The sequence below is a fragment of the Nannobrachium achirus genome (genome assembly GCF_963921795.1).
Source record: "Nannobrachium achirus genome assembly, chromosome: 12".
NCBI lineage: Eukaryota > Metazoa > Chordata > Actinopteri > Myctophiformes > Myctophidae > Nannobrachium > Nannobrachium achirus.
Window position 1 is genome coordinate 21,551,046 of NC_137832.1, and position 121,896 is coordinate 21,672,941.

The following is a 121,896-nucleotide window of genomic DNA, read 5'->3' on the forward strand; positions in this document are numbered from 1 at the left end:
AGCCAATGATCGATGTTACTTTGTAGATCTGCTATTTTCACTGGTTTTGGTTCCCATCAAATGCAGACGACATTGGTGGTCTAATCATTGTGGGCTCGCCTGAAAGGCGAGAACACTATGTTATCTTCATTATTTATAAAGTGAGTTCCGCCGCAGACGGTACAAAGGCAGGGACCTTAGTCAATCTGGGAGTGGTGGTAGCTGGAGTATTGGTTGAGCTTCACATGGCAGTTGGCACGCAGCAGAATAGAGTTTTTATTTGAGTTATTTTAAAATCATTTCTTTAGTAATGTTGTGTCTAATAGTGTACAGTTCACATGCTGACACCTGCACAGTAAAAACCCCTCAGTATCTAACACTGCGGGTAGAAATGCAGCCAAAGAGATCGTACAGGTCTATTTCTGCACGCTTAGGGTTAAATGAACGCTGGTGTTCTTTACTGTGTGCACTAGGTTGTGCAAATACCAATAAGCAAACACACTCACGATGGCAGCTCTACCACACACGCACGCACGCACACACACACGCACGCACGCACACACACACACACACACACACCACACACACACAGGCACACGCATAGAGCCCGAATACTACTAATACTGCATCCTCTCTGGCAATAATCCTGCACATGTATTCTGGCCAGCAAGCTGGAATCCACCAGGACATCTCATGTTGCATATCAACACTTCCATTTGTGCAGTGCGAGGCTTAAGTAGGTTAGAGGCAGGCATGCACACTCCCCCTCTCGTCTCCGAGCCCCGCAGGCAGTAAACGATTCTGTCAGAGAGGCTGCTGCTCGTTATCGACGTCCTCGCAGGCTGGAAGAAGTAGGCTCCACGCACGGCACCTCCACACACAGCAATAATAGAAGCCAGCAACCTGCCCCACGCCTCCGTCACACACGCACACAGCAGCACGCCATACAGCCATATGTGACGACTGAGCCTCAGTATGGACTGACAAGCCATAATAGCAGACATGGAGAATCATAGAAATGCATGCTGTCAAACCCCTCAGAAGGGGCCACTGCGGCAAAAGTGGATAGAATCAGTTATCATCAGCAGCGAAATAATTTATTGCAGTCGTGCATAGCAGCAGAAACATGGGCCATTTACACAGAGAGCATACTTTAATATTCTGAATGCGCTACTAACAGTGGCCATAATTAAAGGGGATGTAGGTGATATTTTTGTTATAATGCAATGAAATCACCCCATTCAATGGATAAGGAATTACATTCCAAATGTCCCCATTGCACGGGGTGGAACTGTACAAACTCTACAACCCCGCTCACCCGGGTTACACTCCCAAACCGGTTTAATGGCAAGGCGTCTCCATTGGCTGTTCTCTAGGCCACCCCGCCCACCCCTTTCACCCGGGGATACACAAATTGCCAGGTAATAGTAGACCGAAAAGCAGAGAACAACCGGGTGCTCAAGGGAGATGAAAATCGTAGTAAAAATATTTGTGGTGCTTCTAGGATCAGTGGGATGTGAAATATTGTAGAAAAAAGAAGTTGAGATCCGAGCACTCGAGGAGATTACAATAAAACAACGTTTATTTATCTAAAAACCAACATGTTTCGACCTTACGGTCTTCATCAGGGCAAGAACCTTTGCCAACAATAGTGTTGGATTCTCCATTGGCTAATAGCACTGCTTCCCAAATAGTGGGTCGGGACCAATTTTTATGGGCCACGACTCGAGTAAAAATCCCATTTTCTTTTCTACAAGTAAAAATCAAACTATTATTAACCGAATGTCTGTCCGTCCGGCGTCTGAACGTCTGTCTGCATGCTAACATCACTGATACTAAACAGTGTCGCCACCATGGTAACAGCCGCATGCTGAAACAATTCCCAAATGACTGTTTAGTATCAGTGATGTCAGCATGTTCATCTCCAAATCTGGGTATGGTTTCAGCAAGAGCATGCGGCTGTTACTCATGTCCAAGTTTGGGCATTGTTTCAGCATGCGGCTGGACATCAACAATGCCCAACTGACATCACTAAGGTGCCCAAATTTGGAGATGAAATCGCAGACTAGCTTGGACACGGGCATAAAAGAGAGCCAGACAGACAAGCAGATACAACGGGTATTGCACAACTGGACATCAATGGTGACTGTTCTGCCCAACGGGCACCGATCTGGGTTCTCCAACATTACTTCAGGACTAGTATATCTTCCAGAAGATGTATTCTTACATTTTCCAATCTACAAACTCCTAACGCGGTGCAAATTAAGCGGTGTGCGCTTGTAGATCTGCTATTTTCACTAGTAAAATTGGGTCAAATGTCTAATCTCTCTTTTGGGTCTCGGCCTGAAAAGTTTGGGAACCGCTGGGCTAAGGCATATGTTGTCACGTGACCTGTCTGCGGGCAAAACATTATACAATTCTGTCCCTATTTAGGCTGAAGCAGACTATAGCTACGTTCTGCCTTGGCGGTGTCTCTCGTGGCTCAAGTCTGCTTCAGACTGCCTCCATCGCAGACAGTTCCGCTTAATTTCAACCAATGAGAAGAAGGTATAGTGGTCCTCCTAGGCACAATGTGAGCCAGGTAGCAGAGATTGTACAATGCTGTGCAGGCTCTGCTTGTGCAAGCATAGTTTTTGTTGTTTTGGGGAAATTCAAACAGTAAAGAAAAACATGTCAAGGAGAGGCAAATATCTATATGGACCAGCATGTCGCCACTGTCGGGTAGAAACCTCGTATCTCCAAGTTTCAAATGTGTAATTTTTTTTCACAAAGCAAAGCCCTGCTTCACCATAAAAGGCCGTTGCACAAAAGTAGTTTAAGTCGTTTTTAAAATGATAAATACAAAACGAACGGTTTTGGACATACAAGGTTTCCACCCGACAATGACGATGCACATGAGGTTAGACAAGGTACACGGCGGTGACACTTCAGGAGGTCCATATTAGCAGCAGGTGCACATGAGATTAGAACTAGTAATCATTGCTAGAGTGTTTGTTCAGTAACAGGGTTCTCTATGGAGGTATTTCTGTAGCAATCATAGTTCTCCCTGTCTCAAGCTCTTTAGTTAACACAAAATACAATCTCAGGTTGGGATGCACACCAATTTCATCCATTCAGGTGAGATACTGTAACATAGGGTTAGGTCACTGATTTGGCCTCAATTGGCCCAGCCCGGACCCACTCTAGAGTGGAGCCATTTTAGTACCGCGTTTTGTACCACTTTCACACCACTATACCCAGTTCCTTTTAGTGGAAAACCCGACACAAGTGTGTGGTGTGGGGTGGAGTGGAGTGGGGCCATGAATATGGAAAAACGGCTTTAGGCAGGATACAGGATAAATAAGTGAAACTGGAAGTGACTACTATACAAAAGATGTAATTGGAATTGGAATGCTATAATTGAAGCTGATCGATGGGTCCCACCTGAAAATGTATTTTCTGTTTTTAAAGAGCTGGCTCCCGAGGACAAACACTATTGATTTCGATCATAATATAAAAATATAAAGGCTTAACTTTTTACGAAAAAAAAGAAAAAAAAAAAAAAAAAACATTTTGTTTTAACATTTTTTGGGTGATCACTTGTCAAGCTGGCAACAGTCGGCATCTAAAAAAGCTGTGGCAGAAGAGCTCAGCCTGAAGAATCTCAGCGGTGTACACCCCATGCTGAATACCTCCTGTCAGACATGTTCTAAAAGAGAAGTGTGGTGCGAGGTGGTTCCTGTGCCTCTAGTCGCATTCCACACTGTACTGCATAGCAGTATAGGTAGCTGTCAGTGGGTGCGATTTGCAGATGCGGTTAGACCAGAATAACAACAGTGAGATTAACGACCACCAGGGGCGTCACAAGGGGTAGGAAAGTGGGACTGAGTTACTGGGGCCCAAGGTGGAGGGGCCCTAATAACTTTATCTATTGAAAAATAGCAGATATACAAGCTCACAGCACGGCACCGAGTGCCGCGCTGTGAGCTTGTATATCTGCTATTTTTCAATAGTTAACATTCCTGGGGGGCCCGCAGTGAATCCTTGTACCCAGGGCCCAGAATTCGGTGTGAAGCCCCTGGTGAGATTAACGACCACCACCCAGCTACAGCCCCTGAGTGCTCAGCACCCTGTTTCATGGGTATTTGTGGCTGTACTGTGCAGGCACGTGCACACATAAGACATCAAAGGGGGCTTGAGCCCCTGCCCTTTTGTCCGTCTGTAAAAAAAAGTGCCCTCTCCAGACCATGAATGCAGTTTTTACTATGGCGAAGGAAATGTAAATGTCCTCTTTCCATGCCATATATCTGAAGGCAGCATTCAAGAGAATTCATGCCTCGTCCAAACTCTCCTGAACTTGAACTGTGTGTGTGTGTGTGTGTGTGTGTGTGTGTGTGTGTGTGTGTGTGTGTGTGTGTGTGTGTGTGTGTGTGTGTGTGTGTGTGTGTGTGTGTGTGTGTGTGTGTGTGTGTGTGTGTGTGTGAGAGTGTGTGTGTGTGTGTGTACGTGTGTTTATGTATGTCTGTAGCATGTTTGTCTATCTTTGGCCTGGCTTCCACACAATATACCAGTGATTCTCAAACTTTGAAATTTAAAGGTCTGCCCTTCACTTTGACAGTGTACACATGGAACGGGTCCATTTGGTTCCATTTGTACGCTGTCAACGTTTTTTGTTTTTTTTAACCTTTATTTAACCAGTAAAAAACATTGAGACATGATCTCTTTTTCAAGAACAGCAAAGATAAAACGTCCATGATACATCACAAATACCGATTCTCAAGGTGATACTATACATAATATAAAAACTAGTTTACAAACTTCGGGTAATACTGCACAAACAATATGCAACCTATCACAAAAAAAAGAGAAAAAAACACATAATGAGAATCTAATAAACATCAGGGCATGTGCAAGTTTTTATGTATCTATCCAAGGTGATTCTTTTAAAGCTTCTCAGCGGAATTTGCGTTACAGACTTGTAAGGGTCAATTTAGAGAGCCTAGAGAGTCCCTGAAATCCACTGACTATAATAGCGTACCAGTGGCCCCCCTGTTCGCAAGATCATTTACTTTAGAGAACAATGGTTCTCAACCTGTGGGTCGGGACCCTCGGGGAGGTCCCCCTCACGATTTTGGGGGGGGGATCCCCAAATGACAGTGAAGTGACAAGTGATTCAAGAACTTTTAAGAACTTGTTTTAATACCGCAGCGAGTCGCCATAGAGCTTGTAGATCGGCTATTTTAACAATATGGGCTCTGTGGAACCGAGTCGAACTAAATTGAACGCCCCGACGCCTGCATTCCAAGTGCTTGTCAGGGTGGAGGCTCCCCAGTTCAAATATCAACCACTGCCTTAGAACAGTGGTTCTCAACATGTGGGTCGGGACCCCCAGAGGGGTCCCCTAATTAATTTGGGGGGGTCCCCGGATGATTAACTTAATGTGCAACATTGTTTTCTCACTCAACAGTAAACAAACCGACATAACGTTTGAGTGTATAAAGGGTATCTGCACATCTCTAAAGTGACAATTGAAGGACTTTTTAATACCTCTAAAAGGACAAATTAAACATTGGCCAAGTGGTCAAACATTAGAGGCAGAAATTGTGAAAATAGCCGATCTACATGCTCACAACGCCTCGCAGCGCGAGGCGTTGTGAGCATGTAGATCTGCTATTTTCACAATAGAACCGTGTTATACATAATGTAATGCCTCAACTCTTAGTGCTGGTCAGGGTGGGAGGGGTCCCCAGTTAAAATACGATTATTTGGGGGGTCGCGGCCTGAAAAGGTTGAGAGAACCACTGCCTTAGAATATGACAATATGACATTAACACGGTGTACATGGTGGACGATTCACACAGGCGTCTGTGTTCAATGGACACACGTGCGCCGCCCTTCCTACTAGAGAGAGTTCCTTGGGTTCTCCTGCCCCTCCCCCTGGTCCCTCCCTCCCTCCCCTCTCAGCCTCACAAGCGATGGCGGACTCCATTATCTCGCGGCAATCTCCCCTCCGTTTCTAACACACCTGTTTCCCATCAGGGTCGGGACATTCCGGGCATCGCCCAGCATTCCAACAGGAAAAGATCTATCGTCTGCTGCTGCTGCATGAGCCCCCCCCCCCCCCCCCAAATAGTAGACCCAGCTGCTGTGGAAATAAACAACGGGGAGGAATCGTACCTGGGTCCCCCCCCCCTGGATATACCGGTCCGTGTGGCAAAAGGAGCTGAGGTCACCGAGTACACTAGTTACTGAATCTATACTGGGCAAACATTGACTGACCGATGACCATATATACACCCACCACCAGGGGCGTGCTGGCCAGTGGGAAAAGCGGGACAACTCCCGAATGGCCGGTTCATTCCCGGCCGGTCCAGGCCGGCCATTAGGAAAAAATTAAACTGTTTGCACAAAAGTAAACATTTAACTGTTTGCACAAAAGTAGTGAAAACAGCCGATCTACAAGCACACAACGCCTCGCACCGCGAGGCGTTGTGTGCTTGTAGATCTGCTGTTTTCACTATTTTAAATCATTTTTTAAATGATAAATACAAAACAAACGGTTTTGGACATATAACTAATGTAATTGGCCCACTGGCTTGTCACTTGTCATGATCTGAAATGGCAAATCTTTGAGTAACAGCAGCTACTATATCTCTCTCTATAGCGCGCAATGAGGGCCTCTCCAATTCTTTTTCCCGGGCTGAATCAGGGGCCCAGCACGTCCCTGCCCACCACCAATGCACACTCACAGACCACCCGAAAACAACCTCAGGTCACCATTAAGAGACAGTATTGCAGTTTCAGGGTTGTTTTGCAGTGGACTACACAAACAATAGTTTGTAACCAGGCAATGACTCAACCCCTGACAAACCTTAACACAGGCAGGCAGCCCCCGCACGCATTCATATAGCCAGTGGTGGAAAAGGTACTCAAGTGTTTTACTAAAGTAAAAGTATCAATACTGCGATGTAGATGTACTCTGTTACAAGTAGAAGTCCGGGATTCAAAATGTACCAAAAGTAAAAGTACTCGTTGTGCAGAATGTCCCATTTCAAGTTATCAAATGTATAAAAATCTTTTGAAAATAGCTGATCTACAAGCTCACAATGCGTCGCATCGCGACGCATTGTGAGCTTGTAGATCGGCTATTTTCAAATGGCCAAAATGCATACACAGCTGAAGTGGTTAATGTAATAATAATCAATGTAATAATAATCAAAATCTACAAAGTAACTAGTATACTGAAGTTTTGAAATAAAAGTAGTGGAGTAAAAGTACAACATTTGGATCCGAGATGCAGTGGAGTAGATGTTAAAAGTATTGGATGGAAACTGGAATTACTCAGGTAGTACAAACAACTCAAAAGTGTACTTGTTAAGTACAGTACCCAAGTAAACATACTTATGTTACTTTACACCACTGCATATAGCTATAGCATCACGCTAAAGTTGAAAGCTTTTTTTAACCGACACGTAAGAGGGGTGGAAAAAAGAAAAAAAAGTAAAGAGAAGAGGGGAGGGGAGGGGAGGGGAGGGGGAGGGGGAGAGGGGGGGGGGGGGGAAGAGCGAGGGAGAGGAGCAGAGGTCCAGAGAGCCATTTGGTGGGGGAGGATCGGGACAAGATCAATGGGAGTGACAAGGGACAGGGGTGTCGCACCAGATTCTGGGCCCTGGGTACGAGGATTCACTGCGGGGCCCCCCATGAACTAGTATTGAAAAATAGCAGATATACAAGCTCACAGCGCGGCACCGAGTGCCGCGCTGCGAGCTTGTAGATCTGCTATTTGTGAAAATGTGTGCAAGTCTTTGAATATTTCAAATCCTTCTAAGGTTTTTGGAAAAAAAAAACCTATGTTTCTATGTCAGTGGTGCTCAAACCTTTTCATTGTGAAGGACCCCCCAAAATGATATGTATTTGGCCCACGGAACCCCAATTCAAAATATTTCGTTCCAGTGACCCCCCAGAAGCAACAAGCAAGTTACAAATGTTCGCTTAAAAAAACACATATATATTCAAAGATTTGCACACATTTTTCACGACTTTTCAAAAACAGCAGATCTACTGAAGGCCCCCTCCACCTTAGTAACTCAGTCCCACTCCCCCCCCCCCCCCTCCCCCTTGTGACGCCCCTGGACAGGGAATGCAGAGAGGGAGGCAGCAGGAGATTTGAAGTAAGGCCCAATAAATAACATCCTAGCGAGACAGCCTCCCTCCCCGGGCCCCGCAGACCGGGGGCCCCCTTGATTACTGGCCTCCAAGGGGGGGGGGGGGGGGGGGGGGGGAGAGACTGAGGCCCCCGCACGCACAATACACCTCTCACACAGCCTCCTTACTCACCTCGCCCGCTTCCATTTGTTGGACATTCATCTTTCAGCATGTGTGTGAGTTTGTTTAGGGGGGAGGGGTGGGGGGGCCTGTACGGCAGGGGCTGGGAGGTGGTGAGAAGGAGATGGGTGGGCGTGTGGGTGGGTGGCTGGCTGTGTTTTTTTTCCTCCTCTACCGTGCACCCACCCACCACTCTACACTACACACTCTATAGCAGGGGTCTTCAACAGGGCGTCCGGGACCCTCTATAGGGGGTCCTCAGAGTCACTACAGGGGGTCCTGCAAATCTTTGTGTGATAGAAGCATTTTTTTTCTCCTTTTCAATATTAACCACTCACACCCATATTCTGAGAGCTTTAGCCAAAAATAGCTTTAGCCAAAAATAGCTTTTGCCAAAAAAGCTCACAACGCGCTGCGAGGCGTTGTGAGCTTGTGGATCAGCTATAAGCTATATCAGCTATATAAGTATTGACGGTTCAAGTGGTTAAATATCTGAAAACACACATTTAGATGAACCCAAAATACACTGATGATTGTGCTGTCAAACGATGAAACTAAACTATATGGTGTCTATGGGTTGAGAGATCTCTCTCTAGCGCTGCTGCTACTCAAAGATTTGCCATTTCAGATCATGACAAGTGACAAGCCAGCGGGCCAATTACATGAGTTATATTTTGTCGTTGTCGGGTGGAAACCTTGTATGTCCAAACCATTTGTTTTGTATTTATCATTTAAAAAATGATTTAAACTAGTGAAAACAGCCGATCTACAAGCACACAACGCCTCACACCGCGAGTCGTTGTGTGCTTGTAGATCTGCTGTTTTCACTACTTTTGTGCAACATTTTATGATGAAGCAGGGCTTTGCTTTGCGAAACAAATGTACAAATTTGAAACTTGGAGATACGAGGTTTCTGCCCGACAGTGACAATTTACTTTGTTGGCCGCCCAGCCCCCAAAATGGAACGAAGGCCGACATTTTATTTGTATTTCTTTCCTAATGGCTGGCCTGGACCGGCTGGGAATGAACCGGCCGTTCAGGAGTTGGCCCGCTTTTCCCAATGGCCAGCACGTCCCTGCTCCCCTCCATACTTGATGCTAGGCTGTGGTCTCTCAGTGAGTGACTGAGTGGCGTGGTTTAAACATTAGCTAACACCACTAAACCCTTCTATTCCCTAAACTCAACAGAAGATGTTGAATTCAAAGGACCAGCTACCATGCAGTGCAGCAGCCTTATCAATGCTGCCGGCATGACAACATGGTGCCTATAGAATCCAATTCACCCTTTGTTAGCCTTCTGATTGGTCCCTGACTGACCAACCAGCAGGTCCTATCTGCTTTATCCCGCACTGGTTCCGCCTTTTTTATGTTGAATTGGCCCTATTCTCGCCCGCCCACTCATCAACTTCCTGGTGCTGAAGTGACGATGTAATGCAAGTTAAGAATAGTAAAGTATAAAATACGGCTAGCATGATCAAGAACACAAGGTAGTAAAAGGCACAAAGCATTATAATTTACTTTACCATTCAAAATAATGATTTGTTGGCTTTAAGTCCAGCGATTTCTGTGTTAGTTTCCCCTTCAAAGCTGACATCGGGGGCGGGGCGTGAATATGGTCCATTTGCTAAAACATCATTTTTGGAGAAATATTTTTTTTTTTAAACATGCTGAGTCACTATACTGCCACTGAGCAGCTCCATTTTACTGAAACCAAGTTTGAAATTAGAATTGAACACAGAATAACAATAGGAAGCAACTGAATTAAAATGGTAGTGGATGGAGTGTCCCACCGATTGTCCCACCAAGATACAGCAACCAATGGGTGTGAAGAGGGGCGGGACAACGGGCGGGACTTGACAAAGGGTGAATTGTACTTCTTGTCTCGCACATGTACACACGCCCACGGCAATGCGGTATCATACATATTGTCAATCGCCGTGCATATGCATGCACACATGCACATAGGCATACAGGGGTGCATGTGTGCATGCACACGCATACATAAATAAGCACGCATTCATGCAAAGAAAACGCACGCACGCACGCACACACGCACGCACGCACACACGCATATCTATCATTGTTCCCAGGAGAAAGCACAAATAAACATCATTTTCTCAACCACATAAAAGCTCACTATTAAAGGATTTTGAGAGATGGGAGTAGGGATGGGACGATATTGCGATATTATCGTTTATCGCGATAAAAAACACTCACGATAATTGCATCGTGGAGATTTAATTTCTCGTGATATCGTCCTCTGTCATGCACTGGGATCAATTCACCTTTTATTTGCCGAGCTGCATATCCGGTACCACTTAAACCCTCTATAATTGTTAAAGGGTTCAATATACATACTTGATACAGTCTTTTTTCACTCTATCAAATGTCTTTGCCGAAAAATAGCCGATCTACAAGCTCACAACGAGCTTGTAGATCTGCTATTTTTTGGCAAATGTTCCGGCCCAGGATAATGGATTGTGATTATCGCCATAATGCTTTTGTCACAATAATCGCGATATGAAATTTCCATATCGTCCCATCTCTAGATGGGAGAGGGATGAATTGCATAGAAGGGGAGTAAGAATAATGTGTCTCTACCTGTACGTCAAGATCCCCACAAACATCAGAGACGTTTGATATATCACGTGGGCCGAGCTGCACGATCATAATTTACGCTTCAACCCTGAGACAGTGTATATATTCGGTTACGGCGGGGGGGGGGGGGGGGGGGGGGGGGGTTGAATATGGCATGCTCTGACAGGAGGAGATGCACTCTGCTGTAGCCAGAGTTCGAGTTATGTGGGAGCCAGTAGGGGCTTAGCTCCCATAGTTAAAGTCTGGGACCCCATAGTCAACAACCCCCTTTGGGGTCTCTTTTTTTCTAAGTGTGTATTTTTTTTTTTTTTTTTTCGTTTTCTTTTTTTTTATGTTCCATTGGAAGAATTTATATTATTTATGTTAACTAGATATACTAAATAAACATGTTAGACAGTAAGACTAAACAATGACATCACACCGTTTAATCCTACTATTAATTTTATTATTATAAATCAGGCGCATTTAATGTGGGGTGTGAGTCTTCCTTTACCGTCCGGGTTATAACACACTCGCTGCAATGGTTCCTACTTCCTACCTTTCCCCTAACCTCGCCTACCAGGCTTTCTTTCCCCATAAGCTAGGAACCACTGCGTCGAGTGTCTGTTCTAGCCACGGCCCGGACGGCAAAGGAAGGCGGACACTCGGACAGCAACAAACAACCAAACAACGCTGTCTTGTGAGCAAGACTGTAGCCTGTGCCCGTGACGTTGTTTTTTTTAGTAAATAAATATGAACCCGACCCGCCTTGTTTTGAGAAAGAAAAATACCCATTTTAGCCAACTTTATGCTACCAGAACGGGAACTTTTGGCTGGATGGCTCAGAGCTCAGATCATCAGATGGAGGAATTGGGAACTGGAGGCTGAGCAATAATGGTGAGTTAATATGAACAGAAAAGACTGCCTGGAGTTGTCAACATAGCCAATGTGAAGCCCGAATTAATATTGTGAAAGGAAAAATATGATTTAATATAGGAAATACCCGTTTTAGGCGACTTTATATCCGCGAAATACCCGATTTAATATGATTTAATATAGGAAAGTACCCGTTTTAGGCGACTTTATATCCGCAATTACCCGATTTTTTTTCGCCGCCGCCGGCCCTATTCTGGCGGCGCCGATCACTGGCTGTAGCTGTGTGTGCAAAACGGCGTGATCCCTTACGGAATCCATTTGTACACAGTGCAAGACAAGTGCAATCCAGGTCAGGAGACGTGGCTTTCTCTCTTTGCCTCGGTAAATAAATAAAATATGAGCTCTAAAAATAACACAAACACATACAGGTACACAAACGCACAAACACACGCGCACGCGCGCACACACACACACGCACGCACATGCACACGTGCACACACCAGTGGTGGAAAAAGTAACATTTTTAAGTATCAACACTGCAATGTAGAAGTACTCCATTACAAGTAAAAGTCCAGAATTCAAAATGTACTTCAGTAAAAGTACGGAAATATTGGCATCAAAGTGTACTTAAGTACCAAAAGTAAAAGTACAAAATCTTTGAAAATAGCTGATCTGTTGTGAGCTTGTAGATCGGCAGAAAGTACAATATTTGGATCCGAGATGTATAGTGGAGTAGAAGTAAAAGTATTGGAAATTGGAAATACTCAAATAAAGGACAAACACCTAAAAATTTTACTTAAGTACATTACTTAAGTAAATGTACTTAGTTACTTTACACCACTGGCACACACACACACGCGCACGCACGCACGCACGCACGCATGCACGCACGCACGCACGCGCGCACACACACACACACACACACACACACACACACACACACACACATCTGCACAGTTTCCAGGCAGACAGGCTTTTACAGAGGCGTCAATTGGGTATGGCAAGCTATGGCAGCTGCCATACCTTGGCTACAGGGGGAAAAAATAAAATGTACTTTTCATTGTGCCTGTTGCTAAGGTATGGCAAACATGACTGGTGTCGGGCGCGCGCGCAAGACACCAGTCATGTTGCCATACCTTAGCTTTAGCTGAATTGACGCCACTGGGCTTTTAGTGGAGCTGCTTTCTGGTTGTGTTTGTGAGCTCAGAGCTGCAGGCAGGCTGATCCGGGCTAAGGCTGATCTGGGCTGCACTTCAGTCAAGGTTATCACAAAGAACAGGAGAAGAAGGGAAGACTGAAATATCCTTTTGTAGTTCACAGCTATTCTGTTACGTAACGGTGACACCACAAGACGCTCACACATGGAAGATGTGAGCACAGAGAGCAGGGACGTGCTGGGCCCCTGATTCAGCCCGGGAAAAAGAATTGGAGAGGCCCTCATTGCGCGCTATAGAGAGAGATATAGTAGCTGCTGCTACTCAAAGATTTGCCATTTCAGATCATGACAAGTGACAAGCCAGTGGGCCAATTACATGAGTTATATTTCGTCGTTGTCGGGTGGAAACCTTGTATGTCCAAAACCGTTTGTTTTGTATTTATCATATAAAAAATGATTTAAACTAGTGAAAACAGCAGATCTACAAGCACACAACGCCTCGCGGTGCGAGGCGTTGTGTGCTTGTAGATCGGCTGTTTTCACTACTTTTGTGCAAACCGTTTAATTTTTACTTTTGTGCAAACAGTTCAATTATTTACTAATGGCCGGCCTGGACCGGCCGGGAATGAACCGGCCGTTCGGGAGTTGTCCCGCTTTTCCCAATGGCCAGCACGTCCCTGACAGAGAGAGAGAGAGACAGTACAGAGACAGACAAAGAGGCCATGGAAGAAGAATACGAAGTACAGAAACTGAAGGAGGAGAGAGAGAAAGGAAGTGGGGGCGAGAGACAAGATCACCTAGAATGGTGGATGAGAGCAGGGGCGGCGTCGCACCAAACTCTGGGCCCTGGGTGCTTTAACGGTTGAAAAATAGCAGATCTACAAGCTCGCAGCGCGGCACCGAGTGCCGCGCTGCGAGCTTGTAGATCTGCTATTTCAAATCCTTTTAAGTAAAAAAAAAAAAAAAACCCTATGTTTCTATGTCGGTGGTGCTCAAACCTTTTCATGTGAAGGACCCCCAAAATGATGTGTTTGGCCACACGGACCCCCATCTCAAAATATTTTGTCCCAGGGACCCCCCCAGAAGCAAAATTTGAGTTACAAATGTTCGCTTAAAAAATACATATACATTCAAAGATTTGCACACATTTTCACATTTTTTCTTAGAAGGATTCAAAAGACACTTATAGAATCGGGTAAAAATTCTAATTTTCACGATTTTTCAAAAATAGCAGATCTACAAGCTCGCAGCGCGGCACTCGGTGCCGCGCTGCGAGCTTGTATATCTGCTATTTTTCAATAGCTAAAGTATGAATTCATTAAGGCCCCCCTCCACCTTGTGCCCTAGTAACTCAGTCCCACTGAGTCCCCCCCCCCCCCCCCCCCCCCCCCCCCCTTGTGACGCACCTGGTGATAGAGAGAGAGAGAGAGAGAGAGAGAGAGAGAGAGAGAGAGAGAAGGGAACAGAGCAGAGAGACAGTGGAGTGTGACAGAGTTTTACTGTCAAGATCTTGGCGGTATGTTTTCAAAGTGCCGGGTGACACATCTTATCAGTGTGTCGGGGGAAGTGGAGCGTGGTGGAGCTCCGCTGATCTCTCTCTCACTGCATCTCGCATGCGGCACACAGCCAGAGGGGTGTCGGTCGGGCCCTGGGTACAAGGATTCACTGCGGGCATTATTTTGTGCTTTAACTATTGAAGAATAGCAGATCTATACAAGCTACAGCGCGGCGCCGAGTGCCATGCTGCGAGCTTGTAGATCTTGTAGATCTGTCAGTGGTGCTCACTGCTCAAACCTTTTAATGTGAAGGACACCCAAAATGAGCCTGTGTAGCCTATTTGGCCACGGACCCCCATCTCAAAATATTTCGTTACAGGGACCCCCCAGAAGCAACATTTGAGTTACAAATGTTCGCTTAAAATATATATATATATATATATATTCAAAGATTTGCACATTTTCACAACTTTTCAAAAATAGCAGTTCTACAAGCTCGCATATATCTGCTATTTTTCAATAGCTAAAATATAAAATTAATGAAGGCCCCCCTCCACCTTGGGCCCTAGTAACTCAGTCCCCCCCCCTTGTGATGCCCCTGCACACAGCTATTACCAACCACTGGAACACCCCCCCCCCCCCTACACAGTTGACTGGATTCAGCCAGCAGACCAGTGACTCATCATCATTCAGAGTACTGCAGGCCTGAATGACCACAGGACCCTTCAGCAAGCTGCCACAGGGAAAGCAAGGGTAAGGAGAAGTAAGAACAGAAGCCTCACAGGGGCGTCAATTGGGTATGGCAGGGGTATGTGGCTGCCATACCCTGGGTCCAGGGGGGGGAAATAAAAGTTATTTTTAAATATAAATCCTTGAATGCCTTTTTGTCTATCTGCGCTGGTTATTATTTGTTAAATTACAGTAAAATAACAACAAATGCAAAATTTAACAAGGTATTAGAATTATATTCTCCACTCTTGTATTCTCCCCATCTTGACAAAATTATATATTCCCAGGTTCTACAGGTCAGCTGCACAGGTGCAATGCATTATTGTTAATTGTGGCACGCTTACTAACAACCGTTCCAGGCTGCTATATCCAGCCCAAGAAACCGTAGAAACCTGTGTAAAAAACTATTGTGAAAATAGCCGATCTACATGCTCACAACGCCTCGCAGCGCCAGGCGTTGTGAGCATATAGATCTGCTATTTTCACAATAGAACAAACAGTGTTATACAAAATGTAATGCCTCTTTTCCATGGGGACTGCCATATTTGCCATACCCTAGCTTTTGCTGAACTGACGCCACTGAAGCCTCATCTAGGGTTTGTGTCAGGGGTGTAGTTGTCCCGATTTAAAATGAAGCAACACAGAACTGAAAGTTCCTATGACTGGCTGCTAGTTGCGCTGCTCTGGCACCAGAGGCAACATGTTCTCCATAGGATTCCATCCATTTCCCCCGAATTTTTACGTTTGATTTTCTTACCTTAATAAACATTGTCATAAATACTTTATGGTTCCTCTCGCTAGTTTAAAGCCTCGTTTCAATCACGATCATGATATGCGTTTTGTAAAAATATGGTCCAATTTATATTATATTTGATGTTATAGCAGGGTATGCTGTAGGAGGGGCTTGTGATCATAGGCTTGTGATGTTTCTTCTTTGTGTGCTTTATTTTCGCCAAGCTCAAGACAATGTCCCATGTATCCCTGTGGTTGCACGTGACCGTTGGCAGCCAGTAGTACCATTTCTGCCAATGATGTTGATTTCTACAATGATGGCGTCACCCATAGGCGATTCTAGCCTCTTCTATCAGGGGGTGCAAGACAGACCGAGTACTTCTATTACCTCATGCACGCGCGCACCAGCGCGCGTGCGGAAAATAAATCGTTTTTTAGCAGTTTTGTCCTGTTGTTTTAACGGGTTTCTGCAGTTTATTTTTTACCCAAATGTAACACAATATAAACAAAAAAAAAGTGCAAAACAGGTGCTTCTTTTTCTAGACACCATGAGCAAATTCATTTACTTATATTTTGCAGGCAGAGGCAGCACAGGACATATAAATCCAAACATCAAGTTAATCATCAAGCAATCAAGCAATCATCCTTATTACACAATGAACTGCAGCCTCCGGTTTTTGGCACTTGCATACTGATCAATTATTTGCTGCAGTTTAATTTCGTGTTCTTTCTCAATCTGTAAAATGCCTATATGGTGTTAATCTCAGACACCCATAGTGCCTGCCAAGTCTGCCAAGTTAACAACAGAAATACTTGCCCCTCCTCCCTTTTTGCGCACATTTTACAAACCACGATCACTGTTTTATTTAATAATTATAAAATAAAGTTACATAAAAAAAAAAAAGTAAAAAAAATGGCCGCCTGGTGGCCAGGGGGTGCAAGTGCACCCAAGGACACCCCTTAAAATCGCCTATGGCGTCACCCATACAACGGCCAAAAAAGCTTCATTCGCGCAGCATAGAAAACAATGGCTTTCCACCGTCCATATTCTTATACAGTCTATGACGGAGGACGATATCACGATAAATTAAATCTCCACGATAGGATTATCGTGGAGTGTTTTTTTATCACGATAAACGATAATATCTACTACTAGGTAGGTTTGTTAGCACCCATTCTGCAGTTGTCTTCCTTTGAATTTGCCTCTATCTGGGGGGCACCGCCCAATAGAATGTGGATGACAGGATTTGGGCCCGTTTGGTCCGCCCCCAGCCCTCCACTTCCGGTCCATGTAACTTTTTCATAGAGTGGCTGTGCGTGTGTCTATAGCCACTTTTCCTCAGCGTTTTGCCATAGCAATGTGTTTTCCTCAGCGTTTTGCCATAGCAATATGTGTGTGTGTGTGTGTGTGTGTGTAGCCATAGTACATCACCAATACATATCATTTTGGGGGTCCTTCACACGAAACAGTTTGAGCACCACTGACATAGAAAACATACGTTTTTCAAAACAACCTTAGAAGATATATTCAACAGGACTGTCCAAACATTAAGCAAGCAAGAGGCGAACATTGTGAAAATAGCCGATCTACATGCTCACAACGCCTCGCAACGTGAGCATGTAGATCTGCTATTTTCCACAATATTTATCTGTGGAACCGAGTCACATTAAATGTAATACCTACAATTCCAAGTGCTTGTCAGGGTGGGGGTCCCCAATTCAAACATGTTTATTTTGGGGGTCACAGCCTAAAAAGGTTTGAGAACCCCTGGTATAGAGCATTAACAAATTCATCCACCAGGGGCATTGACAAAAAAAAAAAAAAAAGCGAATATTCGACTTACAAATATTCGGCACACATTTTCAGGATTTTTCAAAAAAATAGCAGATCTACAAGCTCGCATATCTGCTATTTTTCAATAGCTAAAAGCACCCCAGGGCCCAGAATGTGGCGCGACACCCCTGATTCTTCTCTCCTTTTAGAGGAGGCATTAGTATGTATGGCGTATAGCGCCGAGCCATTGTTCCACCAAAGGCCCTGTGATGATGATGTGCGCACACAGAGAGAGAGTTGCAGCGCGGTTGCCATGACGACGTCGTCTCGGTATGGATGGTAAGGTCTGTTTCCCTTTTCCAATAACGGCGATGACACGCATCATTGGAGGTGCATCATTAGCGGGGGGAGCCCCCCCCCCCCGAGGTGCTGTGATCAGAGCCCAGCCAGGACATTAGCGCGCATGTTAAAGAATGACAGGCTAGAGAGAGAGGATTTGCCCTTTATTATCAGGGGGGGCGGGGGGCGGGAGCGTGGGGGGGGGGGCTCCTTCTTCATACCTGGATGATTTTTTTCCCCCCCCTTCACAAGCAGTGTGGAGCCTACATACAGGGGCGTCACAAGGGGGGGGAGGGAAAGTGGGACTGAGTTACTATAGGGCCCAAGGTGGAGGAGGGGGCCTTAATTATTTTATACTTTATTGAAAAATAGCAGATATATACAAGCTCGGCACCGAGTGCCGCGCTGCGAGCTTGTAGATTTGCTATTTTTGAAAAGTAGTGTAAATGTATGCAAATCTTTGAATGTGTATTATTTAAGCAAACATTAAACTAAAATTTTGCTTCTGAGGGGTCCCTGGAACTAAATATTTTGAGATGGGGGTCCGTGCATGGCCAAATACATGTAACTGTCACATGGAAAGGTTTGAGCACCACTGACATAGAAACATACAGTAGGTTTTGTCCAAAAACTTCTCACGATTTAAAAAAAATAGCAGATCTACAAGCTCGCAGCGTTTTAAAAAAAACCTTGGAAGGATTCAAAAGACACTTATAGAATCGGGTCAAAATTCGAATTTTCACAATTTTTCAAAAATAGCAGATCTACAAGCTTGCAGCGCGGCACTCGGTGCCGCGCTGTGAGCTTGTATATCTGCTATTTTTCAATAGTTAAAGCACTAAATAATGCGTAATAATGCGTTCCCAGTCTAAATGGGTTAAACCCCCTCCCCCTATGAAGAACGTACATTCATGGGGGGGCCCCGCAGTGAATCCTTGTACCCAGGGCCCAGAATTTGGTGCGACACTCCTACCTCCATATACCCCTGACGCATTCTGCTCCCTTTTTGCATCTCTGGCAACGCCAACAAAATACCTTCGTGTTCACCGCCTCCCTCACGGTTGCCGTGTGTCAACACACACCGATTCTGTTTCTAGCGGCTGTCATTCGTAAAGGCTTCTCTCTCTCTCTCTCTCTCTCTTGTCTCTGACAGTCTCGGGGCCCCGTTGTTCACGGCTCTGTGAAAAAAAAAAAACGAAGAAAAGCACACAACGGTGAAAGCAGCCCGGATACCTGGCTCGGCACATTTGACACACACATGATAGGAGCAGTGTTGATTTCGTCGACTAAAACTATGACGAAAAATGTTTGTCGACTGTGTTTTTTTCACTGACGAAAACTAAATAAAAACTAAACAAAAACTAAGCTGTGGTGACTAAAACTAAGACAAATATACCAGTAAGACTCCCTAATCGGGAGATAAGCGACCGTTGGTCGCTTATCTCCACAAATAGGCAAAAAGAAATGTCTTTCCAAAATCGTCCTGATGGTGGCGCTATATGGGACAGATCCATGTTGATGACATGAGTGTAGACATACTGTGTAGCGATTTGCGTGGTTTTAGGGCAAAAATTGTAGGAGCAGTGTCCAAAAATGTGTTTAAAAAAATCGGTCTGAAGGTGGCGCTATATGGGACAGATCCATGTTGATGAGATGAGTGTAGACATACTGTGTAACGATTTGTGTGATTTTAGGGCAAAAATTGTAGGAGCAGTGTCCAAAAATGTGTTTTAAAAAATCGGCCTGAAGGTGGCGCTATATGGGACAGATCCAAGTTGATGACATGAGTGTAGACATACTGTGTACCGATTTGCGTGATTTTAGGGCAAAAATTGTAGGAGCAGTGTCCAAGAATCGGCCTCATGGTGGCGCTAGAAGAGGGCCATGTGAGAAGTGAGGGGTGGGGTCTCTGCGCCGCCGAAGCGGACGAATAGGTACCGGCCCCGGCTCTCCTGGTCGCTCCTAGCCCGAGTTACGGCATTTTATGTGCGCTGCAGTGGAGGGGGTCCTCCACTGGGGGCGCCACCACTTTTGCATCCGTTCTGGAGCACCAGGTGTCGGTGGTCCCCGGGAATTCCCCGTGTGCAGCCCCGTTGGGGTGGTCATTTGGTCTTTTTTGCACATTTGGTCATTTTTTACACCTGGGGGTCCCCCAGGTCCCTGGAGCTCCGGGGGTCCTTGGAGGTTGTAGTTTGGCAGGCAAGGAGTTTGTGTGGAAATTTTGCCATGGATCGGGCCAACGGTGGCGGAGATATGAGTAGGGGGAAAGTGTGACGTGGGCCGAGTGACGTGACGGAGGGACAGACGGACTGACTGACGGACTGACGGACTGACAGCCGGTGGAGGTTTGGATAGTATAGAAGTAACTGCGACCTACGGTCGCAATTAACAATTTCGTCAACAAAATAAGAACTAGACTAAAACGTTAGGGAGGGACTAGTGGAGAAGAGAGTAATTTTATGTTTGGTTGCTCTCAGGTGTTGCGTGCTGAAAATAGCCGATCTACAAGCTCACAACGCGTCACAAGCTTGTAGATCTGCTATTTTCAGCACACAAACAAGTGTAAAATCAGTCATTACGATGCCATCAAGGCCTGCCAAAATACATTTTAGTCGACTAAATCAACTGTAGATTTAGTCGCCTAAAATCTTATGATATTTAGTTGACTAAAATTAGACTAAAACTAATACTTTTCAGGTGACTAAATTATGACTAAAACTAAATGACATTTTATTCAAAAGACTAATTTGCTGTCAAAAACAACACTTGATAGGAGGGCTGTCTTGAGCAGAAAGATGACAACTGGCTCTGACAGCCATAGCAGCCAGCCCCGACCACCTTGTTGCCTTTTTCCTGTGCCTTAGCCCTAATGCATGGGGGAGATTTGTCAATGGAAATGAAGATATCAAAAACCAAGTGAGTGTCTACACTTCAAAGCACTGCCATGGGGGCTGAACCTACTGTTGTAAACCTCTCGTTTCCCCAACGAGCACATGTTGTGGCGCAGATTTACGAGGTGTGCATGAAAAGGTGCGTCTGTCCCACCCGTCTGGGTAATCCTTCTATAAATGTATGAAATCTCTGTGTGCTTGTAATTCTGGTGTGCCGCGCTGCAAGCTTGTAGATCTGCTATTTTTGAAAAATATCTTGAAAATGTGTGCGAGTCTTTCGAATATTTCAAATCCTTCTGAGGTTTTTTGATGTTTCTATATGTGAGTGGTGCTCAAACTTTTTCATGTGAAGGACCCCCAAAATGATATTGTAACGATCCATCTCACGGACCCCCACCTCAAAATATTTTGTTCCAGGGACCCCCCAGAAGCAACATTTTAGTTACAAATGTTCCCTTAAAAAAATACATATATTCAAAGATTTGCACACATTTTCACGACTTTTCAAAAATAGCAGATCTACAAGCTAGCAGCGCGGCACTGTGAGCTTGTATATCTGCTATTTTTCAATAGCTAAAGAATAAAATAATTAAGGCCCCTCCACCTTGGGCCCTAGTAACTCAGTCCCCCGTGGCTAAATACATATAATTTTGGGGGTCCTTCATATGAAAAGGTTTGAGAACCACTGACATAGAAACATAGTTTTTTCAAAAGACCTTGAGGATTTGAAATATTCAAAGACTTTTCAAGATTTTTCAAAAATATCAGATCTACAAGCTCGCAGCGTGGCACTGAGCTTGTATATCTGCTATTTTTCAATAGTTAAAGCACAAAATAATGCGTAATAATGCTTTCCCAGTTCCCCCTATGAAGAACATTCATGGGGGGCCCGCAGTGAATTCTTGTACCCAGGGCCCAAGATTTGGTGCAACACCCCTGGTAAAAGGGACACAGACAGACAGATGATGGGTATTGCATAACAGGGTGGGGGCGTGGGGCATTCATCACCAACTTGATCTCACTTGCATTGGTCCTGTGTAGGCCGGCGGGCACCGGTCTAGTAGATGTCATTCAATCATCAAGGACGATGATACACGAAAGAAGAAGAAACTATTCTGTGCCAAGAAAATTCCCTCTTTCCGTGCCATACTTGAAAGCAGCATTCAAGAGAATAGACCGTTTGTCAGCCTTCTGATTGGTCCCTGAGACTCCCTGACTGGCCAACCAGAAAAAAACATTCACTTTTTGCTATCGGGGGTGGAGTTTGTGCAGTGGAGAATATTGAATGTGGCTTTCAACAACTGTCCGCAGTGCGCGACACGGAGATCGGCCGGTACGGTGATAGCGACGGCAAGCGTCAAGCGATCTCGCTCATCATAACGAATAAGCTTCAACAAACTAGTTCACATGTACCTTATCAATGGTCTAAGAGTCACGATTGGGTACATATAATTTAAATGGGCAGAATTACGAAAAGCCAGCCTATTATGTGAGGAGAAACATTCTCTCTGTCCTCTTCCTAGTACCCAAGATGCAATGCGCTTCTCTTTCTATCTCTGATCCAGAGGATTAAACTAATTAAAACATTTATTTTTCGGGGGAAAACTACTGTTTTGCTATGTAATTACTGTACCTTTTTCTTCCCTTTTTATTAATATCACGTAGATGTGTTTTTTGTGGTACTTTATATAGCTGTAATGAGGCTATGAAGGGAAAAAAAATCCCATCCACTACCACTATAAAAGAATCTGCAAAGAGGATTCTGTCCCACTGGGATTAAACAAATTAAAACATATATTTTCGGGTAAATCCCCTGTTTTGCAATGTAACTACTGTACCTTTGTCTTCCCTTTTTATTAATATCACCTAGGTGTTTTTCCTTTGGTACTTTATATAGCTGTAATGAGGCTATGAAGGGAAAAAAAAATCCCATCCACTTCCACTATAAAAACAATCTGCCCAGGGTTAATGTCCCATCATAGTAACAGGGCAGAATGGGGCGGGATTTGCAAAAGGGTTTATTGCCTTGTCCAAACTCTCCTGGACTTGAATGCAGCATCTTTTGTTAAAATAATTGCCCTCTCTGTGTAGAAGTGAAGCATCGAAAATAGCCGACCTTGGAGGTCCGCTGTTTTCGATATTTTCACCAAGAGGCCCCTTTAGAAATGTCAGCCCCTGCCTCTCTAACATTCTCGCATGTCCCTGAAATGTGTCGTACATTATGCCTTTTCTCTTTTCTCTTGGTTGTGTTGGGACGTGTGTATCAAAACAGCCCGCGTACACACACACACACACACACACACACACACACACACACACACACACACACACACACACACACACACACACACACACACACGGGTAACTATGTGGAGCAAGCGCCGCGCATACATCCCCATTCTTCTATTCACCTAATTCTGCTGTTAAATTATTTGTATCCATCATAAACCAGTAAGACTCCCTAATCGGGAGATAAGCGACCGTCACAAATAGGGCAAAAATTTGTTTTTCCTAAATCTTCCTGATCCATGTTGATGACATGAGTGTAGACATGCTGTGTAGTGATTTTCGTGATTTTAGGGCAAAATCTGTAGGAGTTACGGCATTTTATGTGAGCTGCAGTGGAGGGGGTCCTCCACTGGGGGCGCCACCACTTTTGCATCCGTTCTGGAGCACCAGGAGTCGGTGGTCCCCGGGAATTCCCCGTGAGCAGCCCCGTTGGCGTGGTCATTTGGTCATTTTTGCACATTTGGTCATTTTTTACATCTGGGGGTCCCCCAGGGACCTGGGGGTCCTTGGAGCTCCGGGGGTCCTTGGAGGTTGTAGTTTGGCAGGCAAGGAACGTGTGTGCAAAATTTGGCATGGATCGGGGCAACGGTTGCGGAGATATGAGCAGGGCAAGAGTGTGACGTGTGAGGTGTGACAGACAGAGGGACTGACACTACTTACACTACTTACACTACTTACACTTTGTGGAGGTTTTGATAGTAAATGCGACCTACGGTCGCAATCACTCCTCCATGGGCTGCTCCTTACATTATGATGCTCCCACATATTCTCACGCACACACCAGTAACTTTCCCCACAACCCACACTCTGCACATTTTGGAGCACATATCTTTGAACGGGTAAGGTCTAGTGTTTATAATTGTAAAGGATGTGACACAAGTCAGGGATACTTGGACACAACCTCTGTTCTACCCCCCCACGCCCCCTATGTCGAAAATGAAAAGCTTCTGGGAACCCAGATTGCCTCTGTTGCAACTAGATTTCATGACCAGAAAGGAAAACGAAACTTAAGGAAAAGAAAACTTAACTTACTATAAATAGTCATCACTCTCGTTTCCTTGTATCACAAGAATCAGAACTCACCATGGGGGTACAGGGCTTATTTTCCTTTATCGAGAAGAAGAGTCAGATATTATTAGATACTCGGATCTTCGAAAACAGCAAGCTTATTATCGACGGCTGCAACTTGTATCATTTGCTCTATTTCAACACTGGCTTGGAACAGAACCATGGTGGAGAGTATGATGCATTTGATGACCTGATTACAAAGTTTTTCAAGGCTCTGAGAGACTGTGGGATTGAACCTTATGTAATACTGGATGGGGGATCAGACTGCGGCGATACAAAACATGACACCCGGATGGAACGAGCTGAAGACAAGATCAAGAAAGCAACCAAGAAAGCTATGGGTGGTGAGGGGAACGTCCTGCCAACCCTGGCTAAGTTGGTGCTCAAACAGACACTGACCAAACTAAAGGTGCCATTCGCACAGTGCTATGGAGAGGCTGACAGCCAAATCGCCTCCTTGGCTAGAGAGTGGAAGTGCCCGGTATTGAGCAATGACAGTGACTTCTATATCTCTGACCTCCCCGGGGGGTTTCTGCCTACCAAGCACTTCAAGTGGGAAGAAGGGTCACAGAGCGGGATTCCCTGCAAATACTACCAGACATCCGACTTCTGCGACAACTTCAAGATTAAACTCCAACTCCTGCCTCTCATGGCTGCACTGGCCGGCAACGACCATGTCAACCCGTATAATATAGGTCTGAGAATATACTGGAATCAATACAGCACAGAGAGGGAGCGCTTTGACGGGATAGTGCAATGGCTGAAGGTGAAGGACTTCCAGAGTCCCAATGATGCTTTGAAGGAAGTGCTGAGGCTACTGAGTCGCTCGACTAAACAACAAAAAGATACCATCCAGGAGGCCTTGACTCTGGGAATGAAGGACTACCAGTTCCCTCCAACCAGCCTTCCCAGGTTCTTCAAGGACGGTTCAGCGCTGGATCTCGAACCAACGGCTGTGGGCATAGTCCCCGACTGGACCCGCCTTCCTTTGACCCAGGGCCGTTTGACCTCTGACATTCTGGACGTGCTGCTAATCAGAAGAAAGGGCCTGCCTTGCCAGGTGGACCTCGCCGACCTGCCAAGCGCAAATATTACTTCTCGTCCTATCCGAGAGGTGATGTACGGGCTGCTGTTAGGTAGTGAGACAGGAACCACAGTGGAGGAATGGGACAGAGAGGGAACACAGCTGTCCAAGATCATGGTCCAACCAAGTGTCTTTGGAGTTGCTAAACAAATGAAAATAAACGTGCTGCATCAGGTAAGATATCACGTTAAATCCCACCAGTACATGTGTTGTGATGAAAAACGACCTACTAACCTTGCTGTTTACTCCTGCATTAACAGGCTAAGCGGTCCCTTCGGGAACAGGTCTTTTTGGAGACCCTTGGGGTGAGCCTCAACACTTTGAAAGGAGTGCCACCCAACCTGCACCTGCCAGTGGCTGTCACTTGCTACTGGTTGGAGCACAGCAGTCCTCGCCCTGATGAGAAGGTCATTCAGGCTCTGCTGCTTGGGATGGTGGCTGGAGAAAGCAACAGACAACAAGGTAGGACTGTTCAGGACAACAAGAGAACAACATGCATAAATACAAAAACATGTACAGTAACTAACTGTAGCTTACATCAGGGGCGTCAATTGGGTATGGCAGGGGTATGCAGCTGCCATACCCTGGGTCCAAGCAGGGGGGACAATAAAAGTTACCTTTAAATATAAATCCATGAATGTCTCTTTGTCTATCTGTATTATAGGATGCTGTTAAATTACAGTAAAATAACTACTACATTTTACAAAAACTTTAACAAGGTATTGTGGCACATTTAGGCTACTAACATGCCAAGTTTAGCTGCACTTGAAAAACCGTTCCAGGCTGCCATATCCAGCCCAAGAAACCGTAGAAACAGGGAAAAAATCAGTCATGTTGCCATACCTTAGCTTTTTCTGAACTGACGCCACTGGCTTACATTTCTGTTAATCACTTACAATAACTACTCCATAATGATATACCTGTAACACAATTTCCATGATGTCAAATGTTAACGATGTCATTAATCAGTATTATGTAAATGTTCTGTTTTTGTTGAGCCCCCTATCTTGCTTTGATTATTTCATAGAACAGCTACAGTAAGTTCAACATGGAATGGATAAAAAATGGTTGAATCTTTGATCTCCAAAACCTTTTGGATCCTTTGCAAGCAGTACGCTTTAATGGCAATTAAAATGGTTGTGTGTGTGTGTGTGTGTGTGTGTGTGTGTGTGTGTGTGTGTGTGTGTTGTAGATGTGACAGGAGAGCTGCAGATGGACATACCTGTACAGCCAAAGGGATCGGGTGCACCACAGGACTTCAATGTAACTCATGCCTACAACCAATGGCAGGTCTGCTTTGAAGACAGCATTCACCTCAACCAACTGCTATGTTTTCCTCTACAAGAGCCTCACATTGCATGGTAAGAGTAAGACATCCTTACAGGACTAATTGTTACAGTTAAATGAACACTGAGGATTTTGTTGTTAATATCAACCAATGAGCCTTGTCAATGAAGTTTGAGAGGCTCCCAGATTGATTCATTCCTTTCCTTTATGGTGTAAATAGAATGAGAGCAGCAGTAACATATGATTCAGTTATTTGCTTGCTAAAGTTACAAGCAACCAATAATAAGGAGCAGTAGTAGTAGTAGTAGTAGGATATTGACAAATATAAGATATTGTGGGATTTCCTCTGAACGTTGCAATAATATTTCAATCAGGGATAGTCGGATGCTTTATTCTGTAGCATTTTGCTGATGCCTCTGATGTGTCTAAGTTTTCATTTATGGTGATGTCCATTGACCAGGTTGTACAAGGGAACACTGGTCCACTACCTGGTGCAGAGGCTGAGGAAGGGAGAGGAGGACCCTGAGCTGCTTTTGCAGAAGGAGACCAGCAGGCAACTCTACAAGGCATTGCTTACTGCTGTGCTCCAGTCTCAGGATGTTGTGTCCACCTCACCAACCAGCAGGAGAGAAGCAGATGACCTGGCTGCCCACAAAAAAAGAAAAAGAAAATGACCTGGCTGCCCACCTGGATGCTCTGCAGCTGGGGGCAGGGGCGTATTGATCGGGACTTCAGCATGCGTTGAATGTAGGCTAGGTTCTGCTTCTGAAGCAATCGATTTGGATTTTTAACTTAAATTACAGTCACAGCAGCTACTCTTCCTGGGGTCTTAAACCATATCATCAACAACAACAATGTATTTCACTCTACATGACCTGCTACCGCCAACAAGAGGAAGCTGCACCGCCAGGACTCTGAGAAATCAAAATGAGCTGGACGAACCAGGGCCCAAGGCCAAAACAAACAGGGTAAAAAACTATAACCTGTACGCTGCAGTTAGGCTGTACAATAACACTTTATAGAACAAATATGGTCACCATGAACTGATACATGTGTTTTACTTCACTGCTGCCATGGAATATTTTTTTAAACTCTATTGATTGCTTTTTTGTAGTATATTTCATGTTGTTGTATTTTGTAAAGTTCAGCTGTTTTTCAGTGGGGCCCCGGCCCCACTGCAAGCATGAATTAATAAACTCAAATCAAATCATTCACATAAGTACTATACATATCAGTCATACAACATAACAATACAACACAACACAACACAAAACATAACTCATAACCTGTCCAATACATTCGATAGCTCCATCTATACTATAATTTTGCGAATGTCTGAGTGTCTGAGTGTCCCAGCGTTTCTCCTCGGTGGCTGGAGCAATTGATCTGAAATCGCATCACCATCAGCATATGAACACACCTGACAAAACTGTGAAGCCCCTTTCACAAATGTTGTGTCACTTTCACAAATCGTATGCTGAAGATTAGCATTTTTATGGTGTATCTATATCTATATTTAGCCTACAGTACCTTTTGTGACCACACATGTTAAGGGAGGGGCGCTGTTGTTCAGGCCATTAGCACAATCACACACAAACCCCCCCACACACACACACACACGGGGGGGGGGGGGGGGGGGGGGGGGGTTCTGGCCCTGTTACAGATGTTGTCCAAAAATCATGCAGATCGGTACACAGTATCTCTGTAGCCGTTAAATGGAACGGGTCTTTCTTACATTGATGCTCCTACATATTAGCATGCAAGCACCAGTTAAAGTTACTTTCCATCCCTCATATACTGTGTGCACAGTGCACATCCCATAACCCACACTGCACATCATTTCGGAGCTCATATCTTTGAACGGGTAAGGGCTAGTAGTACAAATTCAACACAATCAATGTCAAATTAAATATTATGGAGGGATATATATATATATAGCTCACTTCTTGTGTGAACAAATGCAATTTCAACCTTTTCTTAAAACTCAATAGTATTACTTTCAGAAAAAAAAAAAATAGGAAATTAATTCCATGCCACCTTACATCACCCTGACTTTCCTAATGTAAATACCATTTATTTTTACTTTGTATAATACGGTTGATTTTTGATGATTTTCTCTGCATAGCACTGTGTTTTATCTGTCTGTCTTTTAATGCTGTATGAGTTTAGAAAAAATACCCCATTGAAACAGGCCCTAAAGCTTTCATGTGGTGTTTATCCTTTTAGTTGACCGTGTAGCCTACCAGTGAACTGTCATGTATTGTATGTGTACCTTTTTCTCTGCAAACTTCTAATAAAGTCTTCAATCAAATGTTATTTGTTTAACATTCGTATTATGACAGGAACAGGAACCGGCCCTCCAGTGACTTCCAAGTAAAATAATAATGTGAGAACAATGATAAATTATTGTATATTTCTGGGTTCTTAGTAAATGATAATTTTTTTAACAAAACACAGTAGGCCTAGTGAATAATGCAACCTACTTTTAACACTTAACCAAACTAAGATGGCCAAATCTTGAACGTTTATCACACTTGGCCTATGTTCATCCACATAGGCCAGCCTATTTCATGCAGTGTGTAGTGCAGTGCAGTGTGTGTTTTAATACACGCTGTTGGGACGGGGAGACCAATAATCCTAGTGCAGTTCTAGAGAAACCAGCTATGTACCGGTATGTCCATCTATTAGTCTCTGCCCTCAGCTCCACTTCACTTTTACCTTGTCACTCTCGTTTTGTCGATTGGGAGTGGATGGAAAATGTCCGCTGCCGAGGCCACAGCGCCCCCTTGTGGGATAAACCCACTGTTAAACATACAGCATATATTCCCAAGCAGTGTGCATATCGACTTATTTTCTTAAGATTTCAGTTTAGGTGGCTACTCTTTAATGCAGGGGTCTTCAACGTTTTCAGGCCAAGGAACCCTTAGTTGAGAGATGAAGCAGAGACCCCCACAACCTGTTCATAGATTCCATATAGTTTCAATTCATTTCATCTTTTGACGGCACAATCATCTGTGTATTTTGGAATCAAGTCAATGTGTCTTTTCAGATACTTAACCACTTGAACCGTCAATACTTAATACAGTTGACCTTTAACTCTGTACTTTTTCCCCCCTCTACACTAAACCTCTGCTGAAGATAGCCGATATACAAGCTCACGCCTCGCAGGCGATGGGAGCTTGTAGATCTGCTATTTTTTTTTATAGGGTTCAAGTGGTTAATACAAAAAAGGAGACATTGACATGACATTTGGAGGACCCCCCTGTAGTAACACTGAGGACCCGCTAGGGGTCCTGGACCCCCTGTCGAAGACCCTCGCGTAAATGGAAAAGATCAAGACGATGATGATGCTCTACCCTGCCGAGTGCCTGGAGTCCTGCAGGACTGTGCTCGGGCTCCCTTTGTCCTTGTCTGAAAGCCCTGACAGTTTTGCCGGTGTCAGCAGCATGGGCACGCAGCCAGCTGGAGTAAGCATGCACACAGAGTGCTGAGAAGGGCTCTCTACGCTTGTCCTCAGACTACCTTGAGGCAAGACGCATCGGACACAAAACCGATGGCAATGTTAAACCAAAATACTGAGCGCAAGGTCTTCACTATACGGCCATTTCATAACATTCAGTCAAGTGTCGGGATATATCTCCTTGTTTTCTGTTCATCCGAGACACTGCAGGAGTGCTGACACATTGACAGTGGGTTTGTTGGGTCATAGGCCTAGAATTATTGAACGCTTTAGCCTGTGAAAAATAGATATATAAAACCTAGGATTCAAAAGACACTTATAGAATCGGGTCAAAATTCGAATTTTCTCAATTTTTCAAAAACAGCAGATCTATATCTGCTATTTTTCAATAGTTAAAGCATAGCATAAAATAATTATACACAATGTGTACCTGTTCTGAATGGGTTAAAGGCTCATAGGAAATAGTCAAATAAACACCCTGCTCATTGCAGATGAATTGCCCAAATATAAAATGTCAGTTTAAAAGGAAAATGACTTTTTCTATCGATTACTCACCCCATGGAGACTTGAGTTCAATATTATTCTTTAGTTTTTGTCGCATTAATTTGACTAGACTCTTTGTAGGCCCATTGATTCCGGATGGAGACCCAAATGCATTTGATCCGGTATCAATGGGGGTAAATGTATTGGCTTAGGAATGTGACAAAAACAAAAAAAATATTATTGAACTCAAGTCTCCATGGGTTGAGTAACCGAAAAAAGTCATTTTGGGGGTGAACTACTCCTTTAAGTGTCCAAAATAAAATATCGGGTATTTAAGCAAATAGATCAATGAAAACAATGAAATGTATAAAAACAAAACACTTTTATTACAATTAGGCTGAAAAAATCCAATGAAAACACAACTACTTTACAAGTACAAATGTTTTCCATTGTTATTTACAAGGTTTCTTTTCTTTTTAACATCAATTAAAAAAATGACATTTATGAGAAAACACAAAATACTAAAGTACATGTTTACAGTGTATTTGTTACAATAAAAAAACAAACAAATGATGACTAAAGGAACGTGCAGTATTTTCCATTCAAATTCTATAAACAAGGGAATTACAGACATCATAAAAGGGACTATGTACTGTATGAATACACTTATTCTAATAGACACTTCATCCCCCAACGAGGCATTACCCATAGATCCAAGCAAAAGGACATCTATGGAGTAACATCATTATATTAATCAGTGTAAAGGCATGACAAGTATCTCTTTCTGATTTTTATGATGTAATGGGCAGTATCTCTGAGATATGGGGAGGGTAGGGGATACTGACAAAAGTCAAGAGACATTCCTTATTTCCTCAAACAAACACAGATATCAGAAGTGACAAAAATGCTGATTTTAAGCACAGCTTTCCAGTACAGCCACATCTGTACTAACTCCAAAGAAACCGACACTCAATTTAAGAGTTCAATTGAGAATGTTGATGGAAAGGGTGAGCCTCCTTTACGCTGCTCACATCATTTGGCTGGGCTGTCTTCGCGGCGCTCCTAGCTGCTTCCCCCGCTGGGCTTAGGGGCGGCTTTGCCCCTCATGCCGCCCTGGCGAGCTTGTCCCTTTGTGGGCTGCTGAGTCTGAGGGGGCTGCTGTGCTGGGGACTCTACGGCGGCAGCGGGCGGCACAGCACCGGTCTGCTGGGCCGGGCTGTGGGGAGCCGGGGTTTGGATCTGGGGCGAGGCCGCCGCTGCTGCCGCCGCCGCCACTTGTTGCTGTATCATCTTCTGCTGGACGACCTGAGCAGCGGCCGTGCCTGCGGAGATCATCTGGACCTGGGCTGGGGCTGACGTGGCTGCCTGGGTCAGTGCCACCGTCTGAGGCTGAGCCTGGATCTGATCAAAACACAGACACGGTGGGCGTTTCCACCAAACAGACACGGTCGCTTACCACCAATTTGAATTTGCTTTAATTTCACCGCATGTTAAACAGCTCAACGTAAAGTGACTCCCAAGGACATTGCCCGTGGGAGAAATAATGCTATGGAAGTCTTAAACTAGAATACAACAATAACATAATACATAAACCTACAAAGACAAAAGCATGTGAAAAGTAGACTGTGGACCGTGTTTTATCCCTACATTTGGGATCATCTTTTTACATGTAGAAACTGTTAGCTTGTTTTTGGACAATTAATAATAATAATAGTCAATTCTAGAGTAGATTAAAGTGTTTCAAGAGTGAGCATAAATAGCGTAACACTACCTGCTGAGGAGAAGAGACTATTTGCTGTAGGTTGGCCACAGTGGATTGTTGCTGCACTATCTGTGGGAGCTTAGCCACCTGATAAAGAGAGTAAACAACACACTCACTGATAAGCACAAAGATTGGCTATTTATTTCTAAATATTGGACAGGGTTCCCACTCATCTTTACCAATTCATTTCCAAAACTTTTCCAGAATATTTAACCCGATTTCCAGGACTATATAACAATAATTCAGCTCAATAACGAGTCGCTTACTCCTATGTGCAATGCCCAAAGACAGGTAGTGTATGCCAGTGGTTCTTAACCTTTTCAGACTGTGACCCCCCGAAATAATCATATTTGAAGAGTTGAGGAATTTTGTATAACACGGTTTTATTGTGAAAATAGACAATCTACATGCGCGCGAGGCGTTCTGAGCATGTAGATCTGCTATTTTCACAATTTCTGCCTCTAATATTTGACAATTTGGCCAATGTTTAATTTGTCATTAACAAAAAGTATTAACAAAAGTATTAACAAAAAAAAGGAAAAACAAAGACAATGCATAGCTATTTTTTCCAGGACCTTCCAAGACCCTTGATCAATTCCAAAACTTTTCCAGTACTGGAAAAACCTTTTTCTAATTTCAAAATATTTCCAGGAATTTCATGACCGTGGGAACCCTGTATTTATTTTGAGGCACCGGGGTAATGGACGAGACTGTGCCTGGATCTGCTGAGCTCCGGTGGGCTTCTGGGGCTGGGCGATGGAGGTAGTGAAGAACTGGGTCTTGATCCCAGGCTGCAGCTGGGTGGTGGTGGCATAGGTCACCTTCTGCTGCTGCTGCTGCTGGGCAGGCTGGGCTGCCTGCACTGTCACCTGTTGGGTGCCAATCTAAAGGGGGTGAAACCAATTCAGGGTTCAGGCATTCACACAGTCAGGGGCGTCACAAGGGGTAGGAAAGTGGGACTGAATTACTGGGGCCCAAGGTGGAGGGGCCCTAGTAACTTTATCTATTGAAAAATAGCAGATATACAAGCTCACAGCGCGGCACCGAGTGCCGCGCTGTGAGCTTGTAGATCTGCTATTTTTGAAAAGTTGCGAAAATGTGTGAAAATCTTTGAATACATGTATTTTTTAAGCGAACATGTCTAACTCAAATTTTGCTTCTGGGGGTCCCTGGAACTAAATATTTTGAGATCGGGGTCCTTGGCCAAATACATATCATCTTAGGGGTCCTTGACATAGGTTTCTTGCACACATTTTCACGATTTTTCAAAAATAGCAGATATACAAGCTCGCAGCGCGGCACTCGGTGCCGCGCTGTGAGCTTGTATGTCTGCTATTTTTCAATAGTTAAAGCACAGGGGCCCCACAGTGAATCCTCGTACCCGGGGCCCAGAATTTGGTGTGACGCCCCTGCACACAGTCTACTTACTCAACTGACAGTTTTCAAGCTGTTTGCAGAGAAGTTCAGCATTTGTTAGGTGTTGTAACGGGTCACAAAATTCATGGTTTAAAGGAGCTATAGTCAACTTTTTCTAGAAAAAAAAAAAAACTACGCTATTCATATACAGTATGTGTTTCTATTCAAAAATTACCACAACAAGCGTAAACGAATGATAAAATAATCATTTTGGCCAGTGTCAGGCCGACTTTGTTTATATCCCTCTTCTATTCTTTTATATGGATTGATAATGGATATAAACATCTACCATTATTTTATGCTTTTTGAGGTCATTTTTGAATAGAAACACATACAGTATATGAAGCTTAATCCTTTTTATAAAATATTTTCAAAACATTTTTATTTTAGCGTTCGTTTTACAAGAAAAAGTTGACTATAGCTCCTTTAACTAAGCAGGATATAGCTGTTAGGTATGTTGTTGATCGATTGAAAAAAGAAAGGAGATTAAAGGAATGCCAGATAATGTGCACTGATAAAAAAAATGTAACCTGTAACTCTGAGTGTATAAATGGAAACAAATCGACTATTATTTGTCCCTTTTACACACTCGAGAGTTACAGGGGTCTGTGGCCTAATGCATACTGACAGATTCATTCTGTTGCAATAGCAGAAATGTGCATGCATGTGTGTTTAGTGCTGTCCACATTGGACTATAATGTGCATTCATGTGTGTTCGGTGTCCCCTAGTGGACGGGTTAATTAGCGCATTATGTAACACGCTCCCGTATCTGTGAAGTTTTTATTTATATCTACTTTTAGATTTCGGTTAGATGGCGTGTAGTTTGCTATTTATAAAACGTCTTTGAAGTATTTGGGGGGCTTCTATATTTTTCTGTGCATTATAGTGGGGTATTTTGAGTTTTCCCGTTATGTTTTAATTATATATAATCTGCTGCGCATGCGCGATAGAGACGTGAACAACGCAGTGTGTTCACAGCAGGGCCGGATGTAAGCTCTAGTAGTAGGTGGGGCGAGAGGAAATGCCAGGGGGGCAACCTTTTTAGGGGGTCATAACGCCAGAAATGCATAAAAACCTATGCATTTTGGCACACTTATACCAATGACACACCACACCATGCTGTGTACAGTACAAGTCACAGAACTTAAGAAATAAAATACACAAAAAAGTAAAAAAAAAAAAGAAAATCACACCCGTGTGAACTGAGCGGTGGTTTACCCACCTCATAGATCATGTGTACCGATTTTTGTGACATTTGAAGAAAATATGTAGGAAAAGGAGCAAAAAGTGTGTTTTGGAGAAAATTCAAGATGGCGGATCCTGGCGCAAATGGGCGTGGCCTATATGGGGAGATGCGTCTTGACCCAAGGAATCCAGGGAAAAAATAATTTTAATTTTCCGATCTACGGTTCAAGAGTTACGGGGCAAAACGTAAAGTAGGCCGTTATAGCGCCACCATGAGGCCGAGTGATGTAATTATTTTTCGATTCATTCTTAAAATCATTATGAATCTCCTCTCCGAGGTTTGAAACTGTAGCTCCAATGGTTTACGAGAGAAAAATACTTGAAAGTGATTTCTTGCATTGTCCCATTATAAGTCAATGGGGACAATTAAGCGTCGTTTTTTGCCGATTACGTCGGCATGGTAAGGCGGATCGGAACGAAAGGTAATAGCACACCATTCCCGGCCGAGCCGCACATTTTGATGTATATATTGCGCGAGTGGCGTAAATGGTGCGGCACTAGTTACGCGCCGAAGTTTAGGCTACATACAGACACGGACGGAGACAGACAGACCCACACACACGGCCACGTATAGGAGCGTTGTGACCACCGCTCAAAAAAAACAACAAAAGGTTAAAGAAATGATAAATAATGTGATGACAAAAGACAGACATGTTACTGGTGTGATAGCTATATAAACTGATGTGATTGACAAAGATGAATGCAAATGATACTATAAACTGATAGATATAGATTGATACACTGATATGAGACTAGATGGATGATAGATATGATACTGGATAGATTGAGACACTGAGATGACACTAGATGGATGATAGATATGATACTGGATGGATAGATTGATACACTGATATGACACTAGATAGATAGACAGACAGACAGACAGACAGACAGACAGACATGACACTAGACAGACAATGACATTATATTTCCTCCAAATTTGCGACAAGGAAAACAAAAGCACGCATCTAGCTTCACTGAATATTCCAGCCATGGTCTTCCTCCACGGTACCAGCCCGGGCTGAATGCGCGTGCTGTCTTGCCAAAATGACGTTTTGGAAACACAAGATTAGCGGGCTGTGATGGTGCTGTTGTGCTTAAGCCAGTGCTGTTAGCAGCGGCCACTGCTGCGTCGTGTACGGCGAAGCTCTCAGCTTGTGTTGCCGTGCTTGTGGAACTCAATTGGGGGTTAGGGTTTGGGTCGGGTCGAGGAGCAGCAGCTCTACCTCCTGCTCCCTGTGTGCTGTTGTCGGCGGCCGCTGCTGCGTTGCGAACGGCGACGCTTTCAGCTTGTTGCCGTGCTTGTGGAACTCAATTGGGGGTTAGGGTTTGGGTCGGGTCGAGGAGCAGCTGTACCCCGAGTCGACGACGGCTCGGAGCCTGCCTCTGGACTGACTGGAGCCGTAGCAGCAGTGCTACTCGCGTCGCGAGGTTTAGAAACCAGAAATCGACGCATATTGACCGAAAGAGCCAGAGAAAGAGAACAGAAGTTAAAGTGAAACAAGCTGCAAGCACAACTAAAAAACAAACTGTTCCTTCTCTCGATTAGTTCCTTAATGCGCTGGATAAAACTGAAGTTAGTTGGCAACCAGAAGTGGTGCGTGTACTTGTCTGTCGAGACCATAGAGTTATAATATTAAGGTCGAGACGAGACTGACTGCTGTTCCCTCCTACGCATTCAACGCATATCGGGGGCGGAGCTGCTGGCCTGGCTGGAACATTATTATTTGTTTTACTTCTTTTGAGGTGCAGAGAGGGAGAGAGATGGCATTGGCGATCGGAGTTTTTAAAATGTATATATAATGAAATGGTGTTGGTTTTGGTGGTGCGACAGCTGTAGCATAATATAAAAAAAATAAAAAATAAACAAAAAAAAACCGAAATATATATATTTTTATTTTTTCATGCCATCTTGTTTGGTGGGGCAGACAGGGCATTTAGGGGGGCAATGCCCCCCCTTGCCTATGGGGAGATCCGGCCCTGGTTCACAGCTCATTCCATCTTGAGCATCGCGAGCGACTGACGGTAAGATAACGGAGGGAACTATGAGCGCACTTTGTGCGACAAACAAACCCTATTTATATATTTACATTTACCATGTTTAGTTAGTATTGCGTGGTAGTAATCGTTGTGTGTATTTCTGTTTGTTTCCTAGGTTAATAACCTGACTATCTGTTTACAGTGTTTAGTTGGTGTGAGTGTGTTGTTTGTGTGACTGGCAACAGTAAATAAACCCAGATAAAAGACACTGTTTAGACGAGTTGTTTTCGATTTCGGCCGATGCTTAAGAAATACCAGTACATGGGAGACTATTTAGTTGCATAGTGGGTGTGATTGAATAGTAAAATGTACAGTTATTAACCGACGACGCCGTACGAGGACGACGCGTCGTAGGACCGGACAACGTGACGGCCGCCATTGCCCACCCAGCGTGGAGGACCTCGAGAAGGACGTTGCCGATCGCCTCTACTGCCACATGGAGGATCTCACGCAAGTGTTGCTTTAGACCACAGTTACATAAAACTGTGTGGAAAAAGGGAAAAGTGATTGTGCCTCTCATTGCTTCGTGGGAGTGAAGCTAAAGTTGCTAACTGCTGATGCTAGACAATAAGCTAATGTTGCTATGCTAACTGCTAAATAGCCACAGGAAGGAGTTGACATTGTCTGAATGCTAATGCTAACTAGCCACTGGAAGGAGGTGTGACGTTTTCTGAAAGCTACTGCTAACTAGCCAAAGGAAGGAACTGTCATTGTCCGAATGCTAATGCTAACTAGCTGCACAAAGGAGCTACACTGCCACTGTGAAGACATTGAATGTGAATGCTAATGATAACTAGCCGAAGGAGGGAGCTACTTTGCTAAACAAAGGCTGGGTGATTTGCATATCAATACTAAATGGCTACAAGCTAAGCTAAGTTCCATTGCTAAGCTGGACAATAGACTGAGACTTTGCTAAAGGTGCTAACCAGCTAAGGGGCTAACTGACACTACTTGCTATTACTGTGAAGCCTCATTGCTTGCCATTTGCTAATCGACCAGCTGCCCTACATTCTACGAAGGAGGAAAGCTCACTAAAGGTAGGATGACGGATCTGGAAGAGTGGAAGCAGAAGCGCGCTACGGTGCAAACGGCGTTTACAAAAGCGGCAAATATAATAGACAGTAGACTCCCTTATGCAGAAGACACAGCACTTGTTAGAGAACTAAAGGATCTCAGGGGAGCGTTTAATAAAGTCCTTGATGTCACTGAAGACTATGTCGCTGCTTTAAATGACGCTGGCGATAGTTCAGCAGTAGAAGGAGTCTACAAAAAGAGGGACGAATGTAGCCGGCGGTTGATAAGCACTGAGGACCGCGTCAAGGCGGCATTATGGGATCGTTTCGTGAATAAGACAGTAACAACACTAGAAAACGAGTTTGAGTGCGCGTTGGATGAGACAAAGAAACTCACTTCAAAAAAGGCTTCTGAAAGCCGACGAAGTAGGGAAGATGACATTCTACGTGGACAGCTCTATGCGCTAGAGGGAGTTGCGCGTGAGTGGAGTGGGTTTGTGCCGAGGGACAAAGCAGACTTCATGTGTAAGCGCATCCGGGAGCTAAGAAGTAAGAAGGAGAGACTAATGGTGGATTGGGCAAGTGTAGACAGCGACAAGGAAGAGAATGGGGACGACAGCGACGGCGGAAGTCCTGACCAACCTGACGCTGCCGATAACTCTACTCAACCTAGCAATCAAGACAGTTCTCCTCCAACTACTAGCCCTACTCAACCAGGCGGCGGGCAAGCAGCAGCTGTCACGCCACCACCACCAGTGTTGTCCCCAGGTCCAAGGCAGTTGGATCGGGTACTGGTGTTCAACCCATCACCCAACTCTGCTAGCACGCCACGACAGTCGGATGCTCGCACAGCATCGCATAGAGACTCTAGTGCATCGCACGTTGGTGGTGTACACCACAGTAGTGCTGGTGTGTCTACCGGAGGGGACAGCAGCTACCTGGGGGGCAGGCCAAGAATTAAGTTGGCACCCATGAAACTGCCGGAGTTCACCGGAGACAGAAGAACCTACTGCAGTTGGCGTAAGAACTGGGAGAACCTCCAGATACTGGCTGATCCCACTGGATCAGAAGTATGCAAACTGTTCAACCTCCTGGACAGTGTGGAAGAGAGGGTGAGAAAAGAACTCAGGCTAGATCACTGCAGGTCCTCAACTGAGGTGTTCAGGCTCCTGGAGAATCGATATGGGAACAAAGAAATGACCGCTCGTCTGATTGTGAAAGAACTTGAAGACTTTCCGGCCGTCAAGGGCGGCCAGCCTAGGCAGACCATAGAGCTAGTGCGGGCAGTGGAGAGGGCTTTGTTTGATCTGCAAGATCTCGACATGGTGGATGTCATAAAGAACAAAATGACTGTTGCTGCCATAGAGCAAAAGCTGCCTATATCAATCAGAGAGAGGTGGCTCTTTTATGAGCGAGATTCCATGAGTGGGGTTACCCAAGCAAATTATTTCGACAGACTTTTGGAGTTCCTTAAGGAGCATGAGGAAGTCCTTGAAAGGCTGGCAGGGCCTGAACTTGGGACCCAGGCATATGAGAAACCAAGCCACCGAGAGAAAACAAGAGACAAAAGACCGGGAAAGCAGTCAGTCACCAGAGCGACAGCGAGTGAAGTGAAAGAGTCCCAGAAAGAACCCTGCGTCATGTGTGGGGAGGATGGACATGGGAAGAGACTTTTCCGCTGTAAGGCTTTCAGGAAGGCTGCCGTGTCAGAAAAAAGAGCCTTGGTGAAGAAAGTGAAAGCATGTACCAAGTGCCTGGGTTCTCATGGGGTCGACGGTGCTTGTAATCTGAAATTTCTCTGCCGGAAGGAGGAGTGTGCTCCAGCAGATCACCATTACTTCCTATGTTCTAGGCCCGCAGTGAAGGACGCTAACAGAGAGGAACCCAAAGCAGAGAGAAAGAGAGGAGCTCATGGCCCAACAGAGGACCAAGAGCGCATCTTTGCTGAGTTAAACCTGACCCCTGAACAATTAAAAGGTGTTAGGCAAGCATGCACTAACATGATCTCAAGAGCCTGTGCAGCAAGCAGTCTCACGGAAGAAGGAGACTTAAAAGAGTATCCTGTCCTTATGATGCTTGTGGAGGTTGTAACCAAAAGGGGGGACTACGTAGGTGCCTTAATCGATCTCGCCTCCGACACCAATTATATAACACACCAGGCCGCTGAAAGACTTGGACTGACCGGAGAACCGATCACTCTGGTTGTGAGTGGTGTTGGGGAGATGGCAGTGAGAGTTGATACAAAGAGGTACATTGTAACCATAAAGGTTTGGACCCCGCACGGGACTTTGAAGCTCCACAAAATGATCTGCTATGGCCTTGAGAACATTGCCAGAGTGGATAGATTGGTGGATTCCAAGCAGCTAGAGCAGTTCTTCCCAGATGTCATGCCAGGAACATTGGCCCGTCCCGAGAAGATTGAACTTCTTATATCTACTCGGGAAGGTCGCTTGGCACCCCAGAGACTGCAGAGGGTTGGAGACCTTGTGCTGTGGGATGGTCCTTTGGGCAAGACAGTGAGCGGCGTACACCCCGACCTCTTCGAGGATGTAGAAGTGACAGCACGACATTCGTTAACCCACTTCGCACGCTCAATGAGGGCGGTGGCCGGTAAAGTGGAAGAACACCTTACAAAGGACCTGGTGCAGAGGGGCCAGGTAGACGTCAGGACGACTGCTGCAAGCAACAAAGAGGTCTTCGAGTGGCTGAAGTGGGACAGCATCGGTGCAGCGTGTCAACCTGTCTGCGGGGGCTGTCGCTGCGGAGGGTGTTCTCCGGGGGGTAAGGAGATGTCACTAGCAGACGAACGGGAGTTGGAGATCATCAAGGCGGGCTTGACCTTCAGGGAGAAGGATGCACACAGTGAGGAGTCCCACTGGGATGCAAAGTACCCATGGAAGGAGGATCCTGCGACGCTCCCCAATAACCGCAAAGCTGTTGAAGCGACGTTCCTGAGAACGGAGAGGCGCCTGGAGAAGGAACCTGCGTGGAAGGAGGCCTACACCAAGCAGATCCACGAGATGATTGACAGAGGTGCAGCAGTGAAACTGACGAAGTCCATGATGGAAGAATGGTCTGGGGCAGTATGGTGGGTGAGTCATTTAACTGCGCCTAACCCGCACTCTGTCACTACACCTGTACGCATCGTTTGGGACAGCAGCCAGGAATACAGGGGTGTGAGCCTGAATGGCATGCTGCTCAAGGGACCCGACGTACTCAACCCCATTCGAGCTGTACTGCTTAGATTCCGAGAGGGAGAGTATGCAGCTATTGGCGACATACGCAAAATGTATAATTCTGTATGGCTTGAAGAGCAAGAAGTCCATGTACACCGTTTCCTCTGGAGAGACTCGCCACAAGACGAGTTAGAGGACTACGCAGTGGTTCGTGTGAATATGGGGGACAAGCCGGCCGGCTGCATAGCGCAAGTGGCTATGAGGGAGACTGCTAGTCTGCCGCAGTTTGCTCACCTTGTGGACGAGAGGAGAGTCATCGAAGAGAACTGCTATGTCGATGATTGCCTGGTATCACAGAATGACCCGCACAGACTTGAGGAGATCTTGGAGGGAGTAGAAACCATACTGAAGACTGGTGCCTTCCACCTCAAGCCCTGGATCCGGTCTGGGCATAGTGGGAGGGCCACTGCGACAGAAGCCAAGCCTGTGACACTTGTACTGCCAAACCAACTCAAGGAGGAAGACAACAAAGCGTTGGGAGTTGGCTACCTCGTCGGAGACGATAAGCTCTTCGTCATGGTGTCCATTAATTTCTCCAGAAGGAAGAAAAAGATGAGGACCGAAGTGGACCTGACGGAAGAGGAAATCGTGGAGAAAACCCCTGACCCATTGACACGTCGCATGCTACTTAGTCAAGTCGCAGGACTCTACGATCCACTTGGTCTAGTAACGCCGTTGAAACAGAAGGGAGTGATACTCGTGAGGAGTGCCTTCCAGGAAGCCGGCAAGTTAACCAAGGACACCTGGGACGAGCCACTGTCGGACGATCTCCGTGGAAAGGCAGTGGAACTGTTCAAGGAATATGCACGGCTAAGCCGTGCCACTTTCCACAGGAGCATCACGCCCTCCGGCTGGAGGGGCAAGCCATGGGGGATTACGTTTTCGGATGGAAGTTGTGACTCCTATGGTGCCGTGATGTACCTGCGATGGGAGACTTCTGGGGGTGTGATCTGCCGGCTGGTGGAGTCCAAAGCAAAGCTGACACCCATGGACCAGAAAGGAGACTCAGTCAAAGCTGAACTCTGCGGAGCGGTGTTTGCCACCCGCCTGAAAGGCTATCTGCTGAAGCACGGGAGGTTGGAAGTGGAAAAGTGGTTCCATTTTGTGGACAGCCAGACCGTACTAGGAGCTATCCAGAAGGAGAGCTACGGCTTTCAGACGTTCTTCGCCAATCGGGTCGGTGAAATACAGAGGGCTGGTCCTGTTACCGATTGGTGGTGGATACCTGGACCGCTAAATATTGCTGACCTGGTCACAAGGGGCTGCTGCTCCCCAGAATTGCTAAAGGAGAATTCCGTTTGGCAGGCTGGCCCTGACTTTCTGGCTGATCCTGTTGAAGAATGGCCCATGAAGTCCGCTTCTGATGTGGCTGCTGCTGCCAGAGACGCCGTGGGCAAACTTCAAAGGAAGGCCTTCACTGCTGTTACCACGAGGGCTCAGACCAAGAAGATGCCGGTTCCCGTCAATCCAGACAGAGCAGGAAAAGTCGGAAAGGACGGTGACGTGCTTCAAAGCTTCTCCGAGGTCACAGATTTGCCCTCGGGAGAAAACCAAGACCCCATGAAACTGTGGGGGGCTGCGCTCGTTGACCAAATCGACCCAAAGAGATACAGTTCACTCAACAAGCTGTGCTCTGTAATCGGCTTTGTCAGGAGGGCACTGAAGTACTGGTTACGCCGGAAGAAGAGAGCCCATACATCGGCAAAGTGGGAGGCATTATCGGTGACAGAGCGCCAGCTGGCGTTTGAAGAACTGTGCCTAACAGCCCAGAAGGGAGTGGTGTTTCCTGTCACAACTTTGAACAGGCTCGTTGTTCACAAGGACGAAAACTCTGGTCTATTGCTATGCTACGGGCGAGTCCAAGCCATGTCTGAAGAGAGGTCTGGTGTGCCATTGATTCCTTACAAGGAATGGATTAGCACCCTTCTGACTGAGGAAGCACACAGGGCCAATCATGAAGGAGTGGCCGGGACCCTCTTACGAGTGCGAAGAAAGGCGTGGATAGTACAAGGCCCCAGGGTTGCTCGCAGTGTGATCGACTCCTGTATGCACTGCAGGAAGAGCAGGGCAAAAATGTGCAATCAAGTCATGAGCGACCTCCCTCCTGAACGCACAAGGCCTGCTGCACCGTTTGAATACACTACGTTGGACCTCTTCGGCCCGTATACCATCAGGGATGCGGTGAAGAGGAGAACCTGCAGAAAAGCTTGGGGTGTAGTCTTCTGCTGCATGGTATCACGAGCGATGCATGCTGATATAGTGGAGGACCTCTCAACTGATGGCTTCTTGAGGGCGTTCCAGCGTTTCACCGCTCTGAGGGGCCATCCTCAGAAGCTCTGGTCCGATCAGGGGACGAACTTTGTTGGAGCTAAGCCAGCTTTGGAGGAACTGTACAAGTTTCTAGCTGACATCGATAAGGAGAAGGTGCAGAAGAAAGCTGCCGAGTCTGGGACAGATTGGACTTGGGTGTTCCACCCACCAGACTCTCCGCATCGGAATGGTGCGGCGGAAGCGGCAGTTCGTGTGGTGAAGAAGGCTTTGAGCAGCGTTGGGGAAGGAGGTAACCTTACAGCACTGGAGTTTCAGACCCTCCTCTACCTAGCTGCCAACCTTTCGAACGAGAGGCCTATCGGAGCTAAGGCTCAGCTGCAGGATGAGACTGTTGAAGTCATCACCCCTAACTCCCTTCTACTGGGACGTGCAGGGCCCAGGGGGGACCCCCAAGGGTTCGAGTCCACCACCTACCCCTTCGTCCGTTTGAGAGCAATCCAAATTGAGGTGGATAAATTCTGGAGGCGGTGGAGCCAGCTGGCGGGACCAGGACTTTTCATAAGACCAAAGTGGCACACTCAAGCCAGGAACGTTGCTGTGGGAGACCTGGTTTGGTTGGCTGACCAAAACGCACTCCGGGGCCGGTTCCGGTTGGGCCGGGTAGTGGAGGCGTGTCCTGATGGGAGAGGCGTCGTCCGGGACGTGAAGGTGAGGGCGTGTCATAGCCTTCCAGTCTCCGTCAATCACTCCAGGCGTGACCAGCACAGTGACAGTTGCCCCACAACCATCCTTCACAGAGATGTGAGAAGGCTGGTAGTCCTTCTACCTGCAGAGGAGCAGTAAAAGAACAAAAGACTTCCCCTGCCAGCCTCCGCAGAGGCTGGTGGTGTTTCGGTAAAGACGGGTTCTGTTGATGCGAGTGGTTCCGGTTGTGACTTTTCATGGTCGGTGTGTAAGCCTCGTTCGTTGGGGCTTGAACATCGGCTTATGATCAGTTGGCAGCCGGGGTAGGTCGCATCCGCAGGGCTTCTTAGTCTAAGGAGGATTACGACATCGCAGAGGACGTGTTTTTCTTTTTGCCAAGATGTGCCTTTTTGGAAGCTTTTTTAATGACTCTTATTTGAGACTGTACTGAGCTAATTTTGTGTGGCTTTCTTTGGTTTAACAACCAGAAACCCAAGTGGGAGGTGACAGATTCATTCTGTTGCAATAGCAGAAATGTGCATGCATGTGTGTTTAGTGCTGTCCACATTGGACTATAATGTGCATTCATGTGTGTTCGGTGTCCCCTAGTGGACGGGTTAATTAGCGCATTATGTAACACGCTCCCGTATCTGTGAAGTTTTTATTTATATCTACTTTTAGATTTCGGTTAGATGGCGTGTAGTTTGCTATTTATAAAACGTCTTTGAAGTATTTGGGGGGCTTCTATATTTTTCTGTGCATTATAGTGGGGTATTTTGAGTTTTCCCGTTATGTTTTAATTATATATAATCTGCTGCGCATGCGCGATAGAGACGTGAACAACGCAGTGTGTTCACAGCTCATTCCATCTTGAGCATCGCGAGCGACTGACGGTAAGATAACGGAGGGAACTATGAGCGCACTTTGTGCGACAAACAAACCCTATTTATATATTTACATTTACCATGTTTAGTTAGTATTGCGTGGTAGTAATCGTTGTGTGTATTTCTGTTTGTTTCCTAGGTTAATAACCTGACTATCTGTTTACAGTGTTTAGTTGGTGTGAGTGTGTTGTTTGTGTGACTGGCAACAGTAAATAAACCCAGATAAAAGACACTGTTTAGACGAGTTGTTTTCGATTTCGGCCGATGCTTAAGAAATACCAGTACATGGGAGACTATTTAGTTGCATAGTGGGTGTGATTGAATAGTAAAATGTACACATACCAAGCTGGGAGTCCTTAGTTGAAATTAACCCTTACCCATTCAGAACGGGTACACATTATTGTGTATCATTATTTTATGCTTTAACTATTGAAAAATAGCAGATATACAAGCTCACAGCACGGCACCGAGTGCCGCGCTGCGAGCTTGTAGATCTGCTATTTTTGAAAAATCGTGAAAATTCGAATTTTTACCCGATTCTATATAAGTGTCTTTTGAATCCTTCTAAGATTTTTTTGAAAAACCTATGTTTCTATGTCAGCAATGTGGCCAGCCATCGTCAAAGAAAAGGTCCTTTTCACTGGAGCTCAGTTAGTCTGTTCTTGAGAGACTACTATGTCAGTGGTTCTCAAACCTTTTCATGTCAAGGACCCCCAAACTGATATGAATTTGGCCACGGACCCCCATCTCAAAATATTTAGTTCCAGGGACCAACCAGAAGCAAGATTTGAGTTACAAACGTTCGCTTGGAAAATACATATATTCAAAGATTTGCACGACATTTTCACGACTTCTTCAAAAATAGCAGATCTACCAGCTCGCAGCGCGGCACTCGGTGCCGCGCTGTGAGCTTGTATATCAGCTATTTTTCACCGGTTAAAGCATTCAATAATTCTAGGCCTAAATGGGTTAAAAAGTTTGAGAACTAACAGGTCAGTTTACCTTCTGCTGGACAGAGGCCTGCCCTTGCTGCGCCTGTCCTGCTTTCTGCTGGGCGGCAGCTGCTGCTTGGACTGCTGCTTGCTGCTGCTGCTGCTGCTTTTTCATCTGCAGCAGTTGTTGGACCTGCTGCACCTGCATCTGGGGGAAGGGCGGGGTCAACACCGGCCCACCTGGCAGAGAGCAGGGACAGGACACAGTAATAAGCACATTGACCTATTTCAACCTGGAGTCTCTACTTCCGGGGCAAAGCAAGTCTTCTAGGCTCAAGGCTTTAAGTGGTTAAAAGCACAACTTCAACACAGAGGAAACAAAGAGGAGGCTTTGTTTCTTTGGGTAAATGTGATACTAATGATTTCACTGCTGCTAAGGCTAAAAGCCATTAGGCTAGGGGTGGGCAATTATATTTTTCCATGGGGCCAACAGTGATGTTAATAGGTTTTTAATGTAATGAGTCCCGGGACCCAAGACAGGTCTTTCGGATGAGTCCCAGGGATATTTTATGGGTCCCACAAAAATTCAACGCGTCATGTCATTTTTGACAAAGTGCAGCATTTAACTTGAATTGGTTATTATATGGTTATGTTCATGTTACGTAGAAATGTGTCTGAAAGAAATGAACCACAATTCCAAATCTTACAATTTTAATACTTCCAAATAGTCATGTGATGGTTTGATTTTTTTTATACCTAACCGGTAATATCGGATGTTGACCACTTGGGGGCGTAGATAGAAGCTTTTACCGAGTCTTCATAATCAACAGCCACCTGTTATTTTATAGGCCTATACATCGATAATATATGGATCTTCTAAGTGAGATCATGATGTCTCCTGTTTGTACTGTTACTGCTTCTATGGAATGGGGGAAATGCCGTGCTTGTGTTTGCTCTGCTGTACAGAGAAGCAGTGGACTGGGTCAAAAACAGTGGATTAGGATTGCTTGTAGATCGGCTACTTTTGTTTTGAACGGTTGATCATAGAGGGACGTGCGCGGGAGGGCAAGGCCACCAAATGGACGGCGCCGCCACGAAAACACTATAATCAATCAAAACAGTTAGGCAGTCTAGGCTACATACATACTGTCTCAGATAGCATACATGCTAGGCTAGCTTGCTTCCTCCTTGTTGTAGTTGAGCCAATAAAGGTTATTTGACCATGTTCACCACAACGTTAATCGTCGCTATTGTTGTAAAGACGCAATGAAGACCTGTGTGGCTTCTGACACGTTGTCCAATGTCCACCACATCTATAAACAATAGCGCGTGTATCCAGTAGTTGTTTTGAATGAAGAGGACAGAGGGAGAGGAGGCGGGTCGCTGTGTGTGAGCAGTGAGCTGCAGTGTCGAGAGTGACATCATGTGTCTGCGCCGTGCCATACACGTTCTGTGGGGGAACCCTTTTCGGTCACCTGATACGCTGTGCCACTATGGTCAGAGAGCGGCCCGGTGCTACGCTAAAACTCAGGCACCCATTGAATTCTGTGACCAAGCAGTGTCGCACAAAATGGCGTCGTGGATTCAAAACACAGACTGTCGTTAGTTTTATCGTCTGTTTTAAGACTTTCTACGCGGATTTCATTTGTGTTAACGTAGGGTTAAGTAGCATGCCTTCACCCATGAACAATGGTGGCGTCTGTGGACTTTTTAAAATATTTTTTTTTTCGCGACGTGGTAAATTATTTTAACGTGGATTCCAATGGAGGCAATGCGTCCGTGGGACCCCACAGGGACGACGTGAATGCGTCTCTAGGCAACGTGAATGCGTCAGAGACGCGTGATGCGCACGTATTGACGTCACTGGGCCAAATGAACAACAGAAAATATTGTGGAGGGCCGGGCCAAAAGGCAGTGCTCCCCGCAAACTAAACACACAGCTTTACCTCCGACTTCAGTAAATAAATACTTAGCAGTCCAATTTTTGTTGAAAATCCGGCATCGACTTAAGCCATTTTTATGGGTAAGGTAAGTCGTCTTGACTTGTGACCAATCTGAGCACCTGCTTGTTATTAAAACACAACTGCTGGCAAAAAAATACCCCTTTGTAGGGCTTCTCCGCCATGCCCGAGCAAGATTTAATAAGCTTTAATTTAAAAAAATCTTTTTATCGAAGACGAACTAAAATAGGCCGGAACTAATGCTCCGGGATCGGTTTCTACACGGACACATTATGGAGCGGACCGATTAACATTGAGGCCGCAAACCGGAAGCGGATGGTCCGTCCTCTATTCCGGCCCGTTAGCTTTCTGTGTAAACAGAACGGATTGATCAATTTTCAAAATTTAAAGGGATTCGAGAAGCTGATGGAATACGCGAACACACGATGCATAGCAGTGTCCGATCGCGCACGATGGGAACTGGATTAGCGCCCGCGTTAACAGGTACGAGAAGCCAGCAGTGAAAGACATAGAAAAATCTTCGGTTTCCTCGGCTGTAAACAACCAATGAGTTAAGACAACACCCAATGAGCACGCACACGTGCTGATGTACACATTGCGTCCATATATGTATGTGAATAAAAAACTAAATGCATACATTTTTTTTTTTAATGCAGCTTTAGTTCATGCATGAGGTAAAATTAGAAGATGTGTTTATTTTGTAACCATTAACCCTACAAGGGCCCCCGGGCCGCACAGTGCCCCAGGTCTGCATTAAGCCCTTTTTAACTCACCTGTTTTCTGGGCCTGGCCTATGGCTACACTAATGCCTGCCACAGTGACTGGCAGGGTGGTGACACCAGCAGATGAGACCACAGCTGGCACAGAGACCACGGGAGGCTTGGTCAGAGTCACCTGGGCCGTCTGCGCTGCCTGCGCCTGAATCTGACCCTGGGTGGGCACACGGGTCTGGAAAGGTAAAACGCAACCAGTTTTAGTGATGAACAGCAGCTATCAAATACAAACGATAAGGGCAAGAATGCTGTTCAATGCATCATTCTTGCCAGTAAGGCTGCACGATAAGATTGAAAATGTACCTTCATCGAGGCATCATCTCTCTCAGCTTTATTGGCATGACATTTCACAAATGTTGCCAAAGCACAATTACAATTACGACAAACAACATAATATAAAACAATGGAATGACATAGATAAAGGAGATAAGGTAAGTAAAACATGGTAAATACAGTATGTACAGTATTCAGGGCAATTTATTTCAATTTTAGGAAAGAACTTCTCCCTAATATTTGTGTATTTTCTGTCTCTTCAGCTCCCTCAAGTTCATTCCAATACATAAGTATATTCTTCTTTAGTTATAATTTGGTTAGGTCTAATCTTCTGAATGAAAGTGTAGCTGCACTGAGGCTGGCTGTGGTTTGTGGTGTCAGAAGGTGAGAGGTCAGCTAGTTTCATGACCAGTTGACTGAGGGGGCTCCTTTTGTATGTTCAACTCTTGGTAGGCAAGGGCTTTATAATGGTAACAGGTGGGATCAGTCTTTTTAATAGTGCCCCTGAATTTAATAGATATATTTTTTGTATATTTAGAAGTAAAGGATATATTGGCCTAGTTCAGCCCTGCACGCAGAGTTTGGGCTTTTTCTTTGTACCTGGATTGGTTTTGCAGAACACTGCATGCAGGTGCTCTACTGGACTGTTGTCCCATTTTGCCTAATTCGTTTGTATTAAAGGGCCCCATAGCTCAATGCCATACAGTGCAATGGCATTCTATAACCGATTTAAATATTTTGAGCCATGTCCTGAATGGAATTTGGATTTGAACTGAACGCTTGATGGCATAGAAAGCCCTTTTTGAGTTCCTTCACAGCTGAACAGAAGTTTCCTGTGGAACTAATTTGTAAACCTAGATAAGTATAGGTATTTGTTTGTTTTCTGTTATCAAGTAGCCTACTTTCCAGCCCTAAAAAAAAAAAAAAAAAAAAAAAATATATATATATATATATATATATATATATATATATATATATATATATATCCATCCTGAATGGTAGCAGGCCTAATATGCCATATATGCAATAATGTAACTGAAAGTTAGAGTTCAGAGGCATTACATTGCCTTTTGTTAGGCTAGATATGTTTTAATTTCTTTAATTAATGTCTTTAGTTTGCTAAACTTAAAGGAGCTATAGTCAACTTTTTCTTGAAAAACGGATGCTAAAATAAAAATAATATTTCGAAAATATTTTATAAAAAAATAAACTTCATATATGTGTTTCTATTCAAAAATGACCACAAAAAGCGTAAAATAATGATAAAATAATCATTTTGGCCATTGTCAGACCGACACTTTGTTTACATCCTAGTCAATAGATTAGGATGTAAACAAAGTGTCGGCCCTACAATGAAAAAGTTGACTATAGCTCCTTTAACCTGAAGCTAAATTACATTAAATATTAAATATATATATATTTTTTGCAGACAGCGATTGAACAGATGAATATGTGACAGAAGACATTGACAGAGACCTGGCTATAAATGACGTACGGTAACAACATCATTTATGCAGGCCTTGAAGCACTGACACGTGACAGAGACATAAAGATGGTTTACAGGTAATTTAAATGAAAGAATGAGTAAGAAATATATACATACAGTATATCCTGCCATCTGGCCTGGCTGAGACAAAAAAGGAAGAAGAAAAAGAGGTAGCTGTCAAGTGTGACAATACATTGTCCAATTTAAAGGACAGCTGCTTTGCATTTAAAAAGGTCCTTTTCACTTAACTGGAGCTCAGTTAGTCTGTTCTTGAGAGACTACTATGTCAGTGGTTCTCAAACCTTTTCATGTGAAGGACCCCCAAAATGATATTTATTTGGCCACGGACCCGCATCTCAAAATATTTAGTTCCGGGGACCACCCAGAAGCTAAATTTGAGTTAGAACAGTTCGCTTTGAAAATACATATATTCAAAGATTTGCAAACATTTTCACGACTTTTTTCAAAAATAGCAGATCTACAAGCTCGCAGCGCGGCACTCGGTGCCGCGCTGTGAGCTTGTATATCTGCTATTTTTCAAATGTTATAGCATTCAATATGCCCAGGCCTAAATGGGTTAAAGGACAGCTGCTTTGCATTTACATGAGAAATAACACTTCAATATTCTTTCAAAGCATTCATCTTCGTCTTCCTCTTTTGTGACCACGTTTTCCAACAAATCGTAGACCACATGCTGTTTGACAATGAACGACAATGTCTGAGGACGTGTTATGTCAACACCAAGCCATATCTGCCCAAGAAGGTCAGATCGCTATCGAGGTATTCGACAAAGTTATCAAATATCGCATGCTTTCCTAAACATCGTGCAGCCTTACTTGTCACTTCATTGAGGACATCCATTCTTAAATGAAAGGATGTTTGTTTGTAGCAGTCATGTAAATAATATAAAACACAAACAAATCCTTCATATAGTATAGTATATTCCAGCATATTTGCATGCCATGAACATGTCCCCTGTCCCCAGCAATAGGCCTGTCACAATTATTACATAATCGTCTAATCGCAATTATTTGACATAATCACACTTATTTTGTCATAATCGGGAAAAAAATCAGAAATAGTGGAAATCGCAGATCGACAAGCTCACAACGCGACGCAACGCGTTGTGAGCTTGTAGATCGGCTATTTCCACTAGGAGTGTTATTTTTTTTTTACGTAGAAAGTTGTCAAATATGTCAGTAATTTCTTTGTATATTTAGGTTATGTGTTATATCTGCCATGTGCAACTTCAAAGCCTAAAAGCCAAACAGAAATGTAATTGTCAACGACAAAAACACAATGAAATCGTTAATCGCAACTATTTCAGTGCCAATTAACCCATTATGACGCAATATTTTATGCTTTAACTATTGAAAAATAGCAGATATACAAGCTCACAGCGCGGCACCGAGTGCCGCGCTGCGAGCTTGTAGATCTGCTATTTTTCAAAAATCGTGAAAATTTGAATTTTGACCCGATTCTATAAGTGTCTTTTGAATCCTTCTAAGATTTTTGGAAAAAACCTATGTTTCTATGTCAGCAATCTGGCTGGCCATCTTCAAAGAAAAGGTCCTTTTCACTTAACTGGAGCTCAGTTAGTCTGTTCTTGAGAGACTACTATGTAAACCTTTTCATGTGAAGGACTCCCAAAATGATATGTATTTGGCCACGGACCCCCATCTCAAAATATCTAGTTCCAGGGACCACCCAGATTTGAGTTACAAACGTTCGCTTTGAAAATACATATATTCAAAGATTTTCACACATTTTCACGACTTTTTTTCAAAAATAGCAGATCTACAAGCTTGTATATCTGCTATTTTTCACCGGTTAAAGCAGTCAATAATCCTAGGCCTAAATGGGTTAATCGTCATGTAAAATGTCATAAATCGTGGACAGCCCCTAACCCAGCAATGCAACAACACTCACCAGTCTGGCGACCTGCAGATTAGCCACGGTGGCACCGGTCAGCACGGCTCCAGGCCTGGAGGCTGCCACGGCGGCCAGCTGAGGGTTGGCCTGGGCAGCCTGTGTGGGTTGGACCTGGGCAGCTTGTGGCGCCCCCGCGGCCTGTTGGCCCTGTGCCGCTGCTACGACCGCAGCAACCTGCTGCTGCTGCTGCTGCTGGGCAAGCTGCAGCTTCTGTTTGTGCATCTTGAGCAGCTCCTGGAAAGTACAATGATCAGGGTTAGGGATGGACATCGGTATCGGCCAATATCAAAAATCGAGTAATCCATAATCCTGTGTCAATGTCGTCTCCAAAAAGAAGGGAAAAAAAGCATGTGTCACCTGCTTTCCTCCTGCCTAGTCCAGACGATCATATTAGACTGGATATTGTCTGTGATTTTGGATATTGTACTATTGTGATTGATTTGGCATTAGTGTTCTTCTAGCAATCTAGCTTATTGGTACTCAAATTGAAGTATGTCTTGTAGGCCTACTTGGCCTGAAAAAAGGGTATTGGAGCAACCCTATTTTCTAGTTCTTAGCTAAAGAAATCGGTATCGGAAAAATCGTTTTGGCAGGTCAGACCTTCATAAAACCGGTGGATCGGTATCGGCCAAGAATTTTGCAATCGGTCCATCTCTAATCAGGGTTCCTACACATTTTTACCAATTCATTTCCAAAACTTTTCCAGAATATTTAACCCAATTTCCATGACTATATAACAATAATTCATCTCAATAACAGGTCACTTACTCCTATGCGCAATGCCCAAAGACAGGGTAGTGTATGCCAGTGGTTCTCAACCTTTTTCAGGCTGTGACCCCCGAAATAATCATATTTTAACTGGGGACCCTGGCGAGCACTAAGAGTTGAGGAATTTTGTATAACACGTTTCTATTGTGAAAATAGACGATCAACGCGAGGCGTTGTGAGCATGTAGATCGGCTATTTTCACAATTTCTGCCTCTAATATTTGACAATATGGCCAATGTTTAATTTGTCATTTCAGAAACCCTGTACAATGATTTTTATGCACATTTGGAAGGATAAACTGCTGCGGTGTCAACTGCCCCCTCTCAGAGTGTCTGAAGTTGCTGTCCTCTCAGGAAATTAAACCGTGTTGGTTCACAGAGAATGTATCCTACTGTACATATTTTAAGTAAGCAAAGAGACGGCACCACCTTGATGACAAAGTGAGGAGTTTTAGAATGAGTCGTTATGGAAATGGCTAATTACATTTGTGCTCGTTTCTTCATGTTGCTTATGGTAGATATGAAGAAGGCAGTTTTAACATGTTAAAATTACGATTTTACCCCACAATTTCATCCCGCCTTCTTGCAAAGGTACTCGTACTGTACTTTGCCTCTCAATGGAAGTAAAGGTCGTTGCAGGTTTTGTTATGCATCCTTTAACTCGTTTACTGCCAATTAAATATGCCTTCTTTGGGATCTCCCTGCCATAAATCTCCATAGACCTCCATGTAATTTATAGTGCACAGATCATGCACGCCCATGCACAGATCATGCACCATGTTTGTGCAGGCTGTTCACAGCTTTCAAACAAAAAAATCATATTGGAAATCCGTTCAGGCATTCTTGAGAAAATAGCCATTATGTTTTACATGTTATGTAAGCAAAGATGGCTGCCCTGTATGAAAGATGGGGTTGTATGGGGGGTGGAACATGCAAAATCACGATTGAAATCATGTTTACTAGATTTAATGGGGTCCAAAAAAAATTTTTTTTTTTTAAATAAAAAAAAAATATATATATTTTTTTGTTTTTGTTTCTAAGTAAAAGTCGATTAAAGTCGTTTGGCAGGGAAGTCCATAGTGAGATAGTTGATCTGAAAGTCGTTTGGCACTAAGTGAGTTGTTAATAAACCATCTAGATTTTAGAGCACGTCATGGAGACATCTTGCCACCAATGGACAACGTGTGAGTATAAAATGCTTAGACTGTAAGCTGCTTAAAAGGCAGAGATTAAAATAATTCCTCCCCCCCCCCCCTTCACATTGGATATTAAATTATTTACTGTTATAAAAGCTTCCAGTCGAATGTTAAGGCAAGCTTTTAAATACATTTCACAAGGTGACATTGTTCCATTTGATATGCTGGCGTTTACCTGGGGTTTGCCTACAGCCTTGATCTGTGGTGAGCCAGCCTGCTGCTGCTGCTGTTGTTGCTGCTGCTGGAGTTGCTGCTGCCGGAACATCTGGAGGTGGGCCTGGGTCAGAGGCTTTCCCTGGGGCAGCTGCATGCCTGTAGCTGGGTAGAGTCAAGAGACAGCTCCATAGATTCAACATGTTGTTATACAGGGTTCCCACACATTTTTACAGATGAATTTCCCAAACTCTTCCAGAATTTTGTATAACACGGTTCTATTGTGAAAATAGCCGATCTACATGCTCACAACGCCTCGCAACGCGAGGCTATTTTCACAATTTCTGCCTCTAATATGAGACAATTTGGCCAATGTTTAATATGTAATTTCAGACCAAAGACAATGCATAGCTATTTTTTTCCAGGACCTTCCAGGACCCTTGATCAATTCCAAAATTTTTCCAGTACTGGAAAAATATTTTTTCTAATTTCAAAATATTTCCAGGAATTTCATGACCGTGGGAACCCTGTGGGTAGAGTCAAGAGACAGCTCCATAGATTCAACAGCTTGTTATACTATTGTTGCTGTTTATCAAGCTGCTTGGTTTATTTGTCTCGAACACAGGAAAGGGCTTTTGGTATATACATTCATTCTTAATCCATTCCCTTTCTCTTGGACCACACAATTGTTAGTTGTTTTTACTGTTGTTAATTGTGGGGGCACGCAATGTTTACTATTTGCTTGTTGAATGTATGAATTGGTTTGAATTTTATGTTTTATTAAAACATTCACTGGGTATTCATTGTGGGCTTGTCTGAAAGACGACCAGTATGTTATACCAAAACTTTATGGGTCAAGTTTATTCTCCTCAAACAAATTACAGTACAAAGGCAGGGCCTTTAGCCCAATGAGGAACAGTGTTCTTGGTAACATCTAGGGTATTCTGCCCTTGTATCCTGTACTGTAGGCCTACTAGACAGATAGCGAACGAAGAATCCACGTTTCCAAAAAAAAGAGGCAAGGCGTAACTTTTCTTGACCTTTACTTGACAAATTGTAGATCCAAAACCGTAAAAAGACAAAAGTTTCCAAGGCCCTTAAAACAGAAAACAGCGTATTGGCAGGAGAAACAAAACTGTGTGGCTACAGCAGTGTGACTCAAGTTACTGAGAAAAACATCACACCTGCTACTTACTACTGTGATTAAAGCTTTTGACGGGTTGCATAATCCACAGTACCAAAAACAAACACAAGAGGGAGTTACAGGAGTTGCTATTACAGACACATAGTAAGTAAATAAGAATACAATAAATGCTTGCAAAATAACAGTTCTTAAACAAAACTGAAGCCAGAGGCATCACACTCCCCGCCTGACATTTTACAAAATTGTCACATTACCACAAAACAAACCATAAAAGTCTCTTCACTTCACTCTGAAAGCAAACTACCAAACGTCCTATACCTGCTCCCCGCCATGCTCCAACTCAGCTGGAGAAGACTCTTGTCTTTGTGGTGGAGGACCTGGGTGGAGAGCTGACAGGTGGTTGTCACTGTTGCACTCATGGCATTTAGTGACCACAATACAATCCTTGGCCATGTGTTGAGTTGATCCACAACATCTAAAACAAATCTGGTGATCTTTGAGATATGACTTCCGTTCTTCAAACGGCTTGGCTCTGAATACACGGCACTTTTTTAATGGGTGCGGCAGCATGTGTATTGGACACAGTCTTTCTGGCTCTTCAGCTTCATCTACAGCTTCAGATGAGATGTCAGTCTTGTGTACAGCCACAGAAGGCTTGGTTGTGAAGCTAGAGAACATGAAACTGGGATCATTCTTTACTCTTGCCTCTTGACGAATGAAACTGGAGAAAAAGGTAAATGGTGGAAACGTTACCCCATGAACATCTTTGTAGCCAGATGCCTTTGTTATCCACTTTTCTTGTAGGTAATACGGAAGTTTTTCCACTATGGGGTTTACACCTCTGGGTGTATCTAGGTATGTGAGACCTGGCAGAAATCCCTCTGCTTTTGCACACTCTATTTCTAGAAGAATATCACCCAGCGCTCTCAATTTTTGCGGATGTCTATTAGTCAACTTGGGAAAATCTTCTATTTTCTTAAGCAGAGCATTCTCAATTATCTCAGGAGACCCGTAGCACTCCTCGAGTCTTAGCCAGACCATGTCGAGAGCTGCTGAAGGGTATAAGGCATGTGCTGACTTCATCCTTTTTGCTTGCTCTGAGGACTGTGCACCAAGCCACTTTATTAACAAGTCTAGTTCCTCTCTAGGTGACAGATCTAGGTCTCTCATAACATCAGTAAAAGAGGCTTTCCATGCCCAATAATTTTCGGGACAGTCATCAAAACGTGAAAGGCCAGAACACACCATCTCACGTCGCATCATGATCTTTGTGATGTCCACAACAGCAGGAGTGTCATGGTGAGAACTAGATGGCTTGGGGGATTGCTGATTATTTGATGGCATAGTGGTGTGTAGTTCCTTCTTGACAGGCTTATTTTCGATGGGAGAGGTGTGTTTGCCTTTACACTGCTCATCTTCTGTCTTAACAGACGGTGTAGCTTGGATGAGAGGGGTGTTTTTGCCTTTGTACTGCACATCCTCTGGTGCAGATACGTGGACATCAGCATTAACACGTTGTACAAATTTGGCAATTGAGAATGGCTCACCTTGTTCCTCTTTAAAAAACACCTCTGAACATTGTGATTTGGAGTGTGCCTTAACATAGTCCAAGGTGCGCTGGGCTGTGTTAACAAGCGGTGCAAAATTACTAATCTCTCTGTCTCCTTCCTCTTCTTCTTCCTCCTCTTCTGCTTCTTCATCATCCTCCTCTTCTTCATCATAGGCCTCAGCTTCTGCTACTGCAGCTGCAGCAGCTTTCTCACTCTCAAGAACAAGTAGATCTGCTTTGATACAGGCTTCCTGCTTTTCCATTTCTGCGTGTTGCTTTTGCATTTCTGCTTGCTTCTTTTGCATATCTGCATATATTTCTGCTTGCTGCTTTATTAACTCTGCTTCCTTGGCAGCAAAAGCGATTTGAGCCACTGCTGCTTTAGCTTTGGCTTTTGCCTTCATTGCTGCAGAGCTCACGTTGGACCGTTTAGAAGCCCCAGATTTTGTAGTAGTAGTTTTTGCTTTTGATTTCTGTGAACTCACCTCTTCTCTTGCTGGTGATTTCAGTTCACTGTTGCCTTGCTTGCTGCTACTTTGGCCAGTAGACTTTGGTGCTGGAGTAGATTCCTCTATCTCAATGAAATGTTTGTTGCTGCTACTTGTGACAGTAGGCTTTGAAGATGGAGTAGATTCCTCTTCCTCCATGAGATGTTTCTCTGATGATCTCTCTGATGATCTTAGAACCATATGCGCCATTGCTGCAATCCTGTTATTAGTACCCGCTGTGAAGAATGTCTTTTTACTATTCTGCCCTTGTATCCTGTACAGTAGGCCTACTAGACAGATAGCGAACGAAGAATCCACGTTTCCAAAAAAAAGAGGCAAGGCGTAACTTTTCTTGACCTTTACTTGACAAATTGTAGATCCAAAACCGTAAAAAGACAAAAGTTTCCAAGGCCCTTAAAACAGAAAACAGCGTATTGGCAGGAGAAACAAAACTGTGTGGCTACAGCAGTGTGACTCAAGTTACTGAGAAAAACATCACACCTGCTACTTACTACTGTGATTAAAGCTTTTGACGGGTTGCATAATCCACAGTACCAAAAACAAACACAAGAGGGAGTTACAGGAGTTGCTATTACAGACACATAGTAAGTAAATAAGAATACAATAAATGCTTGCAAAATAACAGTTCTTAAACAAAACTGAAGCCAGAGGCATCACATAGGGCATTAACGAAAAAGTCGACGTCATTACAAAAGTCGAAAGTCGAAGTTGAAAAAGAATAATAATAATACTTTCTATTGTGAAAATAGCAGATCTACATGCTCACAACGCCTCGCGATGCGAGGCGTTGTGAGCATGTACTGTAGATCGGCTATTTTCACAATTTCTGACTATATATTTGACAATTTGGACAACCAATTTTGGTTTAATTTGTCATTTTAGAGGTATTAAAAAGTCCTTAAATTGTCAATTTAGAGATGTGCAGATACCCTCTATAATCTATATACTTAAACTTTGTTGGTTTGTTTACAGTTGAGTGAGAAAACAATGTTTCACATTAAGTTAATCATCTGGGGACCCCCCAAAATAATTAGGGGGTCGTGTGTGATGTGAGGACGTCATCAAACGATAAAGTCGACTTCAACTCAACTTTTTACTGAGTCGAGTCGACTTGCAAAAATTACAAGTCGTTAATGCCCTGGTAACATCATCACCAACAAGTGCGACCTGATATAAATATGGGTCAAGCGAAAGAAGAAGTTTATTCTCCTCAACAAAAATAAAATAAAAATAAAAAGACTGACAGTACAAAGGCAGGGCCTTTAGCCCAATGAGGGAGCAGCGTTCTTGATCACCATCACTACGCTGAAAGCGTGTGTTCTCCCAGGCCACTGATCTTATATAGAATCTTTATATACTCAGGTTATTCTCCTCAAAGAACTGTCCGAGGGTACAAAGGCAGGGCCTTTAGCCCACGGGGGGGCAGCGAGACCACACTGTTTCGTAGGAACAGTATTTCTAGTTCATTATTAGGCCTGGAATTATTGAACGCTTCAGCAATTGAAAAATAGCAGATCTATAAGCTCGCGGCGCGGCACCGAGTGCCGCGCCGCGAGCTTGTAGATCTGCCATTTTTGTAAAAGTCTTTGAATATATGTATTTTTTAAAGCGAACGTTTGTAACTCAAATTTTGCTTCTGGGTGGTCCCTGGGGCTAAATATTTTGAGATGCGGGTCCGTGGTAGGGCTGCACGATTTTGGGAAAAAATCTAATTGCGATTTTTCTGACTAATATTGCGATTGCGATTTTATTCGCGATATTTACAGGGGCTAAAGCAAAAAGCAAAAAAAAAAAAAAATCCTAAGACGGAAATTTATTTTGACTTGACTAGCAAGTATTATGCTGCATTTTGACGATTTCGGTCATGTTATTAACATCACGGCCATGGCTACACCCCCCCCCCCCCCCCACTCCCATTTTTTGTTTTATTTTTTTAGCAAATCTGCCTTGATCTCATAAATGGCCCCTAGGGACTCCTCAGGACGGAGAACCTTAACCCCTGTACTTATATATTTATTTCAAGGTAGGATAAGTGATAGTTTTTTTTTGTTAAAAGGATGATATAATAAATTATTTTAACCAAAGGAAAATCACTTCACTACCTTAAGTCAAGCTTCCGTTGAATATTTATTGTGTAATATATTAAAAAAATAAATTGATTATTACTAACTAGGCTAATTGGCAATCATGTAAATGGTTTGATTCAGTTCAGTTATATTTCCAAAAGATTCCCTTTTATTTTGCTTTAGCAATATAAAACGTTGTTATATTCAGAAAAATCTCAGTAATGGTATTGTCTGCCTTTCATTATTGTCAAGGAAGAAAGTACCGTATATCGCTGCCTTGCTTAAGTTTCATCAAGGCAAAAAAATGCACCATAAGACACACACCATAAGTTTAAGGAGGGGCAGCCACCGTTGCACACTGCACAGAAATTACTTTCACTTTCAGCTTACAACAAACGGGAGCATTTAATCTATGCAAAAGGATTTAAGGATGTTATATTTATAATGATTACCAGAACATTCACTACCTGTAGCCATGGAGTACTCCGTTGGAAGGGATCATACACGTTTACGTGCTGTTAGACAGACAGACAGTGTCAAGCCTTGGCTTGGCTCCTCTCCTCTGAGGAGATTGGAGCAACCCGTAATGCTAATCCTCGGTGCGGCGATGCGCGGGTATTTAAGAAGCAAAGAAAGTCACCACAGTTTGATTTGATCATTGCTTAGTCAATTATGAACGAATTTCTAAAATTAAATCGTCTGCATAATGCTTGGGAAGTCAACTTCGCTGAAAATCGCCAAAACCGCGGACATTGCGATTCGCTAATCGCGAGATTTCACCTCGCGATTTCGGTTTGAAAACGATTAACCGTGCAGCCCTAGTCCGTGGCCAAATAGATATCAGTTTGGAGGTCCTTCACATGAAAAGGTTTGAGAACCACTGACATAGTAGTCTCTCAAGAACAGACTAACTGAGCTCCAGTTAAGTGAAAAGGACCTTTTCTTTGACGATGGCTGGCCAGATTGTTGACATAGAAACATAGGTTTTTCAAAAAACCTAAGAAGGATTCAAAAGACACTTCAAATTTTCACAATCTTTCAACAATAGCAGATCTACAAGCTCGCAGCGCGGCACTCGGTGCCGCGCTGTGAGCTTGTATATCTGCTATTTTTCAATAGTTAAAGCATAAAATAATGATACACAATAATGTGTACCCGTTCTAAATGGGTTAACAACGCTACTGCTGCCAGCGTTTTTACCGACTTTACCTCATCTTTGGAGAGCCACAGATTTGTTTGCTACACGAAAAGTGCTACACAAATTACAAACGCAACATTATTACTATTCAGCTCTCTGAAGGAGGAGTCCAGGTTTTTGCTCCTTTACCTGACGTGACCTGAGTGACCAGTGAGCGAGTCTGCGACTGCACGGGGCTCAGCGTGGTGGAGACCACCGCGGAAGCGGTCACCGGGGCGACGGCTCGGACTCCCTGGCCCGTCGCTATGGCAACCACCTCGGCAGGCGCGGCGGCGGCGGGAATGGCCCTCTGCTGCACGTGGGCCACCTGTGCTCCTGCAGCACCCGCAGGCTGGAGGGACAACAGCAGGACAAGAATTAAAACGGGGCTTCGGACAGTCGTTCAGCCTACAGCAGGGTTCCCCAATTAGCTTTCCCCAAGGGCCGAATTATGTCTAGGGTACCAAGCCGAGGGCCACAACATTACAGGGGGCGACGTTGGCATTTCCGCTACTCTAGCAACAGTTCAGATATCGTCACTGTTGGGCAGAAACCTCGCATCTCAAGCAAGTTTCAAATGTGTACGTTTTTTGGTAAAGCAAAGCCCTGCTTCATCATACAAGATCGTCGCACAAAACTAGTGAAAACAGCAGATCTACAAGCACACAACGCCTCGCGATGCGAGGCGTTGTGTGCTTGTAGATCTGCTGTTTTCACTAGTTTTTAGTTTAGTACATTTTTTAGATGATAAATACAAAACGAATGGTTTTGGACATACAAGGTTTCCACCCGACAGCGACGATATACTAGTGTTGTTGCTGCTCTTATACCACCATTATTACTGAGGTTGGTGGGGGCCAGACAGTAGCCCCCCGCGGGCTGCAAATGGCCCGCGGGCCGCCTATTGGGGAACCCTGGCCTACAGCAGTGATTCCTAACCCATTCCAAACATTCATATTGCTGATTTCCCATCCTAACCCGGTATGTTAATTGGACAGGCTTGTCTAATCAGGGACTAATTAGAGCACAGTACCAGGCTAATATACTATTGAACATGTCTTCAGCAGCTGTTCCACTGATTAGAAATTGGTATTCCAAAATAGTCCCCTCATTGAAAAATAAAGCAGATTCTGCCGACATGTAACATGACAAAAAACCAGACAGCGTTAAAAAAAAACAAAAAAAAACTTGATGTCGATATTAATATTTTAATTAGGGATGAAGATCCAGACTGGATCCACAGGTCTAGACCTTCAAATTATGAATATCTACTCAACCCAGCAAACTATTGAAGCTACTCTTTGTAGTTACATCAAAAGTGTAATTCTGCTTTAATGGTCCACATACTTCACATATTCTATTAACTCATTGACTGCCAAGGCACGAGTTTCACGAGTTATTACAGTACTCCCAGGCTGCCACAGCCCGAGTTTCCCGAGTTGGAAGCCATTTTGAAAATTATTATTTTTTTTTTCAAAAATTTTTTTTATAAAAGAATTTCTAAAAATGCCTCAAATGTATTAGGCATGATTGCAATTGCGAAATTGCATGTTTAGCCCCATAACAAACACATCTTTCAAAATGTCAAAAATGGCTGTTTTGTCTGACTTTGAAGGCTTGTATCTCATGAATGCCTGAGCGGATTTCCAAGCGGATTTTTTTGTTTGAAAGCTGTTAAAAAGTACTACACATATGGTGCATGATCTAGGCATGGGCGTGCACGATCCGTGCACTAAAAATTGATCCGTGCACTAGAAATTTAGGAAGGTGGCAGTGTTTGTTTTGTCTGACTTTGAAGGCTTCTATCTCATGAATGCCTGAACGGATTTCCAAGCGGATTTTTTTGTTTGAAAGCTGTTAAAAAGTACTACACATATGGTGCATATATGGTGCATGGGCGTGCACGATACGTGCACTAAAAATTGATCCGTGCACTAGAAATTTAGGAACGTGGCATCCTGGTACTTGGCGGCCATCTTGAAAAGGGCATTCAATGAGTTAAGAATCAGTGATAGATAGCTTTAGTCTTTGTAGGGTTTTATTTATGAATACATTATTTACTTAATCTATGTTTGTGTTGTCGTAATGAGCAGTCTATAATAAGATGTGAAAACAATGGCCATTTTTAACTGTCTGGCAATGTTGGACCTCGCCAGCTTTGGAAACGGCTAAGCAGATCGCGTGCCCACAAAAGGCTGCCCATCTCTGCCCTAGAGGGTATGTTGGCTGTGTATTCTACTTTAATTCCATCTCGCCGCAACAGCACACGCATCATACATTCCTCTTTGTCACCGGGAGGCTGAGTCAAGCCAGAACAGGGGTGATTAAATGAACATGACTCACAGACAGGGTTCCTGGTATGACTGGAGATGCCAGGCGCTTGTTGGCCTGGAAGGGGCTTGGACCCACTCCAGCTACCGTGTTCACAATCACGTTCCCTCCTACAGTGGCTGGAAGGGACACAAGAGAGCAGAGAATTAAAACCAATTTAGGCCTAGAATTATTGAATGCTTTGAACCGGTGAAAAATAGCAGATATACAAGCTCACAGCGCGGCACCGAGTGCCGCGCTGCGAGCTTGTAGATCTGCTATTTTTGAAAAAAAGTTGTGAAGATGTGTGCAAATATTTGAATATGTATTTTTAAACCGAACGTTTGTAACTAGAATTTTGCTTCTGGGTGGTCCCTGGAACTAGATATTTTGAGATGCGGGTTCGTGGCCAAATAAATATCAGTTTGGGGGTCCTTCACATGAAAAGGTTTGAGCACCACTGACACAGCAGTCTCTCAAGAACAGACTAACTGAGCTCCAGTTAAGTTAAAAGGACCTTTTCTTTGATGATGGTTGGCCAGATTGCTGACATAGAAACATAGGTTTTTCAAATAACCTTAGAAGGATTCAAAAGACACCAATAGAATCGGGTCAAGATTCTAAATTTCACATATTTTTTTAAAATAGCAGATCTACAGAGTGCCGCGCTGTGAGCTTGTATATCTGCTATCTTTCAATATTTAAAGCATAAAATAATGATACACAATAATGTGTGGAAGAGCAAAAGCGTTTCATAATTTAAACCACGTGTGCCAAGTTAAAATACCTACCAGCCTGGATGGTTGTGCCCACAGCAGCATTTTTTATGGCTCCAGCCTTAAAAACGCACAGAAGTAAGCCATTATTTTTAAATAAATCAAATGAACGGCATTTGTTTAGATCTCACTATTATAGACTCATGCATGCACAACTGTCTGATTTTCTCTGGAGGACCTCAACACATCAATGCACAGAGCAAAGCAGTAAAACCTCCAGGATATGGGGCCAAACATACTAAAATGCATGCATTTGTGGTAGCCTACTCTATTCAGCCATTCTCAACTGGCCGCAGAGCTCCTCACAGTGGGTCGCGGAGGTACTGCACCAAATAGTTTAAACTAATAAATCATAACTAAATAAATCAAATGTATAATAAATTAAAAAATAACTTTGTCCTTGAAGGTTTTGCCTTATAGAGCAACAGAACTTCAATATGTTTTCTTAATTTAGACTAGTCATTTAGGCAGAATATTTAATTCAATCTTTGCAGTTAGCGACATGGCAAATGTTTGCGGGTCCTAATGCCCCTTTACTTACTTCAAATCGTCACTGTCGGGCAGAAACCTTGTATCTCCAAGTTTCAAATTTGTATGTTTTTTCCGCGAAGTAAAGCCCCGCTTCATCAGACAAGGCCGTCACAAAAAGTAGTGAAAACAGCAGATCTACAAGCACACAACGCCTCGCACCGCGAGGCGTTGTGTGCTTGTAGATCAGCTGTTTTCACAAATTTAGTTAATTTTTTAAATGATACAAAACTAACGCTTTTGGACATACACGGTTTCCACCCGACAACGACGATATACAAGTATTGCATTTAATCATGTATGTGTGGGCCTTGAGTTTACGAAAGGCTGAGAACCCCTGCTCTTAACGTGCTTCAGTCAAATTAATTCACCAAAAGGCAGATCACAAAGGCAGTTATTGGCTCTCACCAGGACAGCTGCGTTGGGCACGGCGGCGGCTCCAGCGACGGCCGCAGCCTGAGGGACTCCTGTGGCTTGAGGCTGGCCTGCGGCGGGAGCCTGGGCCTGGCCCGGTACGGCCTGGGCCTGGCCCGGTACGGCCTGGCCCGGGACGGCCTGGCCCGGTACGGCTCCAGCCTGTTGCTGGGCCAACAGCTGAGCCCTCTGCTGCTCCGCCATGGCCTGAGAACACAAGGGTGGTACACATTAGGGCATTAACGACTTGTGATTTTTGCAAGTCGTCGACTCGACTCAGTAAAAAGTTGAGTTGAAGAAGTCGACTTTATCGTTTGATGATGTCTTCACATCACACACGACCCCCCCCGTTATTTTGGGGGGGTCCCCAGATGATTAACACCAGGGGCCAAACTCGTTCAGTAACGATTTAAGGCCACTAGGGGTCACCCTGCCAAAAGGAGTTGTCTCGTTCCTGAACGAGACAACAAGGGGTTAACTGTACAGCTCTACGTGCATGCTGCGTGCTCTGTGAATGACCCTAGTCTATACGTCACCCCGTAGCTCAGAGAGAGAGAGAGAAAATGGCACGACCTGGCTACATTGATTTCCATTCTAGGCTGAAACATAAAAAGGGCTTTATCTATGAATGAGGTGAAAAGAACGCCAGGGAAGCAGAGATCTGATTGTTTTCACGGCGACACTTTACCGCGATGGTCGGCCGCGGTTTGGATTTTAGTTTCGCCAGCGTTTGTAAACAAATGGATTTTCTTCCTCAATCGTCAGTGGACACTCACGTGCACACGCACGAAGCTTCCGAGGCTCTTCAAAATAAAGCGTGAGTGAACGGCGGCAGCAGCAACAGCTAGAAATGTTAGAAACCTTGGCTTCCCATGTGTTAAAGGTTAAGTATTACATTAACTTCCCTTGCACACTCCATGCTGGAATGACAACATTAGTTTGCTGGGTTATTAACACTTTAAAGAGGCCTACTACCTTCTTCTCCTTGGCGATCCTCTCAGCACGTTGAGATGCCACCTGAATGGGTGGGAGGGGCTTATCATAGCTGATCCCGCTGTGAGATACAAACAAAAGCAGGGGAATTTCAGAGTACAGCTCTGTTTAGTGGACAGTAATAGATGGGAGAGGTTCAGGGGTCACTCGCATTGTTTTACCTTTCAGCGAGAACAGAAGCGTGTTTCGGATTCTTCTGGAAGGGGTTCATTCCCAAGCTGTGAAAGACAGAGAAGAAATGCAGTTATTATTACATTAACGTTTAACAGAGGGAAGATTTTCATCATGGCGTACAGTAGGTGTTTGATCACCCGTGTCCAAGATTAGATCAACATAAAATCCTCATCTCCAACATAACCTCTATATAAGGGTGGGCGATATGGAAAAATACAATATCACAATATTTTCCCAAGCTGTATCACGATACACAATTTTATCACAATTGGGTTTTTTTACGTTGGTTTTTATGGGTTTTTTCAAGCTACTAGTAGTAAAAACTAGACTCTATGGGTTCCTTTGGGGGTCTAAATTGAATTTTACAAGTATGTAACTCTGACTATACAAATGAAACCAAATGGACCCGTAAGGGTCATTTGTATGCTGTCAGAGTTAAGCGGAGACCATGACATTTTAAAGTTTGAGAACTACTGATTTAGACCAAAATGCAGGCTTAAATTGAATTCTGCAATGAATCTCTGTATTAACGATTGAACAGGATTTTTTACAATTGTATTTTTTCCTCAATTGTATCACGATATATACGATACCTCTGAAAACGATATTTATCACCATATTGCCCACCCCTACCTCTATATACCGTCTACAATTCAGCCATCCTCCCATCTGAGCCAATGAAGACAATACAATGGAAAGGTTGACTGCATAGACCTTTAAAATAAATCAGGACTCTTTGTTTTATCCCAACCTTTGGCGTTTTCTCTCCCAGGGTTTTCACCACAACCTGTAGTTCATTATATATTTGGCTGTTGACTGCTTTGTTTTAATTTGTAATGCCGTTTACTTTCCTAAACACATACAAAACGATTTAATTGCTTGGAAACTATAACCGTCCAAATTCATCCCTGGCTTAGGCTTTGATTAAGGCGCTCAGATTTTACACTGAGCTTTGCAAAACAAAGGCTCTGTGTCCACACAGATGACATCACTCCGTGGACAACGTTCCACTCAAAACCTCTTGAAAACCCGAACGTTTATATTTATATTTAACACCAGCTTAACCCATTTAGGCCTAGAATTATTGAATGCTTTAACTATTGAAAAATAGCAGATATACAAGCTCACAGCGCGAGTGCCACGCTGTGAGCTTGTAGATCTGCTATTTTTGAAAAAGTTGTGAAAATGTGTGCAAATCTTTGAATATATGTATTTTTTAAAGCGAACGTTTGTAACTAAAATTGTGCTTCTGGGTGGTCCCTGTAACTAAATATTTTGAGATGGGGGTCCGTGGCCAAATACATATCAGTTTGGGGGTCCTTCACATGAAAAGGTTTGAGAACCACTGACATAGCAGTCTCTCAAGAACAGACTAACTGAGATCCAGTTAAGTGAAAAGGACCCTTTCTTTGACGATGGCTGGCCAGATTGCTGACATAGAAACATAGGTTTTTCAAAAAACCTTAGAAGGATTCCAAAGACACTTATAGAATCGGGTCAAAATTCAAATTTTCACGATTTTTCAAAAATAGCAGATCTACAAGCTCGCAGCGTGCTGTGAGCTTGTAAATCTGCTATTTTTCAATAGTTAAAGCATAAAATAATGATACACAATAATGTGTACCCGTTCTAAAATGGGTTTAATTTTCTAATGAGGTGGCGCTTTCATTGCTGAAGCAGATAGAGATGGTCTGGTCGAGAGGCAAGCACAAAAAGCACTGTCTGACCAATGACAGCCACTCACAGGGGTTTGATGGGCGGACTCCTCTTGCTGGCGATGATCTTCATGAGTTCGAAGCGGCTGTTGTACAGCTGGATGTGAGTGGCGTTGTCGTCCTGCGTGTAGATCTGACAGGTCCGCAGGGGGCGGCTGTTCTTGGCCTGGTGGAGAACAAGATATATTGAGAAAGTAATCAATAGAATAGTCGCTACGAAAATAATAATCAATGGTTGCAACTAGGGATGCCCAGATCGGGATCGGGAGATCGGGATCGGGGGAGATCGGGGCCGATTTCAAAAGATCGGAATCGGGAGAAAAAGATCGAGAAACACCTTGTCTTTATATATTTAAAAAATATATAAGCTGATGAGCTTTATTTTCTTTTGATACAATGCTGCACTAAGTGAAAAAAGAAGCTTGGATAGAATGGATACTGTTATTTAAATAAAAAAAACAACCTTAAAGGACAACATAAAAGCATTTTTCTTTTCTTTTTCCATAATGCATTGCCGAAAGATCGGATCAGGAAGGATCGGGGTCGAATCGGGAGCAAAAATATTAGATCGAGAGCAAAAAAACGTGATCGGGGCATCCCTAGTTGCAGCCCCATACAGACGAGTCGAAGGATTCCACAGCAGCGAACCGTCCACTGTCAATAAAGAATGCATCGAGTGGTACCTTATATATGCTCTTTGTTTTCTTCTTGGGGTTGGCTTCATACACCAGCTGCAAATGAGAAGACAAACGAGTCAGCTGAGTACTGCAGAGAACCAGAAACAAGGTCACAGGGTCTGGTTTTAACCACTTAAAGACCCTATACTTGACCCGCTCTTTTTTCCCGAAAAAAGCTGATCTGCAAGTTCACAGCTGCAACTCGTTGCAAGCTTGTAGATGTGCTATTTCCGGCGAATGTGCTTTCCAGAATAGGGGGATGTATATATTAGGGTTCAACTGGTTTCAAGTGAGAACTACAAGCCTAGACGGTGACCGGTGAGTCTCGATTACCTTTCCCTCCTCTCTGGGTATGATGACATTCTCATAGCGGTTGCGACACTGCTTGGGGGAGCGGTAGATGCGGCTGCAGGAGTTGACGACGTCACTGACCAGGTCCCAGTTTGGGGTGTGTGCAGGAGACACGATAGTCAGGTTCAGAGGCAGTTCCAGGAGCTGCTTGACAGCCTGGCAGGGAGACGGACACAAGGATGTGTTATAACAAGCCAGGAAATCTAAGACAAACTACTCATTCCAACAGTGTTGATTTCGTCGACTAAAACTATGACGAAAAATGTTCGTCGACTGCATTTTTTTCACTGACGAAAACTAAATAAAAACTAAATAAAAACTAAGCTGTGATGACTAAAACTAAGACTAAATATATTGTCAATTTCGTCAACAAAATAAAAACTAGACTAAAACCTTAGGGAGGGACTAGTGGAGAAGAGAGTCATTTTATTTTTGGTTGGTCTCAGGTGTTGCGTGCTGAAAATAGCAGATCTACAAGCTCACAACGCGTCGCGCTGCGGCGCGTTGTGAGCTTGTAGATCGGCTATTTTCAGCACACACCAAATGTAAAATCAGCCATTACAATGTCATCAAGGCCTTTCAGTTGACTAAATCAACTGTAGATTTAGTCGCCGAAAAATCTTTTGATATTTAGTCGACTAAAATTAGACTAAAACAAAAACTTTTCAGGTGACTAAATTATGACTAAAACTAAATTACATTTTATTCAAAAGACTATGACTAAAACTAAATCAAAATTTGCTGTCAAAAACAACACTGCATTCCAATTGTGTAATTAATTGAGATAAAGTATGCTTAGCTGTGCTATGCCTTTTTTTTTATTTTGTTGCAATACTGGCAATAGTTTGCAATCCATCTCAGATTTTATTGATAAAACTTGTAAATAGGGCTGTCACGATTATGACATTTTACATGACGATTAATTGTCACTCAAATAATTCCGATTAACGATTTAATTGTGTTTTTTGTCTTTGACAATTACATTATTTGACAACTCTACAAAGAACATTGATAGTGGAAATAGCCGATCTACAAGCTTGTAGATCTGCTATTTCCACTATTTTTAAAATGTTTGAACATATATAAACATCTTTCAAAATGCAAACGATTATGACGATTATCACAAAATAATTGCGATTATGTCAACTAATTGCGATTAGACGATTATGTAATAATTGTGACAGCCCTACCAATAATGCATTCATGCTATCTTGTCCGTTTAGAAACTCGTCACGGCAAAGCCAAAAGGCCCATTTCCAGATGTGTGGCTAATCAGGCTTCTATATTATGCCAGTCCATTCCATGTTAATTAAGGCTTGGCCGCGAGGATGGACCAGAGAGCCAGTACCTGAAGCAGAGCCCAGTCCTCGCTGATGAGCCATTCTGGGTTGTCCTGGCCAACCTCCATGGCAGGCTTAACCAGAGAGGGCAGCGGCTTGGCGAAGGGCGCCTGCTGCTTGAGGGAGAAGTTCTTCTTCTGGTCCTTGCCCTCGCGTCGAACTTTGAGCATGCTGGCCTTCTCGAAGAGGGAGCGCGGCGGGATGACGGTCTCGCCGTGGCCCTTCTTCTTCTTCCTGGCCGCTGCTGGACGCAAAGCGCGTTGGTGAAGGAGAGGGAAACAATGCAAGACTGGAACATAACATATATATATCGTCGTTGTCGGTGGAAACCTTGTATGTCCAAGACTGTTCGTTTTGTATTTATCATTTTAAAATGATCCGATCTAGAAGCAGATCTGCTGTTTTCACTAGTCTTGTGCGACGGCCTTGTATGATGAAGCAGGGCTTTACTTCGCGAAAAAACACACATTTGAAACTTGGAGATACAAGGTTTCTGCCCGATAGTGACGATATGTTGGGTTCCCTTGACATTTACAACTAAACCTTTAACTGCTTCCAAATGCGTACAAATCATACCAGGGGTCTTCAACAGGGGGCCCGGGACCCCTAGGGGGTCCTCAGACCTTTTTTTCTCCTTTTTTTAATATTAACCACTTGAACCCTAGCGTCCATATTCGGAGAACTTTAGCCAAAAATAGCAGAGCTTGTAGATCAGCTATTTTTGGCACAGAGGTTTTGTAGAGGGGGAAAAGAGCAGACCAAGTACAGAGTGAAAGGTCAACTTTATTAAGTATTGACTGTTCAAGTGGTTTAATATCTGAAAACACAAATTGACATGAATCCAAAATACACTGATGATTGTGCTGTCAAACAATTAAAATATATGGAATCTACAAAACAGTTGTGGGGGGTCCCTGCTTCATGTCTATCTTGGCCTGAAAACGTTGAAGACCCCTGTCATATACTATCAGTCTGTGATGACGCATCCGCATATATTTCACAGTAATAATCATAATCAAAACAAGCCCTACAGTGTTTCAAAGGAGAAGGGAACAATTCTAGATTGGACCTTTAACAGCAACTGAGCCAGAAAGTTGAAGTGGTTAGTTGATTCTAGACAGAAGCATTCAGGAAATGACAAAACAGTTCACATTGCAGTGCAAAGCATAGCAGAAAAAGTACAGAATCAGAATCAAGAATAATATGAAAGCCCATGAACCCAGAAAGGTTGTTAACAGTAATCAAGTGTCTGCATCTCTCGAGCCCTGGAAGGAACAGCATCCAACAGGGAGGGAAGAGAGCAAAGTAGTCTGTCCCCATGTAAAGCCAGAAACACTGCACTGATTATAGGAGGTACTGGTGTTAGAAAGGGAGAAACAGAAACGCAGGGCTGTCTAGAAGAGCTTGAACACAATAATAGCTAAGACTAGGGCTGTCACGATATGACATTTTACATGACGATTAATTGTCACTCAAATAATTGGCGATTAACGATTTAATTGTGTTTTTGTCGTTGATAATTACATTTCTGTTTGGCTTTTAGGCTTTGAAGTTGTACATGGTAGATATGACACTTAACCTAAATATACAAAGAAATTACTGACATATTTGACAACTTACTACTTAAAAAATAACTTTGATAGCCGATCTACAAGCTCACTTGTGAGCTTGTAGATCTGCTATTTCCACTATTTCGGACATTTTTTCAACATTCACGATTATGACGATTATGACAAAATAATTGCGATAATGTCAAATAATCACGATTAGACGATTATGTAATAATTGTGACAGCCCTAGCCTAGACCTGATCCAGTGTATTTGTTAGTAGGTCTCCTTCCATACCTGACGGGTCCATTTTGAGCCTCTTATGTTCCTTGCGCACATAGATCGGAGGCAGTTTGGCCTCGGGCATAGGCGCGGTGTCGTACATCAGACACATCACAGAATCAATGTAGATGTCGTTGTCATCCTGCGGCGGGGTTGGAGGAGTCCACAGCTTCGAATGGAGGGGAATGGAAACAATACAATAAGTTAGATTGAAACATGAACAAAACCTTATGACCAGGGGTCATTAGTAATATCCGCAAAAGTCATCAGAAACTCACAAAAACAGGAAATCGATGAATGGAATCTAGATGCATTTGTTTCGTTATGAATGCGTCTTACCGGCATGATCTCGGTATGGCCGTCTTCTGCATCAAATACGTACTCCTGTTGACAGAAAAGGTAGAAAATACCAGCTGGTGTCAGATACCAGCTGAATGCCAAACATGCACCCTTTAAATCAGGGTTCTTCGACAGGGGGTCCGGGACCACTTGGGGGTCCTCATAGTTACTATAGGGGGTCCTCCAAATCTTTGTGTGAAAGAAACCTTTTTTCCTCCCTTTTCATATTAACCACTTTCCCAAAAATAGCCGATCTACAAGCTCACAACGCCTCGCAGCGCGAGGCGTTGTGAGCTTGTAGAGCGTCTATTTTGGGCAAAGAGGTTTGGTGTTGAGGGGAAAAAGAGCAGACTAAGTACAGGGTGAAAGGTCAAGTTTATTAAGTAGTGACAGTTCAAGAGGTTAAATATCTGAAAACACAAATTGACACGAATCCAGAATACACTGATGATTGTGCTGTCAAACAAAACTATATGGAAACTATGAAAATGTTGAAGACCCCTTGCTTTAAATGATCGAATGATCATTTCAGAGGAGCAGAGCATGTTGAACGCCACATCACCATGTTGTAGGCATCCTCTCTGGTGTAGGTGAACAGATCCTCCTCTCCCTCCAGGACCAGTCTCTCCTCTTCCTCCGTCTTCAGCTTCTTGAGTTGCTCCAGTTCCCAGCCTCTCTTGGCACACTCGAGTCTCTCCTGTGGGAACAAAACACCCCCGGTTAGTTCAGTGTAACAACAAATAAAATGATACGTAAATCACGACGACAACAGAAGTTATTACCTTTATGAAGCTTTCGTCGTCGCTGACGTGAAGGTACTCGAGGTAATGCAGGGCGTACATTTCAATTGGTGTGAGCTGGTGGAGAAGAGCAAGGGGTATTAACCGCAGCAAAAAAACTGATCTTTGTGAGTGTGCGTATTTTATAATGTTACCATGGGCAGTTTTTCCATGTCATGCCTCACATTATTATATTACAGGGGTCTTCAACAGGGGGCCCGGGACCCCTAAGGCCCTAAGGGGTCCTCAGAGTTACTACAGGGGGTCCTCCAAATCTGTGATTTAATCCGGTTGCTCCGTAGGACCGTATGTAATTGTCTCTGTCCGTAACCTTACGGACAACACTCAACCCGACGGATTAAAACCTATAAAGACGTACGTACGCTTGAACTACCCGTGGCGAACTTTTGTCAACCGTGGCAGTAGTGAGGACAATTACTTATGACAGCGGTTCTGAAACTATGTGTTCCAACAAGAAATATAATTTAGCAAGAAACGGGAAAAAAGGAACGTCATTGCAATCACTGAAGAGGACGTCTCGACTCCTCACAGTCACAGCCTCAAGCGGCTTTATTGGCATGAAAAAACATACACACAAACGCGCACACACTCACACCGCCTGTCCTCCAACAACGAGACGGGTGCAGAGCACTGTGTTTTGTTATAATTACTCAGTCCGGGTGGTTAACTCACTTGCTGCCATTTAACAATACCTTCGTACTCCAATCCTGCCATGAGTCTCCATAGACTTCCATGTAATCAGTAGTGCACGGATAATGCACACCCATGCCTAGATCATGCACCACGTGTGTCCACATTGCTCACAGCTTTCAAACAAAAAAATCAGAATGGAAATCCGTTCAGGCATTCATGAGTTAACAGCCACTATGTTTTCCTATAATGTAAACAAAAATGGCTGCCATGCTTGAAAGATGGGGTTGCTATGGGGGTTAAACATGCGATTTCGCGATCGCTATCATGCCTACTATCGTTTTTGGGGTCAAAAAATTTTTTTTTGATTTTTTTTTTTTTTTTTTTTTTTTCAAAATTCTCGTGTTCCTCGGGCATGGCAGGGAGGTACATCGCGAAATTCTCGGGTTCCTCGTTTTTGGCAGCAAATGAGTTAATCTGTACCCCGGTCCGTCGCGGAGTTGCATTTACCACGATAACATCACGTCGGTCGTCGGGTCAAGAAATTCTGTGGTTCTACATATTTTGGATAAAGAACCACCTCCATGTGGTGCGCGGCCCAAACGGGGGCAGAATTGGAACGGAGAGCAGGTCGGCACGTAAATAACGTAGAGAGGAACTATGCATGTTGATGGATCTACCGTACGTACTCTCTCACCCAAAAACATACACAAAATCACGCATACGTAACTATAAACGGTCCTTAAGGGTTCCTTGGCCTGAAAACGTTGAAGACCCCCGTTATAACAAATTAGATGTGTTCGCTCAGGGTGAAACTGAGCGCCCCCCGTCTCATTTACCTGGTCCATGACGGCATTGAGCTCCTCTATCTGAGCGGGCTCCTCCATGAGCTGCGCTCCCCCCTCCTCCTCCTCCCGTCCGTCCGCGGGCCCTTGCTTCTCCTCGTCCTGCTGCTGCTGCTGCGCCTCCTGCTGCTCCTCCGCCGCCGTGGCGTCCAGGTCGATGCTGTGCAGAGCCTGGATGTACGGCCGAGCCACGCGCGGCGAGATGGCCTCGGAGGGCGACGGCTCCTGGTGCAGCACCACAAACTCCTCCACCTTCTCTCCCGTGCCCGCCTCCACCTCGAACATGTCCTGGATGGTCCGCTGAAACCGGTGAAAAATACCAGTGAAAAATAGCAGATATACAAGCTCACAGCGCGGCACCGAGTGCCGCGCTGCGAGCTTGTAGATCTGCTATTTTTGAAAAAGTTGTGAAAATATGTGCAAATCTTTGAATATAATTATGTATTTTCAAAGCGAACGTTTGTAACTCAAATTTTGCTTCTGGGTGGTCCCTGGAACTAGATATTTTGAGATGGCGGTCCGTGGCCAAATAAATATAATTTTGGGGGTCCTTCACATGAAAAGGTTTGAGCACCACTGACATGGTAGTCTCTCAAGAACAGACTAACTGAGCTCCAGTTAAGTGAAAAGGACCTTTTCTTTGACGATGGCTGGCCAGATTGCTGACATAGTTTTTCCAAAAATCTTAGAAGGATTCAAAAGACACTTATAGAATCGGGTCAAAATTCCAATTTTCACGATTTTTCCCGCCTCCACGTCAAACATGTCCTGGATGGTCCGCTGTGTCAAGCGCCGCAATGTTCAGAGTGTTACGTTACAACAAAGACAACGTGGTACAGGGACAGCTGCATCATGTTATGCAGGGGTATCTGCACATTTCTAACGTGCAGATACTAATTTATGGACTTTTTAATACCTCTAAAACAGGGGTGCCCACACTTCTTTGACATGCGATCTACTTTTAAAATGACTAGCTCAACATGATCTACCCATCCAAAATGTTTTAGCCGAGGGCCTAAGGGGGGGGCTTTGGAATAGTTGTGAGCATGTAGATCTGCTATTTTCACAATAGAACCGTGTTATACAAAATGTAATGTCTCAACTCTTAGTGCTAGTCAGTGTGTGTGGGGGGGGGGGGGGGGGAGGGTCCCAGTTAAAATATGACTATTTTGGGGGTCGCGGCCTTAAAAGGTTGAGAACCACTGTGCTGACACAGTGCAAAGCAAGGTATACTATGTGCATTAAATTATACATTTGGATCAATATGTACACGTTACATTTTCACAGTCAAATATTAATAATCGTGGATTTTGTACATTGAAGGGATCAATGCTCTTTGGTGACCATGCGGGGACAGTGCTACTGTGAGCTTATGCTACCTGTGTGAGGAAAGCCAGGGTGTAGTCTGTTCCCTGGGCAGCCACCTCCCTGATCAGGTCCTTTGTGCCATTTTTCAACAGCTTCTCTTCAATGGAATGACCACTTTCCAGCCTGGATGGGACACACAGTATTCATTGTTACCTTACAAATGCACCATTGGGTTCCTCCAACGTTTGTGATAATGTAATTGATATATGTATAGGTATATATAAAGGCATATTTGTTCCATAATAAAAGGATGTGAATACAAAAAAGCAGAATGCTGGATCATGTCATTAACCCATTTAGGCCTAGAATTATTGAATGCTTTAACCAGTGAAAAATAGCAGATTGCAAGCTTGTAGATCTGCTATTTTTGGAAAAAAGTAGTGAAAATCTGTGCAAATCTTTGAATATATGCATTTTCAAAGCGAATTGTATTTGAGTTAGCGTTTGTAACTCAAATTTTGCTTCTGGGTGGTCCCTGGAACTAAATATTTTGAGATGCGGGTCCGTGGCCAAATACATATCATTTTGGGGGTCCTTCACATGAAAAAGTTTGAGAACCACTGACATGGTAGTCTCTGAAGAACAGACTAACTGAGCTCCAGTTAAGTGAAAAGGACCTTTTCTTTGACGATGGCTGGCCAGATTGCTGACATAAAAACATAGGTTTTTTTTCAAAAAACCTTAGAAGGATTCAAAAGACACTTATAGAATCCGGTCAAAATTCAAATTTTCACGATTTTTTCAAAAATAGCAGATCTACAAGCTCGCAGCGCGGCACTCGGTGCCGCGCTGTGAGCTTGTATATTTGCTATTTTTCAGTAGTTAAGGCATAAAATAATGATACACAATAATGTGTACCCGTTATGAATGGGTTGTATTGATCCCTGGGGGGAAATTCAAGACTGAATCAGTCACCTATATATGTGTATATCCTTTGAGCGCCCAATCTTGTCGCACCACTCCTGCGTGCGGGCGTCCATGCTGGGGTTGAGGTCGGTGTCGTAGAAGATGATGGTGTCGGCATCAAACACTGTTCCCACGGTAGAGCAGCATCGGTTGGTCAGGATGCTACAGAACACCTGCCTGTTCCTGTTAAACCTCTTCATGTTCTCCTGAATGGAGGCAAGAGGAGAAAAAGCCATGTTTATATTGAGACAAACATGTAGTCACAGTCCAAGGGCGATGTGTTTAAAGGGTCAACAATAAGCAAGTTGGTATTAGATATGTCTGTTATGCACACTGCTACGGTGTGCCTTCGTGTTGTCTTCAGCACTGTTTCCAAAAATGTGGGTCGGGACACATTTTTGGGTCACACATTTTTATCGGTTCCTTAATTTTTTTTGTTTCTTACATTTTATTTTTAATTATTATTTCAAAGAATATTTTCCACAAACATTCCCCAAAAAGAAAAACATTTCATGAATTAAGAAACAAATTCAATGATTTTTCCTAGTAATTTCATGAAGAAATCAAAGAAAACCAAAGAAATTCCATAAAATGTTTGAGAAATAGTGAAAATAGCCGATCTACAAGCTCTCAACGCGGTGCGAAGCGACGAGTTGTGAGCTTGTAGATCTGCTGTTTTCACTAGTTTGGGTCCCAGGGCAAACTTTGAATTTCTCTTTTGGGTCACAAGCTAAAATGTTTGGGAACCACTGATCTACAGTATGTGTTTGCGACGGTCGCATTACACCCTGAGAATTCTCGTAGCTTGTAATAATTCATCTGAAACGGTTTTGAATAACACCAAGTGTTTTTAAGAGATTATAGCATCTCATTTCCCCTTGACAATACCCAGCCTTAAAAACAGCTCAAACGTAACTTCTTAATTTGATGGTACTAATATAAGTGTGTGGCAGTCCAGTGAATTGAAGCTAGAATAAAAAAGACCTAAAGGACTAGTGTGTGTCGACTAATTTGACGCCTTCATTCACTGCAATCATTATTCTTACAAACCAGCAACACCGGGTCAAGTTCACTCTGCTTACTGAGCCAGAAAGTTGAAAGTGGTTAGTTGATTCAAGACAGAAGCGTTCAGGAATTGACAGGACAGTTCATGTTGCGGTGCAAAGCATAGCAGAAAAAGTACAGAATCAGAATCAAGAATAATATAAAAGCCCATGAACCCAGAAAGGTTGTTGATAATAATCAAGTGTCTGCATCTCTCGAGCCCTGGAAGGAACAGCATCCAACAGGGAGGCAAGAGAGCAAAGTAGTCTGTCCCCATGTAACGCCAGAAACACTGCACCGATTATAGGAGGCACTGGTGTTAGAAAGGGAGAAATAGAAACGCAGGGCTGTCTATGAGAGCGTGGACACCCTTATTGTTGTGCAAATATTAGACATTATGCAATTTATACACATTGGTGTCTTTGTACAGGATTTGTCTCAATATGTCTCAGTATGGCATCAAGACAAACCTTTGTCCTGTGCATCGATGAAATGTCAGGAATGGTGTGTAATTGGTGTCATTTGATTTAAATTAATTTGGCCAATCAATGTGATTCTCATTAAAACTTAAGTAAACATTCTTGTCTAGAGCTCATCTGATCGGTTACTGGTTCTACCTGTCGTTCTTCGGGGTCGAGGCTTTCATCCACGCGCATGTAGGTGAGCTGCCTGTGGTCTAGGAAAGCCTCTAGGATGTCCAGCATCTTCACCATCTGGGTGAAGATGAGGACACGGCGGCTCTCTGACCTCAGCTTCTGGAGCAGGATGGCCAGAGCCTCCAGTTTACCTTTAAGGGAGAGAAAGCTGTCAGAATGCGCTCAATGCAGTCATTGGCTGCCATCTATCAATGGAATATAGAAATCAGTACAGATCAGAGTAGGGCTGCACGATTTTGGGAAAATATCTAATTGCGATTTTTCTGAATAATATTGCGATTGCGATTTTCTTCACGATATTTTTGTTAAAAGTTTGATACTGTATAATAAATTATTTTAACCAAATAAAATCACTTCACTACCTTAAGTCAAGCTTCCGTTGAAAATGTATTGTGTAACTGATTATTAATAACTAGGCAAATTGGCAATCATGCAAATGGTTTGATTCAGTTCAGTTATATTTTCAAAAGATTCCCTTTTATTTTGCTTATTAGCAATATAAAACGTTTTTATATTCAGAAAGATCTCAGTAATGGTATTGTCTGCCTCTCATTACTGTCAAGGAAGAAAGTACTGTATGCACCCTAAGACACACTATAAGTTTGAGATGTGTGCAGGGGACGGAGGAGGGGAGCCACCATCACACATAAATCACTTTTGCGATTATTTGCACCGTTGCGATTTTGCTAATTGCGTGGTTCCAAATCGCGATTTCGGTTTAAAAACGATTAATTGTGCAGCCCTAGATCAGAGCGCAGGACTCATCTTACGACAGGGTTCATGTGTGATTTATCAAACATTCGTATCCCATACGATTTCGGCGCTGAACCGATTCAGATAACCAGGGTTCCCACACATCTTTACCAATTAATTTCCTAAACTTTTCCAAAACTTTTCCAGAATATTTAACCCGATTTCCAGGACTATATAACAATAATCCAGCTCAATAACAAGTCGGCTTACTCCTATGCGCAATGCACAAAGACAGGTAGTGTATGCCCGTGGTTCTCAACCTTTTCAGGCCGTGACCCCCGAAATAATCATATTTGAAGAGAGTTGAGGAATTTTGTATAACACGGTTTTATTGTGAAAATAGACGATCTACATGCTCACAACGAGCATGTAGATCTGCTATTTTCACAATTTCTGCCTCTAATATTTGACAATTTGGCCAATGTTTAATTTGTCATTTCAGTATTAGCAAAATCAATAACGAAAGACAATGCATAGTTATTTTTTCCAGGACCTTCCAGGACCCTTGATCAATTCCAAAACTTTTCCAGTACTGGAAAAATATTTTTCTAATTTCAAAATATTTCCAGGAATTTTATGACCGTGGGAACCCTGGATAACACAACCCTCTGTCAGAGGCGCGTCCCCGCCAATAACAAAAGAGCTAATTCTCCATTAGAAAGTTACCCCTCCAATCATGACATGATTTGGGCATAACACACGCCCAATGTTGGTGAGAGAATAATAAATGCTGACTATTAAGGTGAGATCAGAGCAAACCCGTTCTTCGGTCTGCTGTAAGCTTGATAAATGAGGGCCAATATGACCACATTCAAACACAGATGGTATGGTGGGGCATTTCAGGGCAGAATTGTCACGTGAACTTGTCACCCTATAATGTGGTATGGAGCAGTGCTTCTGAGGGTCGGGACCCCCAGGGGGATCCCCAAATTATTTTGGCGAGTCCTCCAGATGATTAACTTAATGTGCAACATTGTTTTCTCTCTCAACTGCAAACAAACCAACACAAAGTTGAAGTGTATAGCGGGTATCTGCACATATCGAAAGTGACAATTTAAGGACTTTTTAAAGGACTTTTTAATTGGCCAAAATGTAAAATATTAGAGGCAGAAATTGTGAAAATAGCCAATCTACATCGTTGCGAGGCGTTGTGAGCATGTAGATTGTCTATTTTCACAATAGAACCGCGTTATACAAAATGGAATGCCTCAACTCTTAGTGCTCGTCAGGGTGGGGGGGTCCCCAGTTAAAATATGATATAACATAATTACTAAGCTAACCTGAGTCCATCTGCATCAACTGCAGATCAGGGCAGTGGAAGAGACGGCGGGATGCGAGACGGCGGATATCAGTGTTGTGCGGAGCGGTGGCCTCGTGGAGCCTGCGGCTGAGAGACTTCTGCTCCAGGCTGTAGGGGACTGGGGGATTGGCTGCGTACAGCTGAGGTGGAGGGGCCACTGCTGCAGGGATCACACAGGACAACCTGGAAGATGGACAAGGAAAGAATAACGTTTTGACTTGGGTAAACTACTAGGGGTGTAAAGATACAATTGAACCCATTTAGGCCAAGAATTATTGTATGCTTTAACCGGTGAAAAATAGCAGATATACAAGCTCGCAGCGCGGCACTCGGAAAAAGTCGTGAAAATGTGTGCATGTTTCAAAGCGAACGTTTGTAACTCAAATTGCTGTTTGAGCCAGATTGCTGACATAGAAACATAGGTTTTTCAAAAAAAAAACCTTAGAAGGATTCAAAAGACACTCAAAAATAGCAGATCTACAAGCTCGCAGCGCGGCACTCGCGCTGTGAGCTTGTATATCTGTAATTTTTTAATAGTTAAAGCATAAAATAATGATACACAAAATGTGTGCCCGTTCTAAATGGGTTAACAACGATACGATACGCATCACGATACATGCATGACGATACGATACATTGATGATATTGGTTCATTCATGGCGATTCGATTCGATTCAATGATTTAAAATCAATATAGTAACTATTTAGCAAATGAATTAAATCTGTGTGAAACGTGTCAATAGTGCATGTTTGTAAGGGAAACATCTATTATTATGGATATAAATAAGTAAACACTGTGATTATCTAGTAAATATACATTGACATTATATTTCAACACATATGGACAAACCCGCACCTTGACATGAACACAGAGATTACACACATTTATCGATAGACCAAGAGTAGCGATATGGAATGGAAAAGTAATTAAACTCCTCTTTTTCATTTGAAAACAATTTGATACCGATTATCTGTATTGTAAAACGATACCGATACGATACAAAGCCAAACCATTTTTTGTGTTTTTTTTTTACACCGTTTACGGTAAACGTGTATAACATATCTCTGTTTCTTGAATTGTTATCATCATGAAATGAGTATTCTTATCAAGTCCTTTATTTACATATACATTCTTTGTTTTTAAATTCTTTTCACTTTTTTCTTCTTTTTTCTTTCTTCTTCCATCTTTTTTTTCTCTTTTTTTATTTGTTTTCTTTTATGAAAAAAAACAAACAAAAAACAATAATAATCTGAACACTCTTATAACTAATAAATGTCTTAATTCATGAATACGTAGGATAGGCATTCACAAGCTTTCAGCTTCAGCCTATTCCTTTTGATCACCTGTAACACTGATTATATGAATGTATGACCTGTAAAATGTGATGATCAAATAAACAAAAAAAAAAAAAAACTAAAACCGGTACAATATATGCTTTTGCATATCGATATAGTAGATAATTGCAAATTAAAATCGATTTTTTGATTCAGTTACTATATCGTTACACCTCTAGTAACTACGTTATTGCTAAATACAGCATAATTTTATTTGGGCAATTTTGTGCAAAGGTTAAGTAACAAGCTGCTCTCCGCCACATAAGTATGCGATAACGTCTTGCTGCGCAGTCATTATGGCTTATATGGACACGACGGGCTGATAATTCCCCGAGGTGGAGCCGAGGGGAATTATCAAGTATTTCCTTTTTTACAGACGGCTGAAAGTGCGTCCCCCCCCCCCAGCGCAACACGTCGCCTTGGAAAACAAGGAAGTGCTGATCAAATAAAATCCATTTTCGGTTACTACGTTGTCTATTTCTCGCCTCAAATGTTTTTTAAAAACATTCTTGAGAGCAACGTTTAGTTGTAAATGTCGCTGTGTGTTTGTTTACATGGCTGCCATGTTGGATACGGCACTAAATCCACGCATTGCAGCCTGAATACAGCAGCTGTTCTGAGCCGTTGATGAATTATAGAGCGGATAATAATATATAATTCACCGCTGATTTAAATTAACCCATTTAAGCCTGGGCATATTGAATGCTTTAACATTTGAAAAATAGCAGATATACAAGCTCACAGCGCGGCTGCGAGCTTGTAGATCTGCTATTTTTGAAAAGAGTGTGCAAATCTTTGAATATATGTGTTTTCAAAGCGAACGTTTGTAACTCAAATTTTGCTTCTGGGTGGTCCCTGGAACTAAATATTTTGAGATAAGGGTAGGGATGGGTATCGTTTGGATTTTTACGATTCCGGTTCCTAACGGTTCCTATTTCGGTTCCAAAATGGTTAAAAATATATATTTTTAGCCGAAAAGTTTTTTATTATTATTATTATTATATATACACACATTCTTTATTTATTTATTTATTTATTGGGTAATAAAAGGTAATATGTCTCCAGATACCTCTTGACGATGTTGCTGCCCGACTCCAGACGCGCGTCGGAAGAGAGCAGAGCCGAGTGGAGGTGAGAGGTGGTTCCCACAAAGGTCCTCTGGGCCCTCTGACAGCTCTCCCTGCCCACCCACCTCCAGCCCCCAGCGCTGTGGGCAGTGTGGCCAGGCTCTGTGCTCACGGCGCAGGCCTGGAGGAGGTCTGACCCGTACAGCACGCTGCGGCTGCAGCGGCGCTCGTTGGCCGCAAACAGGAGGCTTAGACGCTCCTTGATCTGCCGGGTTTTCTCCTCCGACGTCTCCTGAGATGTGAAAGACACGAAACGAAATGAAGTGGCACGTTGATCTTTGATGGAGCGGTGGTGCATGTTTTTCCTAAACACACGTATGGTTCTTCAAATGATGATGAGCTTTAGATAACAATGTACGGACCTGGGGGGCGGTAGGAGTTGCAACAGTAGGCTTGGTAGAGGCTGCTGTGGCATTGGAAGTCACACCTAGAGCAACAGCGAGAGAATGTAGATATTCAATAAATGTGATTGCCGACTGACGGGTACTCGATTATAAATAATACATTATTATTACAACAATATATTTACACAATATATACAATTATATTTGTTACTACACCTACTTATTACGATTATTCTCCTTTTGCATAAAGTAGTGCATTGCAAGATAGAGGGCGCCAGATCCCTTTTAGTCACACCCTACCACTACTTCCTGTTCATCTACAGAGCATTGATTCTAGTCATTTTCTCCATTAGATTTATTTTCATTTTTTATTACTTGGGATGGTAAAAAGATGAGGCAGACAAATAAAATGTATTTTGACAAGTAATAAAAGTTGAAAAAAGGTGGATGAACAAGAAGTAGTGGTAGGGTGTGACTCAAAGGGATCTGGCGCCCTCTATCTGGCAAGGCACTACTTTGTGCAAATGGAGAATACTGTATGATTCAACTGTTGGCCACCATTATAGTGTTGCATTCTTGCGAAAAAGATTTAGAATCTCTGTAGGCCACTCGTCCACACCGTAGCGATGGCTGCGGTGCGTGAATCAGTAAACCTGTGGTTAGCTCACCTTGCTGGGCGGAGGAGGTGGCAGGTGGGGGGGGGGTCAGTGCAGCCGAGGCGTTGGACACGGGGACAGCTGGCGGCACCGTCTGCATGACCATGGGGCCCTGAGGCCTGAGGATCTGCTGACCGGGGGCCGACACGATCTGCAGGATGTTTCCTACAACCACACAACGCAAGTATTATAGATCATAGCAGTGTTTCTGCACAATTCTAAAATACTAATGTCCATCCATCCATCCATCTTCAACCGCTTATCCGGAATCGTGTTGCGGGGGTAACAGTTCCAACTGAGACCTCCAGATTTCCTTATCCTGAGCAACTTCCTCCACTCCCTCCGGGAGTATACTGAGGCGTTCCCAAGCCAGTTTGGAGATATAATCCTTCCATCTGGTCTTTGGTCTGCCACGGGGTCTCCTCCCAGTGGGACGTGCATCGAGGACCTTCCTAGGAAGGCGCTCGAGGGGCATCCGTACTAGATGCCCGAACCACCTAAGCTGACTCCTTTCCAAGTGTAGGAGCAGCGGTTCTACTCCAAGTCTCTCTCGGGTGACTGAACTTCTCACCCTATCTCTAAGGGAGATACCAGCCACCCGTCTGAGGAAACCCATTTCGGCCGCTTGCACTCGCGACCTTATACTTTCGGTCATGACCCACACTTCATGACCATAGGTGAGAGTAGGAACGAAGATTGCTCGGTAGACAGAGAGCTTTGCCTTACGGCTCAACTCTTTTTTCTTCACCAATACCTTTTAATGCCTCTAAAAAGAACAAATAATACCATTACTGTGGCAAAATAACAGTTAGGGCTGAAGATATGGGCTACAGAACAAACATGGGTAAATTGTCCTTCTACAGCACTGCCACCCAAGTGTGGAAAGGTCCTGACCCCATCCCTGTGACGCACGCGGAAGACTGCCCTCCCTAAAATTGGCGCCCGCGACACAGACATCGCAGAGCCGGGGGAGGCGCCTACCTTTTTATGTCTGTGTCGCAGTGCCACTGGTGCTGACTTGACAAATATGCTCAGAACTTCTCAGAAGTAATGTCACAGCAAATCACTGATAACCAACGTAAACAAACGTTGTATATGGATCACAGCAAATCACAGATAATTCAATAAATGAATGATCATTGATTTATCTGTGGTCTATGCTCTATCAGCTGAAATTAATATCAACAGATATGACTCAAGCTCCCCGAAAAGGTCTTAGGTTCTATTGAAATCCAGTACAGCACAGTCATTATTCATTAAAAAACTCCCATTGGCCTTGATATAATGGACTTTAATTAAGAAAAGATATAATAAAGAGAGAGATTCTTTCCTCTTCTCATACCCTGCCAAAAAAGATGTTTCTATAATAAAAACGTCTTTTTAACTATGGACCTCCCTGCCAGACGTCTTCTGAACGTCTTTAAAAAAAAAAAAAAAAAAATTGAAAACTTTTTTTGAAAAAAAAAAAATTTGGACCTCCAACAGTGTACTAGGCATGATTGCGATCGCGAAATTGCATGTTTAACCCCCATACCAACCCCATCTTTCAAACATGGCAGCCATGTTTGTTTACATTTGAAGAAAACATAAGGGCTGCCTTCTCCTGAATGCCTGAACGGATTTCCAAGCGGATTTTTTAGTTTGAAAGCTGTGAAAAGCATGCACATGCATAGTGCATGATCTGTGCACGAATGTGTACACCAGCGTGCACACTATTTTTTTAACCCTTTGTTGGTGAACCTGCAATATAAGAGGTCCCACTTTAAATATGGCACCGACTGAGTTAATTTGGTCATCTTGGTGAAAGTACATGGAAATGAGAACAAACGCAATGTCAAAGAGACAGGAATTATGTATGTTACAAAATAAAAAAAGAAAACATGCTCTTATTTAAATGATAATTACTGAGACTTGATTTACATGGTAGTTATGTGATACTGGTGCACATAAAAAAAATTATGATTAACACATCTGGTGCCAACCCCGAGTTTCCCGAGTTTGTATTGGTACCACCCCTGTGCCAACCCCGAGTTTCCCGAGTTTGGGCCGTTTTTGAAGAATTTTTTTTTTTTTTTTTTTTCCAAAAAATGTTTTTTTTTCAAAAATGTTTTTTGGACCTCCAGAAATGTATTAGGCATGATCGCGAAATTGCATGTTTAACCCCCATACCAACCCATTCTTTCAAACATGGCAGCCATGTTTGTTTACATCTGAAGAAAACATAATGGCTGATAAATCATGAATGCCTGAACGGATTTCCAAGCGGATTTTTTTGTATGAAAGCTGTGAACAGCATCTACACACGTGGTGCATGATTAGGCATGGGCGTGCACGATCCGTGCACTATAAATTACATGGAAGTCTATGGAGACCATGGCATCGCGGACCATTGAAGAGAAAAAATCATTGCAACATAAGTGTTAACATGCTCACAACGCGTCCCGGGTTCGTAGATCGGCCATTGTCAGTGCACGTGACAGTGGCATGCGACCAAGTATGCGTCCGTCAGATGGAAATGAGAAGACAGCTGAGAAGAGTATGACTGCGGGGGTGTACATTACCGAGAGTACCTTGGAGCTGCAATGGCTGCCCTGTCGTGAGCTGTCGCAGCTGGCTGGGGGACAACGTGAACTTGTTGCCCTGGAACTGAAGGGTGACGGGGGTCTCTGGCTGGGAGATCCGGTTCTGACTGCCCGCTATGTTGGCCAGCTGGGCGATCTTCACAACATCTCCACCTTCAACAGAACGCAAGGGCACACACACACACACACACACACAGACACAGTGGACACACACACACACACGCCTCGTTAAACACAAACGAACAATGATCCACACTAGGGCATTCACGAATAGTCATTTTTAGTATTCGAATTATTCGACCTCAAAGTATTCGAATAGTCGAATATTCGACAAGACTGGCCAAACTGTTAAATATTAAGTAAGCAAGAGGTGAACATTGTGAAAATAGCCGATCTACATGCTCACAACGCCTCGCGTTGCGAGGCGTTGTGAGCATGTAGATCGGCTATTTTCACAATAATTATCTGCGGAACCGAGTCACATTAAATGTAATACCTACAATTCCAAGTGCTTGTCAGGGTGGGGGTCCCCAGTTCAAATATGTTTATTTTTTCGGGTCATGGCCTAAAAAGGTTTGAGAACCCCTGGTATAGAGCATTAACAAATTCATCAACCAGGGACATTGACAACTCATTCTTATGACTTCCTATCTCGCCAAGCTTTCTAAACTTGTAACTCTAAACTTCTAAACTTCTAATTTTTCAAAGAGAAAACAATAAAAAAAAAAAGCGAATATTCAACTTCGGTGAACAGCGTCGAATATTGACTTTGATATTCAAATAAATCCACACACAGGGCTTATAGAACACTCATATATATACACAGTATATTAGTCATAGGGTGAAAAACTAAAGGGAGAAGACATGCACAACCAAGGGTGGGTTAAATCAGTGGAGCGAGCACAGCTGCCCTCCTCCACCAGCAGAACCATAGCAGCTCCTCGAAATGAGATGGCAAGCGGTGGCTTTTGGGAGAGAATGTCCCGTAGCCACGGGGGTCATGGGATCGACCCCTGCAATGAAAAAGGTCCGTCAAATAGCCACGTGTCCTTGAGCGAGACACCGAACAGCCCTCCCGCTCACCCATTAAGTAACTCAGGATATGAGCTTCAGCTAAAATGCCTGGAACGTGACATTCAATAAAATAAATCCTCAGGTGGGACAGAGTGCCTGAAACAAACACATTCAGTTAAAAGGAGTGAGTTGTGCTCAGCGGCCCTTTCCAGCAGCAACACACTAACCACAGGTAGATAGAAACAATGATGCATCTTCAAATTGTGAGAGCGCAATATTTAGAGCAACCAACAATTATTTTTCCTTTTGATTTATTTCCCATATGGCGTGTTATTGAAAACGCTTTCTCTGTTCACATCTGAGTAGGGCTGTCACAATTATTACATAATCGTCTAATCGTGATTATTTGACATAATCGTGATTATTTTTCATTATCGTCATAATCGTTTCCAGTCAAAAATAGTGGAAATAGCAGATCTACAAGCTCACAACGCGTCGCATCGCGACGCGTTGAGCTTGTAGATCGGCTATTTCCACTATCAATGTTCTTTTTTAAGTATAAAGTTGTCAAATATGCCAGTATTTTTTTGGTTTATTTAGGTTATGTGTCATATCTGCCATATGCAACTTCAAAGCCTAAAAGCCAAACAGAAATGTAATTATCAACGACAAATACACAATTAAATCGTTAATCGCCAATTATTTGAGTGACAATTAATCGTCATGTAAAATGTCATATCGTGACAGCCCTACATCTGAGGCAGGGAGTGGTCTGGTGGACACAGTAGTTCATGCTTTGCAGCTTGCCCTCGTGAAACCATAAACATCAAGAAATATGAGAGCCAAAGCATTGGGATTTCTTCCTTCAGCCTGGCTGATGCAAAGAGACAAAAGAATATTAGTAAACTGGATGGGTCGGGGTTGGGGGGAATATTTAAAGTAAACGGGAAAGGGATGTAACAGGGGTTAAAGTATGAAGCGGTAGGTGTGTGGTGTAAGCAGGCTTTTCCTTTGTGGACATGCAGGCTTGAAGAGAGAAACTGAGGAGGGCCGAGGCAACGGAGAGGCTGCTGACATGGCTACAGATTTCATAGAGCCACTCTTTTTGATGACTATGATTATTCATGTAGTATTATGTTATGGCAGCAAATAACTGAAACATCAAAACTACCACGGCACCGGTGTGATTGCTCTACTGCTACGTGTACAGTACATACATAAAGTACATAGTCGCTTTGTCGCATAGTCGCTTTGGATTACAAGCGTCTGCTAAATGCCTAAACTGTAAACTGTACATACTGTATAAGATGTTGAAATAGAAAGTGGCCATATCAACTTCCAACTTCAAGTTATTTGCTAGCTACTTCATGTATTGGTTGAGGAACAATCAAGACTTTTACACCTTATGAAAGTATAAACATCATTGCACATTTCTTTAAAACACATCAATAATGGAAGCAGGAGGAGGCATAGCCTGCTGTCCAGTTATGGAGGTGGGGAGGATTGGTTGTTGGTACACTTATACTTGTGCTTTTTATTACTGGATACTGTGACTATGTCTATGTTCTTGTTTTGTGTATGTTTACTGTGTTTTTAGAGTCTCGTCATCTGCTGTAACATGTATTGCCAAGTTTGGGACATGCTAATAAACCTGGACCAGCCTGTAAGACTGAAACACACATCAGCAGTGTCCCAGAGAGAGAGGCCTCGTTTCAGAGCAGTATACTCTGCTGTGCCAGAGGTGGAGGGTGAAAACACTGAGAAGGTAGGGGGGTGCAGGGGGAAAGGGAAAGGGAGGTCAGGTCAGGGGAGGAGGCCACTTACTAGGCAACCGTGCCTGGGCCTGGGATGTAAGAACCAGCCTCTGGGACAGTAAGCTGGGCTGGACGGCATGGCCGGGGGCTAGGGCCGGCCTGGTGACCTGTGCTATGCCAGGCTGGCTGATTGAGCCCACTACTGCCCCAGCCAAGGCCTGGCCCAGAGCCAGAGGGGAAGAAGTCCCCAACGCATGCTGCCCGAGGCCGCCGCTCCCAGAGGAGGCGTGATGGTTGTTGTTGTTGTTGCTGCTGCTGGTGACAGTAGCCTGGGCTCTCTGAGAAGCTGTTCCGACTGCTGTGAAGTACAAGGGGATTTGGCAAGGGGGCTGTCTGTTAAGGCTGACTAGAACAGGGGTTTTCCCAAACTTGGTCTCAGGGCACCCCCATAAATACCCCATTATTCCGAGGCACCGCTACATTATAATTTCCACTCCCAGCACCTTATATTTATAGCGTATCGTCGTTGTCGGGTGGAAACCTTGTATGTCCAAAACCATTCGTTTTGTATTTATCATCTATAAAATGTACCAAACAACTGAAAACAGACGATCTACAACCACACACTTGTAGATTGGCTGTTTTCACTAGTTTTGTGCGACAGTCTTGTATGATGAAGCAGGGCTTTGCTTTACCAAAAGACGTACACATTTGAAACTTGGCGATACGAGGTTTCTGCCCGACAGCGACGACATTTTAGTGATTATGTTGCGAGGAAAACGTTGAGATAATAGACATGTTGGTCCAAATAAATTCCAAATATTATCAAATTATCTCGCGGCACCCCTGGACTGCCGTCACGGCACCCCAGGATGCCCCGTCACCCACTTTGAAAACCCCTGGACTAAAATATTCAGGTCAATCACTCGGCACTATGTCAGTGTTTCCGTCTCCCCTAGATTCGTCCAGTAGTGGTGGGTGGCGAGTCTAAAGGAGAAGACTTGCTTGATGTTGGCACAAAACATAAAACAAAATCTAATAATGAATCACAGTACAATTACTTAATTGTGCATCTGTGTGGTGTATAAACTGTGCTCTGTCAAAATATAGCCTATCGTGATGTTTAAACCTTCGTGTTTAGGATTGTACATGATGTCATTGAAAACATCCAGGGAACCCATGTTAAGAAATGCATGTTAATGACAATATGGAAAAACAGTGAAAAACATATGCATGATGGCAGTAAATTATGTGCATTCAAATTCACTCTCGGCACAATACAGTCATGAAGCAAAACGTTATACACTGTGAACATTTCAAGCATTAAAAAAACTAAAAAACACAAAAACCGTGTGGATTTCACAGCCGAGCACCATAAACATTCTGGTAAACCTTTCGTTGTGGTCGTTAAGTTAATCTATAGTAAATAAAGTCTTTAATAAAGACATTGGTTTAAGAAAGCAGCTGTCTGTAGTAGCCTACTACTGTCACTGTACCTTTGCATAATCATAATATGAAAAATAATAATGAAAACAGACATTTTTCTGTGTGGATTGTGCAAAGATTTTGCCCCAAAATTATTGGGGCAAAATGCCTGTTTTCATTATGCACGTTGCATATCGGTTATTGGTGACTGTCCCCTCTCTCAAATCGGTTATCGGTCAGGTTAAAGGATATGCTCTATGAAACCCATAACAATCAGCGTTTGTGCCAAGATTGTAATGTCAAGTTCAAGTTCATTTTTGTAGGAATGTAATTTAACCCATTTAGGCCTGAGGCCGATTCTAAAGGCCTTCTAAAGCCTGACCAAGTTTTCTGAAAAACTTCGAATAATATTCAAATATTACAAACAAATGTTGCATACCGTAGATGTACTATAAAAAAAAAATGTTTCCGTCCAGAATGGAATTTAACAGGGTTCCCACGTATTTTTACCAATTAATTTCCTAAACTTTTCCAGAATATTGAACCCAATTTCCAGCACTATATAACAATAATTCAGCTCAATAATGAGTCGCTTACTCCTATGTGCAATGCTCAAAGACAGTAGTGTATGCCAGCGGTTCTCAACCTTTTCAGGCTGTGACCCCCGAAATAATCAGAGTAGATGAATTTTGTATAACAGGGTTTTCTTGTGAAAATAGCTGATCTACATGCTCACAACGCCTCGCAACGTGAGGCGTTGTGAGCACGTAGATCTTCTATTTTCACAATTTGGCCAATGTTAAATTTGTCATTTCAGAGGTATTAACAAAATCAATAACCAAAGACAATGCATAGCTATTTTTTCCAGGACCTTCCAGGACCCTTGATCAATTCCAAAACTTTTCCAGTACTGGAAAAATATTTTTCTAATTTCAAAATATTTCCAGGAATTTCATGACCGTGGGAACCCTGATTTAATCAAGTAAATTCTTAACAAATAATCAATAGCTGATTAATTGTCAAAATTCAAAATCACCATTATGCCCCTTTTTTTTTTTTTTACTTATTCCAATCATCATACTTAAATTAAATCATTAATGAATTGCCATCTTACAGTCTTCCATACAAAGAAGTGCTGTGTATCTAGGGCTGTCAAGATATGACATTTTACATGACGATTAATTGTCACTCAAATAATTGGCGATTAACGATTTAATTGTGTTTTTGTCATTGACAATTACATTTCTGTTCGGCTTTTAGGCTTTGAAGTTGCACATGGCAGATATGACACAAAACCTAAATACACGAAGAAATTACTGACATATTTGACAACTTACTACTTAAAAAATAACATTGATAGTGGAAATAGCCGATCTACAAGCTCACAACGCGTCGCAATGCGACGCGTTGTGAGCTTGTAGATCTGCTATTTCCACTATTTCGGACATTTTTCAACATTCACGATTATGACGATTATGACAAAATAATTGCGATAATGTCAAATAATCACGATTAGACGATTATGTAATAATTGTGACAGCCCTAGCTGTTTATCTGTGTGTAATTGGCTACGGTGGCGTGGAGTCTTACCCTGGGAACTGGTTGTAGTGGTAGTGGTGGTGACGGGGGACTTCCCCCTGGACTGGGCCGGCTGGGTGGTGGTGACAGCGGAAGCAGCAACAGCAGCCGTAGCAGCACTGATGGTGGTGGAAGCGCTGTTGGAGGTGGTGGCAGGACGTTGGCCCGCGGTGCCAGTGATTGTGACCAGGCGGCCCTCTGGCTTTGTGCCGTACTGCACCGGCTGGAATAACCTGGGAGGAAAACACACACCATGTATGTGTCAAGTTAGGGATGGGACAATAAGCGATATTATACACTCACGATAATCGTATCGTGGAGATTTCATTTATCGTGATATCGTCCTCCGTCATGCACTGGGATCAATTTACCTTTTATTTGCCGAGCTGCATATCTAATTGGTAAAAGGTACTTATAACAGGGTTTACCAATTTATTTCCCAAACTTTTCCCAAAACTTTTCCATAATATTTAACCCGATTTCCAGGACTATATAACAATAATTCAGCTCAATAACGAGTCGTTTACTCCTATGCGCAATGCCCAAAGACAGGTAGTGTATGCCAGTGGTTCACAACCCCCGAAATAATCATATTGGAACCCTGACGAGCACTAAGAGTAGAACTTTGTATAACACGGTTTTATTGTGAAAATAGCCTATCTACATGCTCACAACGCCTCGCGTTGCGAGGCGTTGTGAGCATGTAGATCTGCTATTTTCACAATTTCTGACTCTAATATTTGACAATTTGGCCAATGTTGAATTTGTCATCTCAGAGGTATTAACAAAATAACCAAAGACAATGCATAGCTATTTTTTCCAGGACCTTTCAGGACCCTCGATCAATTCCAAAACTTTTCCAGTACTGGAAAAAAAAATTCTTCTAATTTCAAAATATTTCCAGGAATTTCATGACCGTGGGAACCCTGTTATAATATACGTACTTGATACAGTCTTTTTTCCCCCTCCATCAAATGTCTTTGCCAGAAAATAGACGATCTACAATACTTGTAGATCTGCTATTTTTTGGGGCAAATGTTCCGCCACCAGGATGATAATGGATGTTTGGGATATTTTGATTATCGCGATAACATCGTAAATCGCGATTTCTTTGGTCACAATAATCGTGATATGACATTTTCATGTGTTCCCATCCCTAGTGTCAGATAGGGCTGTCACGATTATGACATCTTACGTCACGTAATTGTCCCTCAAATAATTGCGACAGGCCTAGTGTCAGTCAGAGGTACAGTATGACACACTGCAAGCGTCCTTGATACAAACTGACTTGTAGGGATGGGACGATACGCGATATTATCGTTTATCGTGATAAAAAAAACACTCAAGATAATCGTATCGTGGAGATTTCATGTATCGTGATATCGTCCTCCGTCATGCTCTGGGATCAATTCACCTTTTATTTGCCGAGCTGCATATCCGGTACCACTTAAACCTTCGGTACTTAAAATGTACGTACTTGATACAGTCTAATATCGCAAATCGCAATTTCTTTTGTCACAATAATCGTGACATTTTCATATGATCCCATCCCTACTGACTAGCAGTAGCGTTAGCAGTCGGCGGTTACAAAAGGTTTAGAACCTAATCCTCCTGACCTCATGGGTTTTATCTTGCATGGCTTAGGCCGAGGCGGTGGATCCGGAGCTCCGTGGATCTCCTCTATGAGCTGCTTGGTGACCTTCAGCTTGGGCAGAGCCTCCTCGGTGTGATATCGCGTCAACCTGTTCTCGTTGCTGATCAGGTCAAATATGGACAGGTCCGCAGTCTGGAAAAGAGATGGTGGAGACTGGAGCTCAGGGATGTGCTATGAGACAGCAACATGAATACATAACAATAACAACTCTGACGACAGAGAGCTCATATTACTACTACTATTAAGCCTAAAGAATCAATGATAAAGGATAAAGAAAATGTATGCAAGGATCTTTTAATTATAAATCCAGAGAATGAAAAGACAACACACACCATTTATTCCAATGGTCTTCAACAAGGGGTCCTCAGAGTTACTACAGGGGGTCCTCCAAATCTTTGAGTGATAGAAACCTTTTTTCTTCTTTTTTTTATATTAACACCTTCTAAGCCTGGTCGTACTCCCTCGGACTTCCTACTGGGTCCCATCAGCCACACGTCTATTCCCGGACTTTTGATATAAATGATAATAATAAAAAAAAAAAACATCGGAAATTCTTCTCTGTGTCTTTTTGGAGCTATCTGAAACGGTTAATATGCTCTCACAGTCATTTTCTGGTGCTGGGTGTGATACTCGTAATATCCAGCAGGCCACGCCGTTGACTCACATTCTGGATGGATGGCTGGCCAGGAGTGGCCATGAACTCTCCCCAGTGTTGAAAGTCGACAAGAAGGACACACAAGATGGCTACTCTTTGTCTCTGTTCGTGGATCGCGGTTTCAATCACGTTCGGGCGCCGCTTCTCTATCGCTCCTTTCCCTGCTTCGCCGCACGTAAACGAATGGAATTGATCTCCCCTCCGCCTCGCCAAAGTAAGATCGCCGACCTCTGCAGGATGAATATGTACGCTGTATCGAGCACTCCATTACGTGTTGTTATCATGTGGGCTTTGTTTTTTTAAAACATGTTTGTAAATAAATGGCTTATTTCTTCGGCGCTACCTCTGTTCAGAGGGTTCTGCCGCGGCTTGCAACGTGTTAACCACTTGAACCCTAGTGTCCATATTCTGAGAACGTTAGACAAAAATAGCTGATCTAAAAGCTCACAACGCCTCGCGCTGCGAGGCGTTTTGAGCTTGTAGATCGTCTATTTTGGGCGGTGAAAGGTTCAAGTGGCGGTTCAAGTTGTTAAATATCTGAAAACATAAATTGACATGAATGCAAAATACACTGATAATTGTGCTGAAACTATGGAATCTCTAAAAAGGTTGTGGGGGTCCCTGCTTCATCTCTCTCACAACAAAGGGGTCCTTGGCCTGAAAACGTTGAAGACCCCTGATTTATTCACATGCATGTCCTCCCCATGCTACATACAGTACGTGAGGTTTTGTACCGTACAGATCCTTCTCGAAAAATTAGAATATTGTGTAAAAGTACATTTTCTTGAAACTGTCATATATTTCTTGAAACTTTCATATATTCTAGATACATTGGACATTCAGTGAATTATTCCAACCCTTTTTTTTGTTAAAATTTAGATTTTTTTTTATGGCATACATCTCATGAATTTCAAAAGTCCACATTTCAAAATATTACACTATTAAACTAAACCACTCAAAACAAGGATTTATAATAGCGAAACGTCAACCTTCTGAAGTCAAGAGTTGTTTGAAAACAGTTTGAAAACAGTGGGAAGTTTCCGAAGTCAGTTATGATTTGGGGTGCTATATGGCATCTGGAATGCTTTTTCACACAATATTCTAATTTTTTCGAGAAGGATCTGCATATCTGTGAGTAGGGCTGTCACGATATGACATTTTACATGACGATTAATTGTCACTCAAATAATTGACGATTAACGATTTAATTGTGTTTTTGTCGTTGATAATTACATTTCTGTTTGGCTTTTAGGCTTTGAAGTTGTACATGGTAGATATGACACATAACCTAAACATACAAAGAAATTACTGACATATTTGACAACTTACTACTTAAAAAATAACTTTGATAGTGGAAATAGCCGATCTACAAGCTCACAACGCGATCTGCTATTTCCACTATTTCGGACATTTTTCAACATTCACGATTATGACGATTATGACAAAATAATTGCGATAATGTCAAATAATCACGATTAGACGATTATGTAATAATTGTGACAGCCCTATCTGTGAGGTTCACATTACCTTCCAGGGGTCATTCTGCAGGGCTCCTAGCAGCAGTGACGGGGTGTTGTACTGCAGAGGGGAGCAGACATAGGAGCTGCCCGTCTCCCTGGGGGCCACCAGGTCTGGGTGGTTACACACCCGCTGCAGCTGCATCAGGACCTGGAGCACGCTGACAAAGTGGCCCGTCTTCAGAGCCTCCTGGGCTCTGAGGGGGAACGAATGTACAAGGGGCAAAGGTCTCAGACGTTGCAAATCGAGTCAAATGTGTTGCTAGGTTGGGTTAAAACCTCAATCCATTAATCATCACTTATATTAACGAATACAATGAACTAATCTGTATGCAGGGTTCCCACACATTTTTACCAATTAATTTCCAAAACTTTTCCAGAATATTGAACCCAATTTCCACGACTATATAACAATAATTCAGCTCAATAACGAGTCGCTTACTCCTATGTGCAATATGCCTAAAGACAGGCAGAGTATGCCAGTTCTCAATCAAATTTGAACTGGGGACCCCGGCACCCTGACGAGCACTAAGAGTTGAGGAATTTTGTATAACATGGTTTTATTGTGAAAATAGCCAATCTACATGCTCACAAGCATGTAGATCGGCTATTTTCACAATATCTGCCTCTAATATTTGACAATTTGGCCAACGTTTAATTTGTCATTTCAGAGGCATTAACAAAAGCAATCACCAAAGACAATGCATAGCTATTTTTTCCAGGACCTTCCAGGACCCTTGATAAATTCCAAAACTTTTCCAGTACTGGAAAAATATATTTCTAATTTCAAAATATTTCCAGGAATTTCATAACAGTGGGAACCCTGTGTATGGTAGACTGATACATAATATCATGCTCTACCATACAGTGCTGATTATATTATAATGAGCACATGTTGGAGGTGGTCTCGTTGTACTGGAGTTGGGTAGGACACAGGCTGGTCGACAATGTCTGTCAATACATATATTTGAAGCAGACGGATGGATTGGAAACTAGATGCGCTGTTACCTATACTGTAGTTTGGACGTCTTTGCAATTGACTCTCTCCATCAGTAGAGGGAGACAGATATACAACTGAATCATTGTAGCGTAAATGTAAACCAATGAGTTTTTCTCTCAAGCTGCTTTCAGTGCCTTTGTGGAATCCACCCTTTGGTTGAATTCACCAAAAGCACTTCTCTAAAAGTCAGTAAAACTACAATCAGTAAAGGCATCATGCCATTCATGCAGAACCCTTCTCTCACCCCGGTTGAGTTAGGATGTCCTCGTACAGATTCTTCTGCCGGCTGGAGAGTCTGCATTTGAGGATGTGCTCGTACTTCTTAGGGAGCTGTTTCTCCACATCCCTCTTGGAGCGCCTCAGAATGAAGGGCTGAATCATCTACAGTTAGAAAAAGCAAATATTTCAGAACATTTTGGTTGATTGACAGCAAGCCGCCTCATACCTCACAAGGTATTGCTATAGTTCCAACATGTGGCGTACATTAGGGATGGGACGATGTGAAAGTTTCATATCACCGTTATTATGAGCAAAGAAATCACGATTTACGATATCGCGATAATCAAAATATCCCCTACATCCATTACCCTGGGGTGTAACATTTGCCAAAAAATAGCAGATCTACAAGCTCACAACGCGTCGCGTTGTAGATCGGCTATTTTTTGGCAAAGAGATTTGGTAGAGTGAAAAATAAATAAAAATACTGTATCAAGTATGTTTATATTATTATTATTATAGTACGTTTTACCAATAGAGGGTTTAAATGGCACCGGATATGCAGCTCGGCAAATAAAAGGTGAATTGATCCCAGTGCATGACGGAGGACGATTAAATCTCCACGATACGATTATCGTGAACAGACTGAATATTGGGATTCTTTAACCGTGGTCAACAGGGATAGTTAGACAGGTCCAAGACTCACCCTGTGGAGGCGGATGACCAGTTTATGGCAGTAGTCCTGGTTCTGGTCGGTGCCGGCTTTGACAGGGAAGTCAGAGTAGGACCTGGTGATTCCTGGGAGCAGGAAGTGGATCATGGTCCACAGCTCTTTCAGCGTGTTCTGCAGAGGAGTGTTGATGAGCAGTATCCTCTGCTCACTGGAAGACAAGATCATGACAGTGTAGTGGCTGGACATTTGGACAATCAACATTATTCATATTCTGATCAGCTTAATTCTTCATTCACATTCAAGTTCATTAAGGTAGTAGCACCCTACTTAAAGTGTCGAGACATAAGAAACAAAAATTCATAGGCTGAAATACTGTGTTTTGCCTACATTTCAGGCCTTACAGAAGAATGTGGCATTACATTTACCGCTGTTCCGTTAGACTTGCCAACTATGATCTGTTGCCGAGTTGAAAGCATGACATCTTCATACCCAGAATGATCAACCAGTGTTACGTTCTCTCATCGAGATCTGTCAGAGCCACTGATTTCCTACACTAACAGTGCACACAGCGTGACAGCATGTACATCATCATAATCTAAATTCTATCACTTCATTGCGTTCTTGCCTGTTCTGTCAAAGACATTTTCACTCTGCTGAATACTGCAGAAGTTGGATTGCAACGTTGGATTGTAACTGTGACAAAATGTCATTATTACTACATGCAAGACATATACTTGGGCTACCTTTGTATTGCAAGTGAATTTCTGCACATGGTAGATGTTATATTCTCTACAACAGGTTGGATATAATGCATTTTGCTCTCAATTTTATAGTCAGTTAAATACATATTGTTGTGCTTACACACTGTGGTAGATATTTTGGTTGTTGTGATAGTCTGCAAAAAGAAAACCTGATCACTAAAGCGTCATTCCCACCAGATAACTATAACGATAATTATCGTTAACGATAAATTATGTCAGCGTTCACATAGATGAACGTTGTTGTTATCGCTGTGGTGTGGACACTACGATCCACTTCAGTTAAGAATGATTTCTAAAACAATATATTTTATCTTTATCGTGCCCAGTGGGAATGACGCTTAAGCATGGAGTCAGGAAATGTATTGCCTCTTGCATCATATTTCTTTGGTGCGCTATATACTGTAGACTTGAATGGCTATCAATTACTAATTTGCCATTAACTCTCGCTTTGAACGTTCACGTTCGCCCCAATTCGCAAGACCTCTCCGCCAATACGGCGCTCGTTCGGTTCGTTCGTCTGATGACTGTAAGCTGATGAGGGGTCGCGCGGCCGTGTACTGTAAACACATTTTCCGCGGTGATGGTGTAAAAAATCCATTATGCGTTAACATCAACGGAGAACAATTCACTTCCTTGTTGATTTCCTCTGGCTGTAAGGCTCTGTGGCCAGTGACTGGTCTTCTTCTTCTTCAACACATAACAGGCAAATTCACATTCATTCTCGCATGACGCCGCCCTCTGCTGCCTGGCAGACCAAAGTGCACTATTGCACAACCCAAAAAAATAAAAATAAATAAATAAATGTCTGTCTGTCTATCTACTATAACGTCGCAAAGGTAAGCCGCTTTTTGATGGCACCAGACCCAATAAATAAATAAATAATCTGGCAGTAGGAGAGTTAACGTTCATAGAGCAGAGGAATTATTAACACTCTCCATTTATAGATTACTTCTAGCCAATGCATTCAGAATTCCTGAAAGATCACATCGATCCTGCTGCAGAAATACTGGACGGAGTAAAAAAAAAAAAGAACAATTTGCTTCAGAGAGCTCAGTACATCTTGGTTTTCCATCCCCACTGACCTTTTGAGGGCAAAAACGGTTTCCCAGTGTTTCTCTGACATGTTCTTGATAAGCTGCACCTCGTCCAACACCAGATGCCTCCACTTCCTCCTCACAAAGTGGCTCTGGTCCTTCAGCAGCAGCTTATAGGAGGTCACGCACACATGGAAGCTGTTTGCCTCTCCCCACCACTAGGGGGAAAAAAACAACATTGACTATAGTCAGTCTCGGCCTAGTTTTGAAAGAAATACCATTTCACAATTCAGAGCCAAGTGAGTGAAAGTTCCAAGGTCAAAATATAGCAATTGTGTATGTTTTCTCATGGGTTGGTTAGATGAGGACACAAAACAACTAGAAGCAGTGCTCTTCCGAGAACAGATCTCCGCTAGTTCTGGTAGGTTATTGTGGCCTCCTGGTGGCGCTATAACGGGTCCATGTGAAAGATTTGGGGCATTTCTGCTCTGGCATCCAGGGAGTGTGTGTGCAAAGTTTAACCCAGAGATTAGCTGTTCACAGACGGACACACGGACGGATGGACGGACGGACGGACGGACGGACGGACGGACGGACGGACAGACAGACAGACAGACAGACAGACAGGGTGCAAAACTGTTTCGGGCCATGCCTTTCGGCCTGGCGGAGACAATAAATTTCTAATTAAATGCAGTAAAAGAGAAAAGTACCGTTCTTTTGGCCCTGCGCTCCTGTCTATTGCCCAGGTAGAGGAGGATCTTGAGGCCAGGACACCAGCGCTTGAACTCCATCTCCCAGCTCAGCAGCTTACACGTTCTCACCACTATGAGGTGAGGCCCCCAGATTCCTTCGGACAAAAACAGTGTCTGTACAATAAGCCTTCATGGAGAACGTCATACACACTGAAATATGCGTTTATAACTATATATAATATTCTTCCTAGTTTCCTAGACCTTTTGTTAGGGGCATCACAAGGGTTGGGGAGTGGTACTGAGTTACTAGGGCCCAAGGGGCCTAATTATTTTATGCTTTAACTATTGAAAAATAGCAGATATACAAGCTCACAGCGCGGCACTTTGGAAAGTCGTGAGAATGCGAACATTTGTAACAGAATTTTTTCTTCTGGGGGGTCCCTGGAACTAAATATTTTGAGATGGGGGTCCGTGGCCGAATACATATCATTTTGGGAGTCCTTCACATGAAAAGGTTTGAGCACCACTGACATAGAAACATAGCTTTTTCAAAAAACCTTAGAAGGATTTGAAATATTCAAAGACTTGGACACATTTTCAAAATTTTTCAAAAATAGCAGATCTACAAGCTCGCAGCGCGGCTGCACTGTGAGCTTGTAGATCTGCTATTTTTCAAAATAATGCGCAATAATGCGTTCCCAGTTTAAATGGGTTAAACCCCCTCCCCCTATGAGGAATATTCATGGGGGGGGACCCGCAGTGAATCCTTGTACACAAGGGCCCAGAATTTGGTGCGACACCACTGCATTTTGTTATGGAGACATACATACCCTCTTGGCCTGCCAAATGGGCCAGGTAAGCCACCGTCTGGACGGTCTTGCCCAGACCCGTCTCATCAGCTAAGATACCATTGAGGTGCTTCTTATGGAGGTTCGCCAGCCAATCCACACCAATCTGCTGGTACTCTCGCAGTGAGCCATGCAATAGAAAAGGAGCTGCGCTGCGGGTCTGCGACACAAAACAAAGATTATAGCGATAAAAAAAAAATGTCAATTCAAATACTTACACATACAACTACAAGTGTAATGCACATGCAATCTGTACAGTAACACCATCTACAGAGTTTAAAGTATAACCAGAGATAATTAATGTAGCTCCACACTTAAGCATAAGAGAATGGCTGCTATTAATGGAACTGCTGTAAGTAATTCCCTGATATTCTCTATACCAGAGGTTCCCAACCCCTTGTCCCTGGAGGTGCTTGGCCACAGGACATGGCGTTCGCCAATCCTTTTGCTCACTGTCGCGAATCGACGAATCCATGGTATCTTTATCCTAATCAGCGACCTTACTTTCACAATAAGCTGTATTATTTCACCCTCATACTGCTGAACACTAGCAGGACTATTATTTCATGTTAACATTTAAGTGGCACTATCGGAAGGTGTAACCCAGGTAAACAAACGTGACCCAAGTTTAGCTATAGTTTCCCACCTATTTCTGAGACATAAAAATAATGATTTAACATCATTTTGAAATAATCCTCTTGATAAATCTACAGCTCAATGATATAACATGATATAATGGTATATAATAATATATAAACAACAGTCGACTTCTGTGTATTGATATGGTTGGGTTACACAGCAGATGTGAGAATTTACATCTTCAGTCATCTTCAACTATCCCCTAGAACAAGGGTCTTCGACAGGGGGTCCGGGACCCCTAGGGGGTCCTCAGAGTTACTACAGGTGGTCCTCCAAATCTTTGTCCATATTCTTAGAACTTTAGCCAAAAATAGCTGATCTACAAACTCACACCGCCTCGCGCTGCTAGGCGTTCTGAGCTTGTAGATCGGCTATTTTCGGCAAAGAGTTTTGGTGTAGAGGGTAAAAAGAGTACAGAGTGAAAGGTCAAGTTTATTACGTATTGAGTATTGAAGTGTTTAAATATCTGAAAACACAAATTGACATGAATCCAAAATACACTGATGATTGTGCTGTCAAACAATAAAACTATGGAATCTATGAAAAGGTAGTGGGGGTCCCTGCTTCATCTCCCTCTCAACTAAGGGGTCCTTGGCCTGAAAATGTTGAAGACCCCAGCCCTAGAATCTATCTGCAATATGACTTACAGCAGAGGTGGTCCTGGCACTGCCCTTGGGCAGGATGACTTCTGTGGCGGCTGCCACTTCGGCTATGTCCATAATGGGTTTGCCATCAGAGTCCGTAGAGCCGGATTTGTCTGTCCCGCGATACTGGTCCACACTGAGCAGGGAGTCAATTAGGACAGCTGCATGGAGACGGCGCTCATCAAACTCCATATCTGGAAAATAATCAAGAAAAGATTAGTGAGAAAGGGCACCAGTCTAGTGAGGGGTTTGAGGAGATAGCCATTAAACGAGAAGGAGGGTAAAAAGAAAAATAATGTTTATATTTGATATTTAGATCATAAGCACACCTTCAATCTTCTCCACATCATCTTCATCAGTCTGTGGACTTGGCTGGGGCCATGCAAAGTTATCAGCATAGGCCCCAGCATACTGTTTCACCAAGGCATCAAGAGGCATTTCAGCTGAAAGAAATAATACAAATAAATAATAATAATAATGATAAGCAGGGCAGGTCTCAACATTAATATTTTTTACTTTGTAGCACTGGTGCTCCCAGATGCAACAATGAAGTATAAAACGGTGACCAAAACAATGATTTAACCTTGCACAAAGTCAGCCACAAACCATGGGTTAAAGAAATTAAGGTAGGTATGAATATTTCAGAAGAAAGGATAGTACCATCTTTGGCCAAGTCTGCCAACTCTGTCTTCTGGTTTAATTGTTCCTCCATGGCCTCTTGCTCCTCTATAGTACTCTCCTCATCTGGTACTATAGGACAAGGCAGACACATAGTAGTGAACAACTGTGACTTTAGTAGTAGTGATAGTAGTAGAGTACATACAATCACAGGCTCTTTAACCCATTTAGGCCTAGAATTATTGAATGCTTTAACCAGTGAAAAATAGCAGATATACAAGCTCACAGCGCGGCACCGAGTGCCGCGCTGCGAGCTTGTAGATCTGCTATTTTTGAAAAAGTCGTGAAAATGTGTGCAAATCTTTGAATATACGGATTTTCAAAGCGAACGTTTGTAACTCAAATCTTTCTTCTGGGGGTGGTCCCTGGAACTAGATATTTTGAAATGGGGGTCCGTGGCCAAATAAATATCATTTTGGGGGTCCTTCACACGAAAAGGTTTGAGAACCACTGACATAGTAGTCTCTCAAGAACAGACTGAGCTCCAGTTAAGTGAAAAGGACCTTTTCTTTGACGATGGCTGGCCAGATTGCTGACATAGAAACAGTTTTTTTTCCAAAAATCTTAGAAGGATTCAAAAGACACTTATAGAATCGGGTCAAAATTCAAATTTTCACGATTTTTCAAAAATAGCAGATCTACAAGCTCGCAGCGCGGCACTCGGTGCCGCGCTGCGAGCTTGTATATCTGCTATTTTTTTTATATTTAAAGCATAAAATATTGCGTCATAATGTGTTCAGGCCTAAATGGGTTAAAAGACAGAATGATGGTTCATACCCCACACACACACACGTGTCATACGTACCTTCTTCATCAAGCAACGGACTGCATTTTCTTTTCCGGTTTGAGGCAGGTAGATCCTGTAGTTATGACAACATGATCAATGTGTGTCCAAGGTATAAGAGGTGCATTGCTAGTGTGATGACCGAGCTGGTCGGTGGATCACCTACCTCTTTTTCAGCTTTGGCTCCTGTTGAATGAGCAGGTCCTGAAAAACAGTAAAATATTGCTTATTCTATACTTTTGTAGTTAACTCTTCCCACGCTTTGAACGTTAACGTTCGCCCCATTTTTTACAGAACCTCGATGCCAATACGGCGCTCGTTCGGTTCGTTCGTCTGATGACTGTAAGCTGATGAGGGGTCGCGCGGCCGTCTACTGTAAACACATTTTCCGCGGTGATGGTGTAAAAAATCCATTATGCGTTAGATCAACGGAGAACAATTCACTTCCTTGTTGATTTCCTCCGGCTGTAAGGCTCTGTGGCCAGTGACTGGTCTTCTTCTTCTTCAACACATAACAGGCAAATTCACATTCATTCTCGCATGACGCCGCCCTCTGCTGCCTGGCAGACCAAAGTGCACTATTGCACAACCAAAAAAAATAAAAATAAATAAATAAATGTCTGTCTGTCTATCTACTATAACGTCGCCAAGGTAAGCCGCTTTTTGATGGCGCCAGACCCAATAAATAAATAAATAATCTGGCAGTAGGAGAGTTAATAGCCAAAACAAGGTCAAACCTGAGTAAGAGGTGTTTTAAATGATAACTTATTGAATTCCCCACAACATACAAATCATGAAAAGTAAAATAATAATTCCATGAATACTAAATAGTCTCTAGTGATATAGTATAAGAATATAGTACACACACACACGCACGCACGCACACACACAAACACAAACACGATTCTCCAAACTATATTTTAATAATTTCAAATGAAAAGCATTTCCAATGACGCTTACCCTTGGCCGAGGCTTTCTGTAAGCTGAGTACTTTCAGTCTTTTCTGATAGATTTGGAACTGGAGTTTAATTTCCACAACCTGAAACATTAAATACATCTGTGAGATCGTTGCCCTTTGTTCGTAATTCGATTGCAATGTCCTGTTCTCAAACATAATAAGGACATACTTGTTCAATGTTGGACCAGAAGAATTCCACCTCCCGTGCAATGGTACTGGCGATGAGCCGAAGATGCATTTCCTCCTCTTTCTTAGTCCTCTCTTCAGTCTTCCTCTGCTCTTCATGGTAACGGGCACAGGTCCGAACCAACTAGAGTGGGGACACATTAGAAGGGTAAGGTACTTCTGTGTGGAGTTTGCATGTTCTCCCCTTGTCTCCTAGGGTAGATAGATACCCTCACAAAAACAGGCAGTAATCTTGGTTTCTATACCTCCTCCTCATGGCCAGCTGGGGGCTCCCCAGGCGTGGCAGAGGGAGAGCAGAAACCAGGATTAGTTTAGGCAATTGGCACTGGGTGAAAACATGGGGTTTTAAAATCGTGGGATAAGAATTATTACATTAAAAAGAAAGGTAAGGTACAGGTCAGGACCATAATTAAACATCTGGTATGTATTGTTTGTACCACCACTACAGGGAAACCAATTTAGCCTCGACTAGGACATGAGTACACCCTCCCAGGAGAGCGTGCACTGGGGCTTTACAATAATCATTATCATAACATTAGGAACATACAAGCTATTAAGTGGCAGTAGTGAGGACAATTACTTATAACAGCGGTTCTGAAACTATGTGTCCCAACAAGAAATATAGTTTAGCAAGAAACTGTAAAAAAGGAACGTCATTGCAACCACTGGTGAAGAAGACGTCTTACTCCTCACAGGCTCAAACGGCTGTATTGGCATGAGAATACATACACACAAACGCGCGCGCGCACACACTCACACCACCTCTCCTCCAAAAGCGAGATGGGTGCAGTCAGTGCACTGTGTTTTGTTATTATTACTCAGTCCGAGTGGTTAAATCTGTACCCTCGCGGAGTTGCATTTACCGCGATAATGTTGCCGACAGACAGCACCTGCAGAACCAGTCCAGAATGTTACAAAACATCACGTCGGTCGTCGGGTCAAGAAATTCTGTGGTTCTACATATTTTGGCTAAAAATGCCTCGGTTTTTACACGTGTGTGCTGTGCAGAAGACCCCCTCCATGTGGAGCGCGGCCCCAACGGGAGCAGAATTGGAGCGGAGAGTGGGTCGGCACGTAAATAACGCATAGAGGAACTATGCATGTCAACGTATCTACCGTACGTACTGTCTCACCCAAAAACGTACACAAAATCAACCATACGTAACTATAAATGGCCCTTGAGTGTCAATGCCTGCAGCCCCAATGCACGAGCGCATGTTTACACCCCTCCAGTGCATCCTCCCCCTAGACTTCTTTCTTGCATGAAACCCTGCACTACCATACTCCAAGATATTGCGAATAATATGTTCAGTCTTGATACCTTCTTGGCAGCAGCCTCTTTCCACCTTCTCTCCTGGGCAAAGTCTGCTGCCATCCACTGCATCTCCTCCAGCAGGTAGTCCCAGTGGGACTTTGGTCGTGAGGCCTCCATGAGCTTTGGCAGCCTGCTGGCAGACCACTGGCCCTCCTTCCTGAGCTCAGAGATACGCTGATGCACCTGGCTCTCCTGGTGGGTAGGGATTAGGGACGGTCACAATTATTACATAATCGTCTAATCGCGATTATTTGACATAATCGCGAATATTTTTCATAATCGTCATAATCGTTTCCATGTAGAAAAATGTTCATAGATTTTTTTAAAGTAAAAAATAGTGGAAATAGCAGATCTACAAGCTCACAACGCGTCGTGAGCTTGTAGATCGGCTATTTCCACTATCAAAGTAATTTTTTAAGTAGTACGTTGTCAAATATGTCAGTAATTTCTTTGTATATTTAGGTTATGTGTCATATCTACCATGTACAACTTCAAAGCCTAAAAGCCAAACAGAAATGTAATTATCCACGACAAAAACACAATTAAATCGTTAATCGCCAATTATTTGAGTGACAATTAATCGTCATGTAAAATGTCATATCGTGACAGCCCTTGTAGGGATGGGACGGTATGACATTTCATATCACGATTATTGTGAGCAAAGAAATCACGATTTACGATATTATCGCGATAATCAAAATATCCCTGACATCCATTATCCTGGGGCGGAACATTTGACAAAAAATAGCAGATCTACGAGCTCACAAGTTGTGAGCTTGTAGATCGGCTATTTTTTTGGCATAGAAATTTGGTAGAGAGGGAAAAAAGAAATACTGTATCAAGTACGTATATTATAAGTGCATTTTAAATGGTACCAGATTTAAATGGTACCAGATATGCAGCTCAGCAAATAAAAGGTGAATTGATCCCAGTGCATGTCGGAGGTTAATTTCACGATAAATTAAATCTCCACGGTACGATTATCGTGAGTGTTTTTCATCACGTTTTATCACGATAAACGATGGAATATCCCTACTGGTGGGTAGACAATATAGATAAGATGAGCAAATACTCATTTAAAATTAAATGCATTGTACACAACTTGCCTTTCTGGCCTGATGAAGGCTCCGATTTGCTGGTAAGTATTTGTTTTGAAAGTGTATGTTTATTTTGATATTAAATAGTAATTCAAATAAGTAAAAAAAAAAAAAAAAAAAAAAAAGTCAAAAGCTGTACTACACAAATATTATGTAGTACAGCTTTTGACTTGTTTACCAGTCAATCTGACTGCAGAGATGTAATCGCTTTTACATCCTTCTCAAGCTAAAGCTGGACACAACAGCACAGGATAATCACATCATATTTTCCTAAAAATAAATACATTATAAATAAACGTACCAGTTTGGCCTGCTCAACATGCTTATCGTGGGGTGGTGCGTCCTGTGAGGATTGCATGGTCGGGTTCTGGCCAAAGCCCCCAACCTTGACTGTCGAGGTGCCGTTGGTCCCAGCCAGTTTGGACTGCGAGCCTGGGTTTATGTTGGACCCCGGAGGCCGGAGTGGACTGGGAGTGTGGGGTGATGGGACAGAGTTGCTAACAGATAGTGGGGCAGGAGACATGGAAGACACGGACAAGGAGTTGGTCATCATTCTCTGGACCGGTTGGATGGACTCTGTGCCAGGACGTGCAAGAGCCACCGTCTGAGGAAGAGAAGACGACTATGAATTGATACATTTACACGTTAGGTATGTTCACAGTTTATGCATAAACAAAAGATACTAGGTGTCTATATAAACTCATTTCACATGGTTTTGGTAAATCTGCTCAAAAGAAAATGTATTACTTCCCCATCCTCAAATTTCCCTGGGCATTTTTTAGAACATTTTAGCCCATTCATTTTATAAGTGCCATATTGGCAGTCTGGGAACCCATCGGCTCTACACGGGCCGACATCTGTGTAGAGACGGATGTTTTCATTCCTAATAACAACAACTATACATGTTAATGGGAGTTGCTGGCAGATTCAGCTGTGGAGCTCTGAATAGGTCTTTAGAGATTACAATAATGGTGGTCTGGCTGCTGGCATCACCAATTGTCTTTTTTTTGGGGGGGGACAATATATTCAAACCTCTAAATAAACTTGACATATTTAGACCAGTATGGTCCAATAAATAAGTAGACCAAACCAAATGTCCAATTCAGGCAAGTAAAGTCCTTCAGTACTCATGAATGATTTCTGGTAGACTGACCGCCTGTCCTGGCATGGCCTGTGGCTGCTGTTGCTGTTGTTGCTGCTGCTGCTGCTGCTGCTGAGCCTGCAGCTGGATGTGGAGGCCAGGTTGCATCTGCTGCTGGAGTTGGGCCTGGAGCTGAGTGTGGGCGTTCACCGATGCCAAGAGCGCCCCGGCCGCCTGCACTTTCCCCTGCGCCTGAAGCTGACCGGCAGCCTGGGCTGAAGCCTCCACCAGCTGGGATTGCTGAGAGAAAGTCATGGACAGGCCGGCCATGGGAAGACAGGCGCCTTGGGGTAGCCTGCCCGGCAACTGGGGAGGAGGGGTGTGCAAACTGGCGGCGTTCTGCACCGGAGGCCCTTTGGACGGGTCATACTGTTGCTGGTTCGGCTTCTGTCCTGCAATTTGGACTGACTGGGGGTTTTGCGGCATTCCGCCTGGGGCACATTAATCAAAGAGGGCAAACGTAAAGCATGAGGAGGAGAGGGGGGCAAAAGAAAACAACGAGGTTATGATACATTCTTGTTTCCTGATTTAGTTTTTACTCCAAAAAAGTGTCTTGCTTACCTATGAAACCTAAAAGACCCTTTAGTACACGGTCGTCTGACATTCACACCGAAGTATAGTGTGTGGCAGCGCCTACGTCATTGTAGTCCTTAGCGGCCATTTCTTGGGTAAAAACACAGGTGTTTCAATTGTTTGATTGCATAGAACTAATGGTGTCTAATCAGAACACCTGTGTAAGGCTGTGTTTACCCAAGAAATGGCCGCTCTTAGAACTACATTTGGCACACCCTATAGGCTCTGTGCATGACTATAGTCCCAGAATGTGTCTCACCTTTTCCCTGTTCATTTTCCCACAGCCTTGTTTGATTGGCTCTGCCCAGATTTGAACCAGAAACAGATATGAACTTAAGGTGTCATATGCTTTTCCGTTTCGAATCTGCTGCCGACCTAATCAAATGACGCTGTTGTAAACTGAACAGTATCACGAAACAGGTGTGCCGTCTTCTGAAAAAACCTGGAACTACAGTTATGCACGGAGCATATTATAATTATATTGGAATTAGGAACAAACTGATAAAGTGGTCATCTTCTAATTACCCAATGGCTTTGCTTTTTTTTTATTAAGCTTTAGGTAATATTACAGCTCCTCAGGACCTGGATTAACCCATTTAGAACGGGTACACATTTTGTGTATCATTATTTTATGCTTTAACTATTGAAAAATAGCAGATATACAAGCTCACAGCGCGGCACCGAGTGCCGCGCTGCGAGCTCGTAGATCTGCTATTTTTGAAAAGTCGTGAACATTAGAATTTTGACCCGATTCTATAAGTGTCTTTTGAATCCTTCTAATTCTAGGCCTAAATGGATTAATGAACTGGATGTACTGTATGAGTCAACAGCAGTGGACTACCACCTGCTGTTTGAAGAGTGGGAAACTAATGAAAATCATACGGAAGAAAATGATCACAGAAGAAATGAACTAAAAGTGATAGTCTACATGTCAATAAAATACAATAAATAATACAATAAATATACAATAAAATACTACTTTGAGTAATGCAAAAACAAAACAAAAACATTGTATTTTCAGATGTTGAGAGCATGTTGCTTCAATACATCAAAAAGGTAGGCATGCAATTTAACAGAGCTCGATAGAGAAATTTGGGAGAAGAAAAATAGAAATGTTCAGGAAGAAAATGAATAGGAAAAATAGTAAAGGACAGGGGAAGAAGGTAGGGAAAGGGAAACAGAGGCAAACACTCACAATAACACCATGTTCGGCATGCATGAAGCATGAAGCAATGTATGTTTTACCAATTACAGGCACATGAATGCCTCCATCATAGTGAGGTGCACAACGGAGCGACACACAGGGTTCCCACACATTTTTACCAATTTATTTCCAAAACTTTTCCAGAATATTTAACCCAATTTCCAGGACTATAGAACAATAATTCAGCTCAATAACAGGTTTGCTTACTCCTATGGGCAAATGCCCAAAGACAGGGAGTGTATGCCAGTGGTTCTCAACCTTTTCAGGTCGTGACCCCCGAAATAATAATGTTTTAACTGGGGACCCGGCACCCTGACGAGCACTAAGAGTTGAGGAATTTTGTATAACACGGTTCTATTGTGAAAATAGCAGATCTACATGCTCACAACGCCTCGCAACGCGAGGCGTTGTGGGCATGTAGATCGGCTATTTTCACAATTTCTGCCTCAAATATTTAACAATTTGGCCCATGTTTAATTTGTCATTTCAGAGGTATTAACAAAATCAATAACCAAAGACAATGCATAGCTATTTTTTCCAGGACCTTCCAGGACCCTTGATAAATTCCAAAACCTTTCCAGTACTGGAAAAATATTTTTCTAATTTCAAAATATTTCCAGGAATTTCATGACCGTGGGAACCCTGGACACAGCACAGTGGTGAGCAGAAACAAGACACACACTAGGGGGGGTCTTGCAGACCGCAGGCCTGAGCGGAGCTGTACAACACTAAAGCAGCGACCTCCCTTACCTCCCTGTCCGCCACACCACCTGGCCTAGACGACATCATCAACACCTGGCCCCCTGACACACCCAACCATCATCAATGCACGCAAAAACCTGTGTGCCGTGAACACAACTCCTCCTCCACATGATTCCCTCGCCTACTTCGACTGAGGGAAAGAAGCCAAGTGAGAACAAAATGCCATGGAGTGACAACATGGAGAGAGAGACCGACAGTATGTGACGTGACCTCTAAAACAATCGACGATGAAGCGAACAAATGAACCCATTCAGAACGGGTACACTATATTGTGTATCATTATCTTATGCTTTAACTATTGAAAAATAGCAGATATACAAGCTCACAGCTCATAGATCTGCTATTTTTGAAAATTCGTGAAAATTAGAATTTTGACCCGATTCTATAAGTGTCTTTTGAATCCTTCTAAGATTTTGTTTCTATGTCAGCAATCTGGCCAGCCATAGTCAAAGAAAAGGTCCTTTTCACTTAACTGGAGCTCAGTTAGTCTGTTCTTGAGAGACTACTGTGTCAGTGGTTCTCAAACCTTTTCATGTGAAGGACCCCCAAAATGATATTTATTTGGCCACGGACCCCCATTCAACATATTTAGTTCCAGCCCAGGGACCACCCAGAAGCAAAATTTGAGTTACAAACGTTCGCTTTGAAAATACATATATTCAAAGATTTGCACACATTTTCACGACTTTTTCAAAAATAGCAGATCTACAAGCTCGCTGTGAGCTTGTATATCTGCTATTTTTCACTGGTTAAAGCATTCAATAATTCTAGGCCTAAATGGGTTAAGATTGAAATGATATCGAACCCAGGTTGACCAATGCGAGAATGTAAGGATACAGATTAGACACCGGTGAGGAGAAGACATGAAGGAGTGAGTGGTAAATGAGAAACTGAAAACGGAGGCAGAAAGAGTGAACTCATGGAATGAGTAAAAACGAACACCTCATTGAAACATTTTCCGGGGTTCTCCACTTTCTGTGATCCACCTCCAAATTAGCTGACAAGTCGTCAGCATGGGCAAAGTCCGTCCAAATAAAGACAGCTGGGAAGAATGAACTTTGGAAAAGAAAAAGATGGGTAAAGATGGATGATCCACAGTTACAACAAAAAAGGAAAATCATAAGACATGGCATCTTCCCAGTGAGTGGCTACTCTTCTTCAGAGTTGGATTGTCGTCTTCCCCATTTTTTCCTGACAGAGAGCTGGAGCTGGGTTACACTAAGACTGAATTTCCTGTGGCTTGCTGGGAAATCCGGCAGATGGATGAAGATCGGACTGCCGATGCTGCTTGGAAGTATTTTTTTGAGGGCTGCTCTTTTTATTTTCTCTCCTTCACATGGAGGAATGGGCTACGTCCAGCAGCATCGAACAGAACACAAGAGCGGCCTGGTAGTAGCACTCCTACCTTGCGCAGTCGGCATAAGCTGCTGAAGTGGAACGCCAGGTGATCCTAAAGGAGCTACACCAGGATGCTGGAAAATCAGCCCATGGCGACCAACGTCAATCCGGGACCTCTTAATCTGATCTGGGATGTAAAACACACAATACCCTCGTAACGCAAAATTAGGCACTCGGCGCACACACAGCAATGACCTTCTGTGAAACCTTACAGGCCACCTCTCCTTCCTCGAGGTTAAGGCTTCTACACAGAGTGCTAGTAGAGGATGCCAAATATCTAAAAGCAGAAGCAATTAGAGGGGAGAAAAGAAAAACAAATCAACGAAAAACAGAAAGCAAAGGGGATAGGAAACGAACCAACAGCAGAGACATGGGAGGTCTACGATCCTTGTCCTACCTGCTTGCACCATAGCCTGTTGCCTCTTAAAGGCATCCATGTCTCCAGGGCTTGTAACAATTGGGAGACCCTGCAAAGACAGCCTCTCAGACAGTTAGTAAGTGATTTCATTAAACAAATATAGCTGCAGGGTATTCAAGAGAATTAAAACTGATTTACAACCGTTTCTGTAACTTAGGGAGTTTTAGATAAGCACTGCCACTGTCACCTGAAACTGCTGTGGAACAGAGAACGCTGCGGACACATTGGGTGGAAGCTGTGTTGCTATGGCAACTGGTGTCACTGCCTGGCCATCCTTTCCAGTGCCAACCTTCACCTGAAAGAGGCACAAAAAGTAAAATGAGTGAACTTCTTGGTTCAAATTATTAACCCTAATTCTTCCTACTTACAGACTTGTGATATCTACTTACAATCTTGTGATATCAAGACATTTTGTGAATGCATTACCTCGTCATTAATAACCTCAGACTGTTCCTCCTCTTCTTCCTCATCTTCCAGATCCAGGTCGTTTTGCCTCAAGTAAGTATAAAGTGGAACACAGGGCTTCTTTTTGAAAGCCATGTAGTCCATCATATTTCCCTGGAGGTGCTGGAGGAAGAAAAGCTCAATCAGATAGTCTTTAAAGACTTCTTTCAGGCTCTCCATCTTCTTGGTGTGATGCTCTAAGCACTGTTTCCTCAGCTGGGCAACTTCCGGGTTGGAGGGGGCAATTTCTTCTAACCTCTTGGACATCTGCTTCTTCACAGTGCCCACTGCCATACTGGTGGGAGTGAGCGGCGTGTTGGGGATACCTTGAGGAGCATTAGTGAGGGACGGACTGGAGGGAGGAATGGAGGAAGGCATACTGAATGACGCTGTGGCAGCTGGTCCTACTCCAGCAACCACACCCTGCGCGGTCTTCTCAAATATCATGGGGCGTGCCAACTGTCCTTGAATGATACTGCTGATCTGTGGAGGTAGGTTGGAAGTGGTGATGTGGCCAGGGCTACCCAGAGTTTGTAGAGCGGATCCAGTCGCCACAGGACTTTGAGGTCCTAGGTGGTGGATGGTGCCTCCAGTCTGCGAGTGGGGCTGGGACAGCCGACGCTCCCTCACGGAGCCTGGTGCTCCTGGGGAGGTCAGCTGTACCTGGCCAGCATTGGCTGAAGTAAGCTGAGTCAAACCTGTCCCGTCTTGGTAAACAAAGTGGCCACTACCCGGAGGACTTAAATTGATCTGCCGCACCAACATGTTGGCATCAACGAACCTCGTTGGACTCTGTCCACACACTGCCAAACCTGCTGTGGGAGCTCCTGGCCGTGTCACTCCCTGCAAGGGGACCGGGCTGTGCTGGGTGGGGCTCTGGGGCTGCATGGACTGTGGCAGAGGCGAGGTGACCTGGATGTAGGAGGATGGGGCGTGCTCAAACCTCCACTGTTGGGCCGTATGCTGAAAGCCTGGAGAGGCCGGGTTCTGGATTGGGACAGGGGTTAGGGTGATCTGTTGGTTACCCGTTACCATCTGGCCCACATTCTGCAGGGTGATGTTCATGTTTTGGCCTGTGACAGGGCTGCGACTCATGATTATCTGGTAATTGGGGGACTGGGGGGCTGAAGGGCTCGCTGCAGAAGTGAAAGTGGTCACAGGGGATTGGGGGTGGTTGACTGTAGCTTGCTGCTGACTAACTGCCATTGCTGGCTGCTGCTGCTGTTGTTGTTGTGACTGCTGTTGGTCATCTGCCTCCGATCCAGCGGCAGACTTGGACCTCTGGAGTTGCCGTTGCATATTTTGTGATCCACTTCCATGGTGCATTGCGTAACACTGTTACTGTGCCTCAATACAATAATCTATGGAGAGTGAATAACAGAACATTGTAAAAGGTGATTAATACTTCTGTACTCAATATATAGCAATACAAGAGGTGAGCAGTATAAATATATAAAACATTTGTCACTTAACAAATTCACACCAGGAAGCCTTTTACACTTCTGAATAGAACAGGCAAGGGGCCAAAATATTCCACAAGCATGTAGGGGTGGGTCTCCGCATTACAATAATATATTTAATGATGATCAGTGGTTCCCTTCAAGGGGACAACATTAACCCAAAATGGTCAAAACGTTCAGAACTTAGGAACTTCTAATAAATAGGTATAAGTACATTTACATGAAAACGTAGCCCTAGAATGTCTCCGATGTTCGGTCGATTGACACTCTGTGTAATCCCTCAAATCCGGAGCCATAGAACGGTCCCTATCCGCGGCGGTTAGCAGCTAATCTGCACTAAAGTGCTGCGCGTTACTTTGTGTACTCACCCAATAATTTATTCCTCAGCCTGGGAGAAAGATATTGTCCTGTAGTGTCATATCCATTTGAAAGTTCTGGCTGAAAACGTGTACTTTGTAAAATATCTCCACTTATCACGAGCCAACACGGACGACTTACATGACCGGGCGAGGGGCCCGGAATGACTACTGGACTGAATATATCAAAATTCCTTTGGGAAGCACAAAACGTACGGGGCAATTGACAGGTGCTTGTGATTGACGTGGGGTGACTAATCACACCACCTGCGTGATTGTGTGCCCTGTACGTTTTGTGCTTCCCAAAGGAAGTTTTGATATATTCAGTCCAGCAGTCATTCCTGGCCCCTTGCCCGGTCGTGTAAATCGTCCGTGTTGGCTCGTGATAAGTGGAGATATTTTACAAAGTACACGTTTTCAGCCAGAACTTTCAAATGGATATGACACTACAGGACAATATCTTTCTCCCAGGCTGAGGAATACATTATTGGGTGAGTACACAAGTAACGTGCAGCACTTGAGTGATTTTACAGTATAAATTGGGGTCCCAGAGATAGAAATGCCATTAAATAGGTGTCCCTAGCCCTAATGCAAGTCAAACTGGGGGTCCCTGAAATTAAAATGGTTCAGAATTACTAGTAGAGCCGTAACAATATTCTCCTATATGGGGGTCCCTGGCATATCTTTTCAAATGGGGGTCCACAGGCTAATAAGTGACAATTTTGGGGTCCTTCACATGAAAGTTTGAAAACCACTGACGTAAATTGTATGATAAAGGTGTAACTGATAAATTGCAACATTTAATCTAAACCAGAACAGTTTAATTGTTTTTATTTATTTCTAACAAAGTGGTTCTCAACCTGTGGTCCAGAAACCACCAGTGGTCCCTGAGGAGGTTTCCAGGTGGTCCCCAGCTAAATGGTGAATTGGTAACCAAATGGACCCTTAATATAGTTCTTTAACCCTTGAGAGTGTAACATGAAACCAAATGGACCCTTGGGGTCCATTTCTCTCAAAAGCGTAAAAAGAATATTGTTAAATCTGCATTTAATAATTTACAAGAAGTCTATACAATTAGAGAATGTATTTTTTATTTTAATCAACGTTTGCCTGTTAACTCTCCTATCCCACATCAATACAACATGGAATTGTGGACAATATCTTGTTTGTGGCTAAATCTCATCTCATCCATGAATCGAATAACGAATAAATAATGGACCTTGATATGAAAAGGGTTAAAAACCACCAGAACAGTTTTATTGTTTTTATATATATTTCTAACAGACGCGGCTCGTGAGATGCATTGTTTGCTAACAACGGGCACCGCTTCCCATGGAGAACGTATAATAGCTAGCAGCAGCAGCAGCAGCTAATGGCTAACGGGATACACAGGCAGGATTCAACACCACAGTTCAGCATGCGGTTAAAATATGATATCTAACCAGTGTTAATACATATTAATAACCTCACATTCTGTCTAGGGCATTCCAGCAATTACCCCGAACCCAACCCAGGCACACTCGTACTGGGCTGGCTGGTTAAAGATCTTTAGCTTATTCTTGCTAGCAGGCCATCTCGCACTGAATAAATAAACATTACAATTATCTCCTTCGCGAGGCTACTTACAGTTAGCGGCGCTTATGTAGTAGCTTCACAAGCCCTAAAGTCATATTTACAGGAAAGCGTCTACTGTGACTACGGCTAATAGATGGGAAATAAAAAATAACGATATTGCTAGTGGTGAGTGTTCAATGTTTTGGGCTAATGTTAATTCCATTCAGAAACATGGCGACGGCGGTGACCTTTTCCGAGTGGCCCGGATACAGTTCACCTTCAGGAAGTAGCCAGAGGCGCCCTGGTGTTTCCCAACGGGTCTGAGGCCCTAAGCTAGATGCAGAATAGATATTCAAGACCCAAAAACATATTTTTTAACTCAAATCTTTGCTTCTGGCAGTTCTGGGGGACCCTGGAACAAAATATTTTGATATGGGGTCCGAGGCCAAATACATATCATTTTGGGGGTCCTTGACATCAATGACATGACAAAATGTGAGAGAACCATTGTCATTCTTGACTGCTAGTATTTAGAAGACATTTGTAGTATTGGCCTACATGCCTAGCCATAAATCATAACTCTTGTAGAGTGCTTTTATTTTGGGACGTTTAGAGAGAAAACTTCCCAAAATAAAAGCACTCTACAAGAGCTATGATTTATTAGCCTAGTAAACTGACTCCTCCCATCTTCAGTTCGAATCTGCAGATGAAGTCAGGAAGGGAGACTGGTTTACGAGGCTAATGATTTATGGCTAGTATTGGCCTACGGTATTCAGTGGTTCTCAAACTTCTCAAAAAGGACCCCCAAAATGATATTTATTTGGCCGCGGACCACCAAAATATTTTGTTCCAGGGACCCCCAGAAGCAAAGATTTGAGTAAAAAAAAAAAACTGAATTTGGGTCTTGCCTTAAGCTAGATGCAGAATAGATACCAGATACACACCGCTCAGACACGTTGGCAAACGCCAGGTCGCTCCTCCGTCAGTCAGTTCCGTCTAAACTCGCTGCAGGACCAGAGAAGCTCCTGGAGCAAGCTGCTAAATATAATACACATATTTTGCAAGTGAACGATCAAGAACAAAGTGGGGCTTGCAACTACGGAGAGCTACCACTACCGACGCTGGCGAAGATGGCGACCGAAGTGAGACAGGAGCTCGCTCTGCTGATGAACTCAACTGGATCTCACAAAGATCTGGCCATAAAGTATCGCCAGATCTTGGAGAAGGCCATTCAGTTCACGGACGCGGATCAACTGGAGTCTTTAAAGGCGTTCGTCGAAGCCATGGTGAACGAAAACGTGAGTCTCGTCGTCTCCAGACAGCTGCTCACTGATTTCTGCACCCAAGTGCCCACCCTGCCCGACGCCACTGCCAAGGCTGTGTATCACTTCACGTTGGAGAAGATCCAGCCCAGGGTGATCTCCTTTGAGGAGCAGGTCGCCTCGGTCAGACAGCACCTGGCCACCATCTATGAAAAGGAGGGCGACTGGAAAAATGCTGCCCAGGTCTTGGTCGGGATTCCCCTCGAAACGGGACAGAAGCAGTACAATGTTGACTATAAGTTGGACACATACCTGAAGATTGCCCGCCTGTACTTAGAAGACGATGACCCTGTGCAGGCAGAAGCCTACATCAACAGAGCCTCCCTGCTTCAGAACGAGTCCTCCAACGAACAGTTACAGATACACTACAAGGTTACTATATTTTATTATTATATTATATATTATATTTGATATACAAAAATATATTTATTATATTGTGTCTATTAGATATTTATTATTTTTCTTTTCTGCTTGTGTAATTTATGTTATCCAATCATGTAAAGTACCATGTTCTATCCGTCTGTCTTTCAATGTTATATGAGATACATAAGTGGTTCCTGTGTAAATAAGCCGTAAAGTGTACTAGGATTTCCTTTTAGTTGACCTTGTACCAGTGATTTGTGCTGCTGCTCATGAAACTGTCCTTTTTTTCTATTGCAAACTGCTAATAAACTCTTCAATCAATCAGGTCTGCTATGCCAGAGTCCTGGACTTTCGGAGGAAGTTCATTGAGGCTGCACAGAGGTACAACGAGCTGTCTTATAAGTCCATCGTCCACGAGACCGAACGCCTGGAAGCTCTGAAGCACGCGCTGAACTGCACCATCCTGGCCTCTGCGGGCCAACAGCGCTCCCGCATGCTGGCCACTCTGTTCAAGGACGAGCGCTGTCAGCAGCTGGCCGCCTATGGCATCCTGGAGAAGATGTACCTGGACCGCATCATCAGAGGCAACCAGCTGCAGGAGTTCGCGGCCATGCTGATGCCTCACCAGAAGGCCACCACGGGGGACGGTTCCAGCATCCTCGACAGAGCCGTGATAGAGCACAACCTGCTGTCCGCCAGTAAACTGTACAATAATATCACGTTTGAAGAGCTGGGGGCGCTGTTGGAAATCCCTCCGGCGAAAGCTGAGAGAATCGCCTCGCAGATGATCACGGAGGGACGCATGAATGGATTCATTGATCAGATTGACAGTATTGTCCACTTTGAGACCCGTGAGCCACTTCCTACCTGGGACAAGCAGATCCAGTCTCTGTGTTTCACAGTCAACAACCTCGTGGAAAAGATCCGCACGGCTGCTCCGGAGTGGACCGCACAGGCGCTGGAAGCCCAGTCTGCCCAAATGACCGCGTGAACATCTACAATTCTACGGGGATTTCTCCCTAACCAAATCTCCCTACTTCTCCGATTTCTCCCTAACCAAATCTCCCTACTTCTCCTTATTTTTCCCCCTTCCTACTCAACTAACCCATCGCCTCTGTCCCTTTTGAAGATACAAGTGCATAACGGATACATCTTTCTTTTACTAGTTTTACAGTGTGATCTCTTCTTTGCCCACGAGTAATTGCACCACTTGGCTTACTTGGCTTGCCATACTGCTTATTAGTATATGCAGCAAGGCATTGCCTGTATGTAAACTAAAGTTATGCAGTATGGTAATGATCACGTTTTATTCTAGTTTATTGTTTAGTTTCACTATTCTGTCATTCTTCACCAGTTCCGCTGTTGGCAGATGGAAAATGAATGTGTTAAGAATAAAACATTACGTTTACTCATGTTTACGTCATTTTGCATGAGTTGAGTTATTGTACATTGTGTAGAGCTGAGCAGGTATGCTAAAGTGGTGCGTGCCAAAATAGCCGGGGAGCCACTGGGCCAAAATGAGAGAGGACCTGTGATGTCATGACATACTCCAAATTTTAGTTTGTCCTATTAATTTGGTCAATAAGGTACACAGAATGAGAGGCCTGCTCTGCCGGAAATCCTGCGAAAAAAAGTTTCCCATTGACTTCACTATACTGGAAAAAAACACACCAAAAAAAGTAGCATGTGAGGGGTCAAACTAAGGGTTCCTCATGATTCTGAATCCATTGCAAGCATTTGTTTTGCATGAAAAACATTCCTTGGGCTAGATTTCAGCCTCTCAAACCTGTGAAAAGTGATGAGTCATCACTTTTCACCGTTATTTTGGTCCGTTTTCTAGCCCAAGGAATGTTTTTCATGCAAAACAAATGCTTGCAATGGATTCAGAATCATCAAGAATCCCTAGTTTGACCCCTCACATGCTACTTAAAGCATTTTTTTTTGGTGTGTTTCTTTCCTTTATATTGAAGTCGATGGAGTGAATATACAAATGGCCATAACTTTTTTTCGCAGGATTTCCGGCAGAGCAGGCCTCTCATTCTGTGGACCTTGATGACCAAATTAATAGAAAAAACAAAAATTAAAAGTATGTCATGACATCACAGGTAACATCCTATTCTTTGAGCTTTTGGGCCTGTGGCTCCCCGGCTAAAAACATGTATTTCTTTCATTTCAAAAATGAAACGGTGCCCGTTGGGCAGAACGGTGACAGTCACCATTGATGTCCAGTTGTGCAATACCCATTGTATCAGTCTGTGATGTCAGTAGTATGCAGCATGCAGACAGACAGCCATGGTGGCGACACTGTATATTATCAGTGAGGTCAGCATGCAGACAGACAGCGGACATAATCTCCAAATTTGGGCATTGTTTTCAGCATGGCGCTGTTACCATGGCGGGGACACTTTAGTATCGGTGATAGACAGAAGGACAGACATTCACTAAATTAAAATAGTTAGATATTAATTTAGTGTCCAAACACAAAGAACTGAACAGAGCCCAGAATGTTAACAATAAATAATATGTATTTCCATCACCCTGCACACCGTATGTAACATACTGATCTTGGCAGATTTATGGCAGTCTGAAAATGACAGTATAAAAAGTTCAGTCAAATCCAACAAGACCTACCAGCTTATCACTCATACAGTCTCCAAAAACATTGCATACATTTTTTCATTTAGCTGTACAAAACATTATCTTTCTGGGTTGTAGAGAGACTTTGACAGAAGGCATTACAAAATTGCTTCTTTAACCGTCAGAATGACATGATATGAGAACATTCTGCATTGGATTCACATTTCTACATCAAAAGATTATCGTTGACGAAAATAATACACAATAGATACTCAACTCCCCCATGCAGTGAATAATGTCAGTAAAATTAGCAGTCTGCATACATTGCCTTTTATATGCTTATAGCAAAATGTAACTAAACTACACTCATTGGCGATATATCATATTAATATGTATATGGTATATTGTAACATTGC

General features: G+C 43.4%; 2 protein-coding genes across 14 annotated transcripts; one reads left to right on the forward strand and one right to left on the reverse strand.

The window, feature by feature from the left end:
• Positions 1-31,004: 31,004 nt before the first annotated feature.
• On the reverse strand, positions 31,005-117,440 carry ep400 (E1A binding protein p400; the record flags this gene model as incomplete). Of its 13 annotated transcripts, none has more annotated exons than XM_080739401.1 (54): positions 117,291-117,440; positions 113,831-115,209; positions 113,592-113,699; positions 113,384-113,453; positions 109,062-109,480; positions 108,210-108,512; positions 106,818-107,003; positions 105,480-105,620; positions 105,313-105,391; positions 104,519-104,556; positions 104,374-104,428; positions 103,551-103,640; positions 103,220-103,333; positions 102,894-103,084; positions 101,590-101,767; positions 100,778-100,914; positions 100,116-100,285; positions 98,306-98,480; positions 97,628-97,764; positions 96,394-96,580; positions 94,174-94,343; positions 92,570-92,790; positions 89,625-89,912; positions 86,766-86,939; positions 84,217-84,369; positions 83,567-83,631; positions 83,147-83,436; positions 80,723-80,925; positions 78,651-78,820; positions 76,999-77,195; positions 76,095-76,206; positions 74,710-75,015; positions 73,223-73,297; positions 73,003-73,137; positions 72,441-72,485; positions 72,117-72,270; positions 70,280-70,515; positions 68,914-69,087; positions 68,587-68,634; positions 67,933-68,069; positions 66,176-66,232; positions 65,997-66,075; positions 65,016-65,228; positions 64,095-64,140; positions 63,337-63,443; positions 61,144-61,345; positions 54,571-54,707; positions 52,430-52,666; positions 50,618-50,641; positions 48,742-48,916; positions 46,078-46,247; positions 33,002-33,169; positions 32,295-32,372; positions 31,005-31,924 (listed from the first exon to the last, which is right to left on the reverse strand). In XM_080739401.1, exons 2-54 carry the CDS (start codon positions 115,172-115,174, stop codon positions 31,586-31,588), a joined length of 9,507 nt encoding a protein of 3,168 aa, XP_080595527.1. In that variant the 5' UTR covers positions 115,175-115,209; positions 117,291-117,440. The 13 variants fall into 13 exon arrangements, with proteins under 13 accessions (XP_080595527.1, XP_080595522.1, XP_080595531.1 ...); XM_080739402.1 differs by having other exon boundaries at positions 31,006-31,924; positions 54,571-54,713; positions 86,775-86,939; XM_080739400.1 differs by having other exon boundaries at positions 31,006-31,924; positions 54,571-54,713; positions 70,280-70,512.
• A 785-nt stretch (positions 117,441-118,225) lies between these two features.
• LOC308296046 (COP9 signalosome complex subunit 4-like) lies at positions 118,226-120,311 on the forward strand. Its single transcript, XM_080739163.1, has 2 exons — positions 118,226-118,912; positions 119,229-120,311. The coding sequence occupies exons 1-2, from the start codon at positions 118,349-118,351 to the stop codon at positions 119,892-119,894; spliced, it is 1,230 nt and encodes a 409-aa protein (XP_080595289.1). The 5' UTR covers positions 118,226-118,348; the 3' UTR covers positions 119,895-120,311.
• The last annotated feature ends 1,585 nt before the right edge of the window (positions 120,312-121,896 follow it).

Excerpts from the sequence above, each read along its gene's own strand:
- LOC308296046 (XM_080739163.1), top strand. The coding sequence starts at position 118,349 with ATGGCGACCGAAGTGAGACAGGAGCTCGCTCTGCTGATGAACTCAACT. Across the intron at positions 118,913-119,228 it reads AGTTACAGATACACTACAAG|GTCTGCTATGCCAGAGTCCT; the intron begins GTTACTATATTT and ends TCAATCAATCAG.